Source organism: Notolabrus celidotus, chromosome 16 (assembly GCF_009762535.1).
Source record: "Notolabrus celidotus isolate fNotCel1 chromosome 16, fNotCel1.pri, whole genome shotgun sequence".
NCBI classification, from domain to species: Eukaryota; Metazoa; Chordata; class Actinopteri; order Labriformes; family Labridae; genus Notolabrus; species Notolabrus celidotus.
Genome location: NC_048287.1, coordinates 6,190,905 through 6,312,800, shown reverse-complemented (window position 1 = coordinate 6,312,800; position 121,896 = coordinate 6,190,905). Strand labels below are relative to the sequence as shown.

Sequence of the window (121,896 nt, the reverse complement as noted above, 5' to 3'; positions counted from 1 at the left end):
CACGAAAGGCAAACCAATCTCTTGTTGTGTCTTATCATGTATCAGACATTAATCCAACCAGGTTCTATTTGTATTCAGCTAGTCTATTTTTTAAGGAAATGAATGAAGGAATCTGTGCAGAGAAGCTTTTTACATGACTTACAGTGTTTGAAATAAATGGACAAATAATAAAACAGTTGAGACACGCAATTCGAAAAAAGGTTTGCACTGCAGCCTTCTGATGCAACATACTGGAGCATTTCTGCAGCTTTTTGTAAATATTTCTATAAGATTTATTTAATTTAGGTTCATACATGAAAATAAGGCACAGGTAAACACAATGTGGAGGGTTGACTTTAATATTCAGTATTCACAGTGTGATTTTCTCTATTCGGGAACCGCAAACAGGAGGTTTCTCAGATAAGACGAAGTGACTCATGATTCTAATGCGAGCTTTTAGATCTATCAAACTGAATTAATATTTGAGATATTGAATATGAGCTTGTGGATGAAGTAATGAGCTCATTACCTGCTCCCACGGCTCCCTGTCTGCAGGAGAAGCAAATTCAAAGCAGCACTCTGATTGTGTTGATGAACGTGTGTTGGATTAATGTAGAGCGGTGTGACTGACTGACTGACTTTCATTGTCTGTTTTGTGGCAGGAAGGAATGAAATTCTTATCTGAGGAGGAGCACTGCTTCTTCTGATTTCATTACTTAACAAAATGTTACTTTTAAAAAATAGGTGTATAAATTCAACAAAATAACATGATTTTCATGATGTTCATGTGTGGTATTCACAGACTGTATAAAACATGGACGGAGTCTCAATGACGTCACCCATTGGTATCTGAAGTGGGGTTTTGAAGCCCAATGATGACATATTGGGAATGCTGACTCAATCCAACTCATGGTCAGCCTAACAGGAGGCAAAGAGGTGGAGTTTAGACATTTTTAAAACCAGGCAGTAAACATGTTTATTTCTGTTGTAAAGATCTTCTTTATTGAATGGGTGTAATTGTGGCCTCCAGTATCTTTTGGAACAAGCACCAAGTGGACACTCAAGGAACTGCAGATTTTAATACTCCCTTATATCTCAAGATTGCAGGTTGCTGCTTGGTGGTAATATTGGTGTGCTGGTGCTTTGAAGCTACATCTGTCACATAATTCGACACAAATGTATCTACACTGTAAAAAAAAGTACATCAAATTAACAGTAAAGTGCTGTAAAATCACAACATTACAAAAGTGTAAATAGAAAAACAATATGTCAATGTTAAATTGACAGTAATACTCTGTTAAATATAGATCCAAACAAAACTGTAAATTTGAAAAAAAAAAATGTGAAAGCAATCACATATGTTGGTAGAATTTACAGACTACTGTAGGTTAAACAGGTAAAACCTGTTTTATAAAACCCATTACAGCTCAGTTCAAATTACAACATGGCAATGTTAAAGCTGCTGTGAGGAACTTTTAGCTTGTATTGATTCTGGCGCCCCCTTGTGGACAAAGCGATACCTCTTATCTCTTGTCCTGTACATGCAAAATAATTGTCTTCAGACAATAACCTCATCCTGTTGTCTTTTACCATTTAGTCTTATCTTACAATGTGATTATTTGCAATGAAAACTGCCAAAAAAGGGTGTTTCTAAAGCGAGATGTCATTCATCTGTTCTGACACCTACCCCCGCAGAGCAGTTTTAGACATTAAAATGACAACAGAGAAGGTATCAGTGTTGTTGTAGATGGTCTTGTTTGCTTTTGAGAGTCATAAAGAGGCATCAGCATCAGTTTCAGTCTGTTTCTCAGCCAGTTAAAAACTCCTCATAGTGCCTTTAAAATAATGGACACTTTTTGTCAAGTAGCCTTTTCTACAGAGAGAAACCGTACAACATTTCAGTAAATAGTTTTATAGGCTGCTTCAAAGAGAATAAAATGTTGGCTACAAAACATTAAACTTATGGTAAAGTGGAGGGTTTGATCTGATGGCTGACTTCAAAATGTTACTCACACACCTTCTTGGTATAATACATAATTAAAAATGAGCTATCACATCAGCACTTTACCGTATGCAAATATAACTGCATAAACAGCTTAAGATTTCTTCTATTTATGATTGATTTATTATAGATTATTTCATAAATTTAACCATATGTAAGCCAGCTTTGCTCTAAAAACAATATTGTGTCTCTAGAACTGAAACTACTCTTTATTCATAATGTATGAGGCTTGAAAAACGTATTGTAGTTTAAAATAAGAATCAGTTGATCTATCTGTGCAGTCTGAATATGAAGTAAGAACTCAACAGCAAGGGATTCTCTGCTGCTGTAACACTGTACATTTCTCCATTGTAGGACGAATAGAGGAATATCTTATTTTATCTTCAATTCTACACACTGTACCTTTAAATGGTGACCTTTTTGTCTCTATACTGCTGACCTCTTCAGGGTGTTTCCTGCTTGTTTTGCAGTCCCAAACAGGGTAAGGGGTACATATAATCATAGACATAAAAACAGTAGACGCAGTATTGCCTGCTGGGGCACAAGAAATATGGCCGCCATCTTGGTCTGGTCATCCTACCCATGATCCTACCTGTAAATGTAAACTGAAGCAGCTGAGACTTCAAGATGCCAGAGCACTGTTCGGCAAAATACCTATCATACATCACATACATCACATATCAGAATATTCTATTACTGTTAAGCCCACTATGAATATTAAAATACGCTGAACCATGTGTCCTGTATTATACCTAAATTAATGTCGTTTGTAGAAAAAAACCTTGCATGAAAATCTGTTTAGTGTTCAGCGAGTTATGACTGATTAAATGCGCTGGCACTCAATGGCGCCTGCCAAACAGATTACACTGAGTGGAGCGGGTGACCTGACCAAGATGGCGGCCCAACGGCTCGTCAGCACCAAATGCTAGTACCGGTGGATGCGACGCCTACTCTTTATATGTCTATGCATATAATGGATGGATGAATGGGATCTGATCTGTAACAGACCTGTGAGTAAGCAATGTCATACAAACTGAAATACTCAAACTGCAGAGGAGTTCAAAGTCAAAATTCCCTTTTCATAGACTAAACAATCTGTAATTATTACTTTACATTGATAAGTGTGAAGTGTGTGTGGTTTAGTGAATGAATTTCTTCCAGGGGACTCAAACGCCACCAGGGGGAGCTCTTGTATCCTGAAGTGTTAGACTCTGCAGACTCATATTCATCATTTGAAAAACAGAATGTGAAACAAAGAGGGTCTGAAATGATGCAAAAACATAATTAATTGCATGTATAAATATTAATCTGTCACAAATAAAAATACTGGTATGCTTCTCAAGAGAGGGATTACATGATGCAGTAGTGTAATATCAATATGAAGGGTTTTCAGTGTATTTCTTTGAACCCTTTGAACGTTAAGGGTTCAAACAGATTCATGCAGAGTTTTTTGTTTAACCTTTTTAATCATTAAACATCTGCTTAAGATGTACAAAGGGCTAAGTTCACATTAATTTAATCTTTTTTAAAATGATTTTTGGAGCATGTTTGCCTTTGTTGGATGTGACAGCTGAGGAGAGACAGGATGTGTGTGGACAGAGAGCAGGGGAGGACGCGAGTGAAGGGTTGAGGCTAGGAGACGAACACTGTTGCTTCTGTAGTCTCATAGTCGGGCACACCTACCTGTTACCCACACAGCAGTTCAATATTAATTAAAACTTCCATTCAAACACATATTTAATTATCCACCAGTGCACACTCCTCACCTCCTCTCTGTGATAATAGTCTCTGAGATGCTGTGTTGTGTTGCTCCATCATTGACCTTTCATGCTTGTAGTGTGCACTGTGGTAATCCTGATTATGTAAGTGTAATGTGCTCAGGGCGGAGGGGTTGGGTGACCTTGAATATAAATATGAATGTGGTAACTTCTTAGGCACGTTATTGTGTCATAACTGCCTCAAAACTGCTCTTCAATACCAGAGAGTGAGGGCCCTTTTTAGACTCCCTGTGGAAAGGAAAAGTGCATGATGCAAGTCAGCTACGGCTCACACAACTCTACTTTTTCTTTTTTAACAGTGCATATTCTGGGCCAGGAGTAAGGTGAATAATGCAAAGAGGTTGTTGTACGTTTTAAAAATCATCATGAGTTGGTTTCTGGGGAGATGAAAACAATTTAGAGTTTACTAATGTGTCTCAACATTCAATTATTGATTAACCAAGCTCTAAGAAACAAAGTCTACAGATGTTGATACTTGACTATGACAAAAACAATTTGTATGTACCTGTATCTCTAAATATTTTAATGTTTGGTAGCTGCAGCTGTCTGATATGTACAGGGAGGTTATGAAAACTGAATATCTGGAGAAAGAAAGAGATCCTTGCCTGGTGTCATCTGTCTGCACAGCTGCAGCCATCGCTGTCCATTAGTGTGAATTACCCAAGGGGCAACAAAATATTGTTGAAAGTATTTTCTTTGTATGAAACTTCTTCTGCTCGGTGATTCCAACATATATAAAATGAAAATGGTTGCTTTCACATATTTGCAACCCCCCCTGCATGTTTGTAGATATACTGTTTGTGGGTCAATTTGACCCTGCAGTCAAAGGGATGGCTAAAAGGGGTCAGAAGTGTCAAATACTAGTTGTTTCATTGCAACTGTGTGACATATTCACCCCCCTCATACGTTTTAACAGTCTGGTGTAAGTGTTTGAAACAGACTGAGGGGGAAAAGATAATTTCCACTTCATGATACTACAACCGTTTTACAATGTTTTAAAATGTTTTACCCCAACAACTGTACTTTTTTTTACACACAACATGCCTCCGACGGAGGCTTAGAGATTTTCTCCATTAAATGAAGTACTGCAGCGCCAGCCCTGCCTCCAAGCCCTGGCCAATGAGCATTGAGGTAGAATGTGTGTGTGTGTGGGAGTGTAGGTATGTGTTAGGTTGTGTGTGAATGTTTGCTACAGATAAAAAACAAAAAAAAAACAAAAAAAAACATAATTGGTTGATTTTTGTTGTTATTTGTGATTCAATCACGCTATCAGAGGAACCTGTTTTCATATGATCACTTGTTACTTTAAAATGCTTTACAGACATCAATATCAGTAAATCAGTAAATCAGTAAATGGTCAAGTCAAACAAAATCGCAGTACATGAGCGTGATGGTGTGTTTGATCAAAATGTGAAGTGTCTGCCTCGAATGGCTCACTTCACTGATGACCATAAAGGTTCCCTGATTGCCCAGAGCTCGAAATTGTATGAATCTTAACAAACCAGTCATCAAACTGGGAAGTGGTCGTCCTCAAATTTCTGGAAACAGCAGCACAATTAAGATTGGCACAGTTCTTGGAGAAGGGTGTGAATTAAGAGCACAGTGTACGCCTACAGTTGATGTTCTGAGCCCAGACATGACATGTCCTGGAGGGAGAATATTTCTAGTTGCGTTAAACCAATGTAAAGAAAATACAAATGATCCTAATGACACTTGTTTAAGTAGGCAATGTTAAAATATTCTTCAGTTCTGGCCTGAACAGATTAGGATTCATCCTCTGGGGACTTTGAACACCATGGGCCAAATTTCATTTATTTTTAAAGAGCAATTTAGTCTCTTGTAAAAGCCTAAACTCTAAAGAGAGCCATTCCTGTTGGAAAAATCTTTCTTCCAGCCAAAACGGTTTATTAGTCACTATTATCTGCTTCCAGGCTCTGTGTTTGTGAGTGTGCTGCCACCAGCCTGATATCGGCTCACGGGCTGAGCCTTTTTGTGAGTGGAGCCATTAATGCGTGACATTAGATTGTTCTGAGGGATCAGCTGTGGTGCAGTGATTTCTCATTTACATGAAGCCAGGCTACTTGGACACTGGTGGATTAACCACGCCTGATGTGTTCCACTTCCAGCTGCTTGGCACGGAGTCACCCACTCTGGCTTCATCATTTAACACTGCTGGTGTACAGTCATTAAACTAACATCAGGTCCAAACACATAAAGCTGCTTTCGGAGATTTATAATAATAATATTACATTTTATTTATATAGTGCTTTTCAAAAAACTCAAAGACACTTCACAAAAAACACACAATAATGAAGGATGAGAAAAATCTTGAACTTTTCCTTCACTTGGATCAATGTTTGACTGGTTCTTGCAAAACTACCAGACTAACACAGATCATCTAACTGCTTCCCCATTGCGCTTTGATGCAGCAGTGTGACTGTGAGGTGACTGTCAGGTGATGGTTGTAGCCAAATAGATGGAAAACCATAGATATCCAGGCCTTCATCTTTGGTCTGCTGGCATCTGTTTGGCATCAACCAGATTATAATCTGCTCTCCCGCACTGTTAATAGATTGCTGAAGATTTTTGGGAAATGCATTTTGACCAACTTTTCCACCTATTTTGCTCTCATCAATTTCTTTCCTGCATACAGTCAAAGACTTATCAAATGGGATTTCAGTACTACTTTGACTACTAATAGACTCCAGAAATCCTCAGACACTAAAACTCCCATCTCTTGCTTCAATGGTTCTGGATTCATATCAAAATATATTTAAAAAGACATTACCAAAGTTTGCACAACTGATAGCAAATGGCACCCAACATATGTAATCCATATCCTGCTTCCTTCTTCCATATCTGAGCTACCAAACTCTAATAAACTCAATATTTGAGTCTGATGATAACTGTGTATTGATGACAACAATGAACCAATAACCAAAATTCAATAATTTAACCAGCTCACCTTTTTTCAGAACTTGAATGCATCAACAAGTCTTCCTCTCTTGCCTTGTGACATTAGGGGAGCAGGGGGAGGTAGAGTGTATACCCTTACCTGGCAGGGGTGAACTCCAGCTCAAACAAGCCCATCAACCCTGCTTTGCTGTCCCTACATGCTCTACGGACCCCTTTATCGGTTGTCTCTCTCTACACCCCACTCTCCCCTAATGAAAATGAGAGAATAAGGGGAGGTAGAGCATGCAGCCTTACCCGGTGGGAGTGAGCCCCAGCCCAAACAGACTGCCCAACCTGGCTCTGACTCCCCTACCTACTTTATAACACCCCTCTTAAGACTGCCCTCTGTCTCCCCTTCCTATTTTACCTCATTAAAATGGGTAATATATGGAGGTAGAGTGTGCAGTCTTATCTGGTACAGATGAGCTCCAGCCCCAATAGATGTCGTTACCTGGTTCTGTCTTCTCTCCAAGTTTTTAACATCTTTCTACATAATACTCTTTATTTTCTCTCTTATTTTCCCAAATGAAAATGGGAGAATAAGGGGAGGAAGAGCATGCAGCCTTACCCGGTGGGAGTGAGCCCCAGCCCAAACAGACTTCCCAACCTGGCTCTACCTCCCCTGCCCACTTTTTAACACCCCTCTGAAGACTGTCCTGTTTTCTCTTTCACCCTCTCCTCACTTATCTCAATAAAATGAGAGAATAGGAGGAGGTAGAGCATGCAGCCTCACCAGGTGGGAATGGGCTCTATCCCAAACAGGCCTCTAAACCTGGCTTTGCCTTCTCTGCTGTTGTTTTCACACCTCTGTTTTCCCTCTCCACCCTCCATCACTGATGTAATTAAAATAGGAGAGAAGAGGGGGAGGTAGTGCGTGCAGTCTTAGCTGGCACAGATGGGCTCCAGAACCAATCGATGTCTTAACCTCATTCTGTCTTCTCTCCAAATTTTGTAACATCTTTCTATACATACTCGCTCTGTTTTCTATCTCTTGTTTTCCCTAATGAAAATGGGAGAGTAGGGGAGGTAGAGCATGCAGCTTTACCTGGCTGGAAAGGTCTATATCCCAAACAGGCTGCTCAACCTGACTCTGCCTTCCCCACCCACTTTTTAACACCCCTCTTAAGACTGTCCTCTGTTTCTCTCTCTAATTCTCCTCACTTATCTGACTAAAATGGGTGAAAAGGGGGAGGTAGAGCATGCAGCCTTAGCTGGTGGGGATGAGCTCCAGCCCAAAGAGGATGCTCTACCTGGCTCTGTCTCACCTGCCCACTTTTTAACACCCCTCTTAAGACTGCCCTCTGTCTCCCCTACCTCTTTTACCTCATTAAGATGGGTAATATATGGAGGTAGAGTGTGCAGTCTTATCTGGCACAGATGAGCTCTGGCCCCAACAGACGTCTTTACCTGGTTCTGTCTTCTCTTAAAATTTTGTAAAATCTTTCTACATACTAATCTCTCTGTTTTCTCTCTTAGGGGGAGGTAGAGCATGCTGCCTTACATGGCTGGAAAGGGCTCTATCCCAAGCAGACTTCTCACCCTGGCTCTGCCCTCTTTCTAACACCCTTCTACAGATCCCTCTCTCTGTTCTTCTTTTTCCCTTTCTCCTTCAGGTATGATGGGTGTTTAGAGCTGGCATGGAGAACGGTAGTTTTGTGATGCAGGTAAGCGTTATGGGCCTGACTTGAGGAAACATCAGTGAAGGGAAGTTCCCACTTGATAACCTTGGTGATGTACTTGCTCTCGTTGTATCATAGTTATGTTTGGGTTGTGAGGAACATTAAAGGCCATATCGTGGGTTATGTAACTTATCAGTCGAGCACATGTTGAGATGAGGCTGTTATGGGATAGGTTGTGTATTTATTCCAGAAGATAAGCTGGGGCAGCTTCCAGCAGCTCTGACACCTCTCTGCTTAGACTGCTTAGTGTTCTGCACACATACGCTTCCTCCCATCTATACACTGACTTTCCATTTCTCTTTTTTCCAGGGCCCTGTGCCATCTTTCTTGATAATTTCTAGTTTTTCTTGTAAGTTCTTTGTTCAGTGATGCCACTGTTTCGGCAAAAGTAAACAGACACACTTTTTAATTCTTCTTCAAAGGAATACAGGACAGAACAGTCCATCATAAGAAAGTAAGAAAAAAACCCTCAGAACAGACTTACTGTACACAGCTTCACTTTCTTACAGTCACAAATAAAGTTCTTCTCAGGAAACAATGATAAGCCGTCCATTATTTGACTCTGCAGCTTCAACACATCAGTGACATTACTAACCTGTACTAAAACATGTTAGTGATAAAAACAGTAAAGGTAGAGCGAACATTAAAGGAAATTCTTATCACAAGATATCAGAGCAGAAGAAAACAATGAAGGTGGATGAAGAGCCAGTCTTTAACGGTGCATATACTCTCAAAATACAGCCCAGTCTACATCAGCCACTTGTCCTTCTCCTTGTTAAAGTTCTCTGCCCACTGGCGTGTTAGTTCTAAGTAGTGGTCCGGTTGGTTGGGTTGGTAGTCCAGGTACAAACGGGTCACTGTTTTCTTGGGTACGGCTTTCTCTATCTGTGTGCCCTCGTGCCATTGGTTAAAGGAAGTGATGGTGACGATTTCAGGTCTGACAGACAAAGCTGCCTGCAGGGACGTCTCATAGTACCGTCCGTTGACTCTGTTTCTGGTGTTATGGTTGTTCCAGGGTCGAACAGCCGTGTCCACGTACCCTGGACCAACACTGGGAATGAAAAGGAGATTGTTCGCATCACAGAAAGCTTTGATGGCTTTCCAGTTCTGGTGCGACGAGCCGAAGGAAAAGCCATTAGAGGCAAAGTAGGTGTAAATGCCATCAAATCCACTCGCTTTAATGTCATGTTTGTGGCGCTCTTCCACAATCAGGGCGACGAAAACGCCATCGTAAGGTGTGCCTCTGAGGCTGTGGGAGCCTTTGGTGGTCAGGAGCTCCGCCCAGGACTCTGGTGGCGTTAAGTAGGAGTCGTAGACGTAAAACAGAGGCAAGATCTGACCTGTGCTGGACCTGAATCTGTAGAAGGCGCCGTGCTTTCCATACCTGAGGAAAAACAAAGAGAGGGGACATTTCAAAGTGTTGTATTGTGCAAAACAAAAGCATTTTAAAGCAACTATACAGATGGAGGCATTTCTGTATGTAAAACTTCAGCTGGTCGCACAGTGGCTCCTACTGAATATAGGCGTAGGAAGTCAAAATAACTATTAAATGTAACAAATGGATCCAAAAGGTTGTGGAAATAAATGCACAACAATGCAGATAAAATGAAGTCTCTAGTCTTGTTTTTTTCACACTGTCTACAAAAGACAACCACACCGTCACACCCTCCCCTAGTAGTCAGTAACCTTGGCATAATCCTCGACCCCACTCTCTCCTTCAAACCACATATCAGAAACGTCACCAAAACATCCCTCTTCCACCTCCGTAACATTGCATGCCTCAGATCCTCTCTCTCCTCCTCTGCTGCCAAAACACTCATCCACGGCTTCATAACCTCCAGACCGGACGACTGCAACAGCATCCTTTACGACCTTCTCTCCACTGACCTCCCAAAAACTCCAATATGTCCAGCTCCAGAGCTCACATCACACCCATCCTTCAGCATCTTCACTGGATCCCCATTCAGCATCGAATCAACCTCCAGATCCTGCTCATCACCTACATAGCCCTCAATAACCTCGTCCCCTTATACCTGACTGACCTCCTCTAAGATTAGTTTGGATTGACGACTCCTGATGCCACCTTAGGGTGTCAGGAAAATCTCAAACTGGATAATAACTGTCACAAAAATGTGTAAATTTGACTTCTTAAATTCGAACAAATACTTAAAGGTTTTGACAACCAAAAAAGCCACTGGAGGAAACTTGAAGTAATGTCCAATTGATGCGGTAAAATATGATGCCGTCATTCACTATGTTTCAACTCTTTCTTGAAAACATCTACAAAAAGGACGGCTGCACTGGGGTCATGTAAAAACGAGCTTGTAGGTATGAAACAAGAAAAACACTAAACACGGGAGGACCCCAAAACAACCTGCTAACACTCTTGACTCCGGATTCCCGACCTCTGTTCACCTGTGACTCCCCTTTGTGGTAAATGGTTATTTGACTTTTATTAGAGCGCTTTCCCCTTTTTTCTCTGTCCTTTCATCCACAATACAACAAGTCCTTGCTCAATCAAACCAAGGGCAAAACTCCAGACTTCAAAATTTAGAGTCATTAACCAAAAGGTTGTATCAGATTGTTACCTGGCTTTCTTACTTTAGTTAAACACTTGATCCTGATTGGTCAAAACCTGTTAACAATGCCAACTTAATCTGAATTGCAAAAGCAATGCCAAGAACAACCTGATCACACACCTCACACATATCAGATCAATCCGCAGAAAGGAGACAAATTTATAAAGTTTATGATCTCACCTCTTCCTGTTTACACTTAAAAAAAACTAGGACTAAAAAAATCCTCTTTTTACCTGCTTACTCCCCCTTAAATAGATGCAAACTCATTTTTTCAACCTTAGTTTTTATTTCTGTAACTACAAACTTTTAATTTCTTTTAACAAACTGAGTTTTAATGACATATTTTAATTGATTTTACTTTATTTCTTTCTTGATCTTAGATTTTAAAATATTCTATGTTTTCATGCTTATGTTTGTTTAATGCCATTTTTTAAATTGGATCTTTTCTGACAAGGTATGGCATTATGGAATTAACCTGATATTGGATCTTCAATTAGATGTTGGGCTGTCGGGCACAATGTAGGGGGGTCAAGAGACCTGAGCCAGCTTCGGGCTGCGACTCGACACAGAAAAGACTCAATGTGTGAGTCTTAATCTTGGGAAGAAGTTCTCAGATGAATTGAATGGTTAAAGGTTCATTTCGGTTAAGATGAGGTCAGTTGTGATTCTGTGTCCGGTGGGACGGTAAGACTCTGCAAGTTACAGACTTCAGAGCAGTGAAGGGGGCTGATCATTTATAATAATCCATCCTAATTTAAATAAATAATAAGAACCAATACTAATTACTAAGTACATTAAGTTACATAAGTACAGAGAGAGAGAGAGACTAGATCAAACATAAGTGGCCACATATAAAATGTAAAGGTTTTAAGTGTTTTTTGTTGATTGTTACTGTTCTGGTTTATGTTGTCAACTCTGTAAAGAACTTTGAATTGCTTTTTGTATGAATGGTGCTTTATAAATAAACTTTCCAATGGCCATGGTAGACAACATGGAGGATATCAATTTATTTGGAGAGCACCAAACTTGAGATGGATGATTACTGGCTGACTAGTCAGCAGCAGAGAGAAGAAGAAGAAGAGAAAGGAGAGAAATAGCGTAGAAACAAGAGAGTGAGTGAAAGAGACGTTGGTCAAACTGAAGGAAACGGTCGAAGCAACCATAAACCGCAACACGGTATGAGCTCTGGCAGAGGTACAGGACTGGTTGAGTGAGAAGAAAACACTAGCACAGAAAAGTTACTGGAAAACAAGGACTTCAACGTGAATGAAAGTGTTAAGTTTAATGAGAATTCAACCCACAAGTTGGATGATAAGAATATCGCTGCCATGGAAATGTTACTGTCAAATCTGAGGGACTATCTTTCAGCGGCATACTTTAATCATTTTTAAATAACCTTTAAATGAAGACCTTTTCAAGACCCCTCTGCTTCAGGATCTTTCTCACCCTGTTGGGATCCTAATTACCACCTGCTCACTATACATTATCCCTTACTACATCCACTTAAACACAGTCTATAATCTAACAATGTATCTTATGTTTTAAAGTGACGCATCTTTAATACTGCCAAGATTTCACAGACTGAGTTTGTGTCTGATTTCAGGTCATATTTGTGCATCACTGAACCACCACCTCTTTTCTCTCAGCTCAAATATTGTGTCTTGTCATACAGATGGTGAGCACAGTGGGTTTCTGAATATTGGCAGCAACATAAAATCCAGGAATCAGATTCAGCTTGCGGTGCTCGAGCTTGCGCTTTGATTTGACTCCAGTCTTGTATGACTATAAACACAGCATCGCTGAGGCTCTTTCTTCTTGTTCCAGGTCACAGCGCCAGATCATGGGCTTCTTCTTTCCATTGAATATTTTATTAGATGAACACTATCTGATCAGCTTTACAGCCTTTCCCGTTCTCTCTCTCATTGCTAATATATTTTACATGTTTCTACAGAGGAATATCACCAAGTGTTAGGAGTCAGGCTCCCTTTGACACGCTTAGGCTGGTGGAAAAAGCTACCTGCTGATCTCTCAGGGGAAACATCTATATTTAACAACCACCGTCCTCATCTCCTCTTATCAGACTTCATGTTTCACCAGATCTCCGGACTCCTAACGTCAGCAGCCAATGATACAGAGACTAGATCTTGACCTTTTGGAAAACAAACCGAGCACAGAAGAAAGTGGAAGCACAGAAAGAAACAACTCACTTGTCAATAATGTATTTGATGTTGTCATGCATGCTCTGGTCCGTCCGCCCTTTGTATGGCTGGATGTGAAAGGCCACCTGTGCAAAACACATTCAGATGTTAATAAAAAAGTTCCCAAATGCAAAACGAAACTACTCAAAACCCTGAAAAAGAAGGTGTTATATTATGTGTTTGACTGACAGGCAGATTAAAGGCAGGATGTGCTTTGCAGTCTGTGAACCTTGCTCGTTATTCGGCCTCCCTTTCTGTGAAATCAATTGTTTGTTGAGGAATCAGGTTGGTTTAAAACTCCAATATGAAAGTCCTCCACATTACCTAGCTCCTCTAATAACGTAGTGTACAGGCCAAATAAAACCTGTATGTCATAACAAACTGATTATATCATTATGGAGTAAAATAAGTGTTTAATTTGACACAAGTCTTTCTGTCCCATTAAAGTTACAAACCATAGACCTTTCTGGAGTCCCTGAGCTCCCTTGTCTCGTAGGTTCCTCTGGGTCTCTGCTGCTGTGGACGTGCCTAACTCCAGCTGCTACAACTACTACTATCCGTCTCACCACTATCATCTCTCTCTCTTCATCTCCCTCTATCCCTCTCTCCAACTCGGTCTCAGCAGGTGTGTGTCTAACATGAGTCTGGTCCTGCTGGAGGTTTCTGCCTGTTAAAGGAAGTTTGTCCTTGCCACTGTAACTTGCTAAATGCTGCAAAGTGCTCTGCTCATGGTGGATTAAGATGAGATCAGACTGAGTCCTGTCTGTAAGATGGGACTGGATCTGATCCTGTCTTGATGTTGGTTCTTTGTTAATAATAGAACATAGAGTACGGTCTAGACCTGCTCTGTTTAGAAAGAGTCTGAGGATCACATTTGCTGTGATTTGGCGCTATAAATCAAGATTGATTGATAAGTATCTTAGACAAAGCTCAGCAGTATTCAGGAAGAACTGTGCAGAAAACTCTTTCCTGTGTAGTTTAAACAAGAGAATCAAACTTAGAGATAATGAGTACGTTGACATAGACTTGAGTGTCCCGGTTTTGGCCACGGTTTTCAAGTATCCAGTTTTCGTGTTTGTTTACGTAAACATCAGATCCTGATTTCAGACACTGGTTTACAAAGACTCAGTTTTTCTCCCTGGAGAACTCCAAAGAGGGGACTGTAGCATGTACTCTGCCAAAGCTCATACCATCTTGTGGTTTGTGGTTGCTTTGTGTCCGTTTTCTTCAAATCGGTCGACTTCTCTTTCACTCAGTTCCTTGTGTGTTTCATCAAAGTTTAATTTCTCAACATCTCTCATCTTCTTTTCTCTGCTGCTGACTGTCAGCCATTAACCACCCATTTAAAGTTTTGTGCTCTCCAATGATTGAGACTAATATCAAAAATATCCTCCATGTTGTTAACGAATGCTATGAGAAAGTAACGTTTTTGCCACATTGTCAACAGGAAGAGGTGAAATCATAAACTTTGTAAATGTGCCGGTCTCCATATCGCAACTTGTTTTGAAATAACGTGTACGATCTGGTTGTCCCTGGTGTTGCTCTTAAAGATCAGAACCAAGTATTTGACCTAGCACGGTTATTAATAGGAAATAGAACTAAAGGCTTAAGCTGAAACTAGATGAAGCCGGCTTAAGCGAACTGCTACTAGCAAGAACATGGACAAACTGTGTTTAGTCTTTCCAGAAAGTGTGGTTTGAGTTACTGAGTCAAGGATGGATGGTCTACTTCTCCATGAATGTTGGTTCTTTGTGAAAAATGATGAGATCGCCCAATCAGACATAATTAAAGAGCTATGTAAGATGAGAACAATGTGTTTTGTTGCTCATAGTTTAGTTTTCTTTGCGGGAAACTCAGTTAAATTAGATGTTTTATTGGATAAACTTCATAAACTCTCTACAACAAAGTTACTCCAGGGTTTTCTTTGAGCATTTTTTGAGTCTGGTATTTCTCTGAGTTTTCTGCCAAGCCATGGCTAAAGAATGTGAACTTATCTGGCCTTGACTTGTATTACTGAGTTTTAAAGCCTTGGATTCAGTTAGAAATAGTGGTTATGTGATTGAGTGCCTCAGCATTTTAAGCTTCTGCAATAAAAATAAACCTTTATACTTTTAGAAGCCTCATTCAGAAATCAGCTTATTTTGCTGTACAGAGCATTTCTATTTGGTGGATCATGTTTTGAATAACACATCCCTCGTTTTGATGGACGTCCTTCTGACTCTGGTTCACAAATAACAGTGCCACAATGAACAAAAGTGCAGCCTTGCACTTTTAAGAAGCAGAAGAGGGGGCAGATGCCTAACAATCTAAACAATTCATAAAGATTGAGCAATGATACGCTGTAACAGGCGTGTACCAACATTTGCTGCTGTTAATACCTGGAGCTCGCTATCTTTGGGTTTAGCTCTGGTTTTGCTTTATTAGAAAAATGACTCACAATAAAAATTGATCATCATAAAGAGACTCATTGGATGTACAGTGTCAAAATTCAAGCTGTGCTCTGGTTTTAAAGCACAGAGCTTCTAAGGAATATAGAAGTTTACACGCAAGGAAAAAAAATCACATGCTTCATTTTGAGTGAGCAAAGGTTTCTACTCTCTCTGGACTGGAGCCTAGCATGCTGTCAGACTCTTATTCCATCAGTGCAGCTCAGAATTACACGAGGCAACACTGTGGTAGTTAGAAACCAAAAAATCAACCCACACACGGATAATTAGCTCCCCTGATTGTAAACAGAACATTTGGTTTAGACGGATCTCTTCAGAAATGAACACTTTCTCTCTCCTGTTTTGACAGCATGAACAGTCCGACACTCTACCTTTAAATATGCATGCATGCCCATAGCGGCAAGGAGTACATGATGATAACTGTCATCTAAATGTCACATTACTGTCAGTAATAAAGGGCCCTGTTTAAATGATCTAAATGGCCTAAAGTGCATGGCGCAATGTGAATTGTTAGTTAAGCAGTGCACAATCTGGGTGCTAAGTGAGGTGTGAAGAGGTTGGATTAAGTCCCGTGATTATTTAATGATGACTCTAACTTCCTACCATAGACTGTATGAATATTGGATGTAGTATCTGTGACGCCACCCATCTGTTTTGAAGCCAATCGTTGGCGGGAGCCATATTGCTGCTGTGGAGTGATTGTGATTTAAAGAGGCGGGCTTTGAGCCTCCTCGCCAACAGCTACAGTGTACCCGCCTGTCAATCAAGTCAGCTGTGCCTCTCATTGGAAGACTCCTAATCTCAATACCTTCAAAATTGCTGCGTTACAAAAAATTCACCCTCGTACAGTGTGTGCCAATCGAGAAATGAGCTATCCAGACTACACTCATCTTTTGTACCAGGCTGTAAACATGTTTATTTCTGCTGTAAAGATCAGCTTTTTTGAATTGTGTATGTGGTGTGTACTTCCGGAGCCAGCCTCAAGCGGATCCTCAATGAACTGCAGTTTTTGGACTCATGTTTTTAGACCGGAGGTTGCCGCTTGCTTCATACACACTGACTCAAGACTTTAGACCAGGCTTTGGCCTTCTGTTGGTCGCTTTCTGCTTCAATTCCTCTAGATAGCAATACACCACCTCTATACTCAACTACACATCATTTTAATACCAGCACACCCCAATGGACTCGAAGGAGGGTGCAGGTTCACTTGCTATTTATACAATGTGGGCTCTGAGCGTTTAATGATGAGTAGAAAATAACAATGACACTGCTGCACGCCAAAACATGATGCTCTGGGCCCAAATACACACCCTGCAGAGTCCATGCATGACGATTCTATTCAGCACATTCATAGCACACTACGTGACCCTCGCATTCTTTTGCAGGCATTGTTGATGCTCATTCGTCTGTTTTTGATGCAGATTAATGCCAAATAAATGCTAACTCACAAGTCTCTTCAACGTTCTGAGAAAAGAAAACGGCAAAAGAACGCCGCACTATACACACGCCAACCAGTGAATAAGGGGAATACCGGCATTTCTCTTTTTTCCACTTCGAGCGATGATTGGAGGTCACCTTGGGTCAGTCATGAAAGAGCAGAAGAGGCCGGCAGACTGTCCTTCACCTCCTCTGGTTTAAAGATAGAACCAGACAGAGAAGGCAGACAGAAGCTGAGCCTGCAGGGCGGTGACAACATTTTCGGAAAAGAGTAGTGAGGGAGGATGGGGGGGAGAACGAGGAGAGAAGAGGAGCAGATGCTTTCTGTCCCCACAGGGTCGACCTGTGTTGTCATGTCATGAAACATCTGCAGACTCAGGTGACATCTTTTACACTCACCTGAACTGTCTCTGAAGTCTTTTTATACTGCTTCTCAACAATAATGACGACTTCAAACCCCTTTCAGGAGCTTTTATCTTGTTATGAAGCAGACTGTTAATAAACATGAATCCTCTTTATGACCTGAAGAGAACCAGACCACATGCAACAAGACTGACTGTGTCTGTGCTGTCATTTGTAATGCCTGTAACTACTGCCAGATGAAGAGCGTGGTGCAGAAACAGTAGTCTTCTGTATTTGCACATAAGTGATACATAAATCTGACTGTTAAAGAAGCAGCAGTGATTTTTAAATTAAAAATCTAGACCTTCACATATACAGGACAGAATCAGCAGAGGTAGGAGGCACAGCTTTGTCCAGAGAGGGCGCCAAAAAACAACACACAGGGAGTTCCCCAGAGGAGCTTTTAAAACCAAATCTGTGCGCTCATTTAGTACAATGTGTTCTCAAAGGAAATTAAGTTCAGATTAAAATTGAGATGAATCACATTAAACGTGAAATCCAAGATTATGATGCAGCTAGGCTCTGTAAAAGGAGCTGAAAGCAAAGCGATGGCGTCCCTCCGTCCTGCAGGACCAACTGTTGCACGCTCTTTTGCTTCACAAAGAGAAAACGGGTCTACCGCAGCTCAGCCGCACACACTGAAGCATTTACGGAGCCGTCGAGCCACAAACACAGAGAGCTCAACGCCCACTCCATTTTTCAAAAGAGGCTGCAAGGTCTTCCTAAACAGTTTCCATGGAAACGTGGTGTTTGGCGAGAAGGCGTCTCGACTGGTTGGAAATCATGAAAGGCCAGCGAGGTAAGACGTTGCTCAATCTGTTCCTGTTTGGCTGAATAAAGCTCACATGGATGCAGATGAAGTGTTTTGTGTTTTCAGACCCCCTCCTGTGGTGCACACACACTCTCGTATTTACACTCTGAGTCTCAGGCGTAAAGACGCCGCTGCAACAAACAGGCCTCCTGAACGCTTTCCACCAATGTTTGGCTTCTCTTCAGACGATGACAAACACTATCCTGAAGCCATGTTATATCATCATGTCAGTGCATGCTACATTAAATCAGCTATTATGTAAACTGAGACGCTAAATTCAAGAGCGTAGAAGCAGAGTCCGTATGAAGGAGCTGCTTTTACAATAAGAAATCACACAATGAGGCCTGAGTCAAAAAGCAGTTCAGGAACTTTGAACCTTGGCTCTAATTCTACATAATCTGGGTCTAAATTCAGTCTGAAGAATCATTGAAACTTGTTGTTACTGCATGGAGAGTTTGCACTGAACTTATTGCAAAGGTGGGGGGGCTATAATTTAAGAGGGGAGTTAAGATTAAAGATGGTGAGTGTTCGGAGCACAAGGAGAAGCTGTTGTATTTCAATCTGTGGTGTAAAACTCTGGAACAGACTCAACATGGACTTACAGCAATGTCTGAACATAATCCAGTTCAGGAGGAGGTATAAAGAAGTATTTTTCATGAGGTGCAAAGAGGAAGATAAGCGTTGATAATCATGTGGGGTTTACTTTTGATTGTAGGTGTAAATATGAAGATAGTATATGAAGATTTGTGTTGTGGGAATGCACTAATATAATGCCAGAAAATAGTGAATAAAGGGGTAGGATTAGATAAGTTTGAACTTCTTCCTACTCCTTTTTGCACATGTAAAGTAAAATGTTTCAGTGCTTGCCAATGGAACTGATTGATTTTGGTTTTTTTGTATAACTATTTCTTCTTTTTTACTTGTATGTTTTTTGTTTTTTTCTATTTTACTTTTACATGTTTGAAATAAAGACATCAAATCAAATCAAAAAAAGGTCTGAATTTATCACCGCTTTTTATGCAAACAGCATGAGTGAGAGCGGGGGTTAATGTCCATGCTTTCACATCATTTTGATGCAGTTAGCTGAAGCTAAAGCTCCCAGAAGATTTTGTGTCCATTTCGGTAAAAAGTGTTGCTTTAGATTCAGAAGGGGGAAGTTGCAAACACAGAAACAGCAGTTAGTTTTTGAAACTGTGCTCGTCTTTATATATTTTTGGCATTGCATATCATTACCACAACATTGCACAACACACTGCACATTCATCTCTCGTCATACAGACTTGATTTAAATGCCTCCAAGGCACCAAAGGAATAGGTACCAAAGGTTTCCTCTGTTTTTTTCCTGTAGGGTTGTACAGATTTTAAAAAACCTGGGCTGACTCTGATTCCAGTCCCAAAATGAATAATTCAGCCGACAGCTTGAAGTAGAGCGGGACACACTGGTTATATTTTATCTCTTCATCTGATGAACTAGTATCTGATTGGTTCTAGTTGTACCTAAATTTGCAGATTCAGATTTTTAGGAAAATTTAAACCTGAACACCTCTACCTTTCTGCTCTACTAAAGGTTTAATCTCAGTCCTCTCGTCTTCTGCTCACATCTGCATTTCAGTGAGCCGACAGGGTCAAGCCATCCTTAATTAATGAGGATAGAGCACTACGACTGATTACAGATCTGCCTGTGTCGCCCTGTTGGTGAAAGCAGTGCAACAATGATCGCCTTCCAGACCTCGTTGTGCTTCTGAATATCACTTTCTGATCTGTCAAAATACTTTAAGAAAAGACGCATATATAACATCAGCAGGGAAACACACACACACACAAGTGCACAGGAACACAGACTTCAGCCTGTGTTTTGTCTCTACTGAAACGCTGCAGCGTTAGGTCAGCTGTGAGACGCACACTGTTGTGTAAGTCTGACAGAGACACACACAGACTCATTTCTCACACTAAGACCTCCATATAAGGAGCACGAAAGTAAACCGAGGGGAAGCTCTTCTGCACTCTTAATGCTGAATCTACAGTCTGTGCAAGGCTTGTTTTGCTCTTGCCGTCTCCAGCACCTTCAGCATCTCACGGCTCTGTGGTGTCAAACCCCCTCTGTGCTTAAGTAGATGTGACTCTGTTAGATAGAGTGCTGCACTGAAATAGAAAATCTACCCTGAAGCACTCCCAGTCTGTAAAAATAGCTGAAATCAGGAATGAAAGCAGAACATTTCCATCCCTCTGCAGCGTCCGTATTACTGTAAATGTCAGGTTTTCAGGTCAGGGCTTCAGAAATTGAAGATGCAATCACAGGGTGGGTAACAATTTCTTCACTGTCAGGGGCCTCACTCGACCAGAATGCAATGCAGCTGCAAGATATGTTGCATTTAAAGTAAAGGGCGTGACACACTTTTTCTTAAGCGGAGACGAAAGAGTGTGACACCGGTGTTCAAAGCAACATTTCGGCCAAAGAAAAAGTAGATCTGTGAATCTTTTGCAGCCGGCTGAACACTCAGAGCTCAAGTCTGCTCTGTGTCACCAGCTTAAGTCTTATAAACACTGACTTTTTAATGGAGAAAAGTCAAACTACAACAATATCAGAGGTGTTGCACCATCCTCTTTTACTATCCTTTCTCCTCCTGTTGCCTGTCTCTCTGCAGGTGACGTTGGTCACTCACTCAGTGAGGTGCACCTCGTCTCACAGGTTCAGTGTTTTCCTCAGAAGACAGAAGCTGAAGGAGCTCTCAGACGGGGATTTTGTGTTGAGTTGTTTTTTTCTGTATTTGGTGTTGGATAAATGTGTTAGTGCTAGTAACCAGTATGAACTTTCGTGGCTGGGTATGACCTTTCACATTTTTACCATTGAGGATTAGATACTTAAGAGTTTTTACTGCAGTAACATTTGAAAAGCTGACCTTCACTTCTGTCAAAGTCATGCTGTCTCTACTCAAGTATGGCTTTCAGGTTTTTCATCCAGCACTGTTAATTACATATCATTGTTGTCTCGATGGGCCCTGACATAAATTAACTCCATGCAGCTTTCTCCTTTCAATCTGGTTTTGGGAAATAAAAACTACATCTTTGAAAGGTTAGAGACAGATGAAGTTCTCAGCATCAACATCCCAGTCACAGTCATTCAATCATTCAATCATCAGAAAGGAAAAACATACCGGTTGTCTCACCAGTTACCTTGATGCTGTGCCTTTGGGCTGCGTCCATGACAGCAGGGACCAGGTCCTCTGTGGGCTCCCCGTGGTCGTCTGCCACCCCGGGAGGATACCAGGACAGCACCAGCACCCCTACAACACATGGGCAGGGCATTTGAATGGGAGAGATGATAATGGATATTTCTCAGACGAGGATTTAAGTCCATGCAGATATTTTTTCCAATTCTTTTTCATAAAAGCTCCTAACGGTCAGGCTCCAACAAATCTTAAGGTGCTTTTATAACTCCTCGAGATCAGTATGATCCCAGCCTGCAAGCCTGCTTGTGTTATGTAAAGTTTCTAAAAGTAGTATGGGAGGTAGAGCCTGGACTTTTCAGGCCCCTCTCCTTTGGAATCATCTACCAGTCAGGGTCCAGGAGGCAGACACTCTCTCTACTTTTAAGAGTAGACTTCACACTTTCCTTTTTGATAAAGCTTATAGTTAGAGCTGGATCAGGCTTGGACCAGCTCTTAGTTCTGCTGCTATAGGCTTAGACTGCCGGAGAACCTGAAATACCAAGCCCCTGTCTCTCTGATCATATCATATTACAGGGTATCACTTCCTTAAATCTCCATGTCCCTTTGAATGAACTCACTGTGGAGTTTTTCAGCTCCCTTGTCTCGTATATTTCTGTGGATTGTTGCTGTAGACTTACCTGACTCCAGCTGCTTCACCTATCAATATCAGTCTTACTCTTATTTTCACTATAACAATCTATAATGTGAATCTGCTCAACTCTAATTGCTAGAACTAAGATTATAAATTCTCCCAATATAATCTCATTATGGTTGTTAATATTATTAATAGACTGATCAGTCGATTACCATCACAAATCCTTTTACCATTATTACTGGCATTGAAACCATAGGTTTGTTTTATCTGCTGTTGTTCCTTTGTTCATTTCTGTTTTGCACCTCCCTCTATCTCACCTTCTCAGTCCAACAGCAGATGACTGTCCACCTACAAGTCTGGGAGGCTTCTGCCTGTTTAAAGAAGGTTTTACCTCGCCACTGTTATTTGCTAAGTGTTGCCAAGTGCTGGATTAATGTTGGGTCTCCGTAAATAATATATTTTTTAAAAATTACAGTCTAAACCTGCTCTAAAATTTGAGATGGAGTGGGACTATAGAAATACAAATTGATTGGTTGGATGAACTCCAATATAAAGAGAAAAGTCATGTCTGTTTTGAACTTGAAACAGATGATTCTTAGTCGGGTTCTGATCATCTGATCTGATCTTTAAAATTAATTTACCCTTTGACTATTAAGCATCTTACGTTTACTGCTGGCATGGTTGCAACACAGACTGCAGCTTTCATAAGTATAAGTCAATTTTGCTGTCAAATATTCCTTTAGATTATTATTGACCTTGGTCTCAGCAGATGTGTGTTTAACATGAGTCTGGTCCTGCTGGAGGTTTCTGCCTGTTAAAGGAAGTTTGTCCTTGCCACTGTAACTTGCTAAATGCTGCAAAGTGCTCTGCTCATGGTGGATTAAGATGAGATCAGACTGAGTCCTGTCTGTAAGATGGGACTGGATCTTATCCTGTCTTGATGTTGGGTCTTTGTTAATAATAGAACATAGAGTACGGTCTAGACCTGCTCTGTTTGGAAAGAGTCTGAGGATAACATTTGTTGTGATTGGGTGCTATATGAATAAAAAATTATTGATTGATTGATTGATATTGAAGCTCAAACCATGATCCTGTCCCTCAACATTAGCAAGATGATTTGGTCCGATGAAACAACCAAACGGCCATTTTTATTCAACTTACTGTTAGAAGGTCACAGCTTGGTTAGGCAAAGGGGCCAAATAAGTTGCTATGGTTTGGGGAAGAGATCATGATTTGGCCTAAAATACAACTTTAACCTTATATTTTGGGTTTCGCTGGGTTCACAAAGCCCATCAAAGTATGTAAAACAAAAAAACAAAAAACCACCCATATCTGTGAAATACTGTGTTTTCAGGAGTCCAGATGCTGGAGGCAGTGAGCCCTTTACAAAGCTTAGTGAAGAGCAAGAAAGAGGGAGGCAGGTGGTTTTGGCATGGCATGATGAAATAGTATACATGAAAGGCAAACCAATCTCTTGTTGTGTCTTATCATGTATCAGACATTAATCCAACCGGGTTCTATTTGTATTCAGCTAGTCTATTTTTTAAGGTAATGAATGAAGGAATCTGTGCAGAGAAGCTTTTTACACTGCCTATACGTAAATCTAGTGCACCAGATGTATCTCTATTCCCCTGATAGTTGTTGTTGTTGACTACTTTTGATGTTGACATTGTTTAAACCTGAACATCTGTCTTTGAAAATAAGTCAGATTTACCTGTTTTAGCTGCCAATCTGTCGATAAGTCACATTTTCATGATTATCCAACCAGATAAGATTTAAGTCTCCATCCTCTTATTTATAAATCATACCTTTGTCAAATATCAAGGAGACAGCTTATGGAATAAAACCGTTCAATTGTAAAAGTCTATGTTACTGATTGCGTAAAAAAGACTTTAAACTCTCTAAAACTACATTTCTGTACATCACGTTTGAACTCTGTGTTGTGTTGTTGGTTCTATAATACCCTTCATATGTCTACCTGGTGTGGTTTATAAGCCACATACAGGTTCACCACACCCATGCATGTTTTTATTGTGTCTTGTTTGCTGGATAAACATGTCGTAAAACCCAATGATTCAATGAAATTGAGAGCATCATCTTTGTTTGGGGCTTTGGGAGGACTCAGGTTAGGACCTGGAGTGATGTCAACATCATTAAACAGTAACATGGAAACACACAGATCCACTGTTACCTGCTGCAGCCGCTTCTATCTGGGACATGTGAGACTCCAGCACCTTTGGGTCCCTGGAGCTGTAGGGTCCAAGGTCGGGGTAAAAACTCGACGCAATATCTTCCGGGGGAGTGTGTCTTCCTTGGGCATGACTGGCAGCGATCTTTGGGTCCCAGTGTGGAACCAGCACGTGATCCCAGTGGATGTACTTGCTGTCCATGTCAGGGGAGCCATACCACAGGTAGTAGAAGATGTGCACATCATAAAAGATGCTGTACTCTCGGTCTGACTTGGTGAAGACCACCTTGGTATCGCTGCTGCCCATGTGGAACTGGCCCGGAGACACCACCATGTCTTTCACATCCAGCCGCCTCCTTTCGGACCTCTCCCCGATGAAGTCCATACCGGGAGCCAGGTCCGAGAAGCCATCGCTGGGTTTCAGCGTCCTGAGCCCCATCATGGCCCCGAAGATGAAGAGCGCGAAGAGGAAGAGTGCCACGAGAGCTTTCCTGCGTAGCCGAGTCATTGTCGCTGTCCGTGGTGCTGCTGCAGAGACAGACCTTAAACCAGCAGGGGGGGGGACACGGGTCCTCTTAATGCCAGCTACAGCCTGAGTATGCAGGCATCGGCTTTCAACAGGGGTAAAATAAAGCGCGTTTAGTCACTGCAGGGCTGTTAAATAACCAAAACAATCTCATCTGACTTCCATCACCACAACCTGAGGGAATCACTCTCTCTAACGCTGCTGCACACCGCCTCCTGCTCGCCCTGGCACAGCCATGATGCTTTTATTTCTCCTCCGTCCTCTCCTCTTGCACTGTAAAGTGAATAATCGGGTTCATCCCTCCACTGTTCCTTCATGTCTCGACAGAGAGCAGCATCCAGTCTGCTCAGAGGGATAAAGCTGTAATGAAGCAGCTCTGGTTGTCTTTGTTTTCCACCCAAAAGCTCGCACTCACTATTCATCTGCGCCTCATTCCTCCATCGAGCTGTTGCAGCTGCTCCTCCCGTCATCCCATCTTTATTAGAGGTGATCGAATCCGATTCTTGGAAAGCTGTTTGTGCTCTGCCCTACATTATATAAACTGTTTTAATAAATGGTCCTGCAACACGAGAGAATGACACATTTGTTCCTGTGGTGAGAGCAGGAGGGAGGCGGGCAGGATTATCCCCAACCGGAAAGATACGGAGGCTGAGAGGGGTGATAAGTGCCACACGAGAAGCAGGGGCGGGGCTTCTGATATCTGGTCATACCTTTGACTAAACACTTCCATGTTGAAGCTACACAGAATAAGTAAACTGGGGAATCTAAAGTCGCATCTTACTTCTTGGTGACAATTATTTCTGTATCTTATGTCCGGGTTTGATTTAAGGGAGTGTCATGAAAAGAACGATGGATCTTGAAACCACAGATAGACCATGAAGTAGCCATTGTGATGTCATTTGTTGACTTGTGTGGACTGAACTTCAGTATTATGTTGAATCAAACTAAACACGAATAAATCTTTGACTTTTCCCGCTTCAGATAATCACAACCGCTGGATTACAGTTACTAGTGAGCATGTAGGAACTATAGTAGGCCAGTAAGTACGGCTGCCAAGTCTTCCGTTGTATGGCTGTAATCCACGTCAGCATTCTATCCTATTTTTTTTTTAGCACAGGATAGAATATTAGCCTTGTTTTTCCTCATCCCACCTCACTGCACAACAGGAGATAATCCTGGTTTTGTTTAGAACCAGCCCTCATGGTAACATGTCCCTTTTGCAGCCCAGGTTCACATGCACATGCCAAAGGTCAATTGCCTTCATTGTGGCACTAATGACCCCTCATACAGTACGTAGTTGCTCGGTAAAAAATACAAATATTGATAATTATAAAAAATATATGTAATAACAACAACAATAATACTACTACTATTACTACTACTACTAATAATATTATTATTAATAGTAATATTAATAATGATAATAATAATGATGATAAAAAAATAATAATAATAATAATAATAACAACAACAACAATAACAATCATAATGATAATAACAATAATAATAATAATTATAGTAATAATAATAATAATAATAAGAATGATAATAACAATATAATTTTAATAATAACAATAATAATAATGATAATAACAATAATACTCATAATAATAATAATAATGATGATGATAATAATAATAATTATAGTAATAATAATAATAATCATAATAATAATAATAATAATGATAATAACAATATAATTATAATAATAACAATAATAATAATAATAATAATAATAATAATAATAATAATAATAATAATAATGATGATGATAAGAAGAAGAAGAAGAAGAAGAAGAAGAAGAAGAAGAAGAAGAAGAAGAAGAATTTAATTCCCAAAATGATTAACTTCAATTCAACACCACCTTTGTATGTGTGTCAAATAACAAAGAAACACCTTTATAATCAAATAGCTATAGTTATTTTAAATGTTTGACTGTGTTCTTGCTTCAAAATGTGTCTTTAACATCCTCATATAAATAAACACTCACTGCGTGTATTTATCCTCCCCCTCTTTTTTTGTATCTGTTTACTGAATAAAGTAGTGGTTAAATTGTGCACATTCATTTTTAAACTCAAATTAAACTCATGTTTGTTAAAACACTTAGAAACTATAAACATAAAGTACGTATTGACCTAATTCAACTCACAGAGGTAGAGCCCCTTGAGTAAAATTCCTCCTAAAGCACCTTTTTGGAATTAAATGTGTTATTACTGCCAACACTTTTAGCCTAGGTGTCCCCAGTGAGAGTTAAATCCTTAATGCATCTCTACTGCACCACCATAAACATCATGAAACATTAAACAGCAGCTTGCTTTATGGGAGACTTGAGTTTTTGTGGTGCTCTCAGAGCAGTATTTGGATTCTGAAAGATTCGGAGTCATGTTGCTGTGGTCCTGGGTGGTCTTAGAAAAAGCATGCTTGGGCTGACACCTAGTGGGAGAGATGTATAGAGCATTTATTGTCTGCTGGCTCGCAGATGTGTTGCTCAGTCTTTGTTCACAGAGGCTGGTCATAATCCTTCCAACGGTCACTGAGAGCTCTTATTTATCTGTGAATGGACTGCATGTCCATTTGTCACCCATAGATGGTGACTCTGCATGTGGAATAAAATGCACACACAGCAGAGGATGACGATGATGTTTCTGAATGAAGAAAAGTTGCTTAGTAAAAGGATTCTTCTCTATTTCTTTCTTTTTTTTTAAATATACCAAATTTTTCCCAAAAAAATAAGGATACAGGATATAGAACAGCTCTGTTGCACAATATTAATATAAGTCATGGACAGAAAGGAGTAAAAACTCAAAGTAAGAAAATAACAATAACAATAATAATAATAATAATAATAATAATAATAATAATAATAATAATAATAATAATAATAATAATAATAATAATAATAATGCATTTGGAGGAGGAAGCAGGGCCATAGTCACTGAGGCAGTTAAACAACTCTGAAGCAGCAAGGCCCCGGGGGGGGGGGGGATGAGATCTGCCCAGAGTACCTCAAGGCTCTGAATGTGGTAGAGCTCTCCTGGTTGACACGCCTCTGCAACATTGCATGGACATTGGGGACTGTGCCTCTGGAGTGGCAGACAGGGTTGGTGGTTGTAATGGCAATTTCTTGTTCAGGCTATGCTGTCAGCGTGATAGATGAAATAAACTCATGGAGAGACAAATGATTGTCTTTTGTCAAGTTTTATTATCAGCACTCTTTTCAAAGAGGGAGAAAATAAGTGACCACGAATGAAACTTCTCTCAGTCGAAGTCAGATGTCCTCTGCCCCGAAATGTGAGCTCAAACGGCATATATCAGAGAATGAAAAGAGGTGTGGTACATTGACAGGAAGCTCTTCCAAAAAAGGTAAAATCCTGTTTTCTAACAATGATCATTGATGAGTAAAATACAGGATCTGTGAATAAAGAGTTATGGGAATACAGGAAACCTTACTTCTTATCAAACAAAAGCCTTCTGTCTACGACCTTTGAGAACTGCACCTGCAACAGCTCCTATCAGTCTTACACAAGGACAGAGAAACACAAAGAACAGCAGTTTATTCTGACATTTTCCACCACATGGTTCCCCTTTTTAAGAAGGGGGACCAGAGGGTGTGTTCCAACTATAGGGGATCACACTTCTAAGCCTCCCTGGGAAGGTTTACTCCAGGGTGCTGGAGAGGAGAGTCCGGCTGTTGGTTGAACCTCAGATGCAGGAGGATCAATGCGGTTTTCGTCCTGGCTGTGGAACACTGGACCAGCTCTACATCCTAGGGAGGGTGCATGGGAGTTTGCCCAACCAGTCCACATGTGCTTTGTGGACTTGGAGAAAGCTTATGTCCGTGTCCCCCGAGGTATCCTGTGGGGGGGGTGCTCCGTGAATATGGAGTGGATGGTTGCTATGGGCCATTCAGTCTCTGTATTGTCAGAGCCAGAGTTTGGTTCACATTGCCGTTCCCAGTTGGGGTTGGACTCCGCCAGGGCTGCCCTTTGTCACCGGTTCTATCCATAACTTTTATGAACAGAATTTCAAGGCGCAGCCAAGTGGCGGAGGGTGTCCAGTTTGGTGGCCTTAGGATTCCATCTCTGCTTTTTGCAGATAATGTGGTCCTATTGGCGTCACCGAACAATGATCTCCAGCTCGCACTGGGACGGTTTGCAGCCGAGTGTGAAGCAGCAGGGATGAGTGAAGGGCGTGAGAGAAGGAGAGTCATGATGTTAGATTGAAACAACCACCCAGTGAAGACAGAGCTTATTAAACGTTACTGTACCTCAGTCCAAAAAGTGTATGAGCCAACGGACTAATAATTAGTTTACTTAAAGAGAGTTAAATTAGAACAACTTTTAGAAGAGACAGAGCATTTCATCATCATCGGTCCACCGTGGAGAGGAGTGAAATGACTGGACTCTTTCTCTCTTCATGGCTCTTCTCCAGGTGAGTGCCGGGGAGCTTCTCGTCCTCTGTTCCCTGAACTCTTGAGACACTGAACTGATCATCACCACAGCTAGAGCTCAGTGCAGCAGCTGTTTTCAAGGTCAGACTAAACTTGATGTTCATAGAAATGATCAGTGACTCAGTATTTATACCTGACCAAATGACAACAGGCAGCATCACAGAAACTTGTTCTCACTTTGAATTCAATCGTTGCTTATTTGTATTGATTTATTTTGACATCCAACAGTTACAAGAGAGACGAGCAGTTTGTGGATGTTGACTGAAGCTTCATGTCTGCTCGACAGAGCTCAGCAGCAGCTCAGGTGCAGCATCCTGAACAGAGACAGAAGCTGCCTGAGCTGTTTCTGACAGTTCAGCACCTTGGACAGCGTCGCTCTTCCTGTACTCACCTGGGAAGGAAACTGTATCTCACTACAGTCAGGGAATTTTAACCCATATTTGGCCAATCTGGGAATAAATTCCTTACCAAAAAATGTGTTCACGAATGTGTTCATAAAGGTCTCTAATAACACATATTAAAAGATTTCATCTGAATTCCTGCAGGAAAATCCGTGACAGCTGTTTAAAGTTTGGGTGCCTGGAACCTTATTGGTGAAAATGGGTTGTCAAACTAGGGGTTATTTAGGATTCTGAATTCAGTGCAAACATTAATTTTGCACAAAAAACACTCCTTGATGAAAAAACGTGCACCCCCACTTTTATGCATACATTCAAAAGTAGCTCTGTTTGTTTATTCCAATATCTTAATATCTAGTTATGAAACAGTACCGTCAAAAAAACAAAACATAGTGAAATATCTCAAGGATCTAGGTCTTCATCTTCTCTTCTAGTAGCCAATGGGCCTATGATGACTCTCCTCATACAAGCTGACATCATTTAAAAGATCCAATTATTTTTTCTTAGTCAAGGTTTAGTGTCTGATAAATCAGCATTGGAGAACATGGCTGCAATAAAGGCACTAACAGCCTCAAACTAATAAAAATAAATTCATAAAATAAACATGTTTTTCTGTTTGTGAGATGAAAAGAGCAGGGCAGAATTTTGTAAGGAAGTTGAAATATTTATCTTTAAAATTTAACATATTACTTTAATACTTTAAGCCTTGTTTATTTTATTACACGCCATTACACAACGTCATTGTCAAAAACATTAATCGGTAAAAATAATGAGTAACTTATAGGTTTTGGAATCACAGACAGTGACAGGTGGACAAAAAAAGTGAATGCTTTGATGCAAAATCGCCGATGGAAAATATTGAGGCTATACTGTTCAACTCCAAGGTAGGAGGCTCCACTTTGCCTTAAGTAGTATGAATCCAAAAATAAATAAACATTCCTTGTGATTTACTTGCAATTAACGGGTCATAAGTTTGCTGAACAACAACATCATGATGTAGATCAGTAAAATAAAAAAGTCAAGCTTCATCAGGTCTGTCCTCGAGAGAACAACTTTTAAAATGTTTGTTTGTTGAATGGATGTCCAGTAGACTATTTTTAATCTGTTTATGGAAGTCAGGAAACCTCCCCTGATTTATTACCTCATTTAACACATTCTGAAATAGTTTATGGTCTTAAACCTGAGCGTTCTTTTTCAGTACTTCATGATATTTATTTTGTAAATGTTTTAATTTGTAAAACACAAAATAAAACACGATGTGCTTTAGGGTTTCACTTTTATTAGACAGGTGAGTACTTGGGTGTTCTTAAACATGTCTTGTTTAGTGTTCAGTTGTACCTGAAGTCACCCTGAAGAGTTGGTTGTACATTATTTCAGGAGGGAAATTTTCTTTAAAGCCTGTTTTATTGCTAGCCCATATTAGAATCCCAGCTAAAAAATTAAATTATTCTATTCTTAAAGCTATTCTTTTGGGAAAAACAAAAATAGACAGCCGCACACTGAAATGACTTTACTTAAATTTTATTGACAGCAAACAGCGGTTTCGCCAGTTGCTTCCCCAGGTTGGCCTGTCATAATCAAAAAGAGCACTCACGGCTGTAATACTTAAAAAAAAGAATTATTCCTTACATTTGAAATAATTTCTGTAGTAATGGAAACGTTATACTGTTTTGACACTCCATACATTTTGTGCTATCAGATTATAAAAAATGTTCATGATTGGCCATGTAACCAGAGGTATTTATCACAGCTGTGAATGCCCTTTTTTGATTATGACGGGCCAACCTGGCGTGCCATTCGCTCTCTATAAAGTCTAAGTAAAGTAAATTCAGTTTACTGTGGTCTATTTTTTGTTTTTATAAGTACAGTATGTTCCTGCAGCTGACAAGCACCTGATAACATGAGTTGGCTGTTCATAGAGAACCCTGTTTATCAATAGCATCTATTCTTCTTTAGCTTTTCTGCCTTTAACAGCCAGACAGGACACTTAAGGTGCATTTCGTCCAAGAGTTCCAGGGTCTTTTAAGATAAGATAAGATAAGATAAGATAAGATAAGATAAGATAAGATAAGATAAGATAAGATAAGATACTGAAGCTTTGCTATCATCCTCCTGTCAGCCACCACCTCCACAGGGTCCAGCCCAGGACAGAGCTGGCCTTCTTCACCAGTCTGTTCAGCTTCTTCCTGTCAGCAGCAGAGATGCTGCTTCCCCAGCAGACCACTCCAAAAAAGATGGCTGATGCCACCACAGAGTCAAAGAAGAACTTCAGAAGAGCCCCCTCCACACCAAAAGCCCTGAGTCTGCTCTCCTGAGCAGAAAGAGTTTTTAGCCCCCAGAACTACTTTCCCCGGAACTAAAAGGTTCCTGTGCCTCCATTGTTGTCTATGTTTCGACCGCGGGCTGAAGTCCTGGGTAGATTGTGAAAATCAGGCCAGTGACGTATGGAGAAATAAAAAAGCAAATGCACTACTCCACCCGGCCAGTAGAGGGCAGTAAATTGAATGAACTTTTTTCGAAAAGTATACCCACATAATAAAGATAGAACAAATTAAAGAGAGAGAAATCAAGTAAATCAGATGTGTGTGATGTTATTATGCACAGTGGGCGGAATAAAAACACTGCGGTTAATCTAACAATCAGACATGTTCAGCATTGCAGGCCCGCCCCCCCGAAAGTACCGGGACCTTTAAAAAATACTACCCCCTAGCAGGGGCTTTTTAGGGTGGAGATTATCTACCCCTGAACTAAATTAAGACCCTGGGTCCATCAGTCGAAACGCACATAGTTGCGGGGTAAAGTCACTAGTTCCGAGGTAAAGTTCCTCCAGTCGAAAACGCCTTTTGGGAGTAGAGGGACTGACGTGCAGCAAGAGTCGAGGCCTGGATTCGACCTATGGGCCTGCTGCAACCAGGACTACCTCCACCACTACCGCTGCTCTTCTGAGACTAATACAGTATTCTGAATCTGAATCTGAATCTGAATCTGAATCAATGTAAGCGTGCATTTTTTAATCGCTAAGCCAAAATGGTACACCAAAAAGTGACTTCAGAAGCAAGTTTTGATCTGTGGCCATCACAGGATTTGAAAAACTTCAGATCATTTAATGTAAAAATTAAATGATTCACTTCTTACTTTAGCTCTACCTACCCTCTATCTGACCTGCCATGCTCACATTGTCCTATACTAGCAAAAGCTAACAAGCTAGTTGTACAACATGATCAGGAAAAGGTGGTTGACGGTGACAACGATGCACCGCACTCCTGCAAGAGTCTCAAAAGTTGGCTTTAATGTAATAGTTTTCATAAATAACCAAGGAAAGTTGCTGACATGCTGAGTGCAATTGTAGCTTATAGCTATGTGTTAATGCCTTGCACCTCTCCAACTTCAACCTATCATCCTTATACGGAAACTACATGCAAAGAAAAATCAACTTGGTCACAGCCAAAATACCAAAGTCAAGGCAACTGTAGTAAATACAGCAGCTAGTTCTACTTCATTTAAAGAGTCTACATCTTGTTTTTTCAGTCAGTCCAATAATACTGACTACAAAAACTAAGTACTGCAATGTTCTGTTTGTATTGCTGCCATCATGTGATGCGTAAAGACAGTCTATGTCTGACCAAGAGTGAAGAAGATGACTGAGCAAAGAGCTACCATGATTTTATGCCATCAGAGTTATTCTAAGTTGCAATAGACACATTAAAATGAACTGAATTTCAGCCACATGTCCACCGTTAGACATCTGACCAAACTGAATCTGTTTCATTGACAACAACCAAAGCAACAATCCCTTAAAACCTCGTCATGTCCCTTTAACAGACAGATTTCTTTGACAAACAAGGCTTCACTCTGTCATTGTTGCCTGTTTGGCCCTGCGGCGGTCCACTCCTGCTTTCTCTACCCAGAGGCTTGTTGTGGGAGGGATATCTGTCACAACACGGCAGCACATTATAGATTTGATATTGATCTGCTGTATTGATTTATTTCCCACAGGAGAAGAGGTGAAAGGTGAGCTGACAGGCCTCCCATGGGACTGCTGCTTATTGTCCCCTCTGCAACACACCAGGGTCCGAGCAGCGAGCACCAAGGTGTGTTTAAAATCATACATCAACACGAACACAACATAAACACTGCAGAGATGTTGTGTTGCACTTATATGACAAATTCAGGCACTTATACTGATACAATTATGAAACAGCATCTCTGTGTGTGTGTGTCTATCTGTGTGTGTGCATATGCCTGTGTATTATTCAGTAATGGCTCTTGAATGAGCACGTGCCATGCTTTGTTCCCACAAGCCCTTGTGCCTGACCCAGGTCAGTTTAGGGTGGCATGTGCTGTTGTGCAGCAGCCGGTGCTTTTTCATTTCCATGGTGACTTTGAGAGGGCCTCCTGCTGCACCATTAAACACATGAAGGGAGGGGGGCTTTTGGTTTTATCTGGCAACAACCAACACACACACATGCAAAAAGAAAGCACACACACACACACACACACACACATGCAAAAAGAAAGCACACACGCTCATGCACATACACGTTCTAAATGTCAAGACATAAAGCTCCACTTGCTCATAGGAAGTCAGAGAAATGCAAGTTGTAGCTCATGTTTCAGAGTATATGTCATAGCCATTCATTACACAGCTTTATAAAGTAGGATAGTTGTTTCTGATTGGTCATTTAAAAGCCATATATCTTAGCATCAGGCTGCTATTTCTCGATACCAGAGAGTTGTTAGGGCTGCGGCTCTGATTAAAGACTCTGGAGGACTTTCTGTAATCATATATCAAATAAAGAACTGAAAACATCAGAGAAAAGACAGGAGAGGTTAGAGACTCTTAAACTGCCACCATATCAGAATTGAACTTCATGATTATCATGGCCAAAAATTCACGTTAAATATTAAAGCTATATTTATTGAAAACTTTGGGGGAAAAAATACATTTTCAGTCAGATGAATCTTCAATGATACTGTGGTAAAATACCTCAAACATGAGTACAGGGAGAGTCCACAACTGTATGAAAAATGCAGAAGAAAGAACAAGTGCACTGATGATTAATAGTGATAAGACAACCAGATCAAATGGTAACTAAATATCCACAATGCCCAACATTAGATAACAACATGCTGACTAAATCAAAATAACAGGACAGAGAGTTTGTGTGAGACCATGGACAGCTAACTACTTTGGCTCATTAGCACAGATCATGTCTTTAACTTTTTCTCTGTCCATTTTTCATTTTCTCCCTCTTGCAGGCACTGTTGTGTGAATTTCCTGCAGACTTTTTTTCCTACAAAATCCAAAACGCTACGACACACACCAGCGAGGAAACTTTTTGGGGTTCGGGTGGGGTACCTCGCTTTCATCTGTCATCTCCTTCAACATAAGGAGGCTGCGATGAAAGCTAGCTGGTAAACAAGTCTTCTCCTTCTTTTGCTCCTGCTGATTTCTTCTTGGTCTGTCCTCCATTTTACGTTGGTGGTATAAATATATATATACACTACATACACTATCAGTCAAAAGTTTGGACACACCTTCTCATTCAATGGTTTTTATTTATTTTAATAATTAATGACACTATGGTGGTGTAATAATTGGAAGAATGTATATCCCAGCTCAGCCGGTCAGGGTTCTGTATAGTGAGCGAAGTAGAATCCTGACAGGGTGAAGCATGCTCACTATACATTATTCTATTTATCAACTGGCTACCAACCAAAAACATGAACAAGTTGACTCAAAATACTGAAATAAAGAAGTTTGTATTAACTGAACAATTATTTGTGTTTAGAAAACAGTCCCTCTCCCCGCTCGGTAACGCTTCCATGGTATCTAATGAGTATGAATCCCTGTTGTCAAGAGGTATTGACCAATCAGAATCAAGTATTTAACACAGCCTGGTAATAATCTGCACACTACACAGTCTCTCTAACATATACTGTGCATGTGTGTATAATCGTGTGGCATTACAGGAAAGTGCATGACTCAGCAGGTTTGTGGTCATCCCCAGCAGCTTGAGAGCAGCTAATTACATATTAATGAGAGTGAGTGAATGACTCAAACAGGCCACCATATGTCTCTTTACAGGCTGTAACAGGTGGGCGTGAATCCCCTCAGCAAAGACAATAAAGGAAGCTTCATTTAATCTGAAACAAATATGATTCATCCTGAAAAGATATGATAGAGGGGGAAACCATCTGGTGTCTACATGTCACTAATTATCAAGTCAACATAAATGCAGCACCAATCACATCCTGTGTACTAAGTGTTTATAAAGACAGCCTTCATGAGCAGTGTTTCTGAGCTGGAGCTGGGGGCAGCTGGATGACCAAAATGTTTCATACACTGTACTAGCTTTGATGATAGCTTGACAGCTCTGTCCACGAATGTGTTTTTTTACTGGATGGTCAGAGTAGAGGAGGAACGAGTGTCTGCTTCAGACCCACACAAGGATCATGTGGACTGGACCCACTTGAAGGATCTTGGACGTCTTATCAGTAAGTCTAATGTGTGCTTTGGTTAGAGGAAGAGGCGTGTCCCACGGCTCCACCAGACAGGTCGCTTCTTGGCTTAACCAACAAAACATTTTTGCAACCATCAAGTTGATATTAATATCATTATTATTTCACTATGAAGTAATTTAACTGCACACTGTAAACCCCAACAGAACTTCTAACTCATAGCCATTAAGGGTACAGCACTCAAAATAGCTATTTAGTTGAACCAACAATTAATTATTGAGTTATCCGAGTGATTAATGTTGTTTTAATTATATATGTATCAATTTTATTGAGTTAATATCCATGTCCAAATAACAACTTTTGAGTGTACAGAGTGACGCTGCGTATGACGTCATCAGTGGCAAAACTACACAAGACTAGACTAAGAAAACACAACAAGAGACATGGATCACTAAACACTCAAGGGAGACAAAGGACAACTGATACAGAATAAAGACAGGGAGGAACCAAGGCAGGCTGTGCGGTGGTGTGGTGGGTAGCGCTCTTGCCTCACAGTGAGAAGGTTCCTGGTTAGAGTTCCTGGTCGGGCTTGTGCCTATCTGTGTGGAGTTAGCATGTTCTCTCCTGGTACTCCGGCTTCCTCCCACTGTCCAAAAACATCACTCTAAATTGCCCGTAGGTGTGAGTGTGTGCGTGAATGGTTGTCTGTCTCTACATGTTTGCCCTGTGATAGGTTGGCGACCCGTCCAGGGTGTACCCTGCCTTCCGCCCAAAGTCAACTGGGATTGGCTCCAGCCCCCCGTGACCCCAAAACCGGATAAGCGCTTGAAGTATCTGATATTCAACCACATAAGATTAAGTATATGTTGCTAGTCTGTGTTGTTTAAAATAATTTCAGGGGCCCACAAGAATGAGTTACAATAGTAGGCTCCAGAAGTCTCTAGGAAGGGCCTAAAAAATATCACCTTTGACATAGGCAAATCTATGATTGACAGTGACAGTTGACGTCTCTGTCAATACTTAGAACAAGGCGTTCATAAATGGAGTCAAATAGCAGCTAACGTTAAACTTGTATTGAAGAGTCCATATATGTGTATGTTTGAAGGACACCCTCATTCTAATTTGAGTGCACCTTCATAGTATTTAAGCCAGAACGTGGAGACAGAAGAGAGGCGACTTCATCTGGCTCGGTCGTCCTCCAAGCAGTCGGGATGCTTGTTACTGATGCTGATGCTGTTTGATTGTAATAAATCTGAATTACTATTCAAGCTGGCCAGTGTCACGAGGTTCATTCTACATCTGCACATCACGGGCTGTTAAGACACGATACGCTCAAGAAAATGGATGGATGGATGAAACACAAGGACAAAACTAAACAAACCAAACCAAACCAAACCATGACATGTACTCGGTGTCATCTAGTATGTACAAATTAAAAATATTAAAAATGTAACCACTAAATTTGAGTTAGGGAACTTGAAACTTAAAAAAAGAAAGAGAACAATTGAGTAAACTGAAATCATATTTTAGAATTTCAGTTATACTATATATATTCTGACTGTTTTCTTACCTTTAGACTAATCGGTTAGTCAGTCCAGCTCCATATAGACGACCAGGATCACCATAGTCCAGCACAGACAGTTGCAGTAACCAGTCAGAATTTGATTCAAAAATAAAAACCTAGTTTCAACTTTAATCTCTTCGATAACGGTTGGATATGTGGTCTAAAAGAGAGAGATGCATGGATTAAAATAGCAAGATATCATCATGTGAACACTGAGAAGTGTGGACTGAGGGCAGGTTCTAAAGCTCAGACACGTCATCACATAAAACAAGTTTAACATACAACAATCAAACAGGATGTAATGCTTTAATCAGTTTTAGATGATCTGCACGGTTTGAGGGTTTTTCAGCAGTTAAAACACAGAGCAATTCAGCATTAGCAGAGAAAAAGACGTCAACTGTTCCAGAAATGACATGAACTGTAAAGATTATTGTTATGTTGTGGTGGGTTATATTGTTCTCCCGAAGCAGCATGAGATTGAGCTCACTGAGTATAAGGAGCAGGAGAGAGGAAGCAGTCAGAGTCTGTGGATGTCTCTCTGCGGTTGATGATCCGTCGTCTCCAGGAGTGTGGTTCCCTCGAGGCCTCAGGGTTTATTTCTTGGTTTTTGGATATAATTTGAGTTGATGGTGTTTGGAATTTAAATTAGCTTTTCTCTTCAGTTAGTGTTATTGAACAAAGCTTGTTTGAGTTTTTCATTTACCTTGGTTCGTTAATAAAGTCTTTAAAATTGCTGAAGCTTTGTTCCCTTCTTCTTTTCTCAAGGTTTACATTTTTATTGAGATTCCTCTGATCCCCTAAACATCTTTTGGGACAGAGCAATCATCCATTAAATGGTTAACATATTAAAACTGTTACTTTATCTGTTATTGTTTTAGGATTACACTTTATCTTCATCTTTAGTGACCTTAGTGGTGATTGGAGAGAAGTTAACATAGAGTTAGAATTACTCTTATTGATAGTTTTTATATGAATTTCATATGGCGCTATCATGACTCAGAGCCTTAGTGTTGTTATAGTTTCTCTCTTTTCCTCCAGTAAACTGATGGATGTTGGACAATATCAGAATGAGGCATGAACAATACTCTCATTATTCCTCTTTATCTTTTACAATCTTTTGAACAAAAACATTACTTCTCTTCTTGTTACAGTTTGCCTGTAACTTTGTCATTGTGTGTGTGTGTGTGTGTGTGTGTGTGCGTGTGTGTATGTGTGTGTGTGTGTGTGTGTGTGTGTGTGTGTGTGTGTGTGTGTGTGTGTGTGTGTGTGTGTGTGTGTGTGTGTGTTGTGAGTGTCAGTGGGCGGAGTTATCTTCCTTGGCTCTTGGTGCAAATATCAACCAGAGCTGTGATTGGTCATTTTCTCACTTGTTTTGGCTCCCAACCTGATTGGTCATTTGTGATTTATCCATGATTGAAGGTCGGGAAGGTGTGTGTGAGTGCGTGCTGTGGGGGTTATTTGAGGCTGGAGGGTCATCCTGGTTTTTTTGAGCATATTGTGAAGAAGGGAGCAGGAAGAGGAGACAACGCATCGTTTCTATCCTGGAGGATTAAGCTGTTAAGCAAAGAGAGCTCGTTCACGGATGTCCAACATGCAATCAACTTTTTTCATCTGATATTTGTGCAGTTTGTGCACGAGGCTGTGGACACCTCGCACCATGGCAGAAGGTATAGAGAGCTTTTCTGCAGATGCTTTATACCATTGCTTATCCTGCTCTAAAGAAGGGATGACTTGTTCTTCCCTCGCTTTGTCTTTTCTTTCCCCTCTTGAGTAAGGTTAAGTGGTTATTTATCCAGAAACATGGAGTGTGGGGGGAGGTGTGTTTTGTTGAAGTGGAGGTAGGATGGAGGTGTGAGGGACACTAGAAAGCTGCAGATGGATGGGCTCTGCACACAGGTAAACCACAAATAAACGAGTGATAAGGAATGCATATGTTCATACTGCTTTCTCTCAGGGTTATTGTTTGAAAGTTTTTAAAGATCAGCTGTTGAAGTTGTCAGTTTAAACGATTTAATTTTGACAAAGAGGAGATGCATTTCATTTTCAAGCAGACGTGATAAGGCAGACATGACAGTAAAAAAAAAATCCCATTATGCAATTAACTTATTTGTGCTTTCATCCAAGAAAATCACATTATTTACAATATAAGAACACTTTTACACGAGTTAAACGCATACAATTATTCATATTGTATTCCAAACAAAGGCATTGCAGCGTGATTATCATAATTGATCCCTGAAACGATCCGTTGTCAATCATAAGAGGACAAGGTGTTTTTTTGTAATCGTCATTTTAACTGATCAAGTTTAAAATCAACAAAAAGCAGTTTACGAAATGTTTTATTGGTTGTGGATGGTAAAACAATTAGTTTACCAATTAAGCAAAATTGTATAATTATGTATTTTGGAAGTTTTAAGCAATATATATATATATATATATGTATGTATATATATATATATATATATATATATATATATATATATATATATACACACACACACACACACACACACACACACACACATATATATATATATATATATATATTTAACAGATTGTCCCAGATTTCCAATTGTTAAGAATTTCTGTTCTTCAAACAACCTGAATGACCGTTCAAATTGAATATATTAACATTTGCCTTTTGACTGTAGCATGTCATTGCCTTTTTTTCTTAATATTTTCTGAGATTTTGAACACTTTAAAAAATTGGCCTATACATTCAGGAAAATCCTCAAGATTATTGTGAATATTGGCTTCACATGTATTTACCAAAACTCAGCCTTTACCTCTTGAAAAAGATCAATAAATATTAATAATATCAGCTGACAGCTTTTGTTGTTCCTTAATTTATTTATTTTCATTTATTTTCATATTTGTTTATTTATATATTTTTTGGTTGTTGCTTTATTTATTCATTTTATTGTATTTTATTTTAGTATTTTTTAAATTAAATTAAATTATTTTTATCTTTTTGTTCCTTTCTCATTTCTTCGGTCCATTGCGTAATACGTCAGACGCACGCACCATATCCTCCGTAGCTTTTACCTTTACTCTACTACTGATCATCGGACTCTGAAATGAGCATCACCATCATTGTGTGTCTCCGTGTGTCGTGTAGGAGGCTGGGTGCGGGGTGAAGAGGAGGTGGAGGAGGAGGAGGAGGAGGCTCTGGCCCGGGGCAGCGGGGTGTGTAAGTGGTTCAACGTGAGGATGGGCTTCGGCTTCCTCTCCATGAGCAGCAGGGACGGAGCTCCGCTGGAGGAGCCGCTCGACGTGTTCGTGCACCAGGTGAGACTCTTTTAGAGTTTAATCTGAGTCCCTCCTTCAGGAATGTAACCTAAGTTTTGCTGAGACATAAACCAATGCCTGCACATGATTAGTCTTACAAGGTGAGGGAAGTTTATTTTTACAGCATGTTTCATCAATAAAAGGCAACTCAAAGTGGTTCATACAAGACATAAAAACATGCATAAAGATATTGAAAAAATAATTGAAAAAGACAATTAAACAGAAAAAGAGGATAGCATAAAAGGCAAAAACAAAAGTTGAAATATGTTTTTTAGCCTCAACTCATGAATGCAAAAATGCTCAGATTATCCCAGAGGAAGCCCTGTGATACTCTGAATATCAGACACTTCTGTATGAGTGAACTTCCCATTTGTGGGGGGGGGGGGGGGGGGGGAATGGACTCTAACCTCTATCTCACCTTGGGATTCTGACCTGATTAAGATGTTCCATCCCCATGATTTTTTTTCCCTTCCACACAACAGCAGATTCACCCTTTAATTGTATGTTCAAAACAACCACTCTACAGCAGATACAATACTGTAGTGTATTCATTTTCTTCTTGTTTTGAAGAAAAACAATCAGATGCCTGACTGTGAAGTGAATCTCTGCGCTTGTGAACTGTCAAAACTCAGAGGATAACGAGTACAAAGTGCCACAAGCCTTACACAGTATGCACATATAAATCAGTCAAACTTTATCTCTAGAGCACCTTTCATACAAATCAAATGGCTTCAGAGTGCTTTACAGTGATTGAAAAGAACAATCTAATATATCATGACTAAACATAAAAAAGAAATGGGTTTAGAAGTAGAGATTAATGCAAACCAATTGCAATACAGTGTATATAAATAAACAACAAAGGGAAATATTTAAGATATAAGTAAATAAAAGATAAAACATGACGAGTTAAGACAATGACAAAGATAAAGATGAAAGACTAAGATGAATAAAAGCACTAAAATAGCAATACGAAATAGTTAAAATAGTTAAAACAGAAGAATAATAAAATAAATATGAAATTACATTAAAATTATAAATTAAAAGAAGTTATAAAAAAGTCAACATAAAAGCCAGTTAAATCGATGGGTCTTTAATGGACTTTTAAAAGTCTCAATATTCCTGGCTCCTCTCAGATCCAATAACCCGATAAAGATACATACTCTGAATCTGATTCTCAAAAACAATCATGTGTCTGTGATCCGATATTAGTACAATGAATGTAGACTAAAAGATAACAGATAAAAAGATGGAAATAAATAATGACGCAGCTGAGTGTATTCAAAGAAAAGCCATCGAACCTGCAAAACACATAACAGCGGGCAATGCTTATGTAGGATATATCCTCAAGTTAGTAATAGCGACGTTCACCAAATTCCCCAAACAACACTGAAAGAGATCTTTATTGTTGTCTTTTTCTCTGAAAATAAAAATGAAAAACCTGTGGTAGCTAGAGTTGGTAGTCACGGAAAACTAGCATGAATTTGAATGTAGCGTTTCCTCAGGACTCTGTCTAACCCCTCCCCTCGGAACAACGCCCCCACTCACATGCACGAGCGCCACTGATTCACAACCATATGATGGTGACTGATTCAAAACCGGTCCTCAGCACATGGTTTTTGTTTTGCACTATGTCAACTCATGTCTCACTCAGCAGTAAGAAAACACCAAAATATTCTCATAGTGAAAGTTAAAAACACAAACAAACATGAAATGTACACTTTGCAGGAGGCGGGCAGAACGGCAGGACGGGATTTGATTGGATCATAATTTGGCTCCTGATTGCAGGGATTGGTTGGTGTTTTCCCAGGTTTACTCCGGCTGTAGATAGCGGCTTTGTTTACCTCTTTTTAAAGAACACATTATGTTTTGATTGCCATAAAGATCATTTTAACCAGTATAACAAAAAGTGGATCTATATCTGTCTACCAACCCCAGCTTTAAGGAAGTATCTTATAAAAGTAAACAAAAATAAGTAGGCAGGTGAAGAAATCTGTTAATGAAAAAAAATAAATATATATACTAATTTAAAATAGAAATGAATAAATAGGGAAGAGAAAACAAAGAAAGTTCAAATAATGAAAGTTCAAAAAATGAACATATAAATACAAAAGGAAAAATAAGAACAACAAATACACAGACATATAAAAAGAATGAACACCACATGTTACAAACTACAACTTCTACCTGGTCTCATTTGAAGATACTCTGCTTGTCTCGTCTTCTTCATGAGGTTTCTGCAGTTTACTGACCAAGAGAGGCGAACACAAACACAAACAATGGTGCCTGTTTCTAAAAAAAGCTTAAGACCTCTAAAGCAGCTTGTTTGATGAATGTGAAAGACTTCTGATGTGTTTGTGTGAAATGACCTGATGATGAACACATCTTAAAGTCATCTGTGCCTGAGTGCAGTACCCTCACTCACTCCTTCTCAGAGAGTTATTTTTAGTGAGACCTAAAAGGTGCATTGGGGGGTGGTGGATGTTAAAGAGCTCAGACTTTTCTACTTACAGGGGTTAGAGGCTAAAGCAGAGGAAACAAGGCTCATACCTCACCCCATTGCTCCTGCTTCCTGTTATAAAGTCATTAAAGCATCAGGGAGCCCACCCAGCCCTCAGTGTCAGTCCCACCTCTCATGTGGAGCCTTCTGGCAGAGAAACTCTCAGGTTACCTGCTGCTGTGAGGTCGTAAATCATGGGATCTGAGAGAGGGGCTTTAGATGATGCTTCTGAAGGCTTCAGTGAATCACTGGTGTGCAGAGGTTGCAGAAGGAAGATTGCGCTGAGTAAGATTGTTGGAAAAGTGGTCCAATGTTTAATTTCGAAATTCAACAAATTGTAAGCTTTCAACTGCGGAGACTGTGCTGGATATGTGAGATACCAGTATTTTAAGCTGGGACACATGGTTAGGGTCTAAATGATTTACTGATAGGGAATTTTCATAATAAGACGAGTAGAAAACTTCAGTCAGCAGCCTTGATAAGATAAGATAAGATATTCCTTTATTCGTTACACAACAGGGAAATTTAAGTGTCACAGCAGCAAAGCAGACAGTGCAAAAGAGTATAAAGCAAACAAGAGCCTATAAAATATCAATTATTAAAAAGTTATTAGCAAATAAAATTAAAGAGGTAAAATTAAGTATATCTTAGAACATGTATACACAACGTATATACACAACTAAATAAGTACATTTTACAAATATTTCCAAAACCAATGACACGGACATGGATATAACCAAACAAAACAATATTTGTCCTCTTAAAGTGCACCTTTCTGACTCTGACTTTATTCGATTTTTATTAAAACTGTCCAAACTATTTAAAAACTACCTACAGAGGCAGACTTTGTATTTGAAACCAATAACAAACGTCAGAAATGTTCTCTTCAAGCCACCAGACTGAATTTAAAAAGAGCAGTTTGACCTTTTATAAAGAAGGGGACTTGTTTGTCTTCATCTGTTTAGTTTACAGGCAGTGAGTAGCTTTGATTTTTATGAAAATAACTTTTTAGATAAGACCTTTTATTCGAGGAGTTGCACAATTTTGAAACCAGTGACATATGTCAGAAATGCTAATTTAATAGCCGGACGACTGCATTGAAAAACTGCAATTTTACTTTTTTTGTCTCTCACTACCTTTGAAGTTATTTTTGTGTAAATGCATGCCAAAGTCACACAAACTACAAAAATTAGCCAGATGACTTTTTCAAAATGATGTTAGCACTTGGTTTGAGAATGAGCTTTTGGAGCCTGTTCTACTCACTGGATGTAAACCAGCACAGAGGACAGATAGCCTCTCGGTACAAGATGGCAGTACTTTGATCTTCTTAATGGAGATAAAGTTGTATATATGCTGTGTCTGGTTCAACTGGCATATAACTACTCCACCAGAGCAATGAGTAACAAGCACAGGTATGAGGACGTTAACCTGCATGGAAGGCTGGTGGTGCTAGCTCTCCTAACCTTAGCCACACTCTGCAATCCTTGACATCGTTAACCCGCAGACTCTGTGATCCTGTTGTAGCCGTGTTAAATTTATTCCACTCTGACTGTTTTCTGGATGTTTTCTTACCTTTAGACAAGTCGGTTAGTCAGAATTTTAATATCAGTTGCAAAGATTAGGAAATTAGTTTGCTTTTGATTAAATCATTCAATGTTAAGACGGAAAAGTTGTGAAAACTCAAAATTTTTGAGTTTTGAGGTTAACTAGAAATCTTACATTTGAGCCAACTGATGAGTTTTTGTTGAGATAACTTATCACTCATATGTAGTGTAACTTAAAGTTTTCAGTTCTACATACTAAGAAGTGAAAGTTTTGCCAACTTATTATTGTTTGTTCAGAAAATGTCCCTAAATGTTACTGCATGTTACTGCACGGTTTTCCCACCTGTAAGGTAGCTAGCTAATGTTTAAGGCGGCTAACTATTGGTAATGACCACGCCTTATTAAACTAACTAAACAAATTAAAGTTACATTAACCGGTAATCAACTCACCATCAACTGACCAGCTGTAAAGCTAAAGTTTCAATACAATACTCAAACCAAATACTCAACTTTAGGGCGATCAAATCCACACAGGACAGGAGAGATGGTGCCACATGTGGGGAATTGAAAGTGTGGAAGACCCCTGTAGATTTGAGTTGGAGACCCTGTTCTTTGACTGAAGCATACTCAGATAATTCAGCCGAGCCTCAAACCCATAATTTCAAGTTTTGCCGACCTAACTTATGAAATGAGACCAACTTTACACAACAAACTGAATGCAGGTAGTTGAGATCACTACTTTGATGTAGTTTGAAACAAAATGGAACATTTTAAGTTTTCATTTTTACAGTGTAGTATCATCCAGAGACTGCTTACAAGAAGAGAGCATAGCAAAGGCTGCGCAACACTTAGCAACAGGATAACCTTGTTGAGCTTCCAGTTTTGGATTTTGGCTGTAGATGTCTTGTTTCTCTTGGAGGTTAAGTGTTTAAACCTGGGGTGATTGGCTGGAGCTACTCAGGGGTCAGTCTGTGCTCAAAGCCCCAGGAAGGAGTTTTTAACTGCTTATGAAACAGACTTGAATTAATACTGATGTATCTTTATTGCGTAAAAAATATATATATAATATAGCGTCAATATTTTTTTTCAATGCCTGAAATTGTTGTCAGTGTCAGACGAGGCAATTTAAAGCAAACTGCCTTCAAAAGTACACAACAGGATCAGCAGAGAGATACAGCACACTGCTTTGTCCACAGGGGGCGCCAAAATCAGCACAAGAGGAACTTTAAGACTAACTCATTCAGTGATTATAAGAGAGTCGGTGACTGTGTTTCCTGCAGGCTGAGATTTTGTCTATGGTGGGAGCTGACCACATATGATCACAGTAAAACTGTCATTCACTTTCACACAGGATGGGTCAGAGAGCATGAGATTGCAGGTGAGCTAATTGGACTAGATTACCTTAAATAAGCTGGTCTTGTCACTATGGCCTGGGGGTCTGCTATGAAACAAGACTGAGGGAAATATGCATCTATAGAGCTGAATGTTTAAGTTTGTAGTGTCATGCTGGTTTCTTAACTGGCCTTAAAACGGCAGTGAAAGAACGCACAACTTTGGACTGTTAGGCTGAATGTCACAGTTGTTCTTCGTAAAAAAGACATGAAGCGTGCCTTCTCTTCACTCCTTGATTACCAATGTGATCACATGAAAAGCAAAGTCGCCCTTACAAATCTTCTCCAATTGTTTTCCTTGAAGCATTGAGTGAGAAATGCTCTCTGACTTGATAAGTTTTAGGACGGATTTTGCTTTGTTTGCATGTCAGCTCCTGGTTACTGTTCTGCGTCCACATATCCCATAGATGGTAAAGATGTGAGATGGCTCACTCCTCAGAAATCCAGCACCAGAAAAACTATGTCATGGCTGTTCACAGTCCGAAAAACAGGACTCACTCATGATATAACTGAATTATTATCAACAATATTACTCGCTGGCAGCTAATTCTGTCTTCCAGATTGTGTCGGGCTCGGCTTCTAGCCTCATAGAACAAGTAGGTCTGTAGGAGGGCTCATGTTGTACTCATCGTCGGACTCATCATCTTTGGGGAGAGTTGTAGCTTTTTCTTTCAGGCCATCATTTCAGGGCACTGGTGAAGATCACCAAAGGACCAAAGGAAATACAATTTATTCAGAGAAGCTGGAAAAAAACATCCAGGGACCACATGTACATCTGGAAATTATGTTGAGGTTTGGTATGGACAAACCAATACAGATTGGGTCTGCTCATTCCTCTGTTATTTACCTCCATCATTGGAAAGCCAATTAGTAAAGGATCAATAGAGCAGTGGATTGTTTGGTGATTTACTCCTTTTGGGATTCATTTATTCTTCCTGTTGCTTCTCTCTGGTAGTGATCCCAGCTTCCTCTGGTGCAAGAAGGCATCTGGAGGGTTGATCAGATGGATTTTTGTACAGGGGTCTGCTGGTGGATTATAGGCTTTTGGGAGGAGATGGAGGTTTGCTTGGAGGTATGGGGTCATGCAGGTAGACTTGAAGTGCATGCTTGTCTTTAGGCCACGTTTCTGGGAAACGTGTTGAAGTAACAGTTTGATGATAATAGACTGTTATAGATCAGTTAGCTTAGAAGTAGCAGTCTCCTTTGTGCATATTTTTTCATTGGATTTGAAAAACCTCAACGATTTACTTTCTCCAACATCCAGAGCAAACTGCACATGGAGGGTTTCCGCAGCCTGAGAGAGGGCGAGGCCGTCGAGTTCACCTTCAAGAAATCCTCCAAAGGGCTCGAGTCCGTGCAGGTCACCGGGCCAAACGGAGCTCCGTGCCTGGGCAGCGAGAGGAGACCAAAGAGCGCCCAGAAACGACGCTCCAAGAGTGACAGGTAGGTCCAGTCTGAAGATGACTACCGATGAAGTGTCTAATACGACATACACAGGTTGATATTTTGAGTAAAATGAGAAAGTTGATAATGTTTTGTCGCTGATATACAGTTATGTCAGGTTCTATAAATGTCTTTTAAAAATACTGTGCAGGGTGTTTAACGTAAGCTAACTAACAGTAATTAATCAGAGGTTACAAAGTTTAGTCATTGCCACGTGACAGGTAATAATCTGATGTAGCTACAGATCAACACAGGACCTCATCACTCTGCATCCTGATAAAAGTTGTCTCAACAAATGAGACACATCTTTACCACAGAGGGTGATGGTGCTCATGGGAAATGCAGTCTTCATTCTGGAAAAACACTACTGATTTAATCCGAAAGGGGCGCGAGAATCAACATAACAGGAAAACTCTGCAAAGTGCCTTTAAGTAACTCTTTGGGGTGACAGTTGAGCCTCTCTTTACTGTATAAGTTATAACATGCAGAAAATACATCTCCATCAATAACATCAAAGAAACTATAACTTTTTCCCTCTGCTTTTTGTCTTTAATAAAACCAAATCTCGTTCTGCAACATTTTTATGAATTTGCTTGTTTCACTCCCAGCAAGAGACAAATATGTTGACATAAAATAAAGATGGAATTGATGTAGATCTCAAAAGCTTTAACAACCAATAAAAGGTAAAGTCACAGTGAAATGCAAATAATCCTGGAAGTAAAAATGTGAATAATTTAGGATTTATTAAGACTACATATTTCAGTCTTAAAGTCTTTATAATTTTGTCAAGTTTGGCGCCCCCTGTGGACAAATTGAGACCTCCTATCTCTTTGCTTAACTTGTCCTTTACATGCGTAAGTCCTATCTTATGAAAGTCTGATCCTCCTTTCTTTTAACAGTCAAATTGGGAATATTTGTCGTGGAAACTGCAGAAAAAACTGTGTTTTTCTTCAGTGTGCTATCCGACACCTAGCCTCTTTTAATGGATACAGGCATGAAAAACTATAATGTAACAATCGTCAGTCTTGGAGTGGATGGTCTTGTTTGCTTTGTTAGGTCATGATGAGGCATCCCTCTTTATATCAGTCCTCACAGGAGCTTTCAAGTGAGTAATATTCAACCAGAAGTAGACAAGTTGAGTTTTCGTTCTTCAATTGTTGAAAAGACATAAAGGAATAAAATGACAGCCAAATCATATGACCGGATGTAAGATGTTTCTCATATTATTAATAAAATATCAGGTTGGAGTGAAGCAGAACTTCCTCAAACAGAGAGTGTCCAGCTGATTGACCGTTGTCTCTTTGTGCAGCAGCTGGCCGAGCTGATCAATAGATTGTTTGATCTCTGAAGGTTTCCTCATCCCCCAACGCTCGCTTTTTTGGCTTTGTGCCTGCCGCAATGGAGCTTCACCATTTTCAAATACCTTCCTGTGATGATAATAAACAGTCTGAAGTAAATATTAAGACACATTTTAATGTCTAGTATCCTTACTTTAAAGAAAGTCAGACTTTTATCTGGATTTATAAAATGCATAATTTTAATTTGTGTTTCTCTTTTATATGAAATATGTTTTAAAGCATGTCAACTCAAAATACTGGCAGTTGGTTTTGATGAAACCTTCATAATGACTGCCCTCCAACATCCTCTGCACATTTGATGATGTTCTGATATAGATTTCCAGAGATAAATGTGATAAAGCATATCCTAGCCCTTTTGGAGATGACATCATTTCATAATTTTTGGTCCAAAAAACAGCAAACAAAGTAATTTTTCTGATATTTATTTCTGTACAACCATCTGTTTCATAAACAAGACATGTTTAAGTTATGAAAAAACATTGTCATGCTTTGTTCTACCTTGAGTAAGGGTATCACATCTTATAAACTGACGCCTTAATGTGAGCCATTTTTTATCATATAACAAAATTAAACACTGAAAGTAAAAACTAATGAAGTGAGTAGTTAATCTGAAGTTTTCTGTTTTTTGTTTTAGCGTGTTTGTCTGGTTTAGATGCTCTGAGGCTTTAATTTGATTGAGTCTTGAACGTCCGTCTGATCTAAATACCTTCTGTGTTTGAGTTCATTCAGAGGTGTCAGCTTTCTGTCCCTGGCAGCAGGAACATTGCAGCTAAGAAACTGAGTTTTATTTGCAGATTTTGAGCCATTAAGACCTGTCAAGCTCATTCATTTGAAAGGTTTTATCGAGTTGAACTTCATTAATCACGGTGAGCAGCGCTGAGAATAATCCAGAAACTTCCCGTCTTTAAGTACCTGCTGAATGTTTGATTGCATTCACATGTTCCTGAAACATAAATGCAGCATTCAGAGGAGTGAAGGATCCCAGTTATTTAATTGATAACAGATGTAGGTGCCCGAAAGAGGTCAGAGGTCACCATCGCCATAGCAACAATGGGATGTGGTGTGCAAATGAGGCAGAAGGGAGGATGGGAGGAGGGGCCGTGAGGGAGCGGGGGTCAGGGGTCAGAGGTCACAGTGGCATTGAAACAAAGGAGCTCCGTCCGTCCACGCTGATCGATACTCGGACCTGATGGGGGGCAGGGAGGGAGGAAGAGGAGGAGGAGGAAGAGGAAGGAGGTGATCAGGAGCTTAGTTTGGATTCATCAATCTTTATCTCACAGGCTTTAAGAAACATGTTTATATATTTTAAAACCATCAATAAATTCCATTAAAAGACCAAAACAAACAACTACAAGCATGTTTATAGTATCAAACCTGACATATCATCTTCCCCTCTGCCCTCCATTGTTGTGCATGAAGCATTAATGAGCCTCACAGTTACACTGAATGATGTTTCTTTAATAAATCCATGACTCATACAGTGATCTGTTTGTGTTTTCTGTGTTTTAAGAGGCACAATGGATGGAGAGGAGTTTAATGTGCTGGCTTGAGCCTGGTGTATTTAAGAGGAAAGGCTGAAATTCTCTGTGTAAATAGTAGCACGTCTGCCTGCAGGTTCACCTGCTCTTAAAAATGAGAGCACACACTTGGGTTTGTGTCATGTTTCGCCCAAAATACACCTTTGAGTAATCAAGGGACTTAATCCAACCTCTTGAACATCATTTAGCGCCCACATTGTGCTCCCATGAGTAGCAAAATGTGATCCGACCTGCCCTTATTCTCTTTGCACCATGCGCTTTAGACCGTGTTGAGATAGGCTCAAGACCCCTCATTTTCCGGTTTTGTACAGGGTTTCACAGAAACAGTGTGTAGCTGCTTAAACAGAGTAAGCAGGTGACTAATAATAGCTCCCAGTTAAGCCTGGTTTATACTTCTGCATCAAATTGAGGGCTTAGCCTATGAGCATAGGTCGGCGTGTCCCCCGTACCTGCACAGAGGCCTACGCATGTAGCTCACGCATACCTCCTCCAAAATGAAACTACGTGCAGAATCAAAGCGGATCGCAAGCCCTGTAATTGGCCTGCTTGATGGCATTGTATTTCCTGCATTTACAGCACCTCAGGAATCGCAGCACATCGGCCGAACATTTAATCTCCTCCCTCGTCTCCTCTCTATTCTTGCTGTATGATACACAGCAACATGTATCAGCTGTTAATTAACATAACACGCTCTGAATCGCTGAGAAAAACTAAACAGAAAACGTAGCGGGACTGATAACAGACGACCTGACTATCAGAGAGACCACACTGCCCTCAACCTTTCGAGTATTGCTGTGTGACATTGACGCACAAGTATTTAGTGCTCACATCCGCGTTGACCACTGCTGCATAGAGTCAATGCAGAAGTATAAATCAGGCTTAAGACACGATAGTATCCTAAAGACACAGAGCTTGGACATTCCAGATTAATTACAGACTCTCATGACACTGATGCTCTCTCCTTCATCAGGCTACATGTTCACTATTAAATACATGACTTATAAACCAAAAAACACGTGCACAAATAATTTCCATACTTACATATCTTAACCAGGCATAAATCCATGTGTCCTTTCTTTGGTTAACTGTGCCTTTCTGTTGCCTGTGACAGGTTGGAAAGGTTGATGGACCTTGCAGGGCCTGGGTATTGTTCAGTTAGCATTTGCTGAAGTTTAGCATCTTCAGCTAGCCACTCCTCAATATACCTTATTGAGGTATTTTCCTTGCTACCAGATTTGATGTTAAGATGCTTCTGCAGTGATAGCTAAGCAAAATATATTAATAGTACAGTAAAAACTCTGGATCTAAACCCTCTCTACCTGCACTTGCTACTGTTGTTAACAGAGGTCTAATGGCTATATCCTGTTATTTTATTTCAGTTATGTTGATATCATACTCTGATGTGATTAGTACCTGCTGGCTTCCTCTGGCCAATCACAGCTTGGCAGCAGAATTAACACAGACTTGTGATTGGTTTGTTGTCTTTTTTTCTTTAATCAAGGAATGCCAACTTCCTCTGGTTCTGTCGCAGAAGTAATTCAAGGCCATCATAGTTTTACCAAATACCTATCACAAGACCTTTAGACCAAGTAGCAAGTGTTGTGGGTGATTTAAAAAAAAAACGTGTTACTTTTGAATCATAATTAGCGGCATTGCTGACATGACTGACAGGCAAGCAAAATGTAGCTGTTAGCGAAGTGGCTAAAGGCCTGCCTCAACTCTGCTGCTGTGCTTCTTCTTAGGTCGACCAAAAGTTAGGGTGAGTCAGCGTTTCCAATAAGGTGATTGTATAAAGGCTTCAAAGACCAATGGGTGACGTCACAGAGACCACGCTCATGTTTTAAACAGTCTGCGGTCGTGGCTTAGACGGGATGTGTTTCACTCATTGTAATTAAAAGAGGTTGAGGCAGATTAAGGTGCCGTGTCCACTAATGCTGTTTTTTGGGCTGGCAGCTTCTATTTTCTATTCAAACCCAATGTGATTCAGCGTTTTCAGTGCTCAGCGTCCTCAGCGCAAAAACGCCCTCAGCGATAGCTGATTTTTGTCAGTGTTACTTCTTGATCACCGACCAGACAGAATCAAGAAGGGGCAGGACTTCTGTTATCATCTTTGTCAACAATAATACAGAGGAGAAAAGTTATCACACTATTTTTTGGAGGTACAATTTCCAGGTTTTGAGCTGCTGCTAATGCCAAGACACAATTTCTATCAATAGTTTTTACAGTTTCTTGATGAAATGTCATTGAATGAAAGCAAGTATGAAGCATACAGAGCATTTCAAAACTCACCAAACGGTTACTACTGAGGGAAGCAGAAGAAGCGCTCTGAAATTGAGGTTGTGAGTGCTCAGTGCGCAAAAAAACAGCAACAATGGACATGGAACATAAAAATGTACCAGCACTGAGGAATCACCTAAACTGACCACCAATAAAAATCATAAAACCTTAAATTGAGGCTCGGCTGCTGGCTGAGTAATCTTAACATTTAAACTAAAAGTATTTACTTACTCTTAAAATGTATTGCGTCTTTCTCAAACTGAAACTGTGTACACTTCATTATTTTGGAACTTAGATGTTTAAGTTTAAGGTCACGGCTGTCATTAACCTCATTTCACTCTGCAACAGTGGAAAATAACCGAATGAGTATTACATGTTCATTTTTATTTCTAACACATTTATTGGGACGTCCTTGTCTGAAGCATAAAAACACAAATGCACTCTGTGGAAAACTTTTCACTTTTCTTCCTCTGGGGCGGTTTGGGCAGCGTGTTTTCTGCAGCACTAGAGTTGTATATGAAGGAAATAACCTGGTCATGACTTTGTAACATTACTTGATGAGTCATTTCAAAGTAAAAGACTTCCAATGCTTTGTACATTGATACAAACAAAAACTGTTTTGAAAAAAGTACCAAGATCCAGACCCTGGTGACCTCATCTCTGGTTACAAGACAGTATATAATACTTTAAGACTTTTAGATGACTTGACAGCACTGTTACCTTTATTGCTTCTCCCTACTGTTTATTTACTTGTTTGCAGAAGGAGAGTAAAGGGGAAAACCTCAGCTCTGTAGAAAGGCAGATTGTCTGTATTGAGAAAATCAATGGTTTTTAACTGCCTGTTTAAGTGGCCTGTGTCTCTTTGTGTCACACTGCACACGCTGGCCTTATTTATCCTGCTCTAATGAATTCACCAACAGGATTTCACTTAGCTGCTGATCATTAGCTTTCTCACCATAGATTTACTGATAAATCCACATCTGACTGCAAGAAGCAGCACTTTGTTTTTAGAGGTAGCAGCTCGTTGAGCTGGAGCGGTTCTTTGTGGAGATTCAGAAGTGCTTTTCAAGTTGAAAGCAAAAGTACTGCTGGATTCATGTATTTAAGGGAAGTTACATGTATGTGCTCTGAAGTTAACTTGTTTAGTTACATATCGGCATGAAATCCTAATGTTCCATCCAGGTGTTAAAATGTCAGAGAGGAATGTCTGTTTCCAGCATGTAAAAATAACAGCTTTTTGAATGCAGGTGGACTTGGAGGCTCTGCAAAGCCAAGGTCTACCATTTCACCGTGATTAGAACAAACAACAAAAAGAGTCTTAGGAGGTTTAGCTGTCCAGATATTCCAAAGAAATCCCTCCAGGGACAGAGATCAATTTGGATAAATCCCCTAACAGCTGCCCAGCTCAGAAACTAAAGATCATGTGGATTCATGATGACAGACATGACAGGAAAGCTGGAGTGTGCTGCCCTCTGGTGGTAGAATTGAATCATGACATCTGAAGACAAATGGGGACGTACTTCGGTTTTATTCAGATTCATATAATCACAAGCTTCTTCTATAAGTAATGATTTAAATTCATTCTCTGGAATGAAATTAAGTATATTTATTCTGGGCTTTATGATGTATTTAATCAGAAAGAACAACTTCTGTTCCTGACGTTAATATTTTACATTTATGGCATTTATTTTTTTCACAATTTATCTGAATTCCTGTTTCAATTGTTATAATATTTAATGCCTTATTTATATCATCCTTAGATGAACATTTTGTCTAATACAAAACGTTTTCAAAAATTCATGGACAAAAAGTAAATAATGCATCACTTGTGTCACTCTTTTTCACTGCTTAGACCAAAATAGGAACATTTTTAAGGAACATTGAGACGCCTATTTAGACAGACAAACAATCACCAAAGATGTAATTCAAAATTTAGTCTACATCTGGTCACACTCATTTTCAGGAAGTCACCTAATGAAATACTACTATTTGCATTTAAATGTAAGAGGTTACCTTATTGGGCTGAATTAATTGAGGTTTGGTCCGATTTTGATATATCTTGGTCATGTTTTTGGTTTTATGGTTCCGGTTGGTTTTATAATCGACTGCTTTTTAGTTGACCATTTCTTTCACTATTTTTCTTTGTGTAGTCTACAGTGACCACAGGGGCTATGTATTATGACTGACTGTTTCATTTATATTTTTGACTTGTGAGTTTTCATGCTGCTGATATATCACACAGTGTGTTTTACTTCCTGTTGACTCAAGTGGCTACTTTGTATCATTTTGTGTTGCTATGTAACATGGCCTTTTTGTGGTTTGCCACCTGGCGATAATTACTTATAAATGGGACACACCCATCTAGTTGGTGAGATGCTGATGACAGACTAGGGCTGAAACACATTCGTTTCTTTAAGCTGCTGTCAACTTCTGACAATAAAAGTTTTGAACTGTATTGCGAGTGCTGACATTTTGTAACTTTTTGTCCTTTTTGGGTCAAGCACCGAGTCATTTTTTGAGTAGGTTTGAGTGAGCACGCCAATTCTGTCTTCTGAATTAATTGTCCATATTTTTTTGGAAGCATCAGAAGATCAAATGTTCAAGGACATGTTTCAAGAGTCACTGAAACAGAAGTTTGATTGAGGTTTGTAAAAGTGATACTAACTAGTTGAAACACAGGTGAGGCAAAGCCCAAGCTTTATTTGTATGTGTGATGAATTTAATTATTTCACCCTATGTTGGTTCTGAAAGATTCATGTAATGTGATTGCTCCCTAGAAAAAGTAATAGCTCCTCTGAATTCTTCTTCTCTCTTCTGTTCATTTTAGATGCTACAACTGTGGAGAACCCGGCCATCACGCCAAAGAGTGTCAGCTGCCCCCTCAGCCCAAAAAGTGCCATTGCTGTCAGAGTATTTCCCACATGGTGGCCAACTGTCCAGTCAAAGCACAGCAGCAGCAGCAGCTGCATTTGTCTCGAAGCGCTCAGGGAACGACTACCTCACAGGGGGATGAGGAAGAGGAGCAAAGCCAGCCTCCCCCTCCTTAAAAACTCAGAGTGTGAGGATTTACTGGAACACTGCTCACAGGAAGAGCTACCTCAGGTTTTATTTATTGATCCAAATTGAGACATCGCTGTGGTGCTTTTGTGATGAGTGCTGGTTTCCATATCATAAGCTTTTATCTCTTTATTTGTTTTGATTTTCTGTCTCTGATCAAGTGTCCTCGATTTGAAACGAAACAATCAGACATACTGAATATCCAGCCAAAGAGTAGCCACAGTTATCAGGTCCTTCTTGGGACCGATCTAACTGGTTCTGTGCCTCTAAACTTTATACTAAATTCAAATACATTTATAAAAATCACCATTAAGATAATTAATACTTTACTCTGAATGATAAGTCATTCAAAATATCTCAAATATTATCACCTTTTCTCACAAAGTGGTCCTATACTCTCATTAATCTGTTATCAAACATGTTGTTTTATATCATGTTACCAAATTTGAAATATGAGGTAAACAATCCAACATTTGAATGTAAGAAGAAGACGAAGACATATCCTGGGTATTTCTCTTTATTGGAAACACTTCTCAGGTATTAGAGTTTAAAGTGTGTCAACAAGATAAGTGCCATAACTTTCACTTTTCAATGAGCTCAATGAAAGCTGCTTCAAACGCCACATTACACTTAAAACAAGAAGATTTCACCACACATGTACCATGGGAACAACACTTGTTTCCATTCGTGGTGAAGTTTTGTCTTAATAACCAAGTTGCCATTTCATTATTTGAATTTATATGCAAGACCAGCGTTGATTGTATAGCAGACTTTGTCTGCAAACATAAATCCAAAGGGAATGTTCACACATATCAGGGATGTTTTCACATAAACAATATTCACTCAGTTATTGTAAACTGAAGGTGAAGCAGGAGTGAGGGGTTGAATGTATATAGATATTATCTTTTTATATGAACTATTTATTCAGAGTTGTTCTCCCTGAAGGGCAAACTGAACTTTTGACAGCTCCAACATTTTTCTTTTGATCCTGTGCCGTGATTCTGAAATACCTTTGTATCGTTCGAATACCTAGGTACCCACACATCTGCTGTATTGTCTCTGCCAATGACAAGTACAAAGTCTGTCAGTGTTTTGTGTATGTAATTACTTCCTCAGTAACCTCAGCCTGTGTGGAGTTGATGTAGAGATTTCATTTTGAACTCAGGGAGAACTTTTGTCTTAGATTCTTTCAGGATGTGTCTAGATGTTTAACTTATTACTGCTCCGAGGACTCCTGAACAACCAGGGTGTCAACTGCAGAATGAGCCACGCACTGTCTTTGTCATTTTCTGCAACAACAGAGATACAAGTGCCAAGGACCATCTGAATCTGAAGTCCTTTTGCATTGTGGGTCTTTAGCATGACGACCATTGTATTTCTTGGTAGTGTTTGTTGATGGCTATTGTGATTGACTTGTTAATAAGTCCTCAAACAGACATTTACTGTGTTCCAGTTCAGGGGTAGCATCTTACTAAGGACCCAGCCTATAAAGGACATAGCCTACGTAGCTTGCGTAGGTTACTCAGGCCAAACTGAAATGAGACGGTCTGGTCTACCAAAGATTACCTGTTTACATCACCAGCTGTTCCATCCTTACGCTTGCACCAATTGGCTAACATAACATAACGTCACGTAACTTAACCAACATCAACATTCAAAGTGTCTTTTTTTTTCTTTCAGCACTTGTATCATTCACTATTCCATTGAGTTGAAATCAAATACTAATGTTTAACTATTTACTATTTGGCTGCTTAAAAAGAGAATGTTTAAATGCACCCTTTGAAGAATGCAGCCCCTGAATTGGGACTTGGCCGCCGTGATCTTTGATATTTAAGTGTAATGTGAGAGAGCAGAAACCTTTTTCTAAACTGAAATGAAAGATGTGTTACTTTTAAGTAGCTTAAATGTATTCAACTTGCCTATTTCATAACACCCAAATGGCTTTATTAGTTAGTTAGTGTGCTAACTTGGCTACAGCTTTGTTTAGCTTCCTTGCCTGTGAGTAATATTTCATGAAAAGTCTTTGCATGCACTCTTCAGTTAACACATTAAAGATTTTTAGCATTTTGGGAAATATTCTAGAGCCTGAAATGTTTTAAATGGTTTAAATTGCCATATCATAAACATGTAGCCACCTTGCCTGTGACCCAGTGGATCAAAATAGCTCTTGCCAGTAAACTAGCTTACTCGGACAGCCAGTTAGCATGCTAACGAAGCCATGGGACTCCCTGTTATCGAGCATTGGATATTGTATTCAGGAACAGTCTATGATACATTCTCTCTGTTTTCAGGTCTTAGGTGTTTACCATTTCAAGAGATGAGTGATCGCTGAATTATCTCAAAAGGTGTTATTGATATGATGTAGCCTAATTATGTAGCCACCGGCTGATGTCACACGAATGATGTCAAGATCTGAGCTGAGTTAACTGTAGTTAGTTTGTTAGCTAGCAAACTAGGCTACACTGTTTAAACTTTAGGGTCTGTTTGTATTCAAGGATACTCTTCTCATAGGTGTAAACCCTCAGCATTGCTGAAGGGCTAAGTGGTTCTGCTTGTTCTGTCCAAATTAGAAAAAAATGCAAAGCTGTGTTTTAAAACCATATGAATGAACACAACAGAGATTTGAGGATAGCGTGTTATGGAGGAATTGGATTCTTTTTGTAAGGTTGCCAAAAACTAAGGTTGTCAAAATGTTCAACAAGTGCTTTTCAATACCAGGTGCTTTATAACGACACAATCTGCATTGTTTTTACATAAGATCGGATCAAAAAGCACCAAAACTTATGAAAAAGCCAGATATACAACCCACCCACTGCTGCGACCAAAAGAGAGAGCATCAGTGGCAGAGTGACGTTTAAGTGAAGTGTGCGAGCACTGCTAATGAAAACTAAGAGGTTACGGATAATAAGACGTTATTTATTAGTATGGAAAAATCTTCTATGACTTTTTCTGAACCTGCACGGTCTGTTGTGTGGTAATGAAATAAAACGTTGGATTTTCACGAGTATCCTATTGAAGTTTAAAGTTCTGGTACTGTAACGACCCTAACCACAGTGCAAAGGGACAAAGTTATTTTAGAAATCCAAGACCATCAGTCAGTGTTTTCCTATTTCTGTTGTGTCACAAACTGATTAGTTAGTAATACTGTTAGATTTCAGAAGGTAGGTCTGTTAAAAAACAAACAAACAAGGCTATCTGTTCTCAGAGCCATGGGAGTAAAAGGAGAAACAGTTGGGCTACTCGGTTGGGATATTTCTCAAATAGTTGAACATTTCAGTGATTCGGTGCGTTTCCTCTGCTTGTTTGGTTGCAGAAAGAACTGTTAAAAAAATGTTAAAAATCACTGAATACATTTAAAATCAACCAAAACCAGAGTGCCCGTTCAAAGATGACACAGCAGGTATCAATTGACATACCTCACCATGATCTCATTTTGATTGTACATATCCAGTGTGTTTCCCACATGTACTTATAATATAATGTTTATGACGTGTCTGCATGATAGTTTTAGAATAATAGATCAGCTGTTTTGTGTTAAAGGTGACTGGAGCCTGAGCAAAATAATTGCACAGCCCAAAGGATGTTTAATAGCGGTGGAATTGATCATCATTAACGGTCATTACGCCTCCATTATGTGCTTGAGTTCCCCATACTGCTCACCATGCTACAGTTCAATGGGGTCTAATCTACCATGTATAATACTTTAATTCAGCTCAGTCCTAGTGGTTTGTCTTCTCTCGTGTAGTTTGTATTTCTTTTTGTGTGTGACTGAGACAGAACTCGTCTTGTCAGAAATCTATACAAGTCTACCTCAGGTGTGATTTTGGACAGCTTGAGAACAGCAGGGCCAAAAAAACTGTTTTGTATGTATTGTAAATGTTATTTTTAATTAAGTTATCCATTCCAGTATTTATTACTTTTTTGCATCTCTATTGTAATGTGATTGTGCTACCTCATGAACTTATCCTGCTATTTTTGTGCCATCTGTATGCCTATTGTTGCTGCCAACTGAAGGAGAGATCATGTACTTAAAACCAAAGAGATACTTTTTGATGGTGTCTTAGCCTTGTTTTAGGAATAGAGACACACATAGGAACTCATAAATACATAGATAAGATGACCATATCTTTACTCACCAGAGCAGACACATACGACACTTCTGTTGCTGGGTCAAATTCACCACAACTGTGAGGACAGGGACTGTTCATGTAGACCAGGGGTGTCAAACATAAGGCCCGCGGGCCAAATCCGGCCCGCCAGAGGTTCCAATCTGGCCCACAGGACAACTTTGCAAAGTGAAAAAATTACAGAGAAGACATTAACTGTAATTTTTCAATAAAAGTAACTACTATTTCAAATTTGTTCTCTGGGGGTCGCATACAATCAAACAGCTGACAGAAGGCTCATGAACACGCTCCAGGATTTTTTTTCTCAAAGTGAGGAAAATATATATATATAATCCAGCGGAAATTCATAGACTTTTTGGACCCCTGCATACAACACTGTCCAGCAAGCAAACCGTTCATGCAACAATATTCAACTTTACCTACTTCATTATGATAATCTCTGTTCTTTTGCTGTAAATATAACACTCTGTGTGTCAGCTGAATGGGAAACCTGTGTGTTTGGTGTGTTCGCAGCAGGTTTCAGGGCTTAAAGAATATCATATTTGGCCCCACTTTGAGACTCAATATGGCAAAAAATACAAGAGCTGTTTTAGTAAAAAGATAGTTCATTAAATGTGAACATTTTAATGTTACTGATACCTTCTTGCATTAAAACAAACAGAACAATTTGGAATTTTTGTTATTTATGTCCGGCCCACTTGAGATCAAATTGGGCTGTATGTGGCCCCTGAACTGAAATGAGTTTGACACCCCTGATGTAGACGATAATGTTTACTCATTACTCAGAGTTGTGCTGAACATACTGCCTCCTTTTTTAAGTCAGGGATTAAGTCTTTAATTATGGATTATGTTCTTACTTTGCTCAGCCTGCAATTGAGATGATTTGTGCTGTAATACAACGGGAAATAAAATACCTAACATCAAACAGTTTGTGCTTCATTTACCTGTCCTTGTGTTCTCACTGTACGCAGATGACTATGAAATATTTCACTCTAGTGGATGACAAGTTATTATTGTTATCTTACTTTAGGCAGTGCAGTTTTATGCATTGATGTTTGGCTGTTTGCATACTTTGAGGGTAACCTTATACAGGTTGAGTCAGTTATTTAACTGCACTTGTATGGCACATCCCTAGTCTTCCAACCAATCAAAGCGTTTTACATGTCATGCCATTCACCTACACTACAAAACAGAGATTTTGCAGGGATGATATTACAGGGGAGAGATACGAGGCTGTGATGCATGGAGGCTTAAAATAAAGCAATACTTGGAAATTTGTAGAGACTGGTTGCCACAGTTAAAATGCCTTCATTTTCATGGTCATGTGGCATCTTTTTCAGAAATTGGTGGGAATCTGTACAGAAAAAAGTATGTTATACCTTTTTTCTTTTTACTTGCCATCATATCCTATATTTTATATTTTTAAGATGATATTGATATAGCTAACTGAATATAGTAGAATTAAAAAGGTGAATGGCTTTTAAACTTTGGACACTTAACCATAAAGTAGCACCTTAATGCACTTTATTACAGAATTCTGATATTAAAGTTAGAATTCTGAATTAAAGTCAGATTTCTGAGAAAAAAAAGTCAGATTTCTGAGATTATAGTCAGATTTCTGAGATTAAAATCAGAATTCTGAGAAGTCGGAATTCTGACATTAAAGTCAGAATTCTGAGGAAAAAGTCAGATTTCCGAGATTTAAGTCAGAATAGCTAGATTATAGTCAGAATTCCGAGATTTATGTCAGGATTTTGAGATTAAAGTCAGAATTCTGACTTTAATCTAATAATAATTCAAAAATATATTGGGCCTTAATTTTTTTTTCAGTGGTCCTAATTACCTTCCGTACATTTGTATGGATATAATTATTTTTGAAGTGCTTTTTCTTTCAGTTGAAATGTTATTTTTTGTCCTGAATGTTTGCACAGTGAACTTTCAGCGGAACTGTGATTTCTAATTTCCCTCTATCTGATACACAGTAACTGCTAACATGTCTCCTCAAGCATGGGGCTGCTTTTAATGCGACCCAGTTCTCCCACGGGGATCTCTGAAGTCCTCCTGATCCATGACTCTAACTCGGGACTTTACTTTGAAAAGTGAAGCAGGAAGTCCTCTCATCGTGGCCACCTCTGCGCTGCACTGCACAGCAGCAGCTGCACGCGCTCACGTCCAGTGTTTGACAAACCCTCCTCGCTCTGACTGCGCGAGCTGCTGAACGTGTGCGGCGGTAATGGCTGCCAGGGAGAGAGAGGAAGACAACACATGAAGCTCTGAGAGACGATCCAAAGGTGAGTCTGGAGACAGGACAACTCACAGCGGCACATTCTCAGCCTTTTACACACTCACACCGCTGTCTCGTCTGCTGTGGATACTTATCGACTTGTCTCGCAGGTGTGTGTGTGTTTGTGTGTGTGTGTGTGTGTGAGAGTGAGAGCTGTGGGGAATCTGGCTATTTGTATGGCACACACACACATGCACGCACACACACATGCACACACACACGCACATGCACACACACGCACAGGACAATAAACTGTCAATACCCCGTTCTTATTATGCATGTCCCCTTCGTTAGCCCAGTTTAAGACCATGGCCTTGTTGAAGGTCTGGATTATATAAGCTAGACGCAGACAGGCATGCGGACTGTGCTGAGCTGTGCTGTGGGGAGCTGGACTCTTTGTTAGCTGGTGTTAACGTGATTAGCTAACGTTAGCTAACCACAGGCCACATAGCTGTTAGCCTGTTAGCCAATCAGGCAAGTGGATGTCAAATGAGCCTGTTAGCATGCTGACAGTCAGTCTCTCTCTGTCAGGCTTTAAAACTGTTCATACTAAGGGGACATGTTCACTTCTGAAGAGTCTAAAGAGTCACATAAGAATGGAAGAAGAGGATGTTTATGTTTCCATATTATTCACATCCTGGTAAAAGGCAAGAAGATATGAGAGGGAGAATATAAACACTTGAAATCACACCTTTTCATGCTCGTGTAAGTAAATGCTCTTGTAGTGACAGACATCTGCACATTCATGCTAGGGTTGCTACAATACCAGAGTTACATTTCAATACAATACCAGAAAAAAATAAAAACATACTGATGCCTGATAATTAGATTATTTATTCTTAATTTCCAAGGTGAAAAAAGTAAATAAAGTCATATGAATATGAATAAATATGATTTTTTTCATAAGAATAAATGTTAAAATATTCTCACTAAATTATCACTAATTATAGATATGGTTGCAAAATTCCAGGACTTTTCAAAGTCGGAAGCTTTTCATGGGAATAAATGGGAATAAACCAGGAATTTACTAATTTGAAGGTTGGGTCTTAAAGCAGCTGTTGGTAGGAACGATGTCAAAAACTGTACTTTTTTTTTCTCTGCTGGATTTGGAGAAAAGGTCATAATACCCATCGGTACTCATCAGTAAATGGAGTAATTTGAGATTATGATGAAACCTCTGTGTTTTCTAATGCCTTTGTATCAAGCAATGTTATTATTCCCCATGTTCCCGTTATTACGGACCAATCAGAGCTACTCCCCGACCCTCTGTCGCCCTGATTGGCTTGGAAGCCACTTCTTCCTCATAGAACGCGCACAACGATCTTTTGTGGGCGGGGAGGGATAGGTGAGTGAGAGGAAATCTGGTGGAAAGGGGTAGTGTTGACATTTGAAATCTCTCTACTAATTGATGTGTATATCATGACTACCAACAGCAGCTTTAATAAGGAACTTAAATATAGTTACAGAAAATATATTTTAGCATAATCCTGACTTAAAGAACCAGATTGCGTGCAAGAAGATGCTTTTTTATTTGCATGTTGATTGTGACTTTGTTGGAGGGAGAGGGTCTCTTTGCATTTAACATTTTGAATGGGACCTTGTTGGGATTGCATTTTTGTTCATTTTTGAATGGGTTGGGTCGGGGGGATGAGTAATATTGAACTCATCATTCATGTTTTTGTACTTTCATGAAATAATTGATTGTTCAATAACATTTTTAGCACTTGTTAAAGTTCTACTTACAAATACATCTGTTTAATTGTATTATTTTGGATGGATGTCTGCTTATAACAAAACAAAATGCTTTGATACGATACCTTTCCATTAAATTACCCTCAATTCCCATGAAAAGTTTCCAATTTGGAATATTTCCAAAATTCCCCAGCTTAACTTCCCATGGAAATTTACCAGAAACTTTCCACCCCTTTGCAACCATAATTATAACATTGCCAAATATTTCCATTTATAAACACTATACCTTTTTAAAAGTCACACAGCTCCCAGGAGACACCTTGTTTCTCCTCTGCTGTCCTTCTTTGGACAACAAACTCAGGTTAAACTTACAACATACATTAAGACGGGACATACATTGTGCAAATTGAAGCTTATTCTGACACTATTTATAAATGGCACGACTGATTTTAGAGCGAGACAATTTCATCCAGGTTGCGTATTGTTTTCAGTGTTCTGTATGAGAGCTGATCACAGACTGATCTGCTGCTTAATGATTTCTGTAAGGACTATTGGATGAATGGTGAAAAGGTTCCCAGTGACCATCGAGAGGTATTTTTGATTGAAATTTCCACCCATAGCGTTAGCAGGGTTTTGTTCCCAATGTGAAAATTAGAAACTTAAATAAAAACCTGCCTGACTCTTTAAATCAGTCAATTTAATTTTAAGTTATGTTGAATCAATTAAAAATTGATAAATAAACAGGAGGTATTGCTGATGAGCTCTTTCTCAATAATACATTTGACAAACATTCTCAAATTCCTGCTTAAGAAAAATTGGATTTTTTGCTATCTATATTTTACGCAAAATTTCAAACATCAGATATAAACACATTTAATATTTCTGAATGTTGGACTGTTGCTTTGACTGAAAGATGTGATTAAGCATACACTGGCATCAAAATAAAAAAAATCTGACATTTTTAGAAGAAAAATTGAAGAAAGAAGACATCAGGAGAAATTAATAAATAAACAAATAAATATATATATTTTAAAAAGTTTGAATACATTTGGTGATAACTAGCTTTAATGCTCAGACTCCATTTTTTTTAATCCACATTTGCACTTGTACTTGCGTGTCTTAATCTGATTAATAAATTGTGAGAATTATTGGCCTCATTATGAAATCCAGTTCTGAAAACATTAAGTAGTCGCGGCCTTGCTGCTGTTTCTGGTCCAGCAGGTATATCAGGATTCTGTAACTACATAATAAGAACATGTGAGACTGACTCCACCATTTGACCTCTTCTGGTGAGATTTGGTTTCTTACACACTTCCTGTTTTCAGTGTTTGGAGGATACTGTTAGTGGTGTAGCAATTTCTGGAAGCGTCACATGTCATAAACACCTCGACTAGGTAACATAACAACCCAGTAACAGATACGAGTTTGTGAAGCTTGGTGTCAAGTAAACAGGGTGGTTATTTTCGGCCTCTAGAGGAGGTTTGTTTACTTTAATGATTGAGTAGCACTGTACGCATGCTGTACTGTAATGGAGCTGATTGTTTTGAATAGAAAGGGCTTCCTGGTTAGATTCATTTAGCTGCTTCTTCATCAACAGCAAAAGAAACAGAAAGTCACACCGTCATGTTTTGTACAAAGAAATGTATTCAGCCTTGAAAACACTAACACGCCATGTTCAGACTTACAATGTCATGCACAATCTTTCCACAGCATTGACCCGATGAAGGCAGTGTTTGTGAGCAGCCTAATCTGTCGGGTCAGTTACACCCTTCTGAAAACTTCAGGAGATTATCTGAGTTTGTTTTGGAGTTTGATAACAGTCTGGGGGAATTCTCAGTGAACGTGTTTTTCAGACAACAGTGTCATTGATTATGTGGTTGTTGAGCGATGTCACTGTGATTGCAGTGAAGGGAAAGTGTTGGCTTTTCAGAGTAATCTTCAGTCCAGAGTCTAGATTAGAATAAAGGGAGACCATGTTTGGGAGTAAAGAGGAAATGTTGTGTGGGAGGAAAAATCTGTCAACAATCCAAACTGAACACGAAGCTGTCCTGCTTACAGGGCTTGAGTTTTGTTCCTTACCCGGGACCTCCACCAGATCCAGCTCCGTGCTCTCTCATCCGTTAACACCCACTGGTTGCGTTATCAGAACGCAGCACGGAGCAGGTCCGCCAAATCGCTGTAGTCATGTGGCTGAGGGTTTCTCGCTGTAATTACTGAATCAAGGATTCTCCTCCTCCTCTCCTCATCCATGTTGTCTTTCTGGTCCTCTGAAAACCTCTGACCTGTTGACTCCAGGCCTGGCTCCGCTCATCATGACGGTTTGTTGTTGTAGTTAAGTGAAATACGATCTGGTGATAACAGAGTGTTTTATTCTGAAAATTAACCGGATGTTTTCATTTTGTTTTGGTGCCTGACTTCCTGTCCTGCTCCATCTGCTCTGTTGAGATTGATGCATCGTGCTCCGGCATCTGGCAAAAATAGAAGTCTTGCGTCTCTGATCCAGAGGGCTCCGACCTGCCGGATCAGAGACGCAGCTGGAACGCGAGGGATTGGATCCAGAGGAAGTTAACACATAGAATAGAAACCTATCAGATCCGGTGCTGTGACAGACTGGAGCCAGACCGGACACGGATCTGGTGGAATTTTACATGCTTCACACAGGGCAAACTTAGCACTTTGTAGGATTATATTTAAAAGCTTGTACTTTGGCCGTACCTCATTCACATGTTACCTATTATTTAATTTCTCCAAGTAGCATCAGAGGTCACAGAAACTAGAACATGACCGTGTTCCCCATAAAAGATGATTTTCTTTATTCATCAGTGCAAAATGGCAACCTTCGATCGGGTTAGGTCTCTCTTCATTCTCTTGTACCTTACATGCCCAGCAGGTGATCAGAGAGAGTCAAGTCAAACTTTATTTATATAGCACATTTAAAAAACAACTGCAGTTGGACAAAGTGCTGTACAAGCTTAAAAACATAATCAATAAAAACAAGTAGTAATTAAAAAAGAATATATATATTGAAAACACAATAGATAATGCAAGAAAAAGCCACAATAAATAAAAGCAAAATAAAATGTTGGATGTCTTGCTCAACAGGTATTAAAAGCCAATGCAAAGAGGTGCGTTTTAAGTAATGATTTGAAGTTCTCAAATGTCTCACCTCTAGTTTTGAGCCTCGATCTTGGGACAGTGGTCCCTCCTGGTGATGCATTAACTGTGAGGTGCCTCATGTTAAATTTGAACCTTCACAAGCCCCTGTTGAAAAGTTATGAGCTGCTACTTCCTGCTGGTGATGTGGTTTTATCTTAGTTTTGCATGGTTGTGAAATTCCGCATCATTAACAAGTCTTGTCTGCACGCAGATGACCGGTTGTGATAATATATTATGAGAGATTGCTAAGAGGAAGTGGTGTCTTTTTTAAAAGTGCTGCCGATGAATGTCGTCTAAAGATCAGACTCATAGAGAAAGGCGAAGAAGAAACGATAGAAGGGGAGGCGGGACACGCCACTCTGTGTTTAAAGAGGGGACAGCAAGGTGCAGAACAAAACACTGCATTACAATATGATGTCCTTTCTGATACCTGTTGTTTGATTGCTTCATCTCTCTTAATGGCCACAGTGTTAGCTCTTAGATTGACATCACAACCAGGATTAATAGCTGTTATTTTCAAGCCCTTTGTAGAAATGTTGAAGCCAGTGATCTCCAAGTTGTAGCTCACTGTCTGTGTTTTGTATGTAAAAAAAAAAAAAAGTACAAGAGCTGGATGACAGCTTTTAAAAAATGTTGGTAACTTGGTAAAGTTGTAAGTATAAGAAGTAGAAACTCTGATTGTTACGTAGAGAAAAGGAAATTAAATTAGAGGGAAACATTTGACAATTGGTAACGCTCATAAATAGGCTTCCATCCCCCAAATCCCTCCTATGTGAAGCTTGCAGGGTGGGAGGATTTCAGGCCCTGGTGCACAGGGGCACCGAGTTATCGCTCAAAGGAGGAGAATGAAACGGTCATCAAGTTCAATTATCCTTTCAGCGTAGCAGAGCAGGAATGCCCATTCACATCCCCGATTCAAAATTAAGGAGAAGAGAGGGTCGTATGTTCCCGGTTTATGGAAGTGATATCAGACAGCCACAGGGGAAGGACTTGATGTGAGAGTCGTGTTTGCAGTTTACATAGTTTAGCTGTTGATTAACAGTTAAGTTTGTTGATTTAACATGATGTCCCAAAAAAAGAGAAAAGGTCATGCATGCTAGCTCTTGAAGGAAACAGGAAACAGTCACGTAAGTTCCCTCAGCTTTTTAGCTTTCAATTTTTGAATTTTAATTTGTTTTGTCTGCTACCACTCAGTCTGGTATGTGGAAGTGATGCACCTTTTTAAGATGGTTTCTAACTGGAGGTCAAATTAAAATATGAAGGAAAAATCATGCAAACAACTGAGAAAGTTGCTACTGTCTGAAGCCCTGCAAATATATCAAGAGTTTAAACTGAGAATTGTTGCATCCCAAAAGACAGGGTTGGATTTCACACTGAGTCCAACCTGTTCAAGTCGGTCTGCCGTTCAGTCCACAGGCTGTATAATAAATGGACGTAGTATCCGTGACGTCACCCATCTGTTCCTGAAGCGGTGCTTTGAAGCCAATTGTTGTTGGCCGCCATATTGGAAATGCTGAACCTAACTTCTGTCAAGCTAGTGTGATGTGATGTAAAGGGGCGGGCCTTTAGCCTTTTCGATAACGGCTACAGTGTTCCCGTCTGTCAATCAAGTCAGTCATGTCCTTAAGTGGGCAAAACTTGTAATCTGAATATCTTCGAAATTGCAGCGTTATGAAATAATTTGTCACCCATACAATGTGTGCTGATAGAGATATTGCTATTCAGACCTAAAGCATTTTTGTACCAGGCTGTAAACATGTTTATTTCTGCTGTGAAGATTGTCTTCTTTGAATTGGTGTGTATGTGGTTTCCTCTGTTTCTGCAGCCAGCCTCTAGTGGACGCTCAATGAAATGCAGTTTATAACACTTAAGCATGGGCTTCATATTTTAAGACAGGAGGTTGCCGCTTGATTCAGTTGCCCAGTTTAATTTGTGAAAGTTAAACATATGCCCCCAGAATAAACTTAAAGAGCCACATGGTGGCTACAGTTAGCATAGCTTCGGTCCTCCTTGCAGGTTAACATCCACATGCCTGTGTTTGGTTACTCAATACTCTAGTTGAGTTGTTTATGTCATTTTAAACAGACACAGCCTACAAACAACTTTATCTCCATTTTCTAGATTGAAACACCACCGAACTGCATCGTAAAACCAGACGCCATTTCTCATCTGTGCTTGTTTACATCCAGGTAGTAGAGCATTGTAGCATGATAGCAGTAGCCTGTTAGTGGCGGTTGGCCGCGCAAAAATATGAATCATGTAAGCGATTAGTTAATCTGGTGCTGACTATGGAGAATGACAACCTTTGTCAAGAAAGCATGACAATCAGCCTTTAGAGTTAAACACTGGAGCCAGATCTGTAGGCTCGGTCTATTTACTGATTTCTACAGAACATGGCTCGAGTATGTTTAGCTTAAAGTAAGAAAATCATGGACTTATCTGAATTGCCAATTTTACAATGTGCAGGAAAAAACATGGATACATGGTTTAGGTCAGTCTGTCATCTTTATTCGAAACCTCTGTCCAGGAGCAAGGATCACTATCAGAGCTCTAGGCAATGAAATAGTGAACCCTTGCAGTGATACTGTCTGTATTCATTTATAAGGAGTAGTTTAAAGCTGGCTTTATGGTTTATGTTTGAGCTTCTAGGCAGATCTGATACCAGTCCTTGAGTGTAATCTCACCTCTTACGTCCTCACCCTACACACGTCTTTTATTTTCAGAGGAGACCTTGGAATTGTCCATAACTGCACTCAAGAATTCATTATTTCCTCTCCTGTAAAAGTTGAAATTGTGTCCTCAGGGCTTCATAAAAGTGTAAACTGAGCAGACGTGTTATAAATAGAAATGTAACCCATTGTTCTTTGTCTGCAGTGAGGACTAGGATGGTAAGCAGCCAGCCGAAGTACGAGCTGATCCAGGAGGTGGGGCGCGGCAGTTACGGCGTGGTCTATGAGGCGGTGGTGAAGCGCACAGGGGCCCGGGTGGCGGTGAAGAAGATCCGCTGCCACTCTCCGGAGAATGTGGAGCTGGCCCTGCGGGAGTTCTGGGCCCTCAGCAGCATCCAAAGCCAGCACCCAAACGTCATCCACCTGGAGGAGTGTATCCTGCAGCGGGACCAGCTGGCCCAGAGGATGAACCACGGCTCCAGCTCTCCTCTGTACTTGGAGGTGAGGTTACAGGATGAAGTAGAACAGGGTGTGGGGCAGTGTGGTTGAACAGAAAACCTGCTTTGAGTTGACTCATTTAGCAGTAAAGACGGTAAACACCGGATGTAAAATGCTGCTGTCATGAGGCTGAATAAGTACGCTTTAAATATTTAATTAGTTTGCTTCAGTTAAGTGCTATCTTAAAGATAAGTTTATGCAAAGTTAATTCAGTGCTGGCATTCACAACACTTCCTCCTGCTGTTTCAAAATAAAAGCCTGGATTGGAAGATCCTTGATAAAGACTTTTTACTGTGAATCTGGTGCAGGAAAATCCTCTGTTGTTGGTTAAACTCTGGTTTCACATGCTTTAATCTCAGAACCCTTCAGTTAAAGACTCCCTGTTCTGTGTGTCGGATCGTTTACAGCGCAATTAAAAGCTGGAGAAGCGATGGTGTGTTCAGATCAAGAGTGAAGCAAAACAGACCAGTAAATCCCCAGAATAAGGATAGTGTTTTACAGCAGAGTCTCAGTTTCGCTGTAATTAATAAGTTCTATGCTTTACTCTGGGTTATTTCTAATGAACAGTTCTTCAGTTGCCAAAATAACACCCTGATGATGCTGGTTGGTAAAAAGTGAGAATGTAAGCTTTATCAGATAGCTCTTGAAATGCTTGTTTGTTGATTGGAGATCGGATCAGTAGTTTCTGATTCATTCCAGGGAAGCAGGAAGTCTGATTGACTGATTAACTGCACGTGCATGTTGGAATCTGGACTGCAGATGAGAGCCAGAATGTCATTGTAGCAGTGTGTGTTTTACCTGATCTTGCTCTCCACACAGCTGTTTTTCTTGCATACACCTGCTGATGCTTAGTCAACTCTACACGCACTACAAAATGAGTACAGCGCGAAAACTGGTACATGATTAAATCCAAACCCCAGTCTACAGATTTCTACATGTTTAAATTGAATATGTGAACAGAGATTAGATGGGCTGTGGCTGAGCTGGTTCAGGCATACCATGACTAGGGATGGGCATTTCAAGCCAAAATACTGGCAGTCACGTTAACCAGTAGCAGGACGAGGTGCTGCTTGTAGCGGGCACTGTCAGCGTCTGTCTCCATCTTTATGTCGGTGTTTCTGTGACGCAGCGTGGCGTGTGTTTACATTTTACAGCCATGCTCAGTCTCTGGAAATACGTGTGTAGTAATTTGAGGCTACGTGAGCGCAGGCCGGATATTTCCAAATGCCATTACTCCGTCTGATTAATCGGTCTGGCCATTCTTAATATCTCTACCCTGTGTGTAGATGTAGAAAGGAGCAGTTTTTGTAGCTGTGCTTTAGCTTTTAAAGAAATCAACAAGATGATGATGATGTGATGGACGAGGAAACAAGCCCCTTAACTTTATTACTTTCTACATAGTATGTGAAATATGTCCATCAGCTGATTGTTTCATATTGTCTTATCATGTAGCTGTAAGTGCAACCTTTAGTATACTGTCTCAATTTGTAAATGAACACCAGCAGAGTTTTCTAGCTTAAGCACTGATGCTGTAACAGTTTTCCTGCAGTCAGTCAAAGAGGATCCACTCAGCACTAACAGCATCCTAATGTAATTTGTCCCAGGTTGTAATGTAGTGCACCATGCATACAGTTTATATTACACATGGATAAAGTCACTCTCATTGTATTTGTTGTCTTTATCATTTAAGGGGAGTAACAATGCTTCACTTTTGGATCTGTAATTAAAATAAATCGGGGCTTTCCGGTCGGTTAACTGGGATATGAATAAGGTTCAAAAAAGCCAAATTGCAAACCAGTCACAGCCACACGACTGGTGTAATTATTATTACTCATAAATCACAAAATCAAGCACAGAGACAAAGAAACAGTTGCAGAGCTTCAGAGCACTTGTGACTCTTTAACAGTAATTAATACCCGACAGGTCAAACCAGCCTGTCGGGTATTAATTACAGTCAGCGGTAATTTTAGGTTACGATAGCACATAAAGGTGTGTCAACATCCAACATGAAACCAAAAGAAACAAAAAGAAACACATTTTCTGTAGGCTGCATTATATGCTTTGGGAATTGCTGAGCAGACCGCACATTAATAAAGCAAAAATATCTCTGTTATTGTCTGACCACTAAGATGTGTCCCTGGAACAATAACTGAGACTCTTGGAGGGTAGAACATTTTTACAAATACAGATATGCTTTCCACAAAATTGGCCAGAGTGGAACGATGGCACGGTTTATCTTTAGCTCTAGTGGTTACTCCATTGTCCATCTGATGTTGGGTTTTTAGGGATTAGTAAAACACTTTACAATTTACAAACTACTGATAGGGCACCCCAGAGGATTTTTTTAACCATTAAACCGTATACAAGCTCATACTAAAGAGCAACTTTGTTAATATGGTTTTTAGTGATGATCAAAGTTAACATATAATTTCAGATGACTGATAGAAGATTCAAATTTAAGTAGATTAAACACTGAGGTAAGTTTACTGTACCCTCAGTGCTGCCTTTAGCACATTTAGCATTACAATCACATCTGAGCAGACGGTTTCTTCCACTTGAACTATAGATGTTCAGAAGAGTCTAATTTTCCGGTCATTTACACCAAAATTTAAATTCAGACTAACTGACAAGTCTTAAGGTAAGAAAACAATCAGAAAACTACAGGAGCGTATTTAATTCACATGAGATAAAAGGATTTACCCTTTTTTGAATTAACAAGATAATCATCTCGGAATTAAAAGAAAAGTTTTTCTGAATTAAACAAAAACGATTCTGTTTTTCTGAATTAATGAGATAATCGGCATCCCAGTTGATACCCATGGGTATCTAGTATTTTTCAGGATTTGTCTGATTGTCTCTTGAGTCACCACGTTGCCAGCTTGAATGCATTTCAGATGCACTGTTTTATATCAATGAAGCAGGCCATATCTAATCAGCTGATCCTGGAGAAGTGCTTCAACGTGCAGCAGATCAGAACGGACTTTATGTCTCAACACCTGCAAAGTCCTCAGGTGACTGCGCAAAGTTGACCATCTATGTTACTTATACACACTAGTATCTCCCAATGTCTTAAACCCAAAGTAAATAAAACTGGACTAAACCTAACAAACGGGGCATTTTTACTTCCTTGTGTGGCCTTTAGGTGCTGTTGGGATTTTACTGTAGCGGTGTGCTGTTCTTTCAGGAAAAACAGAGCAGTTTTTTAAATTCCCAAAAACATTTTCTCGTTAATTCTGAAAAACAAGTGCAGAAAAATGTGAATACAATACACGGTTTTAGAAAATAGTTGAAAATAGAGCAACACATAAAACATGGCTAAGCAGGCGATCACAGTCTGCAGGTCAGTGTCAGATTGGTTTACGAGTGGAGCTACAGTTAGCAGAGCTAGCACCACCAGCCTTCAGTCCTCCTTGCAGGTTAACAACCACAGCCCGTATGCAATGTCCAGCCATTACAAAAACGGGACCATTAGTCTTAACGTACCGTTATGGAACGACCCATTAGGCCGTAGAGTTAGCCGCCTGCACGTCTGCAAATAATTGGCCAATTAACTAATTGTACCATGAAAGCAAGGCTGGTGCAAAACGTCATATGTCCAGTGAACCTCCTGGAAAACCCCTATCCAACAAATTCAAATTGCACATGCCTACTACACATAAACAACAATAAACATGGTGAGCTGTACCGGTGTGACTGAGAGAAGATCTAGGAAAAACAATGTTTCAGCGGAAGAAGAAATTGACATTTTATTATGTATATTATGTGTGCATGTGGTGTTTCTGAGCGCACAGTAGAAGACCTACAAAATATAATAAGCAACATGAAAGCGGCTTTGTGCAACAAGCACCGCCACCAACCTTTCCCCCCATTGAAAAAGAGGACTTGTTAACGGCGTTGTTTGGGAAGGATTCACTTCACGGTATTGCTGGTAGGTTACCTAAGAGTTATGTTGCGTCTCCTAAATCTAAATTTGCTGTATATTTCAACATCATCATGATTTTCCAAAGGATTCGTTCGATCCCTAAATATCTGTTGTCTTTGCATATTTCGTCTTAAACAACAGGTGTGGTAGTCCTGCCGTTAGCACCTGTAAGGGTGGGGTTTACCGCCATGCTTTGTTGGGGCGTTAACCTGGCTCGTGTAGACCGCTAATCAAATTTTTTTTTCACCATTAGTACAAACGGCCCATTTTCATCGCTAATGGCTGGACGTGCACATGGGCCAAATACCTGTGTTGGTTCCTCATTGCTCTTTAGTGGTTATGTCAGTTTAACCAGACACAACCACATGCTACAAGATGCTATCTGTCTTCTGTGCTTGTTTACATCCAGGTAGTAGAGCTTCATGGCATTATGGCATTAGCTGTTAACTTGAACTACAGCCGTGTCTACTCGCAGTTATGACCGATAATTCAGGCCTACACTTAAAAAAATATGGATAATTTGTTGAACTGACCGAACTAAATCTGGTGCTGACAACTAAAAAAGTAAAATTGTATCAAATATTCTTCACAAAAGCATCCTTCTGAGCATTTTTGCAGTCATTTTGGTTCAAAACAAACAATCCATGTGGCCGGGATTAACTTCAATCTCCCCTCAAGAGCAGAACATCTTAATGTGACTTGATGTGTGCCTGCAAGATTTCAGGCCAAACGTTTGTGTCCAGAGTCACAGAGCTGGTGGCAGATGTCGCAGGAGAGGAATGTAGCTCTACTTCTTAGCACGTGTTGGAAACACTTGTGTTATGGCCACATGTTTCTATCCCACAAAAGGCATGCAACGCATTACTAGAAGGAGGTTTTGATTTATGAAGTGTATGAGGGTGTCTTCATAAATTCTAAGAGCACAGAGGAAATTTTTTCCCCATCTGCTACCGATTACTGGTATCATATCCCCTGTTTGACGACCTAAACCTTCAAGGCTAAATATGAAAGTCTGGGAGTTTTCCACTCTTGCAGAGAGAGTAGTCGGCGGCATGCGTGTTGTTTATGTGCACTCTGTAGTGTTTTAAGATTCCAGTGATGTAGGAGCAGAATATCAGCACAATGTAAGCATGTGGAACAAAAATAAGCAGCTGAAGCCTGGTTATCTCTGTCTGTGTGCTGCTGTTAAGCATTAGCAGAGGAGCTGGATGTTTCTGGCTGGGTCTGTCCTCCCAGTCGCATGAACGTGTTGTCAGGTTGAGGTAGGGGGCCTCTCCTCCTCTCCCCTCCCCAGTCAACCTGTCTGCAGCCTGTCATGTCGCAGTACCTCCCTGCTGTCTGATGGCGGGCACACAGGCGCTCTGCCGGTGCCTGATTATAGTCTCTCAGCAGCACGCTGGGCTATTGTCACACCGTTCATTCAGTTTTCTGCAGCGCTAGCATTGGACACTTTCCCAGAATCCTTTTATTCCAGCTCTTTTTTTATTGCGCTGTAATGTTCCAGTACGTGCTTTCAGAAGAACACATGATAATGGGGCAGAATTATCTGACCGCACCAACTGTGGGATAATTTGCATCCATTCTTTTTGGGCAGTGGATTCTTTGGCTGCCGGTATGTCAAACAGTTTGCAGGCGTTTGTTTACAGCGGGGCTTCTACCAGGGTTTGCCTACAAAACATATTCAGGCCATAAGTGTGTCCTGTAGAGCGTTTACACCAGTAGCTTTCGTGTTGGATGTAACCCGCTTCAAATGACAGTCCTCGTCTTTTGACCCAGGACCTAAAATTGAACAATGCATACACTTCTGCTTTGGCTTCAGCTGACTGCCAAGTGGCAACCCCTGGTGTTAAAATGAAGCCAGTGCAGAAATTCAAAATTTTAGGCTTCTCAAGTGTCCACTTGAGGCTGGCTCCAAAAGCCGAACATTCTCTTTTAGAGACAAAAGGTCAATTTTTGCAGCAGAATCAACATGTTTGCAGCCTGGTGCCAAAAGGGTTATGGTCTCTGGACCTAATATTTCATTTGTGACAACTAGAACTATTTTACAACTGATCCTTCCTGATTGTATGAAGGCTAAGACTTATGCATGATCACCATCGCTCGCTCTCTCTCTCTCTTATTCTCCTCTATCCCTCTTTCCCTCTTCAATTCAGTCAAGGCAGATGTGTGTCTAACTCCTCCTGCTGGAGGTTTCTGCCTGTTAAAGGAAGTTTGTCCTTGCCACTGTAACTTGCTAAATGCTGCAAAGTGCTCTGCTCATGGTGGATTAAGATGAGATCAGACTGAGTCCTGTCTGTAAGATGGGACTGGGTATTATCCTGTCTTGATGTTGGGTCTTTGTTAATATATATATATACATATTTTTTTTTTAGTTATATTTTTGGGCGTTTTTTCCTTTATTGATAGGACAGCTGAAGAGAGACAGGAAATGTGGGGAGCAGCGAGTTGGGGAAGACATGCAGCAAATGGTTGCTGGTGGGAATCGACCCGGCAACCTCTGTGATGAGGACTATAGCCTCTGTGTGGGGCGCTTAGACCATCAGGCCACCAGTGCTCCCTTTGTTAATAATTTAACATGGAGTACGGCCTAGACCTGCTCTGTTTGTAAAAGTGTCTTGAGATAATGTTTGTTGTGATTTGACCCTATACAAATAAAGATTGATTTATTGATGTTTCTCTTACAAAAACTGCATCTATATATATATCTGGATTATCCGGGCTGATATCTGGCATTTGGCCAATCGTCTGTATCAGCTGTTAAAATTTTTTGAAGTTAAATTTTTGGGGCTTTTCAACTTTATCTACTGTACTGGGACTTTAACTCATTTTTAACTCCTGGATATGATACTGAAAGTTTCAGTTTGATAAAGGCATTGAAACAAAGTCACGTGTTGGAGTTTGGAGTTTTCCAAATTCTTAATTTTCACAGATTTAATTTGTAATCTAAATGCACATCTTCAACTCAACTCAACTTTATTTAGATTTCACCTTTCATACACACAGACATGCAGCCCAAAGTGCTTCACAGAAGAACAGACAGAAAACAACAGAAATGGTCAAATTATAAAAGACAATCATAAATAGAATGGTTCAAAATAAGATTAACACAGTGAAATTAATAAACTAAAGAAGAGTACAAGGCAAAATAAATAGTCAGTTAAAGTTAAAATGATCAGATAAATACAAGAAATATGTAAATAAATAAATAGAGAAGATAAATAAATGTTGTTAAAACAATAATTCCAACATCAGTTAAAAATATCGGTTCTGAGTCTAATGAATTATTAATTATCAGTTTTAGTATCGGCCCTGGAAAAATACGATATCTGTCGACCCCTACTCAGGTGTGCACAGACTAGGGTTGTCTCTTTAAAGGTGACATATCATGCAAAATCAACTTTTTAATGGTTCTCTACCTGAAATATGTTTCCCTGGCATGTCTACAAACCCCCGAGAATGAAAAAAATCCATTCTGTCCCTGTTTTGATTTCTACACCTTTCTGTAAATGTGTGTGAAACCAGCCGTTTCAGACTTCCGTGTTTTTGTTACGTAACAACAATATCCAGTCTGTCACAGAGTCAGAGCTTGGAGCTTGTTCAGCCCATAGACTGTATAAAATAATACTGAACCCTTCCTCTGTTTTTCATTCCCTGCACAAACGTGTGCTAACAAGGAGCTTAGGAGGGAGGCATGCTAGTTGTAGGCTGTCTTAATAAACACAAAGGTCGGTTTTACTCCACACGTCTGCAGATTTGAAGATCTAGTGGATGATTTTTATTAATCATGGATAAGAGCTAGCGCTAGTTAGCATAGCCACATTAGCTACATGTCGCAGCTGTAGCTCTGTACCAAGACACACGTCGACATACTGACAAATAAAACAACAAGAAACACAGAATCTGTGACCAATCCTTCAGAAAAGGTCCTGCTGCAGGCGCCTCTCTGTCAGGATCAGATTCTGGATCAGATTCAGAGGGTTGAAGTAACGCGGGTCTGTGAGCAGCTGTGTATATTCAGCCAACATGTAAACATTAGATCAACGTGCTGGAGAGCCGAGGCCACAACCACTTCCTGAGGGGGCGTGGTCAGAGAGAAAACTGAGTGTTCTGAGGAGGACTGAAGAAGAGGGTTCTTCAGGCATGCCAAAATCTGAATTTTAAAGTGTTTTTTTGAGCATAAACTTTAAAGACATGTTTTGGGGACCTCTCAGACCAATATATATTGATGAAAAAAGCGTGATATGTCACCTTTAACATTCTTGATATTGTATTCAACATGTGTTCATGGTAACAAACCTGAGTTTTCTTGTAGCTCTCCACACTTATTCAGTTTTAAAACAGTTTTAAACTATTAATGGTTTAATATTTTAGCTCCAAGCTCGAGAAAATGAATCTTTTATCGTCGCTCCTTCATAACCTGTTGCTTTTTTATATTGAATGCCAAACACCATCTATCAAACTCCAGAGCTGCATCAGAGATTAATCTTAATTCAACATGAGATGGATGAACCTCGCAGGTTTGTGGTCTGCTGTCAAAAGGAGAGATTAAATGAACTCTCTTCCTGCAGCAGATATTAAAGATGAGAGGCCTCTCACTCCGCTCTGATTTAAAAAATGGCCCACAGAGGAAGAAGGGAGACGACGTGATGAATACAAAGCCGGAGCAACCTTGCTTGTTAAGTTGTGAGTGACATTTCTTCGCCTCACACTGCAGAGCTTTTTTTCCCACCATATCAATAAATATGAAGCAGGCCAGGCCTGAGATCGGATCATTAATATGAAGAGTTTGAGTCGATGCTCCCTCTGTTTTAATTTTCATTAATACAGATGTCACTCAGAACATTCCGTGTCTTCCTTTTGGCTGTGGAAGTCATTTTCTTTTGCAATAAAGGGAATCATTTATCCTTTGTCTTTGCTGCTGAAACTGGAGAATAGAGCTGAATTCTTCTTTAGGCCTGATTACTGCCCCCTCAGAGGGAGCTGGACAGCACTGCTGAGCAGACACAGAGAGGAGATCAAATCATGCTAACTGATGAGCTCTACACTCAAAGAAATGAACATTAGATAATGATGATAATATCACTGGAAGAGCTACAAGAGCATTTTATAGAATGTTTTCTACTGAAAGGGTACTAGAGAGGGCATTTTATAATGCTATATCTACTACAGGGGTGGCCAGGAGGGCACTTTTTACAGACATAAGGGCACCAGGTGGGGGGCAGTCGTCGCTGTAACACGGGACTTCCACCAGATCCGTATCCGGTCCATCTCTAATTTGCTGTGACCCTGCTCCTTGCTCTCTCGTCCGTCAACACCCACCGGTTGCATTTTCGGAACGCAACACGGAGCAGAACCTCCGGACAGCTGGAGTCATGTGGCCGCGGTTTTCTCGCGGTAATCCCTGAATCAAGGATTCTCCTCTTCCTCTCCTCATCCATGTTGTCTTTCTGGTCCTCTGAAAACCTCTGACCTGTTGACTCCAGGCCTGGCTCCGCTCATCATGACGGTTTGTTGTTGTAGTTAAGTGAAATACGATCTGGTGATAACACAGAGTGTCTTATTCTGAAAATTAGCCGGATGTTTTCATTTTGTTTTGGTGCCTGACTTCCTGTCCCGCTCCATCTGCTCTGTTGAGTTTGATGCGTCGTGCTCCGGCATCCGGCAAAGAAAGAAGTCTTGTGTATCTGATCCATTGCGTTCTGACCTGCCGGATCAGAGACGCACCCGGCACGCAACGGAGTGGATCCAGTGGAAGTTAACACATTGACTAGAATAGAAACCTATCAGATCCAGTGCCGTGGTGGACCGGACACGGATCTGGTGGAATTTGGCCGTGAGGCAGATCCCAGAGTCACAGATTACAATGAGTTTATCACATTTCTCACGTTGTCTTTCAACTTAATGTCCCTGGTTTCTTTGTCTGATTCAAAAAGTGCACGTCAATAACAAACTACTGCAGTAATAAGCACCAAGTTCCAATGTAGTCCTTATACAAAGAGTTGATGTCGGCTGTGATTGTTCATCGATCTCTCTTCTATCGAACAGGATCCAACCACTCTGTGATTTATTTTGATGACAGAAATGAAGCTTGCATAGATTTCCAACATTTTAAAACTCTCTTTTTATGCAGTTGGCAGATTATCTGACACTTGCCTTTTAAAAATCCTAATTTTATGAGGAGCCATTGACTGCAGAGCTGCTTCACTTGTAATATAATGTTGTTAAACACTTCATTCTAACTTTACTTTGACAGAAAACTCAATTTAGGGAGGGTCGACTACTTCTTCTTTCTCTCTCAGTACTCAGGCTGTTGAGAGTTAACCTCAGTCAGAGCATAAACAGCACATATTGTGCATTTGACTGTAAAAGAGCAGACTTACTGCTCTGAGCCCGAGCACACTGTGTTCTCACAGGATGCTCATTCCCACTCTGAGTCCCAGAGTATGGTTCAAGGTCAGATTCTTTTTTACTGTGTGTGGTTAAGGAAAGTTGAAAAATATCAGTTACGCCCTCAGATTTCGACTCCACCGTCTTTTGTATCCTGTTGACTCTTTTTTTTTTCTCCCCTCTCTTGTTTCTACCGCAGCTGGTGGAGACGTCTCTGAAGGGTGAGATCACATTTGACCCCTGCTGTGCCTACTACCTGTGGTTCGTCACTGACTTCTGTGACGGGGGTGACATGAACGCCTACCTGCTGTCTCGAAAGCCCAGCCGTAAAACCAACACCAGCTTCATGCTGCAGCTGGGCAGCGCCCTGGCCTTCCTGCACCGCAACCAGATCATACACCGAGACCTCAAACCGGACAACATCCTCATCTCCCAGGCCTGCACGCCGACCGGCTCCTGTGAACCCACCCTCAAAGTGGCTGACTTCGGCTTGAGTAAGGTGTGCTCCACCTCAGGGCTCAACCCAGAGGAGCCCGCAAGCGTCAACAAGTGCTTCCTGTCCACGGCCTGTGGAACAGACTTCTACATGGCCCCGGAGGTCTGGGAGGGACACTACACGGCGAAGGCGGATATCTTTGCCCTGGGGGTGATTATCTGGGCCATGGTGGAGCGCATCACCTTCGTGGACGTGGAGACTCAGAAGGAGCTGCTGGGGAGCTACGTGCAGCAGGGCACAGAGATTGTACCCTTAGGGGAGGCCCTGTTAGAGAACCCAAAGATGGAGCTGCTGATTCCCGCCAGGAAAAAGAGCATGAACAGCCACATGAAGCAGCTGATCAGGGAGATGCTGTCGGCCAACCCTCAGGAGCGGCCCGATGCCTTCGAACTGGAGCTCAGACTGGTCCGTATCGCCTGCAGAGAGCTGGACTGGGACACGTGATGAATGAACATACGGCGCCACAGACTGAGCTGATCAAGCACATGTACACATCTCATCATACTGTTAATCTAGAGGGTCACATAATGGGGATTGTGGTTTTTAACTAGGGAACAATAGTTAGAATAGTCATTGTTTGTATTAGTCCTGAAGGGGAATTCTGTTCCCTTCAACCTTGGTCTGATTTTGCATCCAACGGGGGGTCTACAGGACTATTAGAGGCACACAGTTTTGGAATAGCTCCCTTAGATTGCTTCAATCCAACTGTGAAACTCGGTAATGTCTGCAGAGTAACAGTTTGGGGCCAATCTGACAGATTGTGACTGTAATATCTGAAAACATAAAAGAAGGGTTGCAACAGTTTTTGGAAAGATCATTTTTTATAAAGTAGAAAAGATTTACACTTCTACTTTACAGGACGTGTGCGCAGGAGGGGAGCAAGGATTGAAATATGCAAACTCCTGCACACTGTCTAACTTACAGAAATAAATATATGTCTTAGGGAGTCAGACCCAGAGTCTGGTGGCAGCAAAGAGAGCGATGTAACAGCTGTCACAATTTAGAAAAAAGGTTCACACTGTTACAACAATTAAGTTTGGTCTTCATGTTATGTTTTTAGAAGCTTTCAAATCACAATTCAAGCTTGTCGGTAACAAAATCAATCGGGTCCGTCTGCATCCTGAAAGTTGCAGCCGTCTCAGTCTGTTTTGTTGCTTCAGGCTGGAGCAATCTAAAAGAGTGATCTCCAAACTGTTAGCACCTCTTCGCCTCCAGACCCTTAAGTATGTAGACTTAAAGAGCCCAGGTGCAAGAATACCAGAATTCCCCTTGCAACTTCATCCACTGTTCAAGCACATTCAGTCCTCTACAAGCTGTGTCTTTATACTGAAGGTGGAGAGGTGTGACACTCACCGCTGCTGCTGCTCCAAACTGCAGCTTTAGTCTCAGGCTAATCACATCACAGCTTCCACTTCCTCCTTACAGGATCACTCGTGCGTGGTGAGAGAGCAAAATGACCCCCAAAAGTCCTGGATTCAATTAGAAGTGAAAGTCAAACAGTTTGTCTACAAACACCACTGTGGACTTGGTGCTAATTGTTGTAACTAAATGCAATATGAGACATTATCCTGTGATCATTACAGCTTCTATTTATCCAAAGGACCCATATTAGAACACAATCACCTCCAAAGAGTGAATGTTTTGAGGCTTTAGTGGCTTTGACTCAACCTGACGTTCAAACGTTACTCTGGTACACGACCACCAGCACTGATTCGATGCTGTTTTAATGCAAACACGGCCAAAATGCTCAGGTAGTAAAAACATACAGCACGGCTGGTGTTTGTAGACAAACTGTTCTCTGTCGAGGTCACTTGTGCTCTAAATCTCCAAACTTTGGTGCTTGAAGATAACTTTGTGTTCTTTCTGAAAGCTGCTTCGTTGGTTGTTTGGGTGGAGTCGTTTTATCTGTTGGTGTCCTCCCAGCATGTTTGCGTGCTTTCTGTTTTTCTGTCTGCTCTTTAAAACCTGGAGATAAGCTGATTGGTCTCAGACGAACCTATAACCAGTACAACAGAATGTAATGACCCAGACGTGTCACCTTAATGTAAAGAGCCTTAGAGACTAAAACACCTGATGCTGTTCACACAGGGGAGGAGAGTTAGAGGATAGTTCTGGTTTATGTCATGAAACATTCGTCTACTTTAATATTTGGATGCCTTTAAAATAACATTGTACTCACAAAGTATTATAAACTGTTTGAAGTAGCTGGTTATCTTGTTGCTACATATGCCACGCATTTTTGCTTCTTAAAGTTGTGGGTTTTTCGAAATATCTGCTGAACTTGGCAAATAAAAAGTTAAGGTGAAAAAATAATAGTTGGTTGAGTTCAAACAGGCATAATAAAGTATAGTAGTTATGAAGTGTTTGCAGATATGGAAGAAACATATTTTTATGTAAGCCAATTTTCCCCATTTAAAAAAATATATAAAGTATGTGTGTACTTTGCAGAGATAATTAAGAATGAGAATAATATTAATAATTGATAGGATTTGTATAACGCCTTTCATGGTACTCAAAGTTGCAGAAATAAATAAAATAGGAATACAAATAAAGCACATTAATGAGAAAAACTGACATGAGGTCACTATTATGAGACATTAAGTCATAATTCTGAGATAAAAAGTTAATTTGTTTTGAAAATAAGTCCTATTTATGATGAATTAAGTCCAAATTAAAAGGTTAAAGGTCATAATGAAAAAGACAAAATTAGCACATAGTGAGGAAACATGAAAAAAACAAATATGAGAAATAATGAGATTAAATGCTTGAATTATGAGAAAGTAAGTCATAATTATGAGATAAAACTTGAAACTATAAGCTATAACAATTATGAATTGAGTCATTATCTGATATATTAACATTTGGGGAGTAAGCACGGCTAAGTCTGTCTTTTCTAATTTTGGTGGCAGAATTGGGCTTCCATGCTTTTCCCCTTGACCAAAAAAAACCCACCTTTTTTAAACAAATTTTTCCTTCGTTTGAACGTTCAAAAAGTTATTAAGAAGACAGTCCTGCCACAGATTAGTTCATTTGTGGTGTTTAAAGTTGTGTATTTAAAAAGTTTATAATTTTGTCAAAGATCTAACAGTACTTTGTGAGATGGTTAAAAAACAATACACATGAAGGACAAGATTAAAAATTAATATTGATACATTAATTTAACAGCAGAGGGCGCTGTTTCCATTTGACTTCTCCTTTTTATAATGTTTCATGTCTTACACATGCAGCCAGACATTCTGACCTCAAGGTTGGACCGCCAGTGCTTTCCACACAGTCGATACCCGTGCAGCTCGTCAAACTGCCCACTGTAGTATTTTTCTATGAAACATCATCTTTTCATCTGCTTTAATGAAGTAGTAAGCTCTCTCTTACTCTACAACTCTTATTAAGGCTATGGCTGTTTTTCGAAACCTTCTACTATACTAGCAGTACGTACTGATTTGGCCAAAATTCAGTATGTTGCAAGTGAGCAAGAGCAAAATTTGCAGTATGCCAAAACTATCTGGATGTTGAACTGATTCAGGAAAATTCTCCCTAGTCTCCCTCACGTACTCCTTCCCATAATGCACAGCGCTATTGTTTGTTTTTCTATATATGACAGGGTAACTCAGTTTTTAGGTGCTGTGAAAATCATTCAATTCCATAAAAACCACTTCTTAACTTTTTAAATCATAAGTGATGCTAAAGAAGCAGTTTATCTATCAGCTTGGCCGTTGTTTACTTCCGAACAGAACAGATCCAACAGAACAGTCACACTACATACTACCTTCAAATGCAGTCTGTAGCACGTACTACAGACTGCATTCGTGGGTAGTATGTAGCAGGCGGTTTTGAAAACAGCCTTGGTGTCACCAATGGTAACAGATGGAGAAAAGAGGGATTTACAGACGATAAGAGCCATGTCCTCTTCTGGAGCGCTGATACATCAATTCATCAACCTTTAAATTGACCTTGCATCCCTTCAAAATAAAAGCACATTTCTTATCATAACAGGAAAAAAAGTTACCCTTATGTGCGGCAGAAAAAAAAAAAAAGGCAAATAAAAGCATCACAGACGGCGGTATTTTGATGCAACCTATTCTCCAACGAGTGAACAACAACCAGGTTATTTACCTCCAGAAACATTAGTGAATTAATCGTATGGTGAGCTGTACTGTACAGTGAGTTGATGGTTTTCGTAACATCCCTACATTACTGTTTTAAATTCCTCTTTAATAACGCAGATCGTGACTGATGTCACTTAAAATATTCGTTTTCAGCCTCTTGAGTAAACCAATATCTGATGCCTTAAAACAAAAATATCAAAACTGATTTAATAAACTAATTTCAGTGTTCACGATTAATGGATTGAACTTTACACAACCAGTCGCGTATTCTTTCCTTTACACTGCTCCAATAATCTGGATTATTCTGATTAACTGCTTGCACTTTCACCCCTGTATTCAGTAATTCAGCTAATAGGCTCTCATCCATCAACCATCTAATTTAGGTTTAGATTTTTAGTACACTGTTAACGTACTGAAAATAAAATGTGTTAAACAAAGAATCAAAGCTCAACAAACAGGACCAAACTGAAGTACTCAACAATGAATCTGTAGAGCAATCCAAAGCTTTGTAATACTCAAGTTTTAATAAACCAGAATTATCCTTTAAACCAGACACAACACACTACAGTCAAGCTTTCTTTGGTCTACATTGAGAGGACTGGGTGAAGTGACTCCTCCACACACTGCAGACGCATCCACTGGTGAGAATAATCCTCACTTTGACTAAACCTAGATTCAATTATCTGAAGGGTGAGCGGTGACATGAATATTCATATCCGAGTCCACTTAAAAAAAAAAAAAAAAACCTTGAATGAAGAGAGGCGGAAGGATTCAGTGAAACTCCCTGAAAGCACTTTTATTTCCTTGTCTTTATTTATTCCTGATAACTACCTGCTGCTCTGCGAGGCTGGATTCAGTGTGATAACTGCGTCGCTATTTGTTTACCATGGGAACACAATGTCAGCCGACGGTCTACTTATGCATGCAGTGCCTCTCACCTTCAGGGAAGAAGCGAGAGTAGACACCAGCACACGACACAATCCTCCATGAGCCAGAGGATCTCTGCTTTTCCTTTTTTTTTTGGAAACATAATGCTGTTGTGTTTAACTTCATCTCCTCTCACTGTGTCACTGCTGCTCGTTTCCTTTGGCTCTGGATCTTACAGTAATCCCTTTCTTCATGCCTCCGACAGGCTAATTCTAAGCCTATTAAGTTGTTGCAGCACTTGGCGGAGGATCATGTGTTAAGGACCCCTCTGCCTTTCAGGTCATACATACATAATTTGTGCAGTTTTACGGGAACCTGTAAAACCAAACCTGCCTCAAACTGTAGCCAGAAGTAAATTTCCCTCTGAATCGTTGCTAATATCAATCTGCTAGCTAGCCTATAACTCCCACTGTTAGTCTTTTAACAGCCTGTTATGATGCGATTGAGATCTGCCTTATTTCTCAAACTCCCCTCGTCCTTTTTGACACTAGAGTGGCCTCGCTGATATTATACCCTAACACATAATTGGCCTAAGTTGTGCTCATGATGCACCACCTCTCTGTGGTATGAATATCAATACTTTCAATCAGTATTATAAACGGCCTGTTTGTGCTGCAGGACATCTACGCTGCTTTGGGCAATGTTGCTCTGCTTCAAGAATGTGGTATTCGTAGTTTACGAGCATCAAAGTTTGGACTCAAAGAAGGTCACCCACATCCTGAGCGCTCCAATCAGAGCAGAGCATGATGGGTAGAGTCATTTCCGGCCAGATTTCCTCCTTCGACCCTCGGGAAAAGAGAGCGGAGGAAAGGTAGATGGCTTGCTGTGAGTTTTGAGATGTTTGCCAAACGAATGCTAGGTGTGGGTTTTTACAGAGATTTCACCCCTTGATTTGTTGTATTAAATTCCTTTGCACATGTGTAAATACTGTACAGGATTAGCGTGATGATCAAGGTTGATGTACATTTGACTGGATGTGCTCTGTTTTTAAGAGCCTCACTTGTTTGACATGTAAATTGCTGTGATGGATTAATTCTTTTTCTTCTGACTCAGCTTCGGTTTACTTTGGAAAAGATGTGATATAATTACAGGTCAATACTGTTGGTGTGCTAGTGATACGTGTATGTTTTTCATTGGCCTATTGTTTGTGATTCTGTGTAAAGAAAAGCTGGTGGACGATGTGGGTCAACTTCAGTGCTCCTGTCTGTCTGTTTTTTGGGGAAGTTTGGAAATGGAAACGTCTTTGGGACTCTGGGAAATCGATCAAACCTCACTTCTTCACTTAGCCCTGATCCAGGACCACCGTACAGTGTTCCCCTAATACTGCTGAACCAGTCACAAGGACTCAGACATCTCAGGCAGAAAGTGGCTCCTGGATTTGTCGTGGGGAAAAAAACTGGAGCCAGACTGATTTGGGATTCTTTGAGATAATCCAGATTACTAATATGCCTACTAATAGTAGTTTTAGCTGTATTGAAAATAGACCTTTTAGACTGCTATTTCATCTGGACCAATACTGCAATGCAAAGCTTATGAGGCTGCCTCCTTAAAGCTCCTGTGAGGATTTTTAAGCTGGTTATGAATCAGACTGAATATAATGTTAATGTCTCTTTATGACCCAAAAAGCAAACAAGACGATCAGGAACAAGATTTATTATTTCTGTATAGTAATTATTTGGTCCCGAAAACGCTGCCAGGGGGCAGGTGTCCGATGACTAGGTAAACTTAACCCCTTTTTAAAAACATTTTCTACAGCAAAAAATCTCAGAGTGGTCTCCATTACTGATATGAGAAAGCAGGAGAAGATTTGTGTGGAAAAACATCAATATTGGCAAAAAGATAAGAGGTACCACTTTGTCCACAGGGGGCGCCAAAATCAGCGCAAACCAAATTATCCTCACAGGAGCTTTAAAGCTTGGTTGGTAGTCAGATTTAGATCCACTTTTTGTTATACTGGTTAAAATGATCTTTATGTCCCGATGTCAATCAATACATAATGTGTTCTTAAAAAAGAGTTAAAAAAAAAAAGCTGCTATCTACAGCCCGAGTAAACCTGAGAAAACACCAACCAATCCTTGCCATCAGGAGCCAAAATAGGAAACCAATCAAATCCCGTCCTGCCGTTCTGCCCGCCTCCTGCAAAGCGTACATTTCATGTTTGTTTGTGTTTTTAACTTTCACTTTGTGAATGTGTAGTGTTTTCTTACCGCTGACTGAGACATGAGTTGACGTAGTCTAAAACACAAACCATGTGCTGAGGACCGGTTTTGAATCAGTCACCATCATATGGTTGCAAATCAGCAGCCCTTGTGCATGTGAGCGGGGGCGTTGTTTTGGAGTAGCTCCAAGGGCATCGGTTAGACGGAGTCCTGAGGAAATGCTACATTCAAATTCATGCTAGTTTTCCGTTACTACCAACCCTAGCTTTTTAGGTTGACTGTTATTTCAGGCTGATACAGACCTAATGCAGATCTGTTGGTATCAGCAGGAAGGATTTTGATATTTCGAAGGAGTATTGCAGGAAACAATGCATGGGGTGATGAAGAAATGGTGTAATTACATAGTCTGTCCAGCAGGACATGCACGGACTCCATAGCTTCAGACACAAGCAGCACTGTCTGCAGCACATGTAGCAAAGCAACACAACTGAGCAGATGGTGATCTGCACTGTAATTCTTTAATACCAATGATACTGTCAAACATTCTTTAATCAGGTTTTGTATTATGAAGCAGTTTCTCAGTACATCTGCAGAGTTATACTGATGCACAAGTGGAATCATTGAACTTCTCCCGCTTTAGAATTTGTATTGATATCTGTCTCACAAACCCCTGATGTGGCTCAATATGGCTCTGATATGCAGCTCTATTACACTGGATAGATGACCATCCAAATGGAGTACACATAAAGCGTAGGTTACACTATATTGGTATTTAAATCGATCAGGTTAAGCTCCAATAAAATCCACCAGATGGATAAAGGTGAGATATCAGGCAGGTTTAAGGGGAACATGCTACTGGTGGCCGGACATACTAATGCAGAATTATGATACATCATCTCCCAGTCCTGGATCAGGGCTACGCTTCACGTGAAACTCGTCCTGTGTCAGATAAACAACACTTTGATTCATGTCAAATTAAAGATCCAAACTCAAACCGGGTAAACTTCTCCTCTCGCTCTTTTGTACGAACAGTTTTTGGGCTCGTCATTGTAACATATTTTGAAGAGATTAAATGAAGTTTATCAAAGTGGGGTGAATGCCCGTCAATCACTGTTGAACTGATGAATTTTTAAATAAAAGGAAATGAAACAATACTCGCACTGCCTCTATGTTTCCTGTTTCGTCCTGTGTCCACTGCAGCACAGGTGATTGCTGTAATTCAATACACCTGCAGGCTGACAGCTACACCTGATAGCTTCACTCTCACAGGGCTTCCAGTCTGACTGTTGTTTATGTTCTGGCCTCTCATGCTCCCTCAGTTTGTGACCTAAACTTTGAATCTGTGCATGCAATGGTTATATTTGAAGATATTTTGTCATGTGGAACCAAGGTAGGTTTGAACATCTTCAATCAGTCCGACACTTTGAACAGCGGCTCTGCTGTCTTTATGAGGTTTGTATCATGTGCTTCCGCAGCCTGCAGTCAGTCCCCTGCTGGGACGACCAGCCACAAAGCAGTGATATCAAAGGTGTGTCTATCTTCTGTCGATACCTGAAACAATCGTAGGGATCTGAAGAAAATGTGTTCATATAGACTGAAATGGATTCCTTCACCTCGTTCTCTTCGCAGAGAGCTTTTCTTCAGATTTTACCGTGCACAGTGTCTCAGCTGCTGTCTGCTTCAGAGGTCGGCAGTGATTCTTCTTTTGTGATATGTGACTCAGAGCTCAACCAGGTAAGAGCGGCAACACAAACAGCCTGATTCAGGATGCAAAGAGGACTTAAGTCTACACGAGATTAGCTCTGCTCTGGAGGTTGTAGAGAGGAGTCCCATCACTTTTATTCTAGTCATGATTGTGGTGATTTATAGAAAGACTGAAATAAAAAATACATTCTTGTAAACTTAGACACAAAACAGAAGATAAAACAGGAGTTTTAAACAATGGAATGTCATTTACTGTCTGGAGGTGGTTCAAAACACTATTAAAAAACTGGCACTTGATTACAGGGAGTAACAAACACAATTCTGCACTTGAACTTTATGTCAGGATGAATATGTGTGCTTTCTCTCACTGCAGGTGTCAGTGGTGGGCATCATCAGAGGCTGTGCCCCCTTCGTGACAAACATCCAGTACTCTGTGGACGACATGACAGGTCCACCTCTTCAAGTGAAGCAGTGGGTCAACTTGAAGGAAAGTAGGCTCTCTTCAGAACCACATCATGAGCACTGCAAGCATCCTTCTTTCCTGATGAATAGGTTTAATAAATCGTGATTCCCACAGGACTGCGCTCCGATGACACGTGTGCCTCCTGGATCGTACGTGAAGGTCATTGGAAGTCTACGTAGTTTCAGGGTAAGTGATAGAAACACAGGGTTTGAGATGATGAACTTGACTTTGGTAGAAAGTAAATGTCCAACCACTGGAGTCACTTACTTGGCCCTTATAATCCTACACATGCTCTGGCTTCTTCAACAACAGTGCTAACTTTGAGTAAACTATAAGAAGTCCTCTTTGTTGACTTTTATCACCTTCAGTTCTGTGTAGCTTTGTGTTGTGCATCCCAAGCAGCTGTCTGGTACTCTGCAGCTGTCGTGAGGTTTCACAGCCATCAGCATCCACAGACTCTGAAAGGTCTGCATGTTTGGACTTTGCTGCATGACTTTGTTTTGTTTTTTGTTTGTTTGCTGTAGGGTCAAAGGATGTTGTTGGCGATGGATATCCGGAGTATCAAGGACTTGAATGAGATCACATCCCACATGTTGGAGGTGGTAGAAGCCCATATGAAGCTTTGTGGAAAGGTACAGGAGTGATCAAATGTTCTTACTGTTTTGAGTTTTGGGAGTATTCAGATCTAAAACGCACACATCTTTGAGCAGAACTCAGACTGAAAGCAACCAAAGTATACAAGATACAGAAGTTTTCATCCATTACTTATTAAGGAGAAAAAAAGTTGCTTTCCAGTGGTGCAAAAACATTCTATTATCTTCTTCACTATGGTCGTGTTGCTTTTTCCAGGCTTATGATGTGAATATGAACCTCACTGCTTCGTCGTCTTCTGGGAGAGTCTCTGGGAACAATGAAGAACATGAAGGCCTCCTACCAAACGGGTTTTCCATCGTTCAGAATCAGGTTAGTGGTTTTAAATGTTCAGACTAACCAAAGACAGACTTAGTGTTTCCTTATTTAGATAAACTGTACAGAGCACTTGGGCTGGGTATCACAGCTGATTGGCTGATCGATTTGAGTTGATATCGATTCGTTCAAAGATGTTTCAGTTGCTAATTTAGTTTCATTATGAAAGAGATTCTTAGAGAACTGATGCTGTTGGTTATAGAATGAACATTTGAACTGATTTCATGATTAATAATGTTAAGCTTTATGTTAAGAGTTGACAACAAAGCAGGAACATGAACGCCCTCTGAAAGAAAATGCTATCTGTGCTTTACTTTGCCAATCCAGAGAAGACTTAGACCAACATTATTTGGGTCGGACTTTAATAAAATAAGATGAATTAAGGGGGAAGTTAGTCCCGTCTGGAGAGTGCGCTGCCTAGCTTCAGTGTTTTTCTCAACAAAGGGGTTGAGCTGACCAGGATCACCTGTGGCTAATGACAAGTACCTCATCGCAAAATCAAACAAAAAAAACCCACTATGCCTTGACGAACACCTTCTTACTATTTAACAACATATGCCAAGCATTTAGAAACGTTTCTGCAAATTCAGAAATAGATGATAAATGCAGCCAAACTTAGTATCTAAACTTAATTCTACAACACAAGTCTCTGCTAAACCACAACCAACACATTGCAAACAACTAGGGATGAAGGGATACAATCAACCCACCATTAAATTCAAATCCGATTTTTTTTGGTTCACGATACGATTCACTCACAATTCTCTAACAATTTTCAAGAAAACTGGATTGAACTCAAAATTTTAATATTTATTATTTTATTTCATTTCTCAGGTATGGACAGTTGCAATATATATTTTTTCTCTTATATTTCTTTGTCAACAAAGTAATCCTTTTTCATTTTAAGTTGTGTCATAACAAATAAAACCTGCACACTTTTTTCAGCACCTTGCAAAAAAACCTCAAAATGACTGCACAAAAATACCTTGTTGTAGAATTTCAGAACAATTCTAGAGAAATGGAAAGTGAACCATTCCAAAATGAAAGTATTAAATACTCAAATAAGGTAAATCTCTTTAAATAAACTAAAGAGCAGCTTATGCTCCTGGTTTGGAGTTGACATGTTTTTCTTCAGGAATATCAGGGAGAGTCTAAATGCTGCCGTACCTCAGACTGTAAACACAAAGGTTCATCCTGACCTGCTCGGTCTTCACCTGCTGCCGCCATGTCTGTTACGCTCAACTCAGCAAGTGACGAGAGAGCAGCGCAAGAGACTTCATGATGTTGAACAAGTGGAGTGAAGTGCAGATAGTGCTTCTAATGTTTGAAAATAATGTCCCAATACAAATTTTGTAGAATCGATTTTAATCCACCCTTATTTATAACGATGTTTTACCGTCTTGTGATATATCCTTACATCCCTACAAACAACCTAACTGAACCATTTGTGCAACACAACTGAATTCAGACAACACAACCAAATACAGACACTACAGCTGAACACTGAATACACATCAGTAAACTCATAGGCATAGTTTGTGGGCCCTCTGGTGGCCCATGGGTGTCCTGGTCTTGAAACGATGTGTAGTCAGGTCACAGGTGGCGTGTTGCTATCTTGAGGTCGCAGAGGGTGACTGCACCACGGACCAACAAAAACCCAATCTAAAGTCGAACCCGTTCTAAAGTCAAACCTGGTCTGAAGTCAACCCTGCAGCTTTTTTCCTGCCATTTAAAGAGTGCATTAGTTCTACAGAGTACAGAGCCATGCAGCAGCGCTTCTACTCTTAAGGAAGTATCAGAGTTTTATAATGAACCAGAGTGCTTTAATTTCCCTCGTCTCCTTGCATCATGTTACTGCTTTCAGTCGGAGGCTGATCAAGGAGTGGGAAAAGACGAGGACACCCTCACCTCTATGTCCTCACTCACCTGCTTCACCTCAGCCCTGCATCGCCTAACTGACTGATACTACTCATGCTCACGCTGATGCACACACTCTATACATGCAGAAACAGACACTTGCTGAAATGCAGCTATTCAAGCAGACAAAAAAAAACATGTTTACAGTCTACCTTTCTTTCATGCTAAGCACTCTGAATGTTAGTTAAGGGTTAGAGTTAGATCCTGTCAGATACCGTCTGCATGTGCACAAGTTTCAAAAACTGATAAAGTTATTTTGATGTACCTGGTTTGTGAACGTTTCAGTGCATGTAACAACAATCCATGCATCAGCTCATACAGAGATCTTTGAGTAGGCCAAAGCCTTTTTTTCCCCCCTTCATTTCTACTGTGCACTTTGGATCCTTCAGAAAGAGCCCTCTGTGTTTTAACATACATGCTAAGGTGCATGGGTGTCACAGGTTGGAGCCCACAAGTCTCATCTCTGGAGAACAGCTGAGGGATCTGTATCTGGAGTTACTGTGGTAGGCGTCATCCTCGCAAAATGACATCCCTCTGGTGCTTTTAAACGCATCACACTTCCTTCATTTTTGTTAACCACCAAGCTTAGAGTCCAAACTGTGCCTTTGAGTAAATCAAGATAACACTCTTATCGTTTCACAACACATGCTCATACACATCTATTTAAAAATGTTACGCAGCACAACACAAAGCGAGCCAGCACCCAATTGGTTTTCATGCTGATAATTGTGAAATACTCCTGACTTTAAAGCAGTAGAGCTAAAGGTTCAATTAGAGGTTCAGAGTTATGTAGTAATGTCTTGATTTCTTTGTAAGGTGTTCAATGTCGTCAGGAAGTTTTCCGTCCAGTTTGAGGGCATCAGTTTGAATGACCTGAAGAGTCAGCTGGAAGACATCAGCATGAGAAACATCAGGTACCTGATTTTATTCATACTTTTACATTTTTTGTAAATTTTGGATAAAGGAGCAAACAGCTCTGTGCATTCAGATCCAGTCCATACTTATTTTGACATTATTTGGATGGTGATTGGTCACTACATGTGCTTTCCATTTATTTTCTATTTTTGTTGAACAGGAGAGCTTTGACCTTTCTGATCGATGAAGGTCATGTCTTCACTACTGTTGATGAGCAGCATTACAAGTCAACAGCATTATGAAGACATCACAGCCCAGGATCAAAACCGAGCGTGTACCCAAACTGTAGGGTCACTTTTGTATGAATTGTTTTGCCACTTTTAGTCCCTTACTGATGATTTAATGAAGCTAGAGGTCCTCTCTGTGTCTGTTTGTTTAGCTTCTGTAATTTGTTGCCTGTAAATAATTAGTTCACATTTGTATAATCCAGGCTTATTTAAGTTTGTTTTATTGTTTTGTTTCTAATTTATTTGTTTTCAGAATGAGTGGTAAACAAGCAAAATAAGTCATTCCTGTATATAAAGAGAGAAGTTCCAAATGTATGTGGGATCCTTTTTGTTAAAGATGCTCTTCATTTAGAGGTAGAGTCTATAGCAGAGTCACAACGTCCTTATGTATACGACACAAAGCTTTAATTTACGGTTTTAAGGTGCATTTAACATGACAAATGACAATTACATTACACCAAGCCAGTAAGCCAGCATCGTTGATGACTCTGGATGTTTTCGAAACCACCTGCTACATACTACCTACGAACATAGTGTGCAGTACGTACTGCATACTATATTCTGCATACAGCGTTTGACGATAGTTTGTAGTCTGACTGTTCTGTTTGATCTGTTCTGCAGGATGCTGGGTCAGGCGTTGCTGGATTCCCAGTTTCAGAAAGCGGGATAAAAAGATGGACAAGCTGATAGATAAACCTTTGATTTAAAAAGTTGAGAAGTGGTTTATATGGAATTTAATAATGTTCATAGACATGAACAGTTACCTGTGAGATGTTTATTTTCTCTGTAATTATTAGAAGTTACAGGAGTCACCAGCGTTTATTTCAATTACTTCAATGTGAATGTAATGGACTGTTGAACGTCTGGTACAACTCCAACACAGTAGGTGGCGTTAATGCAACAAAAAACTGAGCACCAACCACCAGAAACAGAAACAGAGGAAGAAGAACGTTGGCGTTGTGCATTTCTGGAAACTGAGGCTGTTTCCGAAATCGCCTACTATACTAGCAGTACGTACTGATATGTCCAAAATTCAGCATGTAGTAAGTAGTAACGAGCAAAATCTGCAGTAAGCCAAAACTCCCCGGATGTCTACTGATACGGGAAAATATCTCAGTATGCATCGGACCAGTCTGCCTCGCGTACTGTTTCCCATAATGCACAGCGCTCGTTCTGCTTTTTCTTTTTCCTCATTTTTTGACGGGAGGAAATCCGTTTTTGAGTGCTGTGAAAGTTATCAAATTACATATAAACCACTTCCTAACTTTTTAAATCATAAATGGATGCTAAATAAGCTTTTTATTTATCAGCTTCGTCGTTGTTTACTTCCGCTTTCCGAAACCGGAAATCCAGTGAAGTCTGGCTCAGCATGCTGCATGACAGATCGAACAGAACAGTCATACTACATACTAAATTCAAACGCAGTATGTAGTAGGCAATACCTACTGCCTACTACATTAGTGAGTAGTATGTAGCAGGCCGTTTCGGAAACAGCCTGAGGCTGTTTTCGAAGCAGCCTTTATTCCTTTATTCAGATCCCCATTAGCTGCCACTAATGCAGCAGCTACTCTTCCTGGGGTCCACATAAAACAAAACATAACATACAAAATATACATGAAATACAAAACTGAGAATGCTGCAAACATGAAATACATAACTGAAAATGCAACAAACATGAAACACAAGAACAGAAAAACGCTACAAACAGAAAATACAAAAAGTGAATATACTACAAATGTAAGATACAGCAACTGAAAATGCTACAAACATAAAGTAGAAAAACTGAAAACTGAAAATGCTAAAAACACAAGGTAGAAACCTGCCTGCTATATTTTACCTATCAGTGTAGTATGGAGTACGTACTGCCTACTACATACAGCGTTTGAAGGTAGTCTGTAATATGACTGTTCTGTTCTGCAGGATGCTGGGTCAGGCGTTGCTGGATTTCCAGTTTCAGAAAGCGGAAGTAAACAATGACCAAGCTGATAGAGAAACTGCTTCTTTAGCATGACTTATTATTTAAAAAGTTACAAAGTGGTTTATATGGAATTTAACAATTTTCACAGCACCTAAAAACTGAGTTCCCCTGTCAGAAAAGAAGAAAAGAGAAAAAGCAGAACGAGCGCTGTGCATTGAAACAGTACGTGACCGAGACTGATCCGATGCATACTGAGAAATATTCCTGAATCAGTACGGCATCCGGATAGTTTTGGCATACTGCAGATTTCGCTCTTGTTCACATACTACAGACTGAATTTAGGTCAAATCAGTACACTGCTAGTAAAGTAGGCTGTTTTGACCGCAGCTTCAGTGTTAGATGGTCTAAGGGTCACTGCTGCAACAAGACGAGAGCAGGAAGAGTTTAACCTGCTGATAAAGGAGCTTCGGATTTATCCTGATGGCTTCCAAGTATGTCTCAGGATGTCAGTGGTTCAGTTTGATACACTCATAGTAACACTGGATGACACATTTCGTACATGTAGAGTAAATTGTTTCACTGCTTTCTAATATTGATTATGTTTCTTTTGTTAAACTGTTTCTTTTTATTTCATGTTTGTATGACTCTTTCTTCTTTTCTGCTTTTTTTTAATTGTATTTTTTACTTTTACATGTTCGAAATAAAGTCATCAAATCAAATCAAATCAAAAAATATCACCAATTTCTGCAAAGCAATTGATCCTGAACAGCAGTTAGCCGTATGTTTGAAGTAGGACACGCGCACACACACACTCCAATTATTCCAAAAACGTGGCATTGAAAAAGTGTGCAGAGACACCTGGATCTGGGGATACTCAGAAAAGATCATCGTCAGTCACGTGGTGGTCCATGTTTCTCTGCTGAAATCACTCACATGACCATTAAAATTAATCAGACGCATGTGAAAAAACACAGAAAATGTCAGACAAATATTTCAGAGTCAGTGTGCAAACATGAATGACACAACATGCGATCATATTTCTTTGAAAATGTGCAGTACTTCAGGATAAATAAAGATTGTAAGCAAACGCCTTAACAACCCACTCTCCCTCCAAAGTCAGAGGTTTTAACGCAAACACGTAAGCAGAGTGAAGTATGTAGGGAAGAGTTTAAGGAAGGGCCTCAGTGTCTCCCTGCAGTCTGAACACACAAGACAGGTATGTACTAATTATTGTGGTTTTGCACTCTTGAGGCCAAAAGTGTTGCAACAACAACAACCACTTAAAAAGTGGTTCTGAAAAAAAAGCTCTACCGCAAAGACACTTTTAGTTTCTCTGATTTCAGACATCCTAAATGATGCTTACTACCTTTTATTTCTCTTTTCACAGCTTTGATGAAGCAAGACAAAGAAATGATCCAAGTAAATCCACATTTTTAAGAATATGATCACATTTCTCCACCACTCCTTACACAGGATAGTAACATGATGCCAGGGGAGACAGGGGAGAAATACACTGATATGTGGCTTTAAGAAATGAATCCTGGTCTTGTTCTCTCTTGCCTCAAATGGGCTTCTGTACACGCGTATCATTAAGTGTTCCAGAATATTATGCACCATACGTGACATGCTTGCTGCCACCTATTTCTGAAGTGATGTGATGAAGAAAACTTCCAACAGAAGGCTCCTTAAACTCTGTTCACTCAGTCTGGTCTGATACCGTATTGTAAGCAGCAGCACTGGCAGGGCACCCTGAAGTCTGGACAGCATCCAGTCTTGAAGATTCACAATGATGGTATGAAGGGAATTCTAATGAATGTGGCTGACAGCTATAAATCTATCTTCATCAGCTCTAATGTGGGAGGTAAAGCTGCTTTATGGCCTGAGGACACCGAGCCCAACACTGAGATCTGACAGTGTTCACGGGTGTGGCTCGTCGTGCATCAGTGTGTGTGTGTGTGTGTGTGTGTGTGTAAACTGTTAATATGTGAGTGAAACAGTCTATAAAATATAATCACAGCGATACATATCTGCCTGTGCTGAACTAGTCTGGGCAATTTGATCGTAAAGAGAAAGAGAGAGTGTTCAGGAATCTTACATAACTGTAATCTCAACTTTGTGATGATACATTTTGTTTTTCCATCATTCAAATAATAATATAATAAAAATAATAATGATAATGATAATGATAATAATAACAGCAATGACATGAACAACATGAATACAAATAGTAAAAATAATAATAAAAATTATAATTATAATAACAATAATAATAATAAAAATAGAAACACTTACTATAACAGCAACAACAACAACAACAATAATAATAATAATAATAATAACAATAACAATAATAATAACAATAACAATAATAATAATAATAATAATAACAATAACAATAATAATAATGAAAATAGAAACACTAACTATAACAGCAACAACAACAACAACAGCAATAATAATAATAATAATAATAATAATAATAATAATAATAATAATAATAAATAGTAAATAATAAATGCATTATTATTAAGAAAGTATTTGGTCCCCTAGCAATATACAGTATACCAGGGATGTCAAACATGCGGCCCGTGGGCCAAAACCGGCCCGCCAGAGGTTCCAATCCGGCCCGCGGAAAAAATTACAGAGAAGACATTAACTGCAATTTTTCAATAAAAGAAACAACTATTTCAAATTTGTCCTCTGGGGGTCGCATAAAATCATAGTGCTGACGGAGCGCACCTTAATGGCGGTTTTTTTCAGGGACTTTTTTTTAGAGCACTAAAAAGTGATCCACTAACTTCTAACACTAGCTCTACACCCCTGCATACAACACTGTCCAGCAAGCAAACTGTTCATGCTGGAGCTGAGGGGTCAAAATAATCAACTTTACCTTCTTCATTATTATAATCTCTGTTCTTTTACAGTAAACATTACACTCTGTGTCAGGTGAATGGGTAACATATGTGTTTGATGTGTTTGCAGCAGGTTTCAGGGCTTAAAGAGTCAAGTATTTGGCCCACTATGAGACTCGTCATGGTGAAAAATACAACATCTGTTTTTGTAAAAAGTTCCTTAAATGTGACAATTTCAGAATGCACTTGTACTCTTTTACACTAAAACAAAGGGAAACAGTTTGAGTTGTTGTTATTTATAGGTTATTATGTTATGATTTAACTGGTCCGGCCCACTTCAGATCAACTTGGGCTGTATGTGGCCCCTGAACTGAAATGAGTTTGACGCCCCTGCAGTATACTTTAATGTCTAATAAAAAAAACTCCTGAAGTCTTTTTTTATTTTCAAAATAAATTTAAATGGTTCCTCTTTTTTTCTATTTTAAAGTTAAATAAAAAAAAAAGGCTTGCTTGATTTGAAGAGATACTTTCAGAATTTATGAAGTTATATGAGGTTCATATTTGTAAAAGCAGAAAACATATTTACAGTGTTTTCCTCTGTTTCATAGCCTTCCACAGCTCTTTTATGGCTCTACGGTTTATAAACCATAAAACTCCATATTCCGACAGATCCTGAACACCTCATCCAGGATGGTTTTTATGTTTATCTATGAAAAGTTGAAAAAGGTTTACAAGACATCAGCTGGAAACTCTTAGTCATTGTTAATACAGTTTGTGGGAGAATACACTAGTACCCTTCATTTAGAAAGATCCTGAAGCAGCATTGTAGCCATCCAAGGATTTAAAGTTTAAATCTGTTAACCGTTAAGCGATGAAGATAGATGTTAACTTCAACAGTTCATCCGATAATTCTGTTTAAAATGAATAGAAGTTAACGTTGGATGTTGAAATCTTTTGAAGGTCAAGTTGTCTGTGATCCATCTTACCATGTAAGAGCAGGTTTGGATCCTTCTCCTGTCTCAGGTAAACAACCTCAGAGTAGATTTTTAACAATACAATCCTCTGAACACACACTCGACAATTCCATAAAACTACATGACCACACATAGACTTGTGATCTCACAGAATCTGTCATGATCAAACGTGCCTTCAGAACATAAACAAATAACTAACATATACAGAGGCTATAGTCCTTGCTGCAGTGGTTGCTGGTTCAACTCCCACCCTTGACCATTTGCTGCATGCCGTCCCCTCACGCTCTACTCCCCACATTTATAAATGTAAGAGCCAGATTCATGTTTTGGGTCAAGCTGTGAAACACATTGTTTATTGTGCCACAAGGTGTCATCGTTTTGCTCATTAAGGGCACAGGTATAAAAGTACGTCACCGCCTGGGTATCAGATGTGTGTCTTGACCCGGAAGGGCAGTTGGTTTTTGACCGTTGCCACGTTGTCGTTGTCACGTTGTCGTTGTCACGTTGTCGTTGTCACGTTGTCACGTTGTCGTTGTCACGTTGTCGTTGTCACGTTGTCGTTGTCACGTTGTTGTCTCGTCACGTCGTTACGTTGGATGCTGTGAAGCTGCGTCGGCAGGCGGCATGGAGAACCGTGTCTAAAATGTTTGTACGTGCAATGAGAAACTTGTGGACGCTGTCTAACTGTTCGTACGGTGATACAATAAATGGATTGTATTGTGCTGTAAACCAAAGTTACGCCTCAGACCAGTTATTTCAACAACTACAGTGAATGGTATTGTATGGACAAACATATAACAGTACAACGCGTCAGCCAAGTCATACCCGGGAGTAATCAAAACACACCGGCAGTTTTAGTACAGGACTAAGCTTCTATAATAAATGTCCTATCAATATAGGCAAAAATACCCAAAATGTTTTAAAAAACAAAAACTGATTTGTTGAGTTATTTGTTACTGATACTTCTTTTTAAATGTCAAGCATTGTTGTGATTGGTGATTTGTTGCTTTATGCCTTTTATTTCAATTTTCAGGTATTTCACACCCCGTGTTGGTCACCTCCTGTTGGCTATAAAGCACTCTCTAACCTCTGTTAAAGATTGTGCTTAATTGGTATGAACTCATTTTCCTGTCCAATCATATCTACAAAGTGATATCAAATAATTTTGGGTCTGAGGTTTTTGGTTCTGCAGATGGGACTTTCTGTGAACCTTTAACCGTAAAAGCCTCAGTGGATCCCGTTAGACTTCCCCATGCTATTCAGGTTATCTAAACTGGTCCACAGTCTTAAAGAAAAGCCCCGGACCCAAGACAGCACCGCACCAGGGGACCTGAATGCAGGGTCGAATAAAGAGCTGAGAGGCCTGCTGGGAATCCCTGAAGAGGAGATGAAGATAGACGTGTGCAGATTCAATCTTTGTTTGCCACCGTTGGCTCCCAGCAGGGTGTTAAAATAGTCTGGATTCAAAGGGGAATCCTTCTCTTCTTTGTTAAAACTCCTGAATGTGAGCTGCTCCAAACTCCAGACACATTTACAAAAGGAAAAAAACAGCACTTCTTTGAATCTGACGGAGCTGAAGATTGACAGCTGTAGAGGGATTAATAATTTAAGGCTGGTGCTGGATTTCATTTTAGACAAAAGAACAACAGAAAAGACAAACCTAAAGTCCAACAGCAGAGACAGTTTGTTCTTTTTAAATTAGAGTTAGGTTTCTGGGACAGCTGGATATTATTTTATTTTCTAGAGATGTGATAAAGATTGTTTCATTTACTGGTGGTGATCTGACAGAGTGTGTCCCTGTCTGTTGTTCAATGCTGCAGAAGAAGTCATACATTCATGTGAAGACATAAAAACACTACAGGTGATTTACTTTACATCATCAGAGCTTTAATTAAGCAGATTTTCTTTGAGGCAAAAATTCAACTCTCTTTTTCCACCTCAGAGGATGTTGACCCCGATTTAATGAAATGCTAATAATAAATTGACAAATGGCCGAGTCACAGAGCCGTAATAGGGCAGTTATTTATGTGCTTTGAGAGGTTCATCATTTACAGCTACAAGGAAACTTTTACTTTCTCTCTCTCTCTCTCTCTCTCTCTCTCTCTCTCTCTCTCTCTCTCTCTCTCTCTCTCGGCTGAAAGAGGAATGTTTATTCTCCTTTACATGAAAAGAAACTGTAACTAATGTGAACTGTAAGCATTTCGTCCGTTAAATACTACATTCATCAGTCATCCATTAAAATCATCCGTCCATCCATTTGACATCAATCCATTTATCTTTTATCCATTTATCCATCAATCCATCCTTTGAAAAATACTGTACATCCATCAGTCATCTATTAAATTAATCCGTCCATCCATCAGACATTTATCCATTCATCCATCTGTCTGTCTGTCTGCCTGCCTGCCTGTCAGTCTGTCTGTCCACCCATCCATTTATCCTTTATCCAATCATGTATCCATCCATCCATTGTTCAGCCATCAAATAATCCACCCCGGAATCCATCCATCCATCCATCTATCTATCTGTTTGTTTGTCTGTCCATCCATTTATCCTCCATCCATCCATCTATTATCATTCATCTATTAGAATGATGGTTTTATTAATTTATCCATCCATTCTTCCTCCATTTATCAAAAAAATCATTGATCAGTTTATCCAACTATCCACTTATTCATCTATTAGAATGATGATTTATCCATCCATCCATGCAGGCGTGCATCTATTGACCTGTCTTTCCATTCCTTCCGTAACACATGCATCCATCCATTTATACATCAACTCATAGATCAATCCATCCATCCATCCATCCATCCATCCATCCATCCATCCATCCATCCATCCATCCATCCATCCATCCATCCATCCATCCACATGTTCATTCATTCACTCATTCATCCATCCATCCATCCATCCATCCATCCATCCATCCATCCATCCATCCATCCATCCATCCATCCATCCATCCATCCATCCATCCACTTGTTCATTCATTCATTCATTCATTCATTCATTCATTCATTCATTCATTCATTCATTCATCCAACTCTCCATCCATCCATCCATCCATCCATCCATCCATCCATCCATCCACTTGTTCATTCATTCATTCATTCATTCATTCATTAATTCATTAATTCATTCATTCATTCATTAATTCATTAATTCATTCACTCATTCATTCATCCAACTCTCCATCCATCCATCCATCCATCCATCCATCCATCCATCCATCCATCCACTTGTTCATTCATTCATTCATTCATTCATTCATTCATTCATTCATTCATCCAACTCTCCATCCATCCATCCATCCATCCATCCATCCATCCATCCATCCATCCATCCATCCATCCATCCATCCATCCATCCATCCATCCATCCACTTGTTCATTCATTCATTCATTCATTCATTCATTCATCCAACTCTCCATCCATCCATCCATCCATCCATCCATCCATCCATCCATCCATCCATCCATCCATCCATCCATCCATCCATCCATCCATCCATTCATCCATCCATCCATCCATCCATCCATCCATCCATCCATCCATCTATCTTTTCATTGATCAGAAGTATGAGCCATTCAGTTATCCATGTGTTTATAGAGACAGATTGTGCAACATGACCTGAAGCCTGAGAGGGAAACCTAAAGTCCTTGATGAACATGAAGAACAAGACATGAACAGGTGTTTAAAGAAATCTGACAAAAACCCCAGCAGAGACTCTTTAGACAAACTCATGTAATACTTATTTATTAATACTTGGCAGGGTATCTGAGTTAAGAGCTGTTTGTAGTTTGTCATGTGCTAAGGTGTTTTTGCAGTGATACGACTGCATAAAGTAACATGTTTGAATTCATAAGGGTGAACAACGTTTTCTTTCAGATCCTTTGAATGAATTTTATATCAGACCACATGTAGTTTCTATAGCACTGCACTCTATGACACTTGTGCCTCTCCTACCCACTCTATGTTGTGATGCTTGTGGTGATTATTTATGTGGAAAATGTAAAATACTTTAGAAAACAGCAACTCTGTATGTTTAACAGTCTGACAAATCATTTACACCCCTGCAATCTGTGAACATATTTTATGAGATATTCTTGATATTTCCTTTTTCTGTGCTGATGTGGATTTCTGCTCGTTAATTGCAGCATTTACAGACAAATTAAACTAATGTTCAAAGCTTTTTATAAATGGTACTGTGTGTTTTCTGTAAAACCATTGAAATGTATTCAAAAAGAAAAAGAAAAGCCTTGGCCCTGAGACATGGCTAGCACATCTCTGGAGGTCTTGACGTTGACCTTCTCCCACAAGCCACAATGGAACAACACAGTGGAGCTACAACCATCCATGGATGTGACCCCACTCAGCAGAGCTGCCCTTCAATGCATCAGGGCCTCTGAATGAACCATGCAGCAAGACATACAACAAAGAGGCCTGCAGCTGGAAGAAGCCTGCACATTTACTGCTGATTGAATCAGAGAAACTTCACTGAGGGTGAATGATTATTTGTTTTATAAAGTCCTTCCTCTTTGTCTTGTCCTCCTCCTGGTCTTGATGGTGACGCATGATCCATCAAATGTAGGTAATTCAGATGCAACCTCTTATGTTTCCTGGAGTCTTACTTGTGTTTTCAGCATTTATGGGATAATTGTGATGCAATTAAGGTCTGATATTAACGCTTTTTTTTGTTGCATGCTATTTTGTCCCTTTCAGCACACCGTAGTTAAGTTGCAGCATTGTCTTCCCGCTGCACCTGTGATGGAAAATAACAACCCCACTGTTCTTTGAACGGCACATTTCACTTTAAAACCCCTGAAATGACTCGATTAACAAGTCAAAAATGATCTTTACTTTATTAAAACTTTTACACGTGCACTCCTGTATATTACTTATTAATGTGTAACACTGTTGTCCTTTCATAAATAAATAAGACCTGTATTTGACAGAATAAACACTCTGAAACTGTCTCCTCTCTCTAAGTCATGGTGTCAGACCACACAGCTGCAGTGGTGCAGTTTAAATTATAAATGTAAAAGTCAAGAACATAAAGGATAAACTTTAGTTGCATTCATTTGATTCCCAAATCAAGACACTGGTAAGAACTGCCTTACCCTGTCAATATGGATTTAGGATGAATTACGATTAATGATTGAAATTCTGAGATTAACCATGATTAAAATAATTAAATCCTTCTGAAGCTCCATTCTAGTGTAGTGAAGTCTTTTAACTCATTTCAATATATTAAAATTTCCTCTACTCTGGTCTGCCAATGTGTTAACACTGATAACACTAAACTTGCAACTTGGCTGTTTCCTGGAGGCAAACATCTTTAAGCCTTTAACTCACCTGACTGTTAAAGCTTTAACTCATATCGTACCTTTTTTGAGGAAGTTTTACATAAACCTTGTCCTCTTCCTTTCTGTCTCATATATTTCTCCTGACCCTCTTTGGATGAATTCTTCTTTGTGTGAATTATATTTGGTCAGCAGCTGATTTACTTATAAAAATAGGAAGAAAATGTCACCAGCCAGGAGAGGAGCAGCAGGAATACCTGTAATAGACTCTGACAAGGCTACGAACTGTGGGTGAGGATTGGCTTCAAAGGAGCTCAATAAAGAAACGGGTATCTGTGACAGTAAAATCAATGTTATTTTTCTCTCTGTTGCTATTTTTACACCTGAATGTGGCTTTTCTAAGAAAGCGCCACTGTCACACATTTATGAAACTCTTGAGTGAGAGGGCTTTAATTGATTTGACTGTTATTAGAATCCATCAGTGCTTGATATTTGTATAATCAACCATAATCCATACCTCTCACTTGGCTGTGTGTGAAATGATGTGGAGGAGGATTAGCAGGTCCCTGGAGAAATCTCCCACTGAGCTTACTTTACTTTCATGTATTCACTTTTGTCTGCATGCTGATAATGGTCCCATCTACTGCAAGAAAAAAAAACCCTTGAGAGTGCTAATTAAGTGATTTTTTTTCAGAGCAAACTGATTTTGATAGCATGTCTCCAGCGCACGCTAAATGTGTCATTTTCTGCCCATGTTGATGAAAATATTCTCTGAAGATTTTGAGCACCTATCTGTTCACTCTGTTTGAATCCCGTCCTGATGGCTGACAGCTCCTGCTTTTGAAATGGCTCTTCTTTTCTCCAACGCTGTACGTTTTTTTTTTAATGCTTCATATTCCAACATTAACTGCTGCACCGTGCTCTCTATACAGACATTAATAATTGTCCCCGGCTCATAATGAAGTGTCTCTGTACCTGACAATATGCTGCCTGCTGCTAAACAAGGCTCCTGACACCCTTCAGCAGCAAAGCATGCAAGCTTAAAATGATGTTGTTTTTCCACCAGAGGGCAACATGTGTACTGTAATCCACAAACACCCCCTGTGTCTCTTTCACCGCGCTGAACTAGATGTAAATCACATTCTTATTCATTGCATTCATGCAATACTGAACGCCTTTGGCAGTCTTGTATAGACAGAGACCTGCGGTTATGGAGTCCAGGAGAAGAGAGCGCATTAATCGGGTCAGTTTTAGCTGCTCTGCACTGGCTCCCTCTCACATTTAGAATTGATTTTAAACCCACTGGAAACACAACTTCACAGCAACCTTAAAAATATGTGATGAAGGGTCTTGTGATCACAATAGTAAGTCTCTAAAAGTATCAAATTTGAAACAATGTCTTTAAGCCCTCTGAAAGCCGTCCTTATTAGGATCAAAATGAGGGGTGTTGGACTTTCTTTACCATAAAGATTGTAGAAACATTGAGCACACCAATCAAAACACGTGTTCCACAAGCTGATGTCCGTTAAAACAAGATTTATCATTGCTTGTGTAGTTCAAGAAATTATATAAAAGGCATAAAGTAGATGTTTTTGGAGCAAAGTTTCTATAAAAGTGTTGATTTCTGTTCAATCAGATTTCTTTCCTTAATAAAACCCTCCCTGTATGTCACATATGTGTTTTTTCATTTCTATCCATATTTGTAAAGGCTTTAAGGCAATTCTTAGGTATTGCCAATGCCATGTTTGCATTTTGATGATCTGCTGCTGGTTTACAGCAGATTCCTCCAAACATCAGACTGAAAATCACTCATTTAGAGTTTGTCATTTAAACCCCCCAAACTAAGCAACACGCTTCTTGATTGACGTCTTCATTTCATTAATGTTAATGAAATAAAAGTAGATCAGTAAATAAGTGACAAAATAAACATGAAAAGTACACGTAAAAACAACATCAACTGCCACCGTCACCACACAGTGCATGTTGGTAAAGGAGTAGGTTGAAGTTTACACCTATTCTATCCAACCTGTATCTACTTTTCAACAACTACAGTATAATATAAAAAAAAACACCCAGTTTTAACTCGTGCTTTGAATGAATATTGAAAAATAGTGTCATACATTTGTTGGTTCAGTGGTTCAGGTGTGCACCCCACACTCAGAAAAAAGCAACATGAGTGTCTGTTTTATTAACATAAGTATAACATGTAGCTTCTATTATATTAATTCATGTTTAGTGGTTAAACATTTATTAAATCATGTTGTTTTGACATGACATGCAAAATCCTTAAAACTACATGATTGCTTTATGTCAACACAACCTAATGGGTTTAGGTAGGAATCCTATCTGCAATGCCTCTCCAGAGCAGAAGGTGGCAGTAACGTGCGACAGGCCCTATTCATCAGCCGAGGTAGTGTGCTTCTGGCAAAGAAGAACCATTACGGGGAGTTGGGAGAGATCGCCTGTGACAGACTGCTATTGGGGCGCTGGTGGCTAGCGGTCTAAGCGCCCCACGTATCAAGGTTAATGTCCTCGCCTCAGAGGTCAACGGTTTGACTCCTAGCCGGCTGACCATTTGCTGCATGTCTTCCCCCGCTCTCTACTCCCCACGTTTCCTGTCTCTCTTCAGCTGTCCTGTCAATAAAGGCGAAAAAGCCCAAAAATATAACTTAAAAATAAATTTTAAAAAGCTATCCATAATATATAAATGATTGTGACCCAAGACAATGAAGTCAGATCCTACCTTAGTAAATATGTTGAAACAACCTTTACAAATTAAGTTGGACCCAAACATTTTAAATAAGTAATGGTAACGTCAATGCTTTATGTTCACTCAACATATTTACAATTTGTTGGTTCAACAAAATTGTGTCTCGCTAAATGAAAGCTTTTTAATTAGGTGGAAATTCTTTCCATAATTTTATTACGTTCACCCAAAACATTATTTCTTTGAGTGCATGTACAGAGGCTATGGTCCTCGTTAGAGCGGTTGAAGGCTCAACCCTTTGCTGCAAGTCCCTGTTCTCTCCACATGTTTCCCATCCCTCTTCAAAAAGCTTTGCACTGCTGTAAAATGTAAAATTGAAACTGTTAAAAAATGTTGGTTTTTTTTGTTAAATCAATCAACTTTGATGCACCATTTCTTTAACGTATCATTATTGGGTGGGTTTCATGCACCATATGACCTGCATTACATATTTTAATGAATGGATTTTGCTTTTGTGACTAACGTTAAACATAATTCAAATCTTTTGTTTCATTGAAAAAGTTTCCAGATCCTATTTTTCTAAATCTTATTTTATCATAAGATTTAAAATCATTGCTTTTGATGTCTTTGCTCCCTCATCTTGGTTTGAGCTTCAAGGTCACCTAAAACTGGATTGTTCAATTCGACAACTAGGATAAAGGATCATGTGATCAGCTTGTGCTCATGTTTAGAGCTTAACACTGCTCATTTATAAATTGATGTAATAGTTACTTGTCCCTATATGTTTTGTCTTGTTCTCAATGTGAAACTTTTTATGCTGCTGTTTTGGCCAGGACTCCCTTGTAAAGGAGACTTTGTGTCTCAATGGGACTATTCCTGGTAAAATAAAGGTTCATGAAAAAATAAAATAATCATCTTATGAACTTTATTGTGCTTGTATTGTTTGCCTTTTGTCTGTTCTTTTTTTTTTATTGTTGAGTATTTTAAGCTTTTGAGTAAAGTTGCCAGTTGAAAATGTTCACTGTTTTTATTTTAATTTCTCAAAGAAATCCTCCCAATTTTAAAAACATGTGTCATATGCATACTGCCTGTAATAACCCCTGCAGCATTAACTGCATGTCTCCTCTGTTAAAGCTGTAATCTGTACTTTGCATGTGTATGATAAAATAAAGGTGTACATTGTGTTTGTGCAGGAAGCATACATTGCATTGTTTCCACCTTTAGGGGTCTCTAAAGCACTGTGCAGGCCCTGCTGTTGAGCCGGTACAGATAAATGGCACCTCGTTAATCAAATCTGCATGAGTGCGCTCAGGTTGCCATGGCAATAATTATCAGAGCTGCCTAATTAACTTTCTCAATTGCTTAATGATATACGACCCTCTGAACTCCCTCTTTTTTTTTCTCTCTAATCCAAGTTGTTGTGTTTTTATTCCTCCATTTTCACTCCCCAGTGTTAACCCGTGACCGCCAAGATAATAGAAATTATGGAGAAATTAAATTCAGCACCACATCATTTCCTCTCAGCCTGCTCCTGAGCTGAGACTTCACATGCAGCCCAGGCGCACACACCGCTGAGCGTCGACGCATGTAGCCAATGTGTCTGGCCTGTACAGAGTGTGACTCGCATACTTTGTCTTCAGCGGTGACCTCGTGTGACAGCTGACTGAAGGTTGGGAGCAGCGGTCCTGTCGTCCCTGATCAGCCAGGCGAAACTCTTGAGATACACAGAGACAGGGGGAAACGTACCTGGTGACACCCACCCTGCCATCCCCTGTCACATCCGGCCTCCTGTACTGTCTACTGCCTCTCTTAGCAGCCCCCTGTCAGCCTGCAGCCCCCTTTGCTGACTGCAATCCACACCAATCCCAGTTTGTTCTCTCTTAGTTTTCATATCTGGAGTCAGAAGTTTGGGGAATGTGAATTATGTCGACCTGCTCCCAACCAGCACCAGAAAAGTTTTGAAGTTTCTGGTCATCGTACAAATGTTGACTTGATACTTCTGAATATTTCACAACTTTACTTTGATTTACCAAGGAGAAACACCAAGAAGGAACACTGAACTTTGCCGGTTCTTCCATGTAAAAAATAATGACCCAGCCTCAGTGACATCACTCGCTGGTTTCTGAAGAGATACTGTATGTAAAAAGTCCAATGATAGCAGGCTCCATACTGGAAATGCTGACTCCAACAAACTCTTGTCTCATCTATATCCCAGAAAAAGGTGGAGCTGAGCCAATAGCCTTACTACCTGCTTTTCTAAACTTTACAAAACTGAAAACAAATATTCAGCAAAGTTATTGATAAAACACTGGTTCTTTGGATCGGCCAAATTTGGTCATTTATCTGATGCTAGCTAGATGTGGCTAATGAGCTTACAGCACACACTGCTGTGTTAGCATAGCACCCTCCCTCGCTCCGTCTTCTAGTCCAAATGTGGTCTCATCCAGTTTTGAAAACCTAAGAAACAAGGGCCATAATGCCAAAATCAAGCAGATGGATGCTGTGGAGGTGACTTTTGAAATGTCATCATAGAAAACAACCTTTTTCAGTGGTTGTGTTGCTTCTGACCAGATCATGTCAGTAGATCTTTGTAGGTTTTACGACATGCTGGCTGTCCAAATGATAGTTTTCTCTTTTTATCTTTAAAGGATGCCATCTCTAGTTTGTGCAATAACCTTCAACAATCCTGAATGTGAAACTTAAACTGATCAAAAACAAGCCAGGTATGACAGCCACAGACACAAGCCAATAAGCGTTATCCTTTAGACTATGTTACGAAAATGTATTAGTCACTAAAAAGCTGGAGCCGAAAATTCTTATTTAAATAAACTGCAGAGCAAGCCAAATCTTTCATTCAATAATGGCATGAAAACATTTCAGAATGCACCAACAACTAAAACACAGCAAAGAGGTTAGAACTCCAATGACCGAGTATGGTGAGGGGACACCTTGCAGACAGCTAGCTGCACTCACTGGACCCCACAGTGACCACACCTTTACCTGTGCATTCATTTCAGCCCTTTATATGACGTAAACATGTGAGTGCCACTAAAGTTAACCTCCATAGAGTTGTCATAAATCGCGTACTGAGCAATAAGGACCGAAACAGTTTTAGTACTCAGCTGTAAAGATGTTTAATTTTGTTTTATCGTTGGTCTTTTTAACATCAGGCTCTGTAGGGATCGAGAAGTGAAGCTAATATGGAAGTGCAAGAACTGCAGTTCCTCAAGTGTCCACTTGGGACAAGAAAACACCATTAAAGCCTATATATATGTGTAAGCCCATTTTCACAGCAGCACATTTGCAGCCTGGCACAATAAAGGCTTTGGTTTCTTGGTGTTTCGTAACAAGTATGAATTTCATATAACTCGTGTTTTGATTATATTAAAGCTAAAAGTTACGTATACAAATAATTAGGGGCGTGTCTGATTTGAAAGGTGGGTGCCTTGTAGCTGTTTGCCAGGTGAATAGACTAAGGCCTCAACTCCACCTCTCCTCTTTTTACTAGTTGAGGATTTTTGGGGTCTGAATCTTGATTTCTTTTCTATGTTTCATGTCACAATGCCATGAACTGTGAGTAATTCTCTCACGCTAAGTCTGTAAATATTCCCAAATACGGGAAAAGGTGCATAAAGGGCTCAAAAAGTCTGAGAGAGATCCCTCACATACTTGATGATTTGACAGTGGGACAGCACTTAGCCCTCAAAGTTTGTGATTGTGTGAGTGGGACACAGAGACTGGGTGGCAGTAAGTATTTCAAATATGGTGCCCACCATTTTTGGGCTTCAGCATGCCTCCTCAGACACCAGTGGGTGACGTCACTGAGACTACGTCTGTGTTTTTTATAGTCTGTGGACTGACTCTCTTTAAAGTCGGGCTCTAGAAGGCCATTTATAGAACTTCAGTTTTCTGGGACTTCCATGATGGATCCTTCAGTCATGAGTCCAGTCATGGTTAGCTTGGTCAAAAATAAACGTTGAACCTGGCCAGATCGTCGTGTTGGTTGGAGACTTGTTGGTGGGACCTCAGCTTGTTCTGGGTTGCTTCTTCCTCTGAACCCTCCGATGATGTGAACATGAACCATGTTGTGCTGAAAGTGTCCATCCAGACCCATAGTGGAGGTCTGGGATCAGTTCTGGGTTAGCAGACCGCAAAGCCTGGAAGAGTTCATGTGATTAACTTTCTTCAAACCGCCATCAGGAAGCTTTATAGGACTGGGTCAAATCAAGCTTTGGCACAAAAGGAACCCGTACCACAAATGTCTGGCATATGTCTGGCACCGCCCGCTGACACAGTGTGATACCATTCCCCTTTTTATTCCTCACGTAACCTAATTTCACTAAAACCGTCCTCCTTTCCTTTCGTTCCTTTCCCTCAGAAGACCTACCCGTGCTTTAATAGCACCTGCTTGCTTTTGTTGCTTTAAAGCCAGTGGGGAAAAGTGGCAGGGGAAAGATTATCTTTGTAACACCTCTGCACTGCATCACTGTATTTTTTCCTCTTGTGAGTGGATTTCACGGTTGAGAGTGCAATTTGAAATAGGATTAACAGTAGGTGTCGGGTAGTGTTAGCTAAACCTCTTTATGTCAGGTACGGCAGAGAGAAGTCTGTCACTGCGTCTGCCTGAACCCTTTCACCATTCGACATTGCTTGAGGGGGATTCTTTAAATATTACTAAAACTCTATTTGTATTCATCAAAGGGCTGTGAGGCAGGCGGGCGCTGCACAATGTCGTGGTTTCTTTTCATAAAAGGCAGACGAGAGAATACACGTGCGCAGTATTAGACAGCCTCAACATGTACTGCCAGTATGGGAGCAAAATGCAGCCTTTTGTTTTCTGGTTTGCAAAAAAAGAGTAAAGCGCCGTTCTCTTTTTGTATCCTTCCTTGGTGACATTGGGAGGCCACATGGTTGGAAGCAGCCCAGACCCACAGAGAGGATGCATTCCTGGGATGGCCATTGGCAGAGTACGGGGCTGAGATGCCCAACCCTCCACTCCCACAGTTTCCGCACACAGCAGTGAGTCCTGCTGGAAAACAACAGTTTCGGCAGTCTTATGTAACTGGGGTTGGTTGTAAAGAGAAGGGAGGGCTGGAGGGAGGGATTATGGACGGATGGAGTGAAAAAGAAAAAAAGAGGAGAGGTTGTTTAAGGCTGAACATTGAGTCAAAGTTGAGTGCAGTAACTGACTCGCCAAAAGAGTGTTTACAGCCTTTATAACCAGTTTCCACAGAGGCCCCAAACTATGCAGGTTTTCATTTTAAAAAGCTCCGCAGTAGGTGATCATGGTCTTTGTTCTTTGGCTGAACACGTGTTAATTAATGACTTGAGCTGCTTTACTCTTTGAAATTAAGAAAAGCATGAAAGCAGTGCTTCAGCTGTGTAAGCCTTTGTCAGGCCTCATTAGCACTTCTTACTTAAATACATCCTCCAGATATGGAAGTATCAAGGTGTATAAACTTCAAGCTTCTATCTTTTTCTGTAAGAGTTAACATTGTTCAAACACAATATACACTACTGTATTTGTGTTAAAAACTGGGTGTTGAATCCACATTCAGAGCAATAAATCACGTTTATTGCTCTGCCAGCTGTGGTTAGTGTGTCAGAGGAAGAACACTGATTGACTCAGAAGGCAGAATCAAAAGTTCAACATCTGTTTGATAAAAAAGGTACGGTTAAGGTTAGGGGGGGTCAGTCGATTCAGACAACGGTATCCAAAAATGAAACGAAAGTCTAAAAGCACACTGAAGGCTACACATGACAAGGCTGAACCGCAGACAAGAGGTACAAGACAAACTGGAACAGAAAGGAAGGGAAGTCTGAGGCTACGTCCACACATATACAGGTACTTTACAAAAGAGGGATATTTTCTCCTGTCCACACCAGGGGTGTTTTTAAAAATATGTTTCTGTCCCCACCAAAATGCAGAAACAGTTCAAAGCGCTCCTATAAGCATGCCAGGTCAGTATGGTGATAATGTGTTATCAGTCCTGCACATCCACCACTAGAAGAGCTGCGTCCGCACCAAGTGGCAATCTCCAGCCGTGAGAACTGAAGCCAATGCAGAAGTGTTAAAAACTGCAGTACCTCGGGTGTCCACTTTGGCTGGTTTCGGAAGTACTGGAAACCACATACATACCCATTCCAGGCGGGAACTCTGTAGCTGTTGGCGAGGAGGCTCAAAGCCCGCCTCTTTACCTCACACTAGCTCAGCTGAAGTTATGTTGAGTTCAACATTTCTAATATGGCTCCAACTGACGATTAGCTTCAAAACAGCGCTTCAGAAACAGATGGGTAAACAGTTGTAAACAGTGTTCTCTTAAGCTGTGTATGGAGTGGTGAATTTAAAACTGAGTGTGAGGGGCGCTGGTGGCCTTGCGGTCTAAGCGCCCCACATACAGAGGCTATAGTCCTCGTCGTAGAGGTCGCCGTTTCCCGACCGCGACCATGTCCTGCATGTCTTCCCCCACTCCCCTGCACCAGTTTGATAAAGAAGAAGCGCTACGTTTCCCCATAAACATGCAATTAAACTAACAGTACCATGCAAGCCTGCCATCTTGGTGCATGCACAATACATATAAACAACAACTGCCATGCACAGAGTAACTTAATGATGTCAGTTTTTTCTAAAACTTTTGTGTTTGCTGTCCCAATGAATACAGACAAAACTGAGTTTTTAAAAATCTCCACTTTAGAAGGTGTTTTTTGCAAAACCTTCATTTTCAGTGACCTCAAACGGTATAAGTGTGAGCATGAGGCCAAAACACAGAGAAAAAATGGTGTTTTCAAAAATATCCACGTACACATGAACAGGGCCTGAGACCAGAGTCTGTATAAATAATGTACAGAGAACCAGTGATGTCACCCACTCAACATAACTTCTGTCGAGCTAGTGTGAGGTAAAGAGGCTCGAGGCTTTGAGCCTGTCAGTCAAGTCAGTCATGTCCGAACTTTCATGTTATAAAAAAATGCACCCCCGTACAGTGTGTGCCGATAGAGAAACTAGCTATTCAGACCGAAACCATTTTTTGAATCAGGCTGTAAACATGTGTATTTCTGCTGTAAAGATCGTCTTCTTTGAATTGGTGTGTATGTGGATTACAGTGTTTCTGCAGCCAGCCTCAAGTATAGACACTCAATGAACTGCAGTTTATAACACTTCTGCTTGCCTGAGACTTTTAACACTTGGGGAGTGGAGATAAAAAAAACACATGAAACAAATCAGGGTAAACACTAATACAGTGAACAAAGGAGAGAGGGAGCATGAAAATAAACATGATGCACAAGACATGAAATGTGAGTGAAGGTACATAATGAACTTACATGTCCAGGAGACATGACAGTCACAGTGTCAGCGACATGAAGAAAAGGCTTTTCTTTGATTGAATGTTCATTAGGCACCTTCCAACTTTAAAACATGTGCCAACACTACTAAAGGCAGTGGTAGGAGGTTGTATTTATTTCACATGTTTATCTTCAATCAGGTTGGTTTTTCGTTCTCTTCAACCCTACTGTTTTGTTTTGGGTCAAATTGACCCATTTTAAAATTAAAAAAAACTTTAAAGTAATTTTTCGCTATGAAACTTCTTCTTCTTGGCTTAATTAGCACGAACAACATAAGAAAATGGTTAATTTCACACATTTGCATCACCCCTGCATGTTTATACTACATAGATACTGTTCGACCCTGCAGTCAAAGTGGAGGCTAACAGGGGTCAGAAGTGCTAAATACTAAATGTTTCTTTGCAACTTTGTGACATAGTTCACCCCAATCACTTTCAAATATACATAAAAAAAGTTTTATCTTGAATTCTCATAAAAAAACCATAGACTGTAAAAAATATGGACGTAGTATCAGTGACGTCACCCATCTGTTCCTGAGAGCTGTTTTGAAGCCACTCGACGGCGGCAGCCATATTGGAAATGCAGAACTCAACCAGGCAGAGTGTGACGTAGTGTGAGCCTCCTAGCTAACAGGTATGTGTTCCCGACCGGGAGTCACGTCAGTCATGTCCTTATTTGGGCAAAAACTCGGAATCTTAATATCTTCTGAACCGTCACGTTAGAAAAAAATCCCCCCCCCCCCCCCCCCCCCGTACGGAGTGCGCCATTAGAGAGATTAGCTTTGTAGGGCCTAGCCGTTTTTTTGAACCAGGCTGTAAACATGTTTATTAATGCTGCAAAGATCGTCTTTTTTTGAACCAGGCTGTAAACATGTTTATTAATGCTGCAAAGATCGTCTTTTTCCCATTCATGTCTTTTTGTTTTCCGGTGTTTCTGCAGCCAGCCTCAAGCGGATTCTCGATGTATTGCAGTTTATAACAATTCTGCATGGGCTATATCGTTTGAGACCGGAAGTTGCCGCTTGTAAAAAACAAGTGAATTATCCCCATTGACCTATGATCTGTGAGAATTAAAGAACACAAATGCACTAGATATTGATTTAAATAGTTAGAAATGGAATTAATAATGAGATTTAAAAATGTAAATTGGGATTTTTTTGGGGTTCCGACACTTTTGAATCATTAAATATGCCCCGGGTCAAGTTGACCCAGAAAGATCATTGCTGTTCCTAAGAAACGAACATAACAGGAGGGTTAAATAATGTTCCAAACCTGTACGTTTGAAACACACTTTAGATTTCATAACTGGAGTCAGATTACTTGCCAAACTAAAAAAGTAACACCCAAGTTTAAAAGAGTGTTAAAGTCTCCCCTCTTATAGTAATCTTCAGACACCTCGACATATATAAGGCATTCAGACTTTGTGTAGGGTTAGCATGCAAAGATCCATGGGACACAGTTGAGACACATCTTTATGATCAATCAAAGTGAAACAGGTGAGTCAAAAACTCATGGAGCAACCATCTCTTTCAGTCTGTTTTGCCTGCTTATGGGCACATCCTAGTTTCCCTGATTGGAGGCGTTGTGGCAGCAGTCTGTGTTACTCAACAGTTGAAAGCCTCAGGGTTTCCCAAGGCAGGGAGTGGCATCCCCCTCCGTCAGTAAACACATCAATAATCCTGCAGGTTGACTGACTGGCTCAGTGGAGAAGGCATGAAAATGAGGGAGGAAGACCCGCAGAGAAGAGGCAATTAGTGTTCTCTCCAAGTAGTGTGGGGCCTTGGAATAGTTAGTGATGGAGTGTTTAAAAGGAGGGTAAGACCCGAGTCCCAGTTGGTGATCAGCCTAATGCCAACAACTGCCAGGAGGGAAGAAAATCAAGTGGCTTCACAAGAAGTTCACTTTTTATATCTCAAACTTAACCCTACTTCTCAGGATGTCACCGTAAATTTAGGGCATGCAGATGTTTCAGGAAACTCACATCTCTGTCATCTTAATGAGCAGTAATCTGCGTGTTCAGAAAGATGGTTAGCCGAACTTCAGCACAAACACACAAAGAAAAGAGGCTGCTCTAGCTTAGCTGTGTGAGAAGAGCACCAATAGTCCTTCAAGCTGCTCCCTCTCATGCAATGTAGGAAAAGAAATATAAGAGCAACACATTGTGGTTTGTTCTTTCACAACATGTGTCCATGCCCAAATGACAAAGTAGGTCACTGCCTTACAAAACATCCGGCCAACCCTGCCACCTCATGGCTGAAGCTGCATTAATTCTTCTTATCGTACATGCTGGACTCGTGGGTTTGGTGCTATAATTAGATAGTTGCAGAACATGTTTGTTGCTTGAATTTGATTCCATTTCAAACACCAAAGTCTCACAATGACACAAAGGGACTTAATCACTGAGGCAGAGGAAGATCAGCAACTCCCACGTTCTGCTAGTTGACTGCAAACTTCTTGTGTGTTAAGTCAGGTGACTTTGAAAAACTCAAGTTTAGGTTTTAATAACACATTTTCATATTTAACAAAGTGTCTTTTCTCACTTGAGATCTTTGGTAAATGTTGTTTTAGGTGACGTATTTCGAGTAGGTGCATCCCCCTGTCCAAGTATTACATATTTAAAGGCACAGTGAGAAGTTTTTAACTGATCTAGAAATAGTCTCACTCTTACTGTATATTGATGCCTCTTCATGACCTATAAAGTAAAATTATACTGAATATTTATACTCAAAAATTATACTCCTTATACTGAATTTTAGTGTCAGGTCAGATTTTCTGTGTAAAAAGCTGAGTTAATATTCACCCCTGACCCTGAAGTGTCTCTGTTCAGAGCTCTGCTGGTGTGAAGTAAGTTATCAAACAGGAGGAGTTTTTCTGTTGAAGTTTCAGACTGAGAAACTCTACAACCAGAGCTTTGCTAGTTAAAAAGTCTGTGAACAGGATTTAAAGTTTATGCCGGTGTGTGAATGTTTCACTGCTCTTTGAGGACTAAACAGTTAAACCGTGTTTCACATTTATTGGAACACCGAAGCTCGGATCATGACACCGGGGCTGTGACAGGTAACGTTAAACCGGTACATTGGTGATATATATCTGGTTAATTCATAGTTTTCTTTTTTTGCTCCAGAGGTAAGATACCCTCGTTGCTGTTGCCATGTTTGTTTTCCAAATATGTCACTTGGCTGAGGCCGACTTTGTGCAGGTAGCACTTTGAATCAATGCTGCTTTAAAGCTAGGGTTGGTAGTCTCGGAAAACCTGCATGAATTTGAATGTAGCTTTTCTTCAGGACTCCGTCTAACCCCTCCCCTCCTCCCTCGGAGCTCCTCCAAAACGACGCTCACATGCACGAGCGCCGCTGATTCTCGACCATATGATCGTGACTGATTCAAAACCGGTCCTCACCAAAACAGCTCTACTGTTTGTTAAACGTGTTCAGTGTAGATGTTCTTAATTCCTACAGTGTTGACGGTCAGTGAAGGCATCAGGAGAGGTGTAGAGTGTGCGAGTGGGAGAGAGGAGAGGAGAAGTTTTTCATTCATTCAAACATTGATTGTTGCTTTGTTGGTTGGCGTGATCACGGCCGACAGTGACCGGTTATTAAAGCTCAACGTGTTCACGAATCGGCTATATTTATTTATATATTTTCTGTAGGACTTACTGAACGTCATTAATTATTCTGCTTGTTGGTGAGAGCTTTTTAGACTCTGATCCGGACTACAGTCCTGAGCAAAGCACCTCATCAGGTCAGAGGGGACAGGCCCGAGGACGAGCAAGAGGTGCAGTAAATAGAGTCAGGGGAAGTAGAGGCAGGAGACGGGGACTCGGAGGAGTGCACACCGGGGAAATGTACGCGCAGGAGGAGGGCAGAACGGCTGGACGGGATTTGATTGGTTTAAAATTTGGGGAGCCAAAAAACGGTGATTAGTTGGTGTTTTCCCAGGTTTACTCCGGCTGTAGATTGCAGCTTTTTTTCACTCTTTTTTAGGAACACATCATGTATTGATTGCCATCAGGACATAAAGATCATTTTAACCAGTATGACAAAAAGTGTATCTAAATCTGATTACCAATCCCAGCTTTAAGTTAAAAGCTCCTGAGGTAAACTTGACTTGGGAGACCCCTGTGGACAAAGCAGCACATATCTTTCTTTTGCAGAGTTTGCCCTGAACATGTGTATGTTTTATTTTTTACAAAAATGACACCCTACTGCCAGTAACTGTCAGCTTTAGAGAGGGAGAGAGAAAGGTGGGATGATGTTCACCAAATCATGTCGGATCTGGAATTGATATACAACCAAGTGTGACGAGGGCTGTCACCTTTGTACATGGGGCGCCTGTTCCATCAAACCAGCATCCTACTCATCCAGAATTTTTGCTGTGAAAAATATCTATATTTCAAAGTCTGTATTGGCAGTGTGCAGTGTGCAGCCATCACTTCTTCTGACACCTACCCTGTGGCAGCAGTTTCAGGCATCAATAAAACTATAAACAAATAATCAATCTGCTCCCGTTTTTTTGTCATTATATAGATTTCAGCTTCATTCATAACCTGCTAAAACCTCCTCACATGGAGCTTTAAATTAATGTAACTAAATCTTTGATTCAAAAGAACAACATGATCCAAACAGTCCTTCACACTGACTGGCTCCCTGACAGATTTTATGGCACTATTAAAACACTTGGTGCAACCACAAGAATTTGCTCTTCAGGAGAACGAGTTGTTCTCTGCTTTTGAAGAAACACCTGAGGCTGTTGGGTTTACAGCTAAGAGCTTACATGGTGTGAGTAAAGAAGGATTGAAGCTGTTTCAACATCAAAGTTTAGCTCCAACTTGGACAAATGCTTTCAGTCACTGTGCTAAGCTACGCTAACACTTGCTCACGTGATAGCCTCACTGGAAGCGGAGGGATACAATGCAGCCAAAGTTTTTAAAATGATCAGACTGTGTCTAAATAATTGAACAGATTTTTGCCATCCGAAACCAACTGTAAACACATTGATGTTGTGATAGGTTATTTACCTCTCCATCCATCCCCTAGTTTAGGCATTAGTGGACTTTGTAATCAATGAGAAGAGGCCGCCTGAGAGAGCTGGCAGTGACAGTCAATATGCACATCATCAATATTTAAAGCTGAGAAAGTCGAGGGACAATGGATAAACATGGATCTCGCACAAATCCATTTGGCAGTTGCTATTTATCTGACAAATGCTTTCTGGAAATGAAACACTGATGTGAATATGTGTTTCTTGAAGGACTTCAAATTTTGCACCAACAGCTCCAGTATCTCTGACAAATCCACTTCCCCCGTGTGAAACCTTGTAATGCTCCGTCTGCTTGGTGTCGTGTCCGGCCGTGTGACTCATGTTTCTCATGTTTACGCTGCGGCGGTGCATCACCTACTCGTGATGACGAGCACTCTGCCGTAAGCCGCTGCTGAACACCCTATATCCACCCTGCTGGCACGGCCTCACTGTTTTCATTCCATACGAGGGGAGTCACACCACATTCCTGTTACAACTTCTCTGCGGCGCAAAAAAAAAATCTCCTCTCCAAACCGCAGAGCCATGTGTTTTGAATTTTCCCTGTTTGTTCCCATTTACAGCATCTCTCTTCACTTCTCCTTTTCTCTCCTTCTCTCTCTCTCTCTCTCTCACACACACACACACATTCACACACAAACATCGATCACTCGCTCTCTTCATGTTGATAGGCCTATTTAGTCCCCATGAAAGCATTCCATTAAGGTGCATTTGAGGTTATGGTTGTCAGTGACAACCGGCTGTCAGAGAGTGGCAGCCTCTGTCAGTGTTGGGGGTTTCCAGACGAGCGTACAGCTCACAGAGCAGCTATTGATGGAGCGCGCTTTATGGACTCAGAGCCTCTAAAGGCAACGATGTGTGACAAAGACAGCAAGTGGAGATGATAGTTTAATTCTTTGACCCCAACAGGGAGAATAAACCCAGCCAATAATTTATTTGTTTTCATCTAAAGGCTGAAGCGTTTATTCCTCACGTTCAGAGAGTTGTAGAAATGTTCTGCCAGAGCATGCATCTACATTTTTTTATTAAGGATTGAAATTTACATTTCCCAGATTCTGTTAAACAAAAAATTAAATTTATCATTAAACCATA

The 121,896-nt window shown here is 40.1% G+C and overlaps 4 protein-coding genes across 4 annotated transcripts; 3 read left to right on the top strand and 1 right to left on the bottom strand.

Moving 5' to 3' along the window:
- Positions 1–8,782: 8,782 nt before the first annotated feature.
- Positions 8,783–25,406, bottom strand: si:ch211-30b16.2 (glycoprotein endo-alpha-1,2-mannosidase-like protein). The gene is made up of 4 exons (XM_034704228.1): positions 24,263–25,406; positions 21,442–21,551; positions 13,180–13,256; positions 8,783–9,777 (listed from the first exon to the last, which is right to left on the bottom strand). The coding sequence occupies exons 1-4, from the start codon at positions 24,765–24,767 to the stop codon at positions 9,141–9,143; spliced, it is 1,329 nt and encodes a 442-aa protein (XP_034560119.1). The 5' UTR covers positions 24,768–25,406; the 3' UTR covers positions 8,783–9,140.
- Positions 25,407–39,086: 13,680 nt separating this feature from the next.
- On the top strand, positions 39,087–60,103 carry LOC117827748 (protein lin-28 homolog A-like). The gene is made up of 4 exons (XM_034704485.1): positions 39,087–39,326; positions 40,778–40,947; positions 47,644–47,822; positions 55,823–60,103. The coding sequence occupies exons 1-4, from the start codon at positions 39,317–39,319 to the stop codon at positions 56,040–56,042; spliced, it is 579 nt and encodes a 192-aa protein (XP_034560376.1). The 5' UTR covers positions 39,087–39,316; the 3' UTR covers positions 56,043–60,103.
- A 2,145-nt stretch (positions 60,104–62,248) lies between these two features.
- Positions 62,249–87,510, top strand: pdik1l (PDLIM1 interacting kinase 1 like). The gene is made up of 3 exons (XM_034704483.1): positions 62,249–62,470; positions 70,186–70,481; positions 80,987–87,510. Exons 2-3 carry the CDS (start codon positions 70,197–70,199, stop codon positions 81,725–81,727), a joined length of 1,026 nt encoding a protein of 341 aa, XP_034560374.1. The 5' UTR covers positions 62,249–62,470; positions 70,186–70,196; the 3' UTR covers positions 81,728–87,510.
- A 2,189-nt stretch (positions 87,511–89,699) lies between these two features.
- Positions 89,700–94,982, top strand: LOC117828246 (replication protein A 32 kDa subunit-like). The gene is made up of 9 exons (XM_034705279.1): positions 89,700–89,865; positions 89,951–90,003; positions 90,105–90,209; positions 90,553–90,666; positions 90,757–90,828; positions 91,167–91,274; positions 91,492–91,605; positions 94,342–94,439; positions 94,601–94,982. Exons 1-9 carry the CDS (start codon positions 89,853–89,855, stop codon positions 94,680–94,682), a joined length of 759 nt encoding a protein of 252 aa, XP_034561170.1. The 5' UTR covers positions 89,700–89,852; the 3' UTR covers positions 94,683–94,982.
- Positions 94,983–121,896: the final 26,914 nt, after the last annotated feature.

Coding starts and splice junctions, on each gene's coding strand:
- si:ch211-30b16.2 (XM_034704228.1), bottom strand. CDS start 24,767: ATGACTCGGCTACGCAGGAAAGCTCTCGTGGCACTCTTCCTCTTCGCG. Junction 13,257..21,441: donor CCCAAAGGCACAGCATCAAG/GTAACTGGTGAG, acceptor TGTTTTGCACAG/GTGGCCTTTCACATCCAGCC. Junction 9,778..13,179: donor ATCAAATACATTATTGACAA/GTGAGTTGTTTC, acceptor GTTTTTCCTCAG/GTATGGAAAGCACGGCGCCT.
- LOC117827748 (XM_034704485.1), top strand. Junction 40,948..47,643: donor TCGACGTGTTCGTGCACCAG/GTGAGACTCTTT, acceptor TCCAACATCCAG/AGCAAACTGCACATGGAGGG. Junction 47,823..55,822: donor CGACGCTCCAAGAGTGACAG/GTAGGTCCAGTC, acceptor TGTTCATTTTAG/ATGCTACAACTGTGGAGAAC.
- pdik1l (XM_034704483.1), top strand. CDS start 70,197: ATGGTAAGCAGCCAGCCGAAGTACGAGCTGATCCAGGAGGTGGGGCGC. Junction 70,482..80,986: donor GCTCTCCTCTGTACTTGGAG/GTGAGGTTACAG, acceptor TTTCTACCGCAG/CTGGTGGAGACGTCTCTGAA.
- LOC117828246 (XM_034705279.1), top strand. Junction 91,606..94,341: donor TTTCCATCGTTCAGAATCAG/GTTAGTGGTTTT, acceptor TTTCTTTGTAAG/GTGTTCAATGTCGTCAGGAA. Junction 94,440..94,600: donor ATCAGCATGAGAAACATCAG/GTACCTGATTTT, acceptor TTTGTTGAACAG/GAGAGCTTTGACCTTTCTGA.